Source organism: Atractosteus spatula, chromosome 3, assembly GCF_055471065.1.
Source record: "Atractosteus spatula isolate fAtrSpa1 chromosome 3, fAtrSpa1.hap1, whole genome shotgun sequence".
NCBI classification, from domain to species: domain Eukaryota; kingdom Metazoa; phylum Chordata; class Actinopteri; order Semionotiformes; family Lepisosteidae; genus Atractosteus; species Atractosteus spatula.
In genome coordinates, this window is record NC_142708.1 from 22,797,112 (window position 1) to 22,941,290 (window position 144,179).

Consider the following 144,179-nt stretch of genomic DNA (forward strand, 5'->3'; position numbering starts at 1 on the left):
AACCCTCCATTCTGCTCCTTTACAGATTTTTTTTATAACCAGCTATTTATATCATAATTAGCAGTATCACTATACTGTAGGAGTTAAAGAGCTGGTTGCATGAAAGCACCGCAATGGACTGTACTAAATAGGCCCAAGTGAATAAAACTCTAAGGGATATACAGTAGATAGAATTAACCTGCAGGACTATTTTTGAATCAGTGGTGAAATAAGGACACAGACTTACAACTGGAAATTAAAATTGAATTAATTTAGGATAGAGAACAACACAAACAAATTAATGCAACATAGTGTGGGTATCTGATGGGTATCTTCCCATCAAGGTTGAAGACTGTAGAAAACAACTTATTTTTTTCCTTTAAGAAATGGCTGGATGAATTTTTTGATTCACTTAACTACGAAAGTACTTAATGATCTTGATTGCTCTTTCACACCTCTCTGCATGAAATCCAATACAACAAATGAAAAATAATATTTAAAAATGAAAAATATTTCTATTGAGAAATATACTGTATGTGTGCAAATCCACATTACAGAATATAATGTGCTTAGCTTAATCCTTACTAGATTTTTTTTATGTTCCAAAATTCTACAAAATATTTTCTGCTATTGGATTTTTTCAACTTTGAGCTGATACGAACCTTTTGAAACTGTAGAGTCATTTGCTGAAGGAAAGATATAACTAAAATAACTCTGGACTGGACAAAAAATATGAAGCCTGAATACAATTTCAGTGTACATAATGGGATAATCTCAAATGAATGTGGTTTTCATCTTAAAAACCTGCCCACAAAAAAAACTATTGAAAAAGAATATATCAGAACAAGAAACTATCTATATGAAACTGTACAGAAGACAGTTTAGAGGAACAAGTAATCAAATTGAATAGAGATGTTATAACAACATATTGCAATACTTTAATTTCTATATGAGTTGTATACATGCATAAATTCACTACACAACATTAGTGAGATGATAATGTTACAATCATTTTCCTCCTCTGCAGACAGATCCACAGGGAATTTCCTTCTGGAAGGTTTTCTCCTACTTTTTTTCTGTTGCTCTAAATATTGTTTTGTCAAATCGTATACATTACAAATATTTAAATCAAAGGCCTTGTTCCTTGAATATTTTCAGTAAGCATGTAAAAAATATCCAGTATCAAAAATATCCTTTTAGTTGATGTCACATTGGGAGAGGTGTGGATTACAACAGAGCAACAAAGCTGTAACGCTGGAGTGAGGGTAAGAACTCTATTCAGCACATAAAAGCCCTGTTGTTTTGCACTTCTTCGCAAATTAGTGTGTTGTAGCTCAAATGTTGTAGCTCAATCACCCATATTATTTGTTCATTTGTATAAAAAGTCTTATATTCTGAAACTTGTAGAATATAAAACGTTTTTAGAAATTTGCTGGGGGGCTTATAATATAGAGGAATGATTTCCACTAATAATACATACAGTGTTTTGAAAAAAGTATTCACCCCCTGCAAAGCGTACACATTTTGTTGCAATTTAAGCTTGTAATAATGATTTTAATATTTCTAGTCTACATTACCTGCTGAAAACCTAAACCTAGTGTGCATTACCTACTAAACCTAAAAACCTAAAATCTAAAATTGCTAATAGTATGTACTGTAAATAATTAAATTTTTAAAGAAAATTTTGAGATTCTCATTTGCATAATTATCCAGTTCCTTTACTTTAACAACTATAAGTCAGTTGAAAATAATTGGGAAGATCACAAAATTAGTGTAACATTATGTGGGTCATTAAAGTGCTTTAACCTGACTTCAATGTACATGCATCTGTGTCTGTGTATTCTGTTAGAGAGATATTGAATTTCAAGGCATGTCTTGCACAGTGATAGGACAAATTGATTCTTAGGACCTGGGAAGCTTTTGAAACATTCCAGGGGAATGGAGAGACACAGATCACATGATAGTCGGGCCATCATTAAGAATTGGCACACACTGTATATTATACCTCCTAGACACTACCTTGATCAGGCTACCCTTTCCAACTGAGCGTTTTGTGAAGCAGGAAAGTAGTTATGGATACCATTTGAAACTGAGTTTGAAAGACGTGCAATGTTATGCGTCTGAGATGAAAGTCACTGTTCATCATCATATATACAAAAACAACTTTTTCTTGATGTGATATTAATATTTACAATAAGTTTAAATGCAAGGAGTTATGTCTCGCACAATTCCAACACTGCACATCACCCATTCAGCATCATTCCAGCTGCCAAGTATAGTGGTGGTGGCATAATGTTACAAGAATGCTTTTTATCAGCAGAGACTAAGAAGCTTGTCAGGAAAGTGAAAAATAGATGATACAAAGAATAGACAAATCCTTGAGAAAAACCTGCTTGAGTCACCCAATAAGCTATAACTGGGTTGTAAATACACATTTCAGAAGGACAGTGACCTAAAGCACAAGACATAAGTCACAGTGAAGTAGACTGACAAGCAGAGAGTGAATGTTCTTGTCAGAACTGGGGCAATTTTGTCAGGAAGAATAAACATTCCAATATAATTCCAATATACAAAGAGACCATTCGTGCAATTCTAAGAGCAGTAATTGCTGCCAAATGTGCTTTTCCCATGTACTTTCTTAAAGGCTGAATACTTATGCAATCAATGAATTTCCCTTTGGATATCTTCTTTTTTCAGTTTATGCTGACATTCAACCTCCTTCACATGTGATAGTGTTTAGTTTGATCATTACAGCTTTGAATAAAAAATATTTTAAAACATATATACTTTACTTGCAATTCATTGAAAACTGTTATTTTTAACAGGGGTGAATCTTTTTGCAAGGCACTGTATATACTGTAGAATTCTGCATAAATTAAGACCTGTAAAGTGTGGACTGCTTTGTTGACATTTAGACATCTAGGAGACCTAATGGAAAAACTTTAAAATAATGGTCTAATATATTAGAACGTCAGTGTCATGATCTTCATCCCTCCTCTAGAGGGCACTCCGCCCCTTTTGTATTTAATTTCATCATCACGTTCACCTGCCCCTTGTTCGTTTATTATTTAAACCCGGTCCTCCGGAAGCTCAGGGCTCTGCATTGGAAGACGGACACCCGGAGGCCCGCCAAGCATCAAGTCGCCCTATGTCTGCCTCCTGAAGATATAGGCTTCTGATTGGCGCCCTGACCTAGCTGAGTCCGGGGCTCGGAGCACCTGGCCTTGTATTTCTGTTTTTAACTTCCTATTCCTGTTCCGGATCCCGTTCCGGATTGTACTCTTGTCTCGTTTTGGATGGATCACCCGGCTTTGGATTTTGGACTGTACCTGGATTTCCCGCTTGGACTGTTTTGGACTTGTTTGTCTAAGCTCCCCCCCTTGCACCTGATTACTGTCGGCACCGTCCCCTGTTCGCCATCCCTTCTCTTCCTCACCGTATTTTCCCTGTAGCCTTTCTCCACTCACTTCCGGATTATACCATCTACATAGGGTGCTAAATATACACTACATGGGATTCAGGACCGGTTTCCATGGCAATTACTGATATAAGACACTAAAGTAACTAATAATGATTAGATAATAATCACTAACAGTCCCAAACTTAAAAAGAATACAAACTGAATTGTTCATTATTTTGCAGTATGACAAATTCATGGTTTATTCTGATATCAGTCTTCTTGACACAAACATAACATTTATTAAGTTTAATATCTAAAAATAAAATGTGTACGTGAAAGTAATTAAATAGAACAAAAAAGAATACTCTGTATGCTTTTAAAAATAGAATTTTGATATTTATAGAAAGTTTTGGCATTATTTTGATTAATGGATCATTCATGAAAAACTGAGATACCCCTGAGTGACCTTCACTGTTGCCCTACAGCACTTCCCTTAGTGAAAGAGTTGATTCAAAAATTCAAATAAGTGATAAGGTGATTTAACCTGTTCAATATCAGTCCTGGTATAAGTAAAGAAAGGAAATTAAAGTTTGAATTTACCTATGCCTGTTCAATACTAGGTGTGTTTTTTGATGCTCTGTATATAACTAGATATTGTCAGGCCGGCAACGTAATTAACAGCTGGACCCTATACAGAGCGTTTAGTTCATCTGAGAGCAAACTAGTTTAGTTTATCCAAGAGCAGACTATCTGATAAGGGCAGAGCAGAAGGCTAAATCCAATATTCTAGGCGGAGGTCGAGAACCCAGAAAATCCGAAGTAGAGAATAGCGTGGAACGAGTAGACTGAGCTGGCAGCAAGCTGACAAGTCAGGGACTCTAATACTGAGTGTGGAAAAGTGAGACAAGAGGGTTTAAATAGCGGAGAGCTGAGATGTGATTGGAAAAAGAGGTAATTAGTGAGGGCGCATGTGGAATGTGGTTGTAACCAATACACTATCTGAACTACCATGCCATTACCACACAGCAGAGCTCCTCCTCAAAATTCCAAGTTCCAAGTTCCCCCATCCCAAACAGCTCATTAAATGGTACCACACTACTTTGCCAGTGACCAAACTGATACATGTTCAATGCTTGTAGTGCCAGCTTTGGAGAGAACACTAATATTTTTACATCTGCTCACCCAATTGATGTGTAAAATCTTTTGAGAAACAGTGTACTGTACTGTATATGATATGACTTAAGTAATGTATTCTTCATTGATACTGCACATGTCATTAAAGTGAACATTGTAAACCTAAATCTGTCATACTCCACAATAAACCTTGCTAAGAAATCTCAGACATTTTCAGATATTATATATCTCATTCATGGCAACGGTAGCATGTTTTACTACTGCTTAAATTTTCTTACAATGTAAAAATCTTTGGTAATTAATATTACAGTATGTAAAAACAAAATACAAAAGCGAAACCTTCTGAGATTTTTTGTGACTTTTAAAATAAATACTTTTTCATACAAAATGTGAATTATTTGTGGCACCATGGTGGTGCAGTGGTTAGCTTTGTTTCCTCAAAGTGCTGGTGTCCTTGGTTCAATTCCAGATCTACAATGCCATCTGTGTAGAGTTTGTACTGTATGTTCTCCCAGCGTTCATGTGGGTTTTGTCCAGGTGCTCCAGTTTCCTCCTGCAGTCCAAATACATACTCGTAGGTTAATTGGCTTCTGTGAAAATTGGCCCTTGTGCTCCAGCTGCCCCATAACACTGCATTGAATAAAGCTGTTGGAAAATAGATATTAAGTATTAGTTAAGTAGGTAATCTAAATATAGTGAATTACAGATGCAGCCATTCAAAATGCGCGGGCGATACCGCATTATTTTCCGGTGCGCTGTACGCAGTCTACCGCGAGTTACCGTAAATTCTCCTATAGTACCGCAAGCAAAATAATAGTATCCTGAATTTCCGCAAGGTGGAGCTAATTAAGCTCAACCTCTCATGTTTAAGCTGTCGCCATCAAAGTCTTTAACGAAGATATTACTAATAGTATTAATAATGAATGACCTTGGACAAGCTGTAAGTGTAAACTCAAAGTATTGCCCTGGTCCACATTCTTTTTTTCATTGACCGTCTTTGTAAAAGTAACACCACAGCATTTCGCAATCATGCATTTGTTTCCAATCATGCAAAGTACAGTAATTTTTGAGAATCGATTCACCATGCCTTTTACATGCTCATAAAAGAGATTGATTTAGGAACATAAACATATTACCGTATGCAAACTGTACTGTATACAGTATATTTAATGTCTTAACTGTGCCCGTTTAAGTATTGAATATTTATATGGAATTTTACCACTGAAGGGAAATCTTAGTGCCTGAGCATAAAAAGAATAGGAGCATACTGCAACGCGTGTGAAGGCCATAAACGATATTAATTTTGGAACTTAAACATACAGTATATGGCTGGTCTCGGTACTTTAAAGAAAACATACACACCAGTATTCCATTTCTCCCTAAACATTTTAAGCATCAAAGTCTTTAACTAACGTGATACCGGAGTCAACAAGCATACTTTTAGAATTTGATTAAAAGGGAATATAATATGGAATCGCGTATCTAAAGAAATTAATAATGATATAATTATATTCATGTTGCAAAAAAACTGCAACGGACATAAAAACTCCCTTGCTTTTAACTGAGCGTTCCATAATTTCTAACTACGAAAATTATTTAAACTGCGACACTTATCATTCAACCAGAGCTCGAAATATCACAAGGATCCTCTAGAGCACAGCAAAGACTGTATTAAAAGAATCGCGTATCTAAAGAAATTAATAAGATATAATTATATTCGTGTACTGCGACAGGGCTGTGTAGGGCTGTTTCACCTCTCTCTTCATGTGACTCTATTCAAGTTTTTTATTATTATTATAGAGAAACATGATCAGATTTTCCCTGGTTCAGAAAAAAAGACGATTAAAATCTGTAATCTTTCCACTTGTATGTCATCGGAAAATACAAGAAGTTTCTGCTTTGTGCTAAGACATTAACGAGTACAACCCCCCTCTCTGCGGGAGTGCTGGCTGTGACGAATTAAACCGGTTTCACAGGTATTTTCAAAGTAGGAAGTACAGTACTTACTAGTTAAGAAAGCTAGGCTCCTCAATGAAATCGCTTTAACATGCTAATGCGTTGGTGTAACAGTCCGGGCGTGGCAAGCTTCTAATGTCAACTCGACTCGATTGGAAGATAATGAACATATTCTAGCGCTAAATGAATTAATAGCAAACATGGTTTACATAAAAGACATTTTTCCAAGAAAGTTTATAATAATACGATCTATAGTTGAAATCTGAGCCTAAATAAAAAGAAAAAGCATTTTCAGAGAGCAATCATGCTGTGTTTATGTAGAAAAAGCGATTAGGTTAATGAGCAATCTAATTACTTATTCATTTAAAATGCTATATACAATAAAGTTTATTATTAATTTGCTGGACAGAGCGGTGAACATTATTATGGATAAGACAAAGATAACGATCCTGATCAGTTTAGAAATCTGTGTACGCTGTAAGGTTTTTACTTCTTAAACTTTTAAAATACACGTTTCGAATAGAAAGAAATCATCTTCCTGGTACAGTATGTATAGCAAACCAGCACATCTTTTTTCTCCAATCAGAGGGGTTAGATGCTCGGTTAAAAGCAAAGGAGATCCGTCTGTTATAGTGGACATAAAAACAAGAGTTCGCTGGCATTATATCCTAGAAGACACAGATCGGCGCCAGACCAGGAGAATGCCTGCAGCGTAAAAGAAAATGCCTGATGAACTAGGGATTGGACAGTTTCCAAGTGCTTGTACAATCGATGGAAATGTTCAAATAAATGTGCAAAAGAAATAAAATAATCATTTATTTCTTTATCATATTGGCTAGCTAATGTCCTATCTTTGCTAGTTAGTGGCTGTGTTTCTGCGTTGGGTAGCAACGGGTAACTGTTCTCAGGCAGAAGATGTAAACAGCTTAATTTTCGTGTTAAATAATTTTTTAAAATTAAAATTCATTCCATACAGCAATCACATATTTGGGCACCGTTTCATAAAACTTTCATGCTTAAAATGTTTAGGGAGAAATGGAAGACTGATAATGGAATGGAATGGAATGAATGATAAGTGTCGCAGTTTAAATAATTTTCGTAGTTAGAAATTATGAAACGCTCTGTTAAAAGCAAGGGAGTTTTTATGTCCGTTGCAGTAAACGAAAATGCCTGACAAGTAGGGCTTGGACAGATTCCAAGTGCATTTTTGCAATTTACGTTGCATTGTCCATTGTGCTGCTGTAATACAGTTTAAAATAAGTCTAAACTGTATCAGCTTTATTTATGGGTTGCAATTTAGAAAAAGTCAAAAACCGCACTCAAAATGCAATTTAGAGCTTTCTGGCAAGAGGAGACACCCAAACTAATAATGTAACATGCCACTGTTTGTGCATGAACAAAGATATCAATTTATGTTGCATTTGTCTGATTGTGAATCAAAAAACACATATATTTAAACCTGCGTTTGCGGTTTAAATCAAAACGCGATTTAAATCAATATAAATGTTTATATTGTAACGCCTAGGTGACTATTCATTGTTATTAAAATGACTTAAATTCGATCATGTTGTGATATTTAGAAATATAAATTTGTTTGGTGCGAGTGAGGTTTTATTTAATCTCTGACCAAGGGAAACGTTTCATTTTTTCAAAGAAATGTTTGTTAAAAAAAGTCACGGTTCCACAGTGGGATTCGATTACAGACTGTGTGACATAGGAGTCAGGAACCTAACCCACAGCGCCACCGGCAAGGTCACATGCAGAGTGCTGAAAAAGCACTACAGAAACATTATCAACAGACAATGTACAGCGTGTACTATTCTTGTGTTGCGGTACATGAATATAATTATATCTTTATTAATTTCTTTAGATACGAGATTCCATATTATATTCCCTTTTAATCAAATTCTAAAAGTATGCTTGTTGACTCCGGTATCTCGTTAGTTAAAGACTTTGATGCTTAAAATGTTTAGGGAGAAATGGAATACTGGTGTGTATGTTTTCTTTAAAGTACCGAGACCAGCCATATACTGTATGTTTAATTTCCAAAATTAATATCGTTTATGGCCTTCACACGCGTTACAGTATGCTCCTATTCTTTTTATGCTCAGCTACTAAGATTTCCCTTCAGTGGTAAAATTCCATATAAATATTCAATACTACAACGGGCACAGTAAAGACGTTTACTGTAAATCTTTCTACGACAGACCAACGGACCACAAGTGCCCCTGTCGGTCAACCAATCACGTACCGCGGTACCGCGCGTCATCGTGCGTCACAATGCGCGACACCGTAGCCAATTACCTCCGGTACGTGTCTGTACCGCTCACTTTGAATGGCTGCATCTGTATATGGAATACTGATTTAATATTCTCTGAACTGCAGTTCTGAACTAGAGCTATTTCTAGTTTGGTAGTTCTAGTTTGGTCAGATCCTAATGTAATTGTGAAATAGAGATGAAATGTATTTGAGTTGTTTTGGCATGGCTTCCTAAACTGAAGGAATGGCTGTAATTCCATAAAGATGAGTCTGACCAAACCCATCCTCCCTTTTGCTAGGAATGACCTCTGGAGCTGCCACAAGAGTGAAGATAGAATGACAAGGGTAGTGTGTAAGATATGCAAGAAGGGAAGCTAAGGTGTATACTGTAGATACATATGTAGGAGAGAGGAAGTAGGTGAGATCAGGATCTGATCTTACTCCTAAATTTCTGTTATAAAATTATGTGATGGGAGTGTAAACTGTATGCGTAGATTAGATAATGTGGGGGGAAAAAACATAAAACGCTACAAAATATTAGGGATACATAGAAAAAGTTGTAACAAACTAGAAATTCATATTGTTGAAGCAAAGTCTCTTGAATTGTTCAAAAAGTAGTGGATGTGATCCCATGATCTGTAAGATTTTAGTAAACAGTCAAATATGATGGGGCAAATGGCCACCTCTTATTTGTAAACTTTATTACACTTAATATATATAACTTAATATATTATTATATATTATTTCTTATTTTTACAACTGTGCTATGTTGTATAGAGTAGTGGGCTTTTTGCAGTACAACCAAAAGATAACACAGAAGCATTTTGTATTTAAAAATATCAAAAAAGAAATGTACTTGTGCTTTTCATAACCCCAATCTAATGTGTAGACTGGAGATGAAGCAGGAGATGGTATCAGAATCTAAAACAAAAACTTTTGTGAAGCTTGTTTCAGATTGAACGCAACATTTTTATATTACATAACACACATGTACAGTATTGTCTGTGTTTTGTGTTAAAATAAGAGTATAAATAACCATCAGTCACACAGAAACAGTTGTCTTTTTAATAAGTGTGCATGTTGTTTTATATTAAAATTTATTACTGAAGTACTGTATATCAGTTTCGGTTCATGAAATAGAGAGCAAACACAATTTTGCCCCTGCTTCCGTTGTGGCTCATGTAACTTGTTTATTAACACAAAGCATTCAAATTTCCTTTTAAACACCCACAAAATCTTAATAGCTGCCTAACATTCTTGCTACACTACCTTTGTACTTGTTAAAAGCACTGATTTCTCACTGCACCCACCCACACTGGTTCTAGTGCCAGTCACAAAAGTCTATGATTTGTGTTTCTCATTTCCATACATTGCTAACCATAAGATCTGCCATAATATATATATATTATATATTAAATATTTTTTCTATATTGCTGCTTCATGTTGTGTATTTCTGGGTTCAAAAGAAGCATTTATTAAGTGCTTAGACTCACTTCATCAAGTTATCAAGACCATTTTTTTTCCTAAGCATAATTTAGTATGGATAAAATGTCTTGACTGCAATCATGAAATTGTTTTTAAAAATCAGGAAGAGAAGCATTTTTAATAATACAGCAGTCAGTAGCTACATAATTAATTGAATATGATTAATCCATATTTTTTAATGGAGTTGCAGAATCTGGACCCGCCAAAACGCTTCTAATGAAACACTTCTTTTTCAGTTCTCTATACTTGTCAGGGTTCTAAAAACTGTTGGACTGTACTGTTATAGTGTATTGACTTATGAAACCCATCAAACAAATCTATATTATATTCAATAAAAAAACATCTAACAAACACATATAACAGATCTTCATATACAGTATGACATTAACACTATGAAACATATTATGTTATAAACAATTTATGTTTAAAACAAGTTATGTTTTAAACATACATTGTTGCATTATCTTCGCATAATAATAAGAAACATACAGTAATGTATATACAGTAGGAACTACAGTATACTTCTAACCTGTACCTATTCGCATATATAATCTAGTTAACGATGTACTGTAGTTGTAATTTCAGCATGTGCAGTACGTGCTTATTTATAACAAATATTTTTCAAATTATATCATTGTAGTTCATATTTTACATAACAAGATAAATGAATATTAATATCCATTTATACTGTACAGACATGAAATTCGTGCAATTATATGTTTGCTGGAATGTTTTAAAACAAAATGACACAACATAATTATCCTTCCAGCTAACTTTCGTAACTTATACTGTAGATCAGACCTTGTCAAGGTTGTGCAAAGTGAATGCCAATTTGTTTTAGGTTACAGTCTCAGAGCAGTGTAATCGCGTTTGCCTTGCTTAGTGCCTCTGGTCTGCAACTAAGTAGTGCATTTTCGTGTTTGTAAAGGTAACAAGGGACCGTTCTTAATACAAGTCGAGGAAAGCCAGATGTTTTTTTTTCTTTTTATTGCTTTTATGGCGCTCACTATAAATGCACAAGCAACGTCGGACGATTTACGTTGAATTTTGTCCACTAATGGGTTTAGGAAAAGCTATTTTAAAGTGTTTTCGACCTTGTATTTTTAATTCGCACACTGGTTGGTAGTCTGCCCATTCGTTTCTCGTTTGATAGCTAATGTTTTTTTTAAACCGTCGGGGGGATAATAAAGAAAAGCGTTGGCACTACCACGAAAAGAGCAGCACTATCATCGGCGCCGAGTCGGCGACAATGTCATTAGTTTTTGCAAGATTCTTTGGAACACTTATGCTATGCTATATCCAAAAGCGAAGTATAGAAAGACATGGGCTCTTTATGTCAGGGGAGAGCGCTCAGAAGAAATCTTAATCCATAAAGAGGGTCTATTTATATACAAAAACTAAAAAGCAGGCGACTAGTTAATGTTGTGAACCATTTCCTTGCAATTTTAATAGTAACCACTAGATGATCTCAATCTCTGCCGTCAAATATCGAAGTGAACGCTAGAATTTTATCAGCGCCGCTTCACAGCAGCAGTATGCGTGAGAACTGTCTTATCAAATGAGTTCATTTTAGTTATTAACAATGGCTACATCTGTAAACTATTCAGTTGTTTACATTTTATTTTATATAACTACTTCTTCCACGGTGATTTAGGAAAATACAGATACTCCAAGAAGTAGGTATTGTAATGCTTGATGTGGACATTTGCCATGCATTACCTAAACTGAAGGTAAGAGTCGGGAACCATCAGATTATAAGAAGGGTGATTTCTGCACTAATTATCTGCGCATCTTTGGATACTCGTCTTTTTTCTTCACTCTCCTGCTCAGTTCAAGAAAATAGTACTTCATACTGTTGATTCCAGTAGATACATTTTCTTAAATCAAGAAAAATGCAGGACTTCGGGCTGACTTAAGGGAAAGAAACGGTCCCCCTTTGGATTCAAAGTGGATCTGTTATTTTTTACATACAAAATGCAATGGAGTGTACAGAGAAGAGGATTTTTTATGTAACATTACTTCAGCCGCATCTTTTTATTTTTATTTTTTCTTCTAATTTTGATATGGACTCTCGCGCAGGCGTGCTGGCCAGGATTCTGCAGCCCTGGCTCAGTACAGTTTTGTTCAATGTGAAGGAAAGTGTACAACACAGACCCTAAAAATGCAGGGGCACACTTTTCTTACTGTGGCGAAGGGATTTATTTGTGATCCTTAAAAATCTCCTGACCTGTACCCAAGAATGTCAGGGAAATCAAAGGCAGAGTCGTCAGAGGGAACAGCCTCCAAAGCCAAGGTAAAAGAGCAGATCAAGACAATTGTGGAGGATCTAGAAATTGTCCTGGGCGACTTGAAGGATGTAGCAAAAGAACTCAAAGAGGTTAGTGGTGTTATTTTGGGCTTTATGCTTGTTTAAATGCTGCTGACTTGAAAAAAAACTTTTTTACAGTAAAAGGTGAGAGGAACGAAAAGGCTTGCGGATGCGCTGAGGTCTTGATGAGTAAAGCTACTGTATCTAAAATATACAGTTTTATCAGTTTGGGAAATTCTGCTTTTAAAGAATTGTCTTAAAGAAAATTAACGAGTTTTAACTTTATATTTACGAAATGACGATTGCTTTATATGCCTTGTGTATATATTATTTATTTACTTTAAAGAGGCATATATTTTAAAAATTTAAAAATCATTCATGCCCCCCCCCCGCCACCCAATACATACACAGACACATAAACCTCCACATCTGCGCGTAAGATTTATTAATTTTTATTGACACGATGCATGTTACGTGTACAGGGACGTGACCGTGCGTTTTTTTTTTAACAAAGTGACTAAAGCAAAACCACCTCATATCACACTTCTATAAAACAATGCTTCATATATTGTTTTCAATTGAGCCTTTTTGATGCCTCTTTGTATTATTGTTAAAAATAGATCCGTTTGAAATTATTAAGTCACGACAGCTCTTGACAGCTGGAAATATATATTTGTATTTTAGTGTAACAATGATTTATTAAAGCCAAGGTTTCAAGCGAAAGCACAAGTAGATTGAATGTAAACATTTCCAAGTACTTCGAAGTAAATTGGAAAAATAATTGCTTTTCGTCATTTCAGTATAATTGCAACGACCAATTTGCCGTTATCAACGCAGATTTATTTTAAGGTTAGGTGTTTAGTTTTTGTGTCTGTCTGTGTTTAAAATAAAATCTTAAACTCATACTGGGCATTATAATTCTCAATTTGTAAGTATGATTTTTACGATCAGACATTTTTTCTCAATCACATTTCATGTCCTGCCCCCTCGCTGCAAGTTAACAAAGCCAATCTTTGCATCTGGTTTTAATTAGATGGGCCCTTCATTTACTAGCGGAGACTTCAAGCAAAAAAAAATCGAGTCATTTTGCTACGATGTAAATGTGGTAGACTGCGTGCAGGATGCGCCACTTGTTTTTACTATGATTTCAAGGTTGTGAATGCTTTGCGGATTACAGCATGTTCTTGATTCAACAAGCTCTTGATAAAACCACTAGACTCATTGTAAGTTTCTGTAAAGAACCTTAATTCTTTATTTTTTTTATTTTTAATAGCATTAGCAAAAATTACAAAGTAAAATGCATGCATGAAACTACTTCTGCAACGCACAGAGCAGGCAGTAGTAGTTCATGATTTCATCTTGAGCAGTGAAGTAGTTGGCTTAGTGACAGCAGTCAAACCCTTCAGGAGTGCTGTTACTTTTTGAAGATTATGATGGCTCAGTATTGTAAGGTCATAAGAAAAAGGAAAACCACAAATGCTAAAAGAAACAGATCTCGATAAATGTTTCATACTGAAGGTATGAAAACATATTTTAAAGCAATATTTTTATATTTTTTTTGTGAGAAAAATAATATAATGCTCATTTTATAAAGCAAAATTGGAAATTATTTATTGATGAACAGAAAATAAGTTTCTCTAAAACTGTATTTTCATACTATAGTCAAATTAACTTTAAGGGTGATGCTTTTGATAATTATGGCTATTTGGGTGTGTTTTGAAGATGTAATCTTAAACCTTCTTGTGCTAATTCATTCATCTCTTATCTTTTCAATTAAAAAATAATTTCCTTGCAGACAATACTAGTGTATCTATTAAGCAATGTTTAAGTTATGAAACACAGAATAGGCAGGTTTTTAATAAGAGTGGGTAAGAATAAAAGAAAAGCAAAACTCTGGATTTCAGTCATGCTAAAAAAGCTTGCTTAAAGCATGTATTTTTACGAGCTAGACTGGACGGATGGGTCTTTGACTATGTGTGCTTTCTCAGTGGTGGTAAGGCTTACAATAAGAGTGATATAACAAATAGCTACATCTTCCATCCTGTGTGCCCACTATGACCAAGGACTCTGACCCACACTCATATGTCAGTCTTGCTCTTTCTCCCCAGCACAAACCCAAGTGAGTGCAACACAATCAGCCCTGAAGGCAGTAGCTGTCTTAGTGCTGGGTATGTCACAATGATTTTAGTATGTACAGTACAGTAGGTGCACTTCTCTGGTGATAATATGCATCTGTGCAGACACTCAGAGGACACATTTCCTAGATGGGAATTAATCACTTTCAGTTTTTGAAACCACCTTTTAAATGCCTGTTATTTGCATAATTGTTTTCCCTCAAATGAAATGTAATCACCAGCATGCACTCTTAGACATCCACTGGACCTCTGAATCTTTGATGTCACGGATGGAAGCAGGGAAAATCAAAGGAAGGAACGTTCACATTGCATGGATTTTTTTCTGTGTAAATCATATTTTTGTTGGGTGGCCATCCTCAAACAGGAAATTAAAAAAAAAACATTTTACCTTTTGTAAACTCTTATGAAATGTGTCCATTTCATGCTTTATATTTGTCAAATACTCTACAAAATATACAAAATTATGTATGACAGAATAAGGCACTTAGTTACCTACCAAAATAGATGTGCAGGTCCTGTACCTAGTGCTAGGACATACTGTATGCATGTCATTCTAAAATGAGTGGAAACAAGTGTTCTGTGTCTGGTGTTTGCGATTCTTTGGGATTTATCTAGGGTTCTTTGGATTTTCACCCCTTTTTTATCTGTCATGTACATGCAGCTATGACACAAATTATTATACTAATAATGGAAACTATAATGTAGATAAAATGTTACAGCAAATATACATTTAAGTGATGATGATGTCATGTTATTGGCCAAATTTCGTCTGTCCTATGCTGCTTTTAATATTGTTTTATTTCCTACAAAAACATTAGGACTGAAATGTATCTATGATTTGCTTGTATGGGCAAATATTTGAATTTTCAGAAACAATGTTGCATCCATATTTATTGTTCTTAGTGCAGATTTACAAATAATAGACTTGTTTGCACATGGAAATTTGCTCTCGATGCAGCACTTTATGATTATAAAGGAAATGTCTCTGGTATGCTACAGTAGTAATATTTTCAATGTGCATACTTTCAAACATGAAGACATATTTAGGAAATAAAATAGAAATTGAATATCCCAGAATAATTAGGCTTTGTCTTAAATAAATGTGATCAATGCAAGAAAGATATTCCTGTTTTATTCTCTTAGCAACACTGTGTCCATACACAGAAAGCTGTATTGCAGTATGACTAGAACCTACCTATGTATTCTCAAAAACATGTTGATTCTTTTTCTCTTTTATTTCTTCAGTGAATGGCATCATTATTAGAGCACTCTCAGATAAAAACATACCATGGTGGCTAGCAATTGAAACATACTGTAGGTCAGTATTACGTCATGGCAGAGGGAGTCACCTTTGTATGACATTACTTTTCATGCTATTCATTTGCAGTATGTGGATTTATTTGGTATTTGTTTTCTGACATCATAATTGACAGAGTACATTTAATAATTGCGTACAGGTTATAAAGTCACAACCTTATCTATCAGAATATCTATAAAATTAACATAAAGTGTTTGCATTTTATATAACCTGCTGATTGAGAGATCTTTGATTATATACATTACGTTGGTACAGTTCACATTGCTTCTTGCTATTCTTGCTAATAAATTACAGTATACACTCTTTGTCCAAATTTACATACTGTATATGAGTTTACAGTGGGATACACACATATACCATTGACAAATTTAAACTATGGTCACATACCTACCATTTAAACGTTCTGAAGTTCTGAAAAGAAGGTTTCGGATCAGCTATTGGGATCAAACACTTTATAAACAGCAATTACCTCCCTCATGGTTGGTCTTTTTATTTGTATCCCTTTAATTTCCCTATCACTTGCAGTAACCAAAAGAAAATGTGTCTTCATTTGTGGGAACAATTTATATTTAGACCTAATTTATGTGAGTTAGTTCTTGTTGAAAACTGTGTATGTAAACAAAACAATGCTAATACAACACTAATAATGAAAACATATTAGGCTGAAGTTATGGACATGCTGAGAAACTGCTGTGGTGGAATTGGAAATATTAATGCCTGTGTTTAATAGAGGCTTGCAAAAAATAAGATTGGGGTATAACTGCACATGTTGGATGCACATGTGAGTGGTTGTTGTGCTTTTGTACAGTTTCAATATTTAATTTGGGTATTTGCATCGAGAAAAAAGGAAGACTGGAAAATTATGTTGTGCCAGATGTGTTTTGTGCATTTTAAGGTAAGAAAATCTGCTGTTTTACTAATTATTTCATTTGCAACATTGTGAACATTTTTCCAATAAATCCGGTTGCTCCAAGGCGAATGGAAGTCTCTCTCCCAATTCTAAAAATGCATCCCTTTCTAGGAGAGAATGTCCTTAGCCTGTGGATTCCTTATGAAGGAAATCAGAATGGCAAGATCTCTTTAACAAGGTTAAACTTTTTATCTAGAATCTTGTTTTTAGTGTTGATTCAACCAAGGTACTCCTCCCTGACATTTTTTCTTCCTCTCTCTCTGTCTCTCTCTCTCTTAGTCTGTTTCCTCCTCCTCCTTGCGTGTTGGAGTATTCATTTGTGTCATGCTGAATAAAAATCAATTTCCTTGCCACTCTTGTTTTTGGGTGTTCCTATGGTCTGACTTTTGTGTTAAATGCTCAAAATGGCTATTGTGTAAAATCTTTGAGGTATCCCACTTAACATTATAAAATTGTTGCTGTATTGTAAAAAACTAAATGCTATGGTTGCATGCAGAACAAAATAGTGCTGTGAATTAACTGTCCAAAAATATTAAAGAGTCCCAACTCAAAACAGTAGAATTATTACAATGTGTGATTGACTTGAGAAGCTGCAGATAGACTTTTATAATGAACAATGAATATATTAGGATTTATTAAAATAAATGCACAAACAATAATGGTTGTGACTTAATAAATAAACCAATGATAATCTATCACAGTACGAAATACAATTTGTGGATATTACTGTATCTAGAATGGAAAACTGTTAAAGGAGGTCTGATTAGTATACATAGAATCCAAGTTTGTTTCCCAGTGACTTAGAAAAAATGAAAAAGCTACATATTTTCAGGGCTAAAATGCTTCAGTGATCATTGCAGTTTAATACTTTGAGGCAAAGAGTCGGACTTATTAAAGATAATGAGTTTTTGAAAACATTTTGTGTTCTTTTACATGTACAAAACTGCCCTAAAGATTTATTTTAAGCTTTTGAAACTGCTTGGACAAATCATTGGCACAGTTTTGTACATGTAGAAAGTCTGATCTGCGAGACGAATTCTATTAACAATATTAAAGCACAAGTAAATACCTTAATACGTTGTGACACCTCAAGAGGTAGTGGCCACCACTTGAACATGCATAGGCATGCCCAACGCTATGGACAAGAGGCTTTTCAGCCTGCTGGAAGGTTCACGCACTCTCCTCCAAGAGTGGTGTTGACATCGGCCCTGTCCTTGGGGTAACACAGACACATGGCGTCACATACTCTGAGAAATCTGGGCCCTTCGCTCACAGATTTCCAGGCTAGATCTTTAGAAATGTGAATTCCCAAAAACCTAGAGCTGGTGACTGTTTCCACTTCTGTTCCATCAATACTGAGTGGGCTGTGAGTGTGTGGCCTGTGTCTCCAAAAGTCCACTATTAGCTCTTTCGTTTTATTTACATTCAAGTCGAGATTATTGCTATGATACCACCTAAGCAGCTGTATGACTTTATCCCTGTAAGTGGACTCAACATCATCACTGATCAGTCCTATTATAGTGGTGTCATCCGCAAACTTAACGATGCGGTTGTTGCTGTGTCTTGCTGTGCAGTCGTGAGTGAACAGGGAGTACAACCTTGGACTCAGACAGCAGCCTTGTGGGGTTCCAGTGCTCAGGGTGAGTGGTGTTGATGTTTTATTACCTATCCGCACCACCTGTGGTCTCTCGATTAGAAAGTCCAGCAGCCAGTTGCAGACAGAGTTGCACAGACCTAATCCCCTGAGCTTTGTCACCAGTTGACTGGGTATGATGGAATTGAATGCTGAACTGTAGTCCACAAACAGCATTCTCACATACGAGTACACAACCTCCACACACAATCGCTCGGGCGCCTCACTCTCACAGCCCAGATTGTGCGCCTTCCCTGTGCCTGACCACCACTGCCTTCCCACTCCTGAGGCTGGATGCCTGATGGATCCTACTCTCTCCCCCGATACATCATATCACCTGGGGAGGGTCCCTCTACCACTTCCAACTCTCTGAAACACTTACTCTGACACATGGCACACTAACTAACATACCTGTGTACACTCATAAACCCTTTTACTCAGCGGATATCCTGACAGCCCTGCTGTCACACCATAGCAGACATCAGTCTCCTCTGAGACTGTTGCTCTTCTCTGTACCCGTCCAGGATTTTTCTGACTGTTCTTTCACAATCCCCTTTGGGACTGTTGCTCCCAGAGCTCATCCCCTTATCGTACTTACTGTATAAGGCAGGAACGTTTTCTTAACAGCGCAAGCACCAACAGCTTCTCACCAGCTGTCTCACTACTGAGCCTCTGCACTTGGTGTTGGGCGTGCTCTTAAACCACTCCCACAGCTGAGGTTCATTAACAATATAGAGCTCCGCCTCCCCACTGAACACACCCCGCATGACTTCACAGCTTCTTAAGACTCAACAGAAATCTTGTTTTGTAAACACTGGAAAATCAATATTTATGTCATATCAGTTCAAATATTAAGAGTTTGGTTATGGTATGCATTTAGAGTCATTGTTGCTGTTCGCTTCTGATGTTCCGTATAGAACTCTCATGATGTTCATTGAGAACTTGGTAAAGAGGCTTTATTGTAATAATTACTTTATAATGAATTAATGAAGTTTAGTTGTAAAATTTAATATTGTTTTTTTCTGAGTGAAGCTTTATTTGCAGTTACCATTTGAACTGAAACATATGAGAGTTTAAAACTATAGAAAGCCTAAAGTAATTATTTCATGCAACTGTTAAGGAGAAATAGGAATAATTATAGGGATAATTTTATCTTATATAATAAATAAGTAATATCTTGTGAACACTTGAATCAGATGTTTTGTGTGCATTACCTTCGTTAATACAGAGACTGAAAACAATTGAAGTTAAGCATGATTAATGGCAGTTAATGTTTCTAATACATATACTGGAGAAAATTGAAGTCTGTTAAAAGACAGGTACTGTATGTTAACCAGTTAAAGAAAAATGAAAACAGAAGGCCCTAACCTTCAAATTCTGTTTCAGATGACCAGTTTTAATTACATTTTAGTTTACTTTAATATCATGGCTTTTTAATCTAAGATGCCCTTGTCTTTCATTTCCACTTGCTTGTTTGCTGCTCTGACTCATAGTTTCCAAACACACCCCTCCATTATATAGAACAAATGTGGGTGAACACATTCCTTCATGCTTTTTGTTGGGGGTAGCATTATTTTGATAAAAAATCTTTTACAAAAACGGTTCTTGTCAAATATGTAAGAACAAGTATTAGTATGTTTGTCAAACATGTATTAATGTGAGCTTCATGGATGAAAGAAAAACAATGTTTATATTCAGGGAAACTGAGATGACATTAGTGATATTTTGTAGAGCATAAGCTATTTTGAGTTTTGACATTTGCAGAGGAAATTAATGTTAGACTCAATAGGAGTAATTTCAGAAATTGTTTAAAAACATTAGAAATAGGCAAAATCCAGTCCTTCTGACTCAGATCTATAAAGCGTACAACCCACACAGCAATGGTTTAACCCAGTTTTTTTTCTCACTTTACTTGTTACATTTTTTATCAAGTGCCAGTTAAATCTTTACTACAGGTGAAAGATTAACAAAATCGATGTGCTTTTATACTGTAGGTATAACTATTTTAAAACCTTTTGAGGTTTCCACAAATTTTTAATCAAGAATGATTAGATTCACGACCTTTCAGCTATTGCCTAAATTACAAATTTGAATGCATCTTTAAAAATATTCATTATTTAAAAAATTACAATGCAGAAATACAGTCATTCCATAAACTACTCCTCATTCATTGATTATTGACATACTCCTTCATTTTTACAGTCTAATCATACTATTCTCATTGCCTTGAAAAAGTTCTTACAGTCCTTTACCACTGTGTTACAGAAGTAGTTTCATGAGTTTGTAATTAGATTGAAATAGTTGAGTGAGTAATCAAATGTTGCCTAAACTTTGGAAAAAATGTCTGGACTGTGGCAAAAAGAAAATGTGATTAATTCAGAATATAAATAAAGGGATTGTAATCAGATGAAAACAACAATACATTGTGAATAGTAAGGAAAGAATGCTACAAAGTATGGAAGAAAAATACCAAGGTTTATACATTATATTCAGTTTTCATCAAATATGTGTCCCAAGACTAATGGAGAGACATGTACTACATAATCTTTTACATGTAATTTTTCTATATACAATTTTTTGTATACTTTATGCAACTTTTATGTCTACAGCCAACATAGCTGATTTCTAGCAAACACTGAAATAAAGCCAGACTAAGTAGTTATAAAGACAATATGGCAACTTCTTTTATGACCATCTATTTTACATAATTTATGTGATGAAAAAAATATGTCTTGGAAATCTAGGATTTTCTTTTTAAAATTGTTTTGCAGAAGAAAAAATAAATGATCTGTATTGTTGTCCAGGTGCTGTGGTAAGGAAATTAACATGTCTGGAGACACTGTAGCTCCCTGTTGTGACAATAAGATCTAGCTTGTTTATTGCCATTAGTAGTCTAATTGAGCCCAGAATTCCAACCCAATACTTTGCAAAGGATCACAGCATATCAGCCTTAACAGCCAGGCCTGGAAGTTTGTCCCAGACCCTTGTGACTATTATTGTTGAAGGAAGTGACACATAATTTCACATCTCTTAATTTACCGTATATACATTCTTACTTCTCACTTCATTGAGTTAGGAGACGTCCCTTGGCTTGACTGTATCATTTCATCATAAATAAGGATTTTCAATGTTTTGGTCAAATCTTTTGATGATCTTCTTTGTTCAGGACAAAAGAGCAAATGTTATTATGCCCAACTTGCTTGATTCTAAGTTGTTATTTGTTCTAAGGATCTAACACAGTTGTTTCATGATGGATTTAAGGGCATTTAAATGTATCTGTTTGAGCAATTGACTACGTAGTGTAGCCTAGACAAGCACAGCACTTTCTGTAAAGAAACTTGTTCTCAGTTTTAAATACACTTCTTCTTAATTCTCATGTACTGTACATGGTCACATTAGATAGAGCAAATGAAAAACTCTACAGGCCTAGCTTGTCTATATAGGCCATTCCTTTGGGGGCAGGAATTAACCTAGTTGTTCCTCTTTGAATCTATTCCAGAGCAGTATTTAAGTAATTTTTGTAAAATGTCAGCCAAAATGGTACATAGTGTTATAAATGAGACAGAGTGAAAACATTGTTCAGGTTTAACGTAGGGCCTCTGTATGTAATTTGTATGCTTTCAGCTATGTATCCTAATAATTTTCTGTCCTTTTGAATGCTACAGTCCAGTTTAATATTTATTATAGAATTGAAATAAAATATTTGTTAGCTCTCTGTTTCTTATTCTATGCTACTTGATATATTGGTGCCCTTATTATAATCAATCAGATTAAATTGGACCCTGAAGGCCAAGATTGAATGAGGTGGTTAAACTGTATATTATTTTCCCCCTAAGGTTTTTGCTATAATGTGTCCTTGATATATAGATTTATATTGGACTCTGACACCTACAGTTATCTGGGTGGTATATTTTAACACTTCTAGCATTGTAGTATAGACATTTAAGGATTACTTTGGTTGACACAATATTCTTCATATTAATATTTTCTTCTTTTCTACTTGTCTTACTTCTTTCTTGATTTCCCATGGTTTCCCTCTCCTTGTGATCAGCTATAGTGTTTTCTCCTCTTTTTCAGCAAGTGTGTGACTTTCAGGCTCAAAGCTTGAGAACATACAGTACCAGATTTCAGCAATAATTATTTTAATTGATGTCTAAATCTGGGCAACAGTCAGTCAAATTTTAAAATATAGTTAATTAAAATAGTGGTTAGTTACTGTATGTTGACAAACTGAATTATCCTCAGAAAATGAAAAACAAATTTAACAACCATGAACCTAATATGTAAAAGACTCTGATATAAAATCAAATGTACAACAAAATTAACTGTACTATTAAATTAAAAAGGGGGAACCTTTTACTAGTATTTATATAACTAGTAATCTGCACTGGTTGGTTATGCTAGATTACACTAGTTCTTTACATACACATATACAGTAGCTGTAGTTTATCTTGTATTTTTTAAATAATTTACAGTTGTACATGTTTTTATGCTTAATGTAAATAAATACAGGCTTGAATTATAAAAAATACAATAGGATGCAGAGCCTGTGCTTTGGTGTTCAGTTGATGTGCTGTTTGCCATACCACTGTAGATTGCAGCATTCTCTATAATTCCCATGTAACAAGAATAGATGCTTGTTGACTTGTGCATCTCATGTGTTGCCAAACAAAGCACATAACAGCCAACAGACAAACACCACTGAGTGCTGAGAGTCAATTCAACAGGATATAGCAGAGAGTACATGTACATATTTTTAACAAGTTGAGCATATTCAGGGACTTGGATTTTAACAAAAACATATATACAGTATATCATATATGCTTTAGCTTTTTTGTATTGATTCCCTGGAAATTCTGTAATTACTTTCTAAATACTGGTGCAACCCTTTTCAGGCTTGAACATTTTGTCTGCAGACAACATTGGTGAACTGTTATCTCCCTTTACACCTAAACACCGTTTGTGCTCTTCAGAGTCTGGTCTTCTTTCTTTTGGGATGGAGCGGTGGCATTGTGGCTAAGGATCTGGACCTATGGCTGAAAGGTTGCTGGATCAAATTCCACGGCTGGCAGAGGAATCCTACTCTGTTGGGCCCCTGAGCAAGGCCCTTAACCCCAACTGCTTCAGGGGTGCTGTACAATGGTTGACCCTGCGCTCTGACCCCAAGCTTCTCTCCCTGTCTGTGTCTCATGGAGAGCAAGCTGGGGTATGCGAAAAAAGATGAATTCCTAATGCAAGAAATTGTATATGGCTAATAAAGTGATCTTATCTTATCTTATCCTAGTATGAGGCTACACATGCTAGGAGACTGTGCTTTCTCTTCTGTTTTTCCAAGACTGTGGAATGATCCCTGAGTGATTCCCATATGAAACCTTTCAAGTCAGAAAATAGTTTCTGAAGACAAATATTATGTTGAAACTCACTTTCATGTCTGTTTACTGGTTTAATTTTTGTATACCTGTCTTATTGTAAAGTGTCTGGAGCTTATGAATTTTAAAACAGAAGAGTATAATCTGTGGTGTCATCTGTACATCAAACACAGTCACCCTTGAGAATTAGAGGATGTAACTGTGTAGTACCATCAACATAAAGTTCATATATAATATATATATAATAAACATGTATAACATATTAGTGAAATTTGAGGAAAACTGCTACAGTGGTTCTGGTATGTTTTGTGGCTTTAAAAAAGAAACTTTGGAGTTTTCATTTTTGGTGGCGGAAGACAAAAATAATCTTAATAAGACCAATAGGCATTTGTCAGATAATCATACTGCTACTGCTGTTTCCTTATACTGTATCTGACCTCTCTTTGAAGCAAATGATGGAGCTGAGTTTGTCTTGAGAACTGAGTTCATGTGTGTGTCACTACATTGTAAACAAAGACCTTTTGCTGATCCTAACGTGGGGAATTTGTTATCTTTCAGATTTGAAAGAAATTCTGAATATAAAATAATTAAGATGGGGGTATGTTGTTCCTAAATATTGATAAATCATGGTGATGCCAACATCTGAATTTGTCTTTCAACAGTGTGTTGCACTACAGCTCTGTCACTTCCATTTTTAGCTTCCCTGACTCTTCTTGAACTTTGATAGAAAGCAGTACATGGAAAATATCAAACTCCTTTCCAGGCCTTCTAAAGTTATAGAATCATTTCTGTATCTCCTTTCGAATGTCTCCACTGTAGTTTTATCAGATTGCTTTGGTCTGCATAATCACAAAAAAAGATTTCAGGGTGGGAATTGTGCTAAATTAATGTGGGAATGTTGCTACTCCAATTGCCAAATCATAGTCTCAAAGGTATAAATGTTGTAATATACATTTGTGCTCTTGCCTCCTTGAGTCAGTTCAGATACTTAGTAATATCCACCATGAGAAAAGTCTTGAAGCCATTATTGCTTATTAATTCAAGTATATCTTTCCCTTTCTGATCCATGAACATTTGTACTTCACATTGCAATTCAAAGAAGTGCTTCAGTATGGCTCCCTGACTTAGCCACTGAACTTTATTATAAGACCACAGCAAATTTAGGTTTTCTTCCAGCAGGCAGCTGAACTGATGGAAGTTGAGAACTCTTGCTTGAAAACAAAAATGTTTTGAAATCACATCTGTAAAATTAAAGATTTTTGTGTTTACTGTGTGCTTCTCAGTTGGAAATATAGAACTGATGACTTAAAAAAAATTTTTTTGATGTTGTTATTTATTAAAACTACACATTTCTACTTTGCTATGTACTGTACTTTATATATAGTAGATAAGTCTTGCTCAGGAAGATATAAAAAGTTCAAATCCATACATTTTAAGATAGTGTACTGTAGTTTATATAGATTATATGTATTCAAGATAAACAAGACAACATGACATCCTCCAATATCTGAAACTGCCTTGCATATTGAATTCTTTATCTATGTTGATGCTGCTTGGATACAAGGTTTAAGTGGATTAAGATAAGTAGATTAAAAGCAATTCTTTTGCATTTCAGGGTGAGTATTGAGAAAAAAATAAGGTAAATCAAATCTTTATGCAATCTTTAAGCTTCAATACGCAAGGGTGTCCTTAGTATTGCAGGCTATTGATTTCACATAATAACCCACATAAAATTTGTGGAATTTGTTTAATTATAGGAGTGTGTCAATGAAAGAAGTATCCATTAAGGTGCATAAACAGATATAGTGTATTCATGTCTGAATAGCTTCAGATTTCTTGGCTATATTAAAACTATATTTTGAAATTACTTAATGAACTGGACTTTTAAAGATTTCTATGCAAACCTAAACTGCATTCGTACAGTATCTTTTCATTAAATACTTCATCTCTGCTTAAAAATTGGAATGCTTTATAAAAACATTAACATTTTTTATTTCCAAAATAAACTACTATTCATTCCTTATATTTAAAATTACACTGTTCTATGATGTAACTCATGTGTAAATGCTATACTGTACCAGACAAACACACATCACTTTACTTTTGTATTTTCTGGTCTAACTCTTCAGGACAATATTAAGATTTAAGAACCGTGTGCACTTTGGTCTGAAGGCGTAGGGAAATGTTATGTTGGTGTTTTGTATAAAGTCTTACAGATTAATGTTTCTGCCCTGGTGACATTAGATTTCAGGTAGATACAGTATTATGCAGCAAATGAATATTAACTGTATATTTAAATGTTTTTACTTATGCTGTTGACATATACTGTAATAACAGAATGAGTTATATAAGCATTGTGATTCTTTTGGTGTATTATGGCGTATTAGACCGTACCACAGCTTTTCTGTTGTCATATGTCCTGTAGTTATTTTTGGGTTATATAAAATCAATAAAAACAGTTGACATTTTGTCACGCTCGTAAACCCCTTCTCTTAAGGACGCTCCAGCCCTTCCTTGTTTTCAACTGATCCCCTGCACCTGCCTCCGGTTCCTGCCCCCTGTCCTATAAAAGCCAGGCGTTCCTGCCAGACTGGGCTCAGCTTTGGAAGATGGACGCCCTGAAGGCCGCCTACCCGCGAGTCCAGGAGCAACTCGATGGCACAGGCTTCATCACGGCGTCCTGACCTTCTGAGTCCGGGATTAGGGAGCGTTTGGTCCCGTTACCCCCTTTTTTATTCCCCTGACCCTCCGCCGGATCCCGCTCCAGCTTTTAACTCTGTTCGTCTGTCAGGATGGATTACCTGGTCTTGGACTTTTGCTACCCTCTCGGATTTTCTTCGGATTCCCTCTGACTGTTTTAATAAATTGTAGGCTCTTGGCCAGATATTCACCTTGTCCACTTTGGGAGCTTTAAAGTTTTATAGTATAACAGACCTTCATATGTATCATATAGCAAACATATCATTTTCTACACTGAAGTGTTGTTAGCTCCAGTTCATTTCATACTGTCCAAAATGGGCTGTTACGGGTTGTACATTGCTTCTACAGTATATATCTTTTCTTTATCAATTACCTTCTACACAGCGCAATCACTATGATACTCCCTTACTATACTAGTCAATAAAGGCTGTCCTAACACTTTAGAGCTATAACTCTGTGGTACATATACTGTAGATACTTGTACAGTTTTCTAACATGATCGATTCTACAGGTTATGTGCTGTGGCCTGAATTGTCTAAGTGAGTGCTAATGTGGATTTGACAAAAATGGGCTTTAACACTGGTATCCTCAACCCAATACCTACAGTAGTTCAACAGTACTTTGAATACTACTGTACTGTATAATGACCTCTCAGCTTTGGCCTGGGCCAAGCGAGACAGAATGTGTGAGGGATTCTTGTAAGCAGTCTCATCATGAATAGCTTTAACACATTTTAAGTTTCATTTATACAAAGAACTGGCTTACAGTCTTTTGTTTAAATTTTCAATCAAAGAAGCAGGTGAAGTATATTGCTGCAGGTATAGTCTGGAGTAATGCAGAAATGTGTACCCTTAACATCTGGGCCAGTAAATTAAGTCCAGACAGTTTTAGAAGGATGTATCCATACCATATATGTTTTCAGAAACATTTTCAAGACTTTGGCTAGTGCAGGGAAGGAGTTACAAAAATGTGTCAAAAAGGGGTTTTCCCTTCTTGTTTACGGTGTCTGCAAATTGTGTAAATTGCCCTGTGATCCTACAGTAGGTTGAGCATGTTCAGGCTACTGTGTGAAAAGGAACAAGTAATACTGTAGGTTTATTCCATGCTGAAAAAAAGGAAGAAAGACAACACAACGTTTCGGCCGTGGAGCCTTCTTCAGGTGTGTCACCTTCTATAAAAAAATATATATTTTTTAATTTTTAAATTGAATCACAAGATGGAGTACCAAAGTTTAGTACTTTGCAACATGAAACATAAAACAGTAAGATAATGTTATTCAAAAATGAACACAAGGAAACCAAATCAGGTTTTTTGAATGTTACGTAAATTTAATTGTAAAGGCTAAAAAAGTTAATTGTCAATAAAATATTGTTCGGTCATTACAAAGTGTTTCTAATTTGTGTTACAAAAATGACAGACTATTCTTGTTATGAATCTAAATCATACAGATATTGGTAAATGTTGGTATTCACCCTATTATGTGATTTATGCTGTGTATTAGGACAGGATAATGTTTTTATTTGTCTTCCAGTGCATGGAACACTACATGATAAAATTAAAAATGACATTTAAAAATGTGTGCTGAATCATGTAGGTTTTGTGTGGTGTGTTCTGAAAAATCCTTATGATTCATGGCCTTTGAAGGATTGATATTGACATGAACCCAGTGAACTATGCTGCTGTATGTCTTTGTCAATAACCCACTCACTCTGAAGCACCATTGTACAGATGCAGCCATTCAAAATGCGTGCGTTATTTTGCGGCATACCCCGGTGGGCGTGGCGCGGCATCTCGCAGTGTCACGCAGTGTGACGTGTTAATCGCGCGTCATTTGACGCTCTGCCGGAAACTATCCGGCGTCACCTTGTAAAACCGCAAGGGGGAGCTTAACCTCTCATGTACAGCATTTGAGCCTTTAATTTTGAACAGTGTATTACAGCATGTTAATCTTCAGTCATTAAAATGTTGGTATATTTTATGAAAGCAAGATTGCTCAGTTGGACAAAAGTACACAACCTACCTTTATCAGAAATATTTATGCATCAAAGCCTTTACCGGAGATATTACTAATAGTATTAATAATGGATGACTTTGGACAAGCTGTATACTCAAAGTATAATTTCTTTAGCACATTTGTACAAGCACTTGGAATCTGTCCAAGCCATACTTTGTCAGGCATTTTGTTTTACTTCAACGGGCATAAAAACTTCCTTGCTTTTAACAGGGCGTTTCATAATTTCTAACTACGAAAATGATTTAAAATGCGACACCTATCATTCAACTAGAGCTTAAAATATCACAAGGAAAAATACACACCGGTATTCCATTTCTCCCTAAACATTGTAAGCTTCGAAGTCTTTAACTAACGTGATACCGGAGTCAACAAGCATACTTTTAGAATTTGATTAAAAGGGAATATAATATGGAATCGCGTATCTCAAGAATTTAATAACGGTATGATTATATCCATGTACTGCGGCAGGGCTGTGTAGGGCTGTTTCGCCTGCCTGCTCATGCGAGCTGACTGTAGCCGACTGGTCTAGGTGCGTGCCTGCCAACGGGCAGGGTGTGTGCTCGAATCCAGCTGGTGCTGAACCTTCCAGTTTTATTTATTTATTTTTTAATCGCGTAACATATTACCGTATGCAAACTGTACTGTATACAGTATGTATATGTATATTTAATGTCTTAATTGTGCCCGTTTAATTGAATTTTAAAAAATTATTTAACACGAACATTAAGCTGTTTACATCTTCCGCCTGAGAACAGTCACCCGTTGCTACCCAACGCAGAATGGTGATTGGCTGACACCATCTGACACCCCTCTGATTGGAGAAAAAAGACGTGCTAGTTTGCTATACATACTGTAACAGGAAGAGGATTTCTTTCTATTCAAAACGTGTACTTTAAAAGTTTAAGAAGTAAAAACCTTACAGCGTACACAGATTTCTAAACTGATCAGGATCGTTATCTTTGTCTTATGCATAACAATATTCACCGCTCTGTGCAGCAAATTAATAATAAACTTTATTTTATATAGCGTTTTAAACGAATAAGTAATTAGATTGCTCATAAACCTAATCACTTGCTTTTTCTTTTTATTTAGGCTCAGATTTCAACTATAGATCGTATTATTAATACCCTTGGTGATACCCCTTGGTGTTTCTCTCGCTCTCTCTCGGGTCACCTGATCATTAGCTCGAAAGATTTGAGTGCTTTGTGTATATTCTAATGGTAGTGGGGGCAGGGTGTGTGGGAACAGGTTTGGTTGAAATTGCATTGGAGATCTATGTTCTTCACACCTGAAACATTTTCTCTGAAAGCATTTTCTTCGCTGTTTAACCGATCTTGTTACAGCATGTTACAGTTTACTATTATTAACCATATTAATTTTAAGTGCTTAATGTAAAATCTTGTAAAAATATATTTTCATTGTTCAAATATACATTAAGTCTGACTATCATATAATAAGTTAAATACAAAACTAAAGAAAAAATAGGGTTAAATATAATTCAAAATATTTTGCTAACAATGTTAACTGTTTATGAATAATAAAATGTATTAGCTAAGGCGTAGGATGGCACAGTTGTTAGTATGTTTTTTGTTTTGTTTCTTTTTCATAAATACAACAGTAGTACCTGATGTCTCAGTGGCTTTCAAAATTAAATTATGCATGCAAACCTGTGAACTAGAAAGATAACTAAGATATCCATCCATTTATAATGGTGGCAAAGTGGTTAGCATTGCTATCTTGCAGCACTGGGGTCCTAGGTTCAATTCCTGCCATCCTGTGTGTGTGGGGTTTACATGTTCTCTCTGGGTTACATGGTTTTTCTCCATATGTGTGATATGACTCCCTCTCGCACTCCAAAACATACTGGTAAGTTAATTAGTTTATGGGAAACCTGGCCCTGGTCTGTGTGTGTTTGTGTCTGTCTGTCCTGTGATGGACTGGCGCTATGTCCAGGGTGTATTCTGCCTTGTGTCCGTTGCTTACTGGGATAGGCTCCAAATCCTCTGTACTGGATAAAGAGATTAGAAATGGAAGTAAAGGCACTGTGTGGATGGAACTATACACAGTGTTAGAAACCCACTATGAAATGGCAGCATCTCACTGAGAATAAAATATTTTTTACTGCTGGCTTAAGGAAACAGCCTTTCCACCTCTCTTGCACATCAGTATCCATACCTAGTTATTTAAACAAATTGCCTCTAATTATAAACATCTTAATATGCTGGCTCTGTGGATCCGCATCAGCTATGTTTGCCCATTCCTTCAATTCATGTGCATCCAACACACAGTTCAATGCCAGCAACTACACATAATCTAAAATACAATCCTTATTTCAGTATCTATGTAAACATATAGTCTGTTAACTTCATCATCTTCATCAAAAGTATGCCTAACCCCATTAGGAAGTGTTCTTGTTATAAGTGTATTCCTCAGCTTTCCCCAAACTATCTTCTTCTTGCCAACATCTCTAGTCTTTTATCCTGCAATAACTCAGCCAACACTTAAATCTCCAAAAGCTGCTTGTGTTAATTTCTTTAAATCACAAATATCATGTGTAAATACTGGCCATGTAATACTCTGCATTGTGGAATAATAGTTTATTTTAAAGGGAACTAGAGAAACTAAGAACTAGAGAAATCAAGAAAGGCTTTTTTTCTAGAATTAATAAATGCACATCCTGTTCACTGGGGAAATTAAATCCACACTGAGCAATCTTCAATATGTTCAGAATATGACAGCAAGAATCCTATCAGGGATGCATTACACCTGTTTTCAAGTCCTTGCACTGGTTACCTATCAGATTTCGAGTCAACTTCAAAATCCTTATCCTCCTTATATACTGTCCTACAACTGGTATTATTGTTCTCCGAATTATTGTACTTGACATGACTTCATTCAGCCTTTCCTGAACGTCTATGACAGGCAGAGTGAGTGCTGTTTCTGGTGCGATCTTTTACAGCTGACATTTCACTGTTTTAAACGAACAAGAAATTAGATTGCTCATAAATCACTTATTCTATATAAACACAGCGTAATTGCCCTCCGAAAATCTTCTTTTTCTTGTTCGTTTTAGAGACCTTGATCGAAACTGATTTTAGATGTCAGAAAGAATTTATTTTCTCTGTATTTCCTACATTGCTTTGTCAAGATTTTAACTTTATATCTAACTTTATATCTAGGCTCAGATTTCAACTATAAATCGTACAGTAATTAATAGCAGTAAATACTGATGTTTATACATAAAAAAGTCATGCCTTGGAGTATAGACCCCCAAAGGAATGCCATAGACTCAAACTGCAAAATAAACACATACAGAAAGAAAGTATTTGTATTGTAATTGCAAATCCTGGTACTGTATGAGTGATTGGTATGACTTTCCTCATTACAAATCTCTTATTAGAATTTAAATTTCTCTGTAACTCCAGGTCAGAACAGAGAAAATGTAACTGCCTTAAGGAGTTTACGATTATGAAAAATAGAAGGATAAGCATGATACGCATGTCTTCTGTCATTTTCTAAGTCATGTTACTGAGCACCAAATCTTATTGAGAATATGAATCCATTTAAGGTTTATACCATTAAAGTAACAGTTTATTCCATGCTGAAAATGTTTGTACCAGACTTTTTTGAGGCCTGTTTAATTGTGTCTGAAGTCTGATGTTGTAAATTTTATTGTTAAAAAGATCCATGAAAATGTCACTACTAAAGTTAGCTGGTACTGTTGGTACTGTAAGTGGCAAGTAGAGCTCATATTTTAGATTTTGTGTAGTTGCTAGCGTTGAACTGTGTGTTGGATGCACATGAATGAAGCGACGGACACAAGGCAGAATACACCCTGGACATAGCGCCAGTCCATCACAGGACAGACACAAACACACACACACCAGGGCCACTTTAAATCTAACCTCAGAACCTTTCTTTTCAGAAGACTTAGTGTCTGTATCTGCTTCATTTTCTAATTTTGGTAGCACCTCTACCTGCTTGTCTTTCTTATATGCATTTACTTTGTAATCTGTGGTCCTTTTATCTGTTTTTACATCTACTGTATTGCTTTGAGATGCCACCTTTAATGGTGATATATCAAATAAAGTTTTTTATTATTGTTATAGGGAAACATGATCAGATTGTCCCTGGTTCAGAAAAAAAAGATCTAAAGTATACTAGTTTGTCACTCTTCTAATTCCCTTTGCTAAATGACTTTTCATACTAATCTGATCAATCTAACTGCCAGTTTTCTGTGCTTTCTCTATCCTGCTAGATTTGCAATTATTCTGAAAATTTTCATCTTGAAATAACTAATTTCTAAATACCTTTTTCACTGTTAACATCTTGCAGCAACTCTGCGACAAAATATACACTCTGACAGTTCATCCTGCTACCAACATTAAATAAAACAAATCTTAAGATTTCTATATTTATGTCTTTATTTAGTGGTTTCATTAGTGACAAAGGCTAAACTTTCTTGGAAAAATGTCTTTTATGTGTTGCGGAAAAAACTGACTTGCTTTAACAAAATATGTTTACAAATCCTTTCACTTGGCATTTTCGTAGTTAGAAATTATGGAGCGCTCTATTAAAAGCAAGGGAGTTTTTATGTCCGTTGCAGTTCTTTTGCAACATGAATATAATTATATCGTTATTAATTTCTTGAGATACGCGATTCCATATTATATTCCCTTTTAATCAAATTCTAAAAGTATGCTTGTTGACTCCGGTATCGCGGTAGTTAAAGACTTCGATGCTTAAAATGTTTAGGGAGAAATGGAATACTGGTGTGTATGTTTTCTTTAAAGTACCGATACCAGCCATATACTGTATGTTTAAGTTCCAAAATTAATATCGTTTATGGACTTCACACGCGTTGCAGTATGCTCCTATTCTTTTTATGCTCAGGCACAAAGTAAAAGGGGATGCTTCATATTGCTTGACTAATTTTAAAAACTAAGTTAGAAATGCAGACGCTCCCTCGGTGCGCTGCTCTGGTGCGCCGGCTCTTACACAGTGCCTGTCTGCCGTAAGCGTTACAATATACATACCCAACACTGCTTGTACCCATCTGTCATGCAAATAAAACACCTTGAATTGAATTGAATTGAGGGGAGAGGGGGGGAATACTAAAGCCAATACTGGCTCAATACCCTCGATGGGCTTTGACGTGCTAATGCGTTGGTTTAAGAGTCCGGGTGTGGCAGGCTTCCAATGTCAACTCGACTCGATTGGAAGACAATGAACATATTTTGTGATATTTAGAAATATAAATTTGTTTGGTGCGAGTGAGGTTTTATTTAATCTCTGACCAAGGGAAACGTTTCATTTTTTCAAAGAAATGTTTGTTAAAAAAATAAGTCATAGTTCTATGGGATTCAATCACAGACCATGTGACATGGGAGTCACGAAACTACTGTAACACACAGCGCCACCAGATTTAATAACGCAATAAAAACGCTATAAAATAATGTGACTAGGCACAGAAAAAGTTTACAGCACAGTACGATAATAAATGCTGACCATGACTTTAGAAGCATAAATTACCTTACACTCAATTTAAACACAAGCTGTCTTTCTGTATGAACCTCTAAGCTGGTTCATACAGAAAATGTAGGAATGCATTAGCCTGATTATGATTAAAAAACACATAATTAAACACGCGTTTGCGATTTAAATCAGAACACGATTTAAATCAATATAAATGTTTATATTGTAACGCATACTGTCCAGCCTCCATTTCTCTATAAAAAATTACTCTGTTGCACACACACACACAATAGAAGGAGGAACCGCTGTCAGAAGGGAAGATATGTTCAAAATATCGCAAATATCGATCATGTTGCGATATTTTGAAATATAAAAGTCAATTGATTGTCCATAATATCGCTATTCTATTTTTTCGAAGAAATGTTTGTTAAAAGAAAAGTCCGGTACCAGCTGGATTTGAACACACAACCTACCAGTTGCTAGGCACGCACCTAGACCAGTCGGCTACAACACAGCTCGCATGACCAGGCAGGCGAAACAGCCCTACACAGCCCTGTCGCAGCACACGAATACCATTATTAAATTCCTTAGATACGCGATTCCATATTATATTCCCTTTTAATCAAATTCTAAAAGTATGCTTGTTGACTCCGGTATCACATTAGTTAAAGACTTCAAAGCTTAAAATGTTTAGGGAGAAATGGAATACTGGTGTGTATTTTTTTCTTTAAAGTACCAAGACCAGCTATATACTGTATGTTTATGTTCCAAAATTAATATCGTTTATGGCCTTCACACGCGTTACAGTATGCTCCTATTCTTTTTATGCTCAGCTACTAAGATTTCCCTTCATTGGTAAATTCAATATCTACAACGGGCACAGCAAAGACGTTTTTACTGTAAGTCTTTCTACGACAGACCAACGGACCACGAGTGCCCCTGTCGGTCAACCAATCACTTACTGCGGTGCCGCGCGTCATCTTGCGTCATACTGAGCGACGTCACCTGCGGTACGTGTCTGTGACGCACACTTTGAATGGCTGCATCTGTATGTTAGTTTAGCTTACCACTGCTGATTCGTAATCTTACAGTAGTAGGAGGTACACTTTTTTCACCATTTTACAGTCAGTTGCAAAACAGTGAAGGGAGATGATCAAATCTAATTGTAAATGCATGGTGGAAGCATTTCTTAATTTTTTTAAGATGTAAGTGTTTTATAGGAAACAATATAATGTTCTTTGAAGGTTAGGTGTTTTCGACTAAGAAATTATATACAGTACAGTATATATATGAGCTAGGATTTATCTGTTCAGCCTTTAAATCTAAAATATTCTATCGAAACATAGAGAACTCTGAGGAAGGAAAAAGTATGTGTTTTTTCCTCCTTGAAGTGTAATTTTCTGTTACTCTGTCATAAGTTATTACATTAACAACTAAAATAAAAAATAAATGATAATGAAAAAAACAATACTTTAGATCACGTTACAGTTCATTCAATTCTAATTACAGTATGTTAGTGTAATTTAATTGTGCAGCTGTGCTCACAAAATATGCCTTTATAAATTTTTGTTCAAACTAAACCATTTATAATATAAAATCAACTTTTATATGTTTTCCTGGCAAAGATAAAAGTAAAGTAAGTTTGACATGCTGTGTAACACCAAATTGGACAAAATATATGAGTATCTAATAGTTTCTGATATCCCTGAATTAGAAGAATGGGCTACATTATATACTTTTTGAGCTAAAGTATATAATGTAGTTTATATACTAAATATTGCAATTTGAATAAAAATATAAGTTATTTCAGTACATGTGTCTAATTATGAAGAATCTAAGATGTGGACGTATTTTCAGAATTGTTTTTTTCTTACTTTGAAGAAGCAATCTCCTTCAGTTTTACTTCATCTTAGCATTTCATTGTGGTATTCTTTCTCTCTAATTTTGTTCTTTAATACAAAGGTCTTTTAGTTTATTTTAACGTGCTTGCAGCTATTTGTAATTCCTGTAAGGCTGTAAATCCTGGATTTCAGCATTGTATTATTATTAAAATAAAAAGCATGTACACTCTCTCCAAGGGGTTCTACTCCAATACATATAGACAAGGTAATGCACATATTTATTTAAGTTCAAGTTGGATTCTTTAGTCATAACAGAAATACTTGTGAACAAAATATTTGTGAACTATTTACAGATGTAGCCATCCAGAATGCACAGTACATCAAAGTTTGCACCAGTGGAAAGTGTACTGTGTTGTACTACAGTTCTGTTCAGTGTGTCGTTTTCAGCATTTCACTACTCAAAGCAGACTGATAGGTGACATGTGTTTTGCTTTAGATGTTACTGAATCATTAGCTACATGAAATCTGTATTTTTGTTCAGTCTAATAATATTTCCTGAAAATGCAACATATTCTATGTTATATAAACATATGAAATAGACTAACAACCCTTTTTAAATGTCTTGTGGCTGCACATTTTATTTTTTCTAAAAATGGGATTACAAGCCGTGAATGTAGCCTGGATCCATTAGATGCATTAGACCACTATGTATGGTACTTCCAAGTACAGTACTATAACATTCATGTACTAGAAGTCTACTTCTTTAAATGCTTTTAATGTGGAATCATGTAACCAATGGGACATTTTGGTAGCTGAAAATAAAAATAACCAAAATATAATAATATTTCCAAATGTTATTAACAATATTAATTTATTAATCTAAATATATTTATATGGCTGGTACTGTAGTTGTAGCTGAAAATAAAAAAATAATGTACAAATCAGTATTTCTCCTTCTTCATGAACATTTTCTGCATTTAATTCTTTAATTAACTCTTGCTGTCGTTATTTTTGGAAGGTTTTCACTACTGTGTGCCCAGCAGGAGTTGTGTTTAGATTACTGAGCGTATAAAGATTCAGCACTAGATTGAACACTAGAGATTCTCTTTAAGGAGCAGAAACCACACTTTTGCCACAATGCCACAATATTTCCAACAAGATAATTTTGATATATAATGTGTTGTTGTGTTTCTCAGAAATTAAATGTAAGTTTTCTTTCAGTGTTTTTTACTCCCATTGTTTTATTTTTGAAACACTTCTGTTTGGTTTAGTTTCACTTCCTCTACAAGCAATTATATAATCTAAATTATTTATAATATAAATTATTTGTTGTTTATATAACGTTTAAATGTACATATTTTATATGTTTCATTGCGTGTAATGGAAAATGAAACTTCATATCAAATAAACATCCTGCTAAGCATTGCTTGTAGGTTTTTATTTAGCTTGTGGCACTAAATACATTAACTAAGAAACTACATTTCCCATTGTACCACATATTAGGCATCAGTGTGATGCACCTCCGCAATAATGTGTAATGTATGTGGTGGTAGAAATGTTTTCATTGTGAAAATGTTAAAACTACCTGTTTAGTAGTACTGTACACCCAGCAACACTACTGATATAACTTCTTCTTCAGGTGTGAGAAGGCTCCATGGTCGAAGCGTTGTGTTTTCCTTCTAATTTTTTTCAGCATGGAATAAACCTATTACTTGTTCCTTTGCAGCCTACGCATGCTTACGCAGCTACCCACCTGAACATTCTATTATCATTGTTATATTGTGATAAATTATGTTTGGAATTAGACCAATAGTTTGTTGCTAGTATAAAATAAGTGCATGAATGCATTAACACTAATACGTTCATTACCTTTTAACTTTTAATTTTGATTCTACATAGTACCTACTGTATATGTCTGTCAACCACATATAGCTACAGTGTACTCTTCAAGCAACAATTCCAATGTTGTTTCACCTGCTGCACACTTTGTCAATATCATTAAATCTAATCTTACACCACTTCTTTAGAAGTCAAAAATAAAAAAAAAATCATTTTAACTGCTACATTCATGATTTGATCAAGAAAATCTGACATTCAGAATACCCTTTTGAGGTTTTAAGTAAGTGTTCTGGATTTTAATGATGGATTCTGGGATTTTTTGAGGGGTATTTACAGTAAGCTGCCTTGTATCTGATAACCATGCATCTGGAAATCTCATTCAACAGGAATTAAAAAAAAAAACTTAGTCATAAATCAAAAAAAATTACATAAAAATAAAAAATATATATATTGGCAATAGTAGTAGTTTGAATCCCGCACACACCATGATGTTTTCCTTACTGTTACCTCTCACCAGTACAGCCAGTTGTTTTCCTCCTTCCTCAGTGAACTTTTTGCGGTTGAATCCATAGTGTTTACATTTGTACCAAATTTATTGCAATCCACCTTTCCTTGTATCCGATCCCAAGATGTTTTAACTTTCATGTTCAGTGTTAAAATTAAAAGTTAATTTATACTTACTGTAAGCCCCCAGGATTACTTTATTATGTTAATAAAGCTTTGTCATGGGATGGTGAGTACCATAATTATTATTTTGGTTTTACTATATTTACATTATATAATTACTTAATGACTTAATTTCATTTTTTGTGGTGTTGTCCTAGTCATTTTGCTTTAGACGAGGTGTTATTGCATATCAGTTGCTTTAATCTCATTTATTCAAAAAATCCTTGTATCAATATCCTCTTCCTCTGTTTTTTCTGGATACAAGGAAGTTTACTGTAATAGTTTTACATGCTAAATAAGAAATATTTTTTAAAAGTTTTTTTACATGCACACTTGACCTTGACTGACAGCACACTGGTGAATTTAAGTCTTCACTGCACCACTTGGCAGTGTTGCAGTGTAATGCAGTCCTGTTTTTGGCAACTGGGGTAAAATAAGATCGAGGTGCTGCACACAGATACTAGAAAGGTACCATTTGTACTACATTAACATAGGCTAGTATTTCTAAGATCATTAAAACATCATCCCCCCATCCATTTTCAGTCAACAGCTTACAGTATTTCTTATTGCAGCAACCTGGACCCCATCCCAGAGGTATTGATGTATAGCATCTTTGGGCTGCTGGGATGACAGTTCATTGCAAAACAATTAGAACATAATGTTGCATTAAACTGTTTATTTTTAAAAAAGAACTGTTTTGAATTGTTTGAATATTTTTAGATCTTAATTCGAAATCACTGTTATGTTTTAACCCCTATCTCACTGCAACACACCAGAATGAGTTTCACTAAAATAGTGCTTGAGTCAAGGACGCACGTTAAAATAAAAACATCTATACATTTTAAAAGAAGATGTATAATATATCCAAAATAAGAAAAGAATCTCACAGTGTGACACTGACCTTTAGCCTTCTTACTCATGGAATGAGCAGGCTCAGCTGTACCATGTTAGAAACAGTCACAAATGACACATTCATCTGTAAAGTTGGGAATAAAATCCCTTTCATCAAATACTCAGTGGTATACATACAAATTGAGCAATTCTGCAATGAACCTCAGATGTGGTGCTTTCCTGTCATACTCTCTTGTGTTCAGGCACATATCATTGAGCTGTTTGTGAACATATAAAAACTGATTAAGGCAGTAATAAGCTTATTACAATCTTGTGAAATTCATCTTTGAAAAAAAAACTAAACAATATGTAGCCCAGATAAATAATGTCATAACTCTAAAAACACTAAAGTTTAACATGGTATTATCTTTAAAAATATTAATATTGTACTCAAGTGAATCTAGTGTATCTTGAACACTAATGTATAAAACAAGTCATAGTCATAGGTGAGAACAGGCCATGTTTAAATCCAAAACAGGAGCTTTGTTTATTATTATACACTGTGTAAATCAATAGAGTGTCTGTCGAGCAATCAGATAGTAAAGCTTGTGAACAGCAGATCAAGACTAAATTAAGTGCTATCATTTATAATTAGTGCTATATACAATGCAATTAAATTACAAATTAAGCAAATACAGTAAGCATCGGTATTGATGCATAAAACCATTATTTACTATATTAAATTTTCCCTTTTCAGTTAATCTAAGGATACTTATAATACAGAAAATTCAGATACTTTGGGTTTACTACTATTTTGGGCTTAGAATAGTATATCACATCACATTTTTTGTCACTGTTGAAACTGAACATTTATTTTTGTTTCTTATTTATATTAGTAAATCAATTCAGATTTACTGTCCAAAGGTTGTGTGACAGATTGCTTGTTATTTTTTCTTTCTTTTACTGAATGTGAAATACTCCAATATTTCCCTCTACCCTTCTGGTATGTTTGAGAGTGTGTATGTGATACGAATGAAGTGTGAATGATACTTACCCTTTTTGTTGTTTCCCTAAAATCACTGCAGTGTTTTCCCCATTGGAGTATTGTATTGTGTGGATCAAGATGGCCACCAGTCACCTTTCCTGTTTGTAGTATCACACAAATGATCTTAAAGGGAAAGGTTACTGGTGAGCCATCTATAAATAACCGATGTAAGGTTAGTTGTTTTGTTTAAGTGAATATATCATGGTTGCATGACTCTGTTAAAATTTATACGTTTTTTTTGATGGTTAAATACTTTATTTTGGTCAAAACTGCCTATCTCTGTTAAGAAAATGTGAGTGAGTCCCTTTAAGAGGATGGTCCTTAGAAGAGGAGGGGCTATAAAAGGGACTGGGAGAGCTCAGTATGGAGGAGGGTGCCTTAGAGGAAAGGTGTTGAGAGTACTCCTGTGAGGGTTTTTTTTTGTTATCCCTATTTTGATGGCAATAAATCCAGTTTTGTTTGCATTTGAAGACTGCTGTGTGGGAGTTTCTTTTCTTTTGAGCCAAACCTGGTCACTCGGCCGGTGACAGGTTGTGAATTATTTAAACCAGTAATCAGATTAATCTATTCACTAGACCAATTTTGATTTAAGTTAATACAACTACCATTATGGTTACACTAGTTGAATTAGTGATAAATTAATCTAGTGATTCTAATTGCATTATTATTTGTGATGATATATTCAGACACAAGCTGCTTGGACATATCTCTGAGGAATGTCTATCAGTCTAATTTCCTTGAACTGTTTGTTTAATTTAAGTAGCAATTAGCACTGACCTTCCCTTCTAAGGAAATTAGTGCACCCCAACCATGCCAGGCAAATGTACCCCAAAACATTATAAATGATACCACAGTCCTGCACTATTGGAAACAAGACTCAGAGCTGTATAGTTCTTTAGGGTTGTGTCATATGTGTTTTTGTCTATTTTTGATATCGTGAAAGATGATTCATTTGATAGTATCACATTTCTCCACTGCTCAGTAGTCCTCTGCCTGTGCTGTACTTGACTTGCAGACATGCATTGCCAAGTTCGATGAGCAGTTTGCACACCTGACTGTGGTATTCTGTTCTGTGGATTTGCCGGTGGACTGCTTTTGATGAAACTGGCTACTCATGCCCCGGGTTGTGATTTGCAGTCAATATAAACTGAATTGTGCTTTAATTAATTCACACATACAGTATCACAATCCTGTAACTTTCCTCTGCCCTGTTGCGCTTTGCTGATGATGTCTTTCCCTTTACATTTCTTGCTGACAACACCATTGATACTGTTGCTTGTGAAGCATCAAGGTTGAGCTGTCATGGTCACTAAATCGTCTGCCAAACATCCCCTTAACAATCACCCCCCTTTCAATTCAGTGGGGTCTCCTTACATCTAGGCCAGCCATTATTATAGGCAGCCGTGTCCGTCCAACTTTTTCATACATGGCCATAAACGTGAATATCCACAGCTGTAGTCTCCCCCTTTCAGAGAAATTCCTTTCCTTAGTGCTTAGAATCATTACTCTCCCATAATATACATTTTCATCTTGCACTGAGTAATTTGTAAGAGTGAAAATGATCTTGTTTGTTTTAATGACAGACATTGAAACAGTTTTCTAGTGCTAGAAGAAGAAAATGATCCATACTATCTGACAACCAACATCAAATACCAATTCATGCTACAGAATAAAGATAAATGAGATATTTATACATTATATACTGTATATGGGTTTAGACAGGGAATGCCAATACTTATTTTTGCAGTACCACAGTGGATATCAATGATAAATAAGTGCTGTTTTTACAACAGTATTAAACTGTGTTTCAAACAACATGATCAAAAGCTTTTGTCTAGAGCACTGAAAAACATAAACACCTAACCATCAGTTTCTTGTCCATATAAACTACCACCTACCTGATAGTTATACAGTACATTTTGACTGCTTGCAAGTAGTTCTCATTTATATGCCAGTGTAGATCATACATACAGTACAGTATAAACTAAGAAGACTAGAGATGATATACAGTATAAATTCATATAGTACTCCACTACTCCATCTATTTCAGGCTTTATCCAATTCACAGTCTGTATGCATCCACCTGAATTATAACATGTTCCTATTTTTTATTTACTAACCATTGTCACAAATCTTTACCAAAAATTGTTTTTTACATATAGTTATATGTATACATTTCTATCTCATGAGTATGAGCATGAAGTGATTTGATGAGGTAGTCTTTGGTCATGGGAAAAGCTTGTTTCTATTTTTTAGTTACTGTATTAATAGATTGGAATCAGGGTCACTTCTTTCATTTTAATCCATTGCAGAATTTTATTCCATCCAGCTCAATTTTGTTTGATGATTATCCAGATCATTATAATAATTTAAGAGCTGTTTGTGTAAAATTGCTGCAATGCAGTGGACTGAAAGGCTTGCATCTACTGACGAAAACAATATTTTTATTAATTCTAGTTCACATGCACAGGGACAACAGCAAATGGATCTTTTATACTAATTCAGATGTCAGATTCAGATGTTGCATTCTAAATACAGACACAAAGGTACTGTAGATTCAAGATGTGTCATTCTAAACTTTTAAAAATATTTTACATATATTTAAAGTTTAAAAAGATGAAAGGAAGCCAATTAGGTGAAAGTAATGAATAAAGAAATTGAATAAATGAATAAAGAAAGTAAGTAAAGAAATATTAATGTATTATGTTAACTAGAGTGGTGAAAAGAGAAAACAGTAGAACATGCATCAATGGTACTAATAATAAAGTCATTTGAAAGGTGTATATAAAGGAGACATCTGGGCATGTGTGGGACACTATTTCCCATATGGGTTTAGAGATTTAATTAAGGAAATTCAAGTCATTTGCTTTTCATTATTTCAAAAGATGAAGACAGCTAAGGAAAAAGTCTAATTGCTGTGGGAACCTGTGGTTAAGGGAGAGGGAGATTTAATTGCTTAATAATACATCATAGTGAGGAGAATTTCAACAGATTTCACAATTCTGGAGGTACGGTGGACAAGTGGACAAGTGGAGTGTTGTACTCTAGTACACATACTGTATGAAAACTTCCTTTTCTTGGGCCACTTAGTAATGTAGTGATCAGATGTAAGCTTGACTTTTCATTAGAAGGATTCTATACAAAATTAAAACAGTGAAATGCTCATTTTAAAATTCTCTTACCTGTGAATAAAACAAATCTGTTTTCAGCTGTTCTCAGCAATGATTTTCTGCTTATAATTAAAAAAACATTATTTTGCATATTATTATTAGGTATGAATAAAAATATCAGTGCCATTTACAGTATGAAAATCTTATTTTGTCTTTGCAAATGTAGGTATGATGATAATAATCATATTGCGGTTGAACTTACTGTAGGTAGCATTTGTAGTACTGGCTGACAGCTCCTGCCTTTCTTGTGCATCCACTTCAAGCTGTGTGAAACTTGTAGCTTGGTTTTCTTAACATTTGCACTGATATCAATTTCCTAATGTGTTTTCATCTTTGTAACAGTACTGCAGATTATTTCCTCTGCTGCATTTGAAACTGGAAGTTTCAATATGGCAAGAGCAAGCAGAATCACATGCCCAAACTGTCTGTCTCCTGCAGAATTCCTATATTAATAGACCTCAGAGTGAAAAGCTCAATTGCTGTTTTAGGCAGGGTTGCTACTGTAGATGATTAAACTGAACCATTCTTTTTCACCTTCTCTTATGTCTTGGTGTTTTACCTGTAATTCCTGAACAATATTTGTAGGTCTCTTTTGTAGTGCTAACACCTTTTTTGGGTGCAGCATGTCAAGCTTCTCCAATATTCTGCTATCCACTAGTAGTCAAACCCTTGTGCCTTCTCCTTAACTGAAAAAACAACAATTTTGTCTTCAGGAGTCTTTATGTCGGACACAAAATCATATCAATGATGTCACGATATACAGTACATCTCATCGAGAATCATAGAGAATTTCCTGTAGCTGATTTGGATTAACTAGTACTTTTACATAAAAGTCTTCTTGATTGCTTGACCAGTGTAACATACGATCATGAAAAGGTTTGGAGAGGCTTCCTGTCTGGGACTGAAATAATTGGTTAATTCTATTCACTCACCAAGAGCACTTGTTAAGAAAGTTAAGATTCAGTTTGTTCTCATGTAGGCTGCCTTGTTGCTGCTAGCTGGATGAGCCACCTTTTGGGATTTCAGCCTCATGAGTGTCATAAATTCCCTGTTAAAGTTTCTTTACTTTGTACTGTGTGAGAATCAATTGTGGATTTCACGCACAAGACAGTCCAGATCCCCTGCAATACATCAGTATCTTTGCTCCCAGCTAGGTTTAATGAGTGACAGATGCACTTCACCAGTGCTAATGAAGTTCTTTTCCCTTTATCAAGGTGTACACTGAATGGTTTCATCCTGTCATTGCACTTGTTCCATGAGTACTTTTGCAGAACCCTGCCGTCTTCTTCCAGTGCATTACGCAAGGCTTGTATGAGGAAAACTGCATGATTTCATATTCTGAGTTTCTTTGAAGAACTAGTATAATAAATCAGTCTGCAAAATGTCTGCAAAATTTATATTGGTGTTGTCTTCAGTAATAAGTGAATAAAAACTGTTAATAGAGTCTGTTAGGACCCAAAATGGTAGCCATCCATGTAATACACTTGGTTTGACATAGTGTCAGTGTCTTCAGAGCACAGGATTAGGCATCAGTAGCATTTCAGGTAAAATTCAGTTATTCTAGTCAGGTAATGTTCTGATGTTTAACACCATACTTTTATCTCTGTTTCTTTACATGTACTAAGATTTTTGAAGTAAAAAAAAAACAGAAAAATAAAAGGCGATGAAGGATAAATGTGTTTCCTTCTACATTTTAAGAAAATGCTGTATATAGCATCTTCTCATCTTCTCATATATATTATCTGTTATATAATATAGATTTTTTTCTTAAACAGTACACTTTGTACAATTATAATGATTTTGCAGATCATTATTGAGTCTTAAAGGTTGTTAATGGCAATTAATCTTTTCACTCAAAACTTTCTGGAGTAAATTAGTTTTCATCATTGCAACGTACCTGAATTCCTGTTAAGACTGTTAATCAGGGCTTTTCTGTGTAACAACGCATTTTAATTGAAACAAGATTTTTTCTTTTTTTTTCTTTTTCATATGTTTTCATGTAAATGCAGGGCATAACAAATTTGTAAGTGACTTCAGTGAAGTTAAAAAGAAAAACTGCTTATTATTTGGGTATACTTCACTGTATTCCTTAAATTCTTCTAATTCTAAACTTAGGCTTTCTACAATTACTTGTGTATACTTTTTAATGAAAATGAGATGATGTAAAACCTCAGTTATAGATGGTTTAAGGTCATTCCAGCCTGTAATTTCACAATAGTAATAGATGACATGCCTGTGTAAATTCTACCAGTTTTACATCTAACATACAGTACTTCTGAACTGTTAAAACCAAAGCAGTGGAGAAAACCAAGGAGAAAACATTAAAACAAATAAACACATATAGAAATAGTAGTTCAGGTGGGTAGCCGCGTCAGCATGCGTAGGCTGCAAAGGAACAAGTAATAGGTTTATTCCATGCTGAAAAAAAGAAGAAATAAAACACAACGTTTCGGCCGTGGAGCCTTCTGCAGGTGACACCTGAAGAAGGCTCCACGGCCGAAACGTGTTTTCTTTCTTCTTTTTTTTTCAGTATGGAATAAACCTATTACTTGTTCACATATAGAAATAACCTACTATTCTGAAGTTTTCTAAGGTTTTCCATTCTGGCAACTCTGATTATAGGTTAGTTTCTTGAATCAGTGGCTTCTTGATCGATCATCTATTTTCTTTCCTTTTATGACACATTTCCTTGTAGGTCTCCTGCATAAATACAAGTCAGTCCAAAATTAATTAAAATTGGTGTTTAGATTATGTTTTTTTTTGGGCTAGAAAGCAATGCTTACCTTTATAAGTGACAGAATATTTTTATTAATGACAGTATATTATATATATATAGATTCATTTTGCTTTCTGTTGTTCTCTCTTAACATAAAGTTCTATTAGATGCAGGTTCAAAGTGCATTTTTTTATATTTACCACATGAGTTATATCACCTTTGGACATACTGTACAGTAGTGAAAAGAGAATTGTAGTATGTACTATGTTACCTTCAAAGAGAGGTTTACAAAAGTTTTAATGTTAAAAATGCAGTAGTTAAATGAAAATGACTAGAGTTGTCCTGTAGCTTTTTAGTGGACCAACAAACTCAATTTCTTCATTGGCAGTTGAGCTAATTCCTCCAAGTGTTACTGGTGATGTAGTCACCTCTCTTAGTAAAACATTTAGAATATGTATTGTACAGATTATTTGGATTTTACACACAGTAAACTTTTGTATATTTAAGGTATTGTGCCGTACATTCAGGGCACATTAAGTGAACAGTTTTACTTATATTTTAGTTTAATTTGAAAAAACTTGTATGAGGCACTAGTGAATGAATTAATTTACATTTAATAGAGCTAAATTTATTTTAAAATGTAAACCTGTAATTAATCAGAACATATATCACCTGTTGTTCTGAAGAGGTATTCACGGTATCCAGGAATACCATTTCTTAGTATTCCTGGGACAAACATATTAACAGACACATTGAGCCTCAGTACAGTCTTAATCTCTTGTTTATTTTAGAAAAAAAACCTTAATACTGTTTAGGAAAACAGTGCTCATTGTTTAAAAAAAGCTTGGTGTCTGTTACGTTCAACACTCCTTGATTGTTTGACCAGTCTTGGGTTAGGATTATCCAAGCAATTGTATTACTTTATTAGGATGTTTTACCGGGTTTAATTTGGAATTATTTTGTTTCCTGCCAATTCTTAGTTATTTTTTACTGGTTTACTATAAATTTAATGTTTTTTTTTAACAAAATTCAGTCTCACAGTAAATGGCAGATCAACGCTCTTCTCCTTAATCTGTTTGCTACAGTATCTGAAGTGAACTACAGCCAAGAATATGAGCAATTTATAAATATTCATAGACATAAAACAAATAAAATACTCTAGTGTGGTTCATTAATATTTATGTTTTTGCATTATTTTAGAACATCTGAATAAAGTAAATGAATATTTCTTAATATAAATATATTACAGTAATACTATACACTACAATATAGGTATAATATTAAGATCAAACAATGTTTAAGATACAAGTTCATATTACTATTGTGTGCATGAATTCTTTTTTCCCTTTTACTTCCTTTTACTACTTTGACCAGCTGTTTTAAACATGGGAAAATCATTTATTCCATCAAATATCTGCACACACACACACACTGAATTACAATTGTTTATTGCAAAGAATGGAAGTCTGTTTAAATCCATGTATTTGACATTTTAATGGTGTGACTTAGACCACTCGATTGGTGCAACTGAAAATATTTACTGCATTGCCTTTTTTTTAAAAAAAGAACATATTTTCATCAGTTGTCTGATTACATGTAAGGAACAGAATACATTTATTTAAAAGCTGTTGAATAACAAAAGCAAATTAGCTTATTTGGTTACTAGATACTTATTGATTCTAGTTAAAAAATGTTAATTAAAATAATAAAAAAGTGAAAAGGAATGTCTAATTTATAATGGAAGGTAGCAAAGTAGTGGTACATAAATGAGTGGATAAATTCTTCTGTTTGATGCTCAAGGCCAAAAGGTGGCATGCTAGAAATTTAAGACTCGTTGGTGAGAGGAAACTAGAGCACCTAAAGAAAATCCGTGTGGATGAGGGAAGAATATACAAGCTCCCCATGAAAGGATCTATTCAAGGATCCCAGAATTCCAGCTCTATGTGCAGTGTCATCCATGCTGCCCAGCTTCTGGGACATCTGGGGAAGATTTTAAAGCCATTAAAATAGATTTGTAGCACAAGGACATGAAAATGAGCATCTTTTTTTAACTAATTAATAATACGCAAAACAAAATACACATGCTATTTTTATAAACTTTGTGTAAAAATAGTTTTAGTCCTTTCATCCCCAAAAAAGAAGGGATTTTTTATGCAAATAGCGTTATTCAACATTGTTTTGGTACTGTACCTGCTGAATAACCAGAAAGGCACAAAGTGATATGTTGAAAATGTCTCCCAGGCATTCAGGCTTTGTTTACATGTACAGACATGGAAGAAAAGAACTGACCTTTTAAACCATGTGTAAAGCAAAAGGCTCATGAGCGGTGTCTGCATTTTGGAGGAGACTGACAATGACAGAGTAATCAGAAAACTTAATGATGTGTCTGTTCTTAAAAGGGCTTCAACCATAGTGTGTATATAGAATCCATAGGATGGGGGATAGCACACAGCCCCGAGGAGACCCATTAAAAATTAGAAATCTACTGTATAAATAAAAGCCTGGTATACTGTATGTCTTGGAAACTTCTAGATGTGAACATAAAAGCTTTAGTAATGAGAGGGTAGCATCTTTGACTCTTCTTTTAGGCAGGCTTTGCAGACAAGTTGCATGGGATCCAGTAGGTGCTCTACTTGATGGAGCACAAGCCTTTTAACAATTTTCTAAAATGGTGTCATAACTAAAAAGGTCAAAGCCACTGGTCAGAAATCATTGAATGTCTTGGGAGGATTTGTGTATTGCAACTGGTAACTGATTAAAAATTGTGGTTACTTTTCTGCTGATTCAGAGGTATGTTGAAAATATAAAGAAATGTAGTACTGAGATGCTTAGCACATGACTTCACTAGCTGCCTACTGATATTATCAGGTCCAAGACTTTTCCTGACTTTCCTTTTTCTTGAAATTTTTAAAAAGACATAATGTATCAAATTCAACCTTGGTGGAAGCAGTGAACTTCTCTTTTAGTACCCTGATTTCTTTATTAAAGTCATGCTTGTAAAAACTATTTAGTTCATCAGCCAGCATTTTCTAGTGTTAAAACCATCAATATTTATCATGTTTTTGGAGAGATTACTCTTGTCCTGTAGTCCCACCATGGTTTTCATTCTGCTCCATGCAGTTCTCCAATTTTTAGAACTGAGTTCACTTTTGATTTTTTCCTTATACTTTAATTTTGCCATTCTAATTTCTGCTCTAATTTCAGATATAATTTCCCTCTTAACAGACTCATTACCCTGTTGTGAAGCAATGTGCTTTGGGCACAGTAGGCTGTTCAGTGATTTATTTACCCAAGGCTTTTTATTTGAATAAACTCAATGGGTTTCATAAAAATCACATTTTTTTTTGGCAAAAAGATATATTACTACAAAATATGTCTGTGAGTTCATCTTGGCTGATACATGGTAGTCATTATGCACTAGGAACTCCTCTATATAGCACATTTGGTAGAGAAATAAGAAACTGTTTCATAATTTGAATTAAGGCAAACTTTAGGTATCTTAACATCCTCGAGATGATTAGTAACCACAGATTCAGGATCTTGGCTTAACAAGGACTAGTGTATATACACCATATACTGTAGAGCTGCAATATGATTTTCCCAAGAGGTCTCTCATCCCAGTACTGATCTTGTGCTCTTGCTTAGCTGCTCTAAGGCTGTTGCTCTCTTGATTCCAGCTTCATTGTTTACTCTACCTCCATGATCTAAAAGGTTGTATAAATTATTGTAAATTATATGCATTCAAATAATCTTTGAGTATCTGAAATATTAAATGTGGTTGAATTACTTTTGCAAACCTGTCTATACTGTGTTAAAGTATTCATTTTTTGTACCATATATAAAAAAATAGTTTAATTTTCATTGTATGTTGCAGCACTCTAATTGTAAGGGCACTATATAACACACTTTTAATAATAATAAATAACATGAACAAAAATTATAATGTGAATAATTACTGTAAACAGTTTTATGTGCAATAGCTTATTTGGGTGTTATAGCATGATGCTATAAGACTGTTATGCCACATAGATAAAAGCCTGAATACAGATAGAAATACAACATTTACAACATTGTATCTTAGTTCGTGCACAATGATATGATATAATTGTTATGCTTAGGGGGTATTAAAACGTTTTAATTTCATATCAAAGTGACTGCTCTGTTAGTTAAAACAATAGGTGTTATTTCAGTACTGTACAACTTTTGGTCCTTGAAACAGTCAACATAGCCAGATGAATGGTTTTTTAACAACACATAATTAGTTTAAATTAACTCATTAATGTTCGTGGGGGGTGTAACATTGAAAATGCAGGTCCTAAGAAGGTGTAAAAAGGAGCATACAGAAACCAGGAGAGAGCTGTTGGAGAAGAATAGAGAAAAGAAGCAGTGAGAGAGATTCCTACAGTAATACATTGAGACTATAGAAAGTACCAGTGATTTGAGCAATACACTGAATCTAGGCTTTGATTAAGGGAACCTTTACATTTGTGGAAATACTGATTTCCTATATGTGGCATCCAGTATGCTAAAATATTTTTTTCTAAAATAAATGTCGTTTTCTTAGTAATACATTATTCTCTACAGGGAAATAGGCTCCCTATTGTTCATTGTATTTTATTGAGAAATTTAGTCCTGAGTGGGATCTTTTATTTGATAAGACACAGGTTCCATTTTTTCCTAGTACAGTACTGGTGCTTTATTTGTCGGTAGAGGTCTGTGTTCTCGTGTCTATAGAAACAGGACTCTGATGCTTATAGATTTGTAAATATCTGTACAGCTGTAGATGTTGTGTGCTCTGTATTTGTAATTTATTAGCAATAAATATCTGATTGTGTTTTTTAAATTTGACACCTGGTTATAACTTTGTTACTACACTGCTGGAAAACAAAGAAAAATGTGCCATGTGATATCCCATTAATTCTTTGACTTTAGTGATGGTATAATTTTTAAAATCTATTAATTTGCTTGCACAGCAAGCAGTTGTCAGTACCTGATTTTGATTTAATTTTCATATTTATAATAATTATTGCTTGGGTCTTCCCAATCTCCTTATTTATTACAATATTATACATACAGATGCAGCCATTCAAAGTGCGCGTTACAGACACGTACCGCAGGTGACGTCGCTCAGTATGACGCAAGATGACGCGCGGCACCGCAGTACGTGATTGGTTGACCGACAGGGGCACTCGTGGTCCGTTGGTCTGTCGTAGAAAGACTTACAGTAAACGTCTTTGCTGTGCCCGTTGTAGATATTGAATTTTACCACTGAAGGGAAATCTTAGTAGCTGAGCATAAAAAGAATAGGAGCATACTGTAACGCGTGTGAAAGCCATAAACGATATTAATTTTGGAACATAAACATACAGTATATAGCTGGTCTTGGTACTTTAAAGAAAAAAATACACACCAGTATTCCATTTCTCCCTAAACATTGTAAGCTTCGAAGTCTTTAACGTGATACCGGAGTCAACAAGCATACTTTTAGAATTTGATTAAAAGGGAATATATTATGGAATCGCATATCTCAAGAATTTAATAACGGTATGATTATATCCGTGTACTGCGGCAGGGCTGTGTAGGGCTGTTTCGCCTGCCTGCTTATGTGAGCTGTCTTGTAGCCTACTGGTCTAGGTGCGTGACTACCAACGGACAGGTTGTGTGTTCAAATCCAGCTGGTGCTGGACCTTCCAGTTTTATTTATTTATTTTTTAATCGCGTAACATAAACATATTACCGTATGCAAACTGTACTGTATACAGTATGTATATGTATATTTAATGTCTTAACTGTGCCCGTTTAATTGAATTTAAAAAAATTATTTAACACGAACATTAAGCTGTTTACATCTTCCGCCTGAGAACAGTCACCCGTTGCTACCCAACGCAGAATGGTGATTGGCTGACACCATCTGACACCCCTCTGATTGGAGAAAAAAGACGTGCTGGTTTGCTATACATACTGTACCAGGAAGAGGATTTCTTTCTATTCAAAACGTGTATTTTAAAAGTTTAAGAAGTAAAAACCTTACAGCATACACAGATTTCTAAACTGATCAGGATCGTTATCTTTGTCTTATGCATAATAATATTCACCGCTCTGTCCAGCAAATTAATAATAAACTTTATTTTAGATAGCGTTTTAAACGAATAAGTAATTAGATTGCTCATAAACCTAATCACTTGCTTTTTCTTTTTATTTAGGCTCAGATTTCAACTATAGATCGTATTATTAATAACCATAATAACAACCAACCAACAAAAACAACCATATAAACATAATACCAACCAAAAACATAGATAACAACCACAATACAAAATCAAATATATCAAACCATTTTACTCTCGCAAAGTCCTCCAATTATCATAATCCCGCCCCTTATGCAAAACCAAACCTTCCTCCCATCCCAGTTTATCCTGTTTATCATAAACAAAATCCACCTCAATTTTCAACATAAAGCATTACACAAAATCAATACCTCAACACTCCATACTCAACAACGATAATTCACAAACAGCCAGAACATGTAACTACACATTCCCAAACAGACCTAATTTCCATAGCCCCGCCCCTTATGCAAAACCAACATCCCTCCCCTGTTCTCTCTCTCCCCTGGCGGTTGTAATTGTTTTTATTTTCAAATAAATTTTAGCAAAGTCATGTATTTTAAAAATCTTAGGATTTTTATATGTATGTCTTTATTTAGTGGTTTCATTAGTGACAAAGGCTAAACTTTCTTGGAAAAATGTCTTTTATGTAAACCATGTTTGCTATTAATTCATTCAGGGCTAAAATATGTTCATTGTATTCTAATGAAAGAAGGGTTCCTTTCGCCGTAGTCGGGAGCCTAGTCTTTAACTAGTAAGTACTGTACTTACTGGGTTTTTGAGGGTGGGGGGAGTGTCTTTCGCTGGAAATCTCGCCTCCTACTTTGAAAATACCCGTGAAACCGGTTCAATTCGTCACAGCCAGCACTCCTGCAGAGAGGGGGGTTGTACTTGCAGTGTATGCAGTATACGCGTTATGCTCTTCGTTAATGTCTAAGCCGGAACATATCATTATATCTCATTTTGTATTTCTTAAAAAAAAATCGTTTTCCCAGCCTAACAGTATTGTTTTTAACCTGTAAATTTGCTGGACAGAGAGGTGAACATTATTACACAGAAGACAAAGATAGCGATTTACGTTGCATTGTGTATCGTGCTGCTTTAATACAGTTTTAAATAATTGAAAGTCTAAACAGTATCAGCTTTATTTATGGGTTTTAAATAAAGGTGATTTAAACGCGATTTAAATCAATATAAATGTTTATATTGTAACGCATAGGTGACTATTCATTGTTATTAAAATGACTTAAATTCGATCATGTTGTGATATTTAGAAATATGCATTTGTTTGGTGCAAGTGAAGTTTTATTTAATCTCTGAGCCATACTGATTCTTCTGGAAGCCAGTTTCCGCCAGGGAGTAAAAAAAAACACACTATGGTATTCTCTCCAATGCAGTGCAGTTATAAACATACCTCTGATGCTGCTCCTAAATGAATATCGTTTATGACCATCAGAAGCTTTATGCTCCTTTTCTTTTTTCCAGTGGATTGAACAGGGAGAGGCATTTCATGATGTACTTTTCACTGTTATAACAACAGTGGCTCTGGAACAGTTTTCAACCATGTCGTTTTATAAAAAGGGGATATATGTACACGTTACTGAAGCTAAAAGTTTAGCCTTTGTCACTAATGTAACCGCTAAATAAAGACATATAGAAATCCCTACGTTACAGACTGTATATGGCTGGTATTGGTAGTTTAAAGAAAAAATACACACCAGTATTCCACTTTCTCCCTAAACATTTTAAGCATCAGAGTCTTACATGTGGTTATTTATTGCATAATTTAATTTTGAAAGCCACTGAGACATCAGGTACTACTGTTGTATTTATGAAAAAGAAACAAAACAAAAAACATACTAACAACTGTGCCATCCTACTCCTTAGTTAATACATTTTATTATTCATAAACAGTTAACATTGTTAGCAAAATATTTTGAATTATATTTAACCCTATTTTTTCTTTAGTTTTGTATTTAACTTATTATATGATAGTCAGACTTAATGTATATTTGAACAATGAAAATATAATTTTACAAGATTTTACATTAAGCACTTAAAATTAATATGGTTAATAAAAGTAAACTGTAACATGCTGTAACAAGATCGGTTAAACTGCGAAGAAAATGCTTTCAGAGAAAATGTTTCAGGTGTGAAGAACATAGATCTCTAATGCAATTTCAACCAAACCTGTTCCCACACACCCTGCCCCCACTACCATTAGAATATACACAAACATTTTAGCGTTTCATTCTGAGCAGAAGACCCTCACACCTGAAGAGTGCTGGCTGTGACGAATTAAACCGGTTTTACAGGCTTCAATCACAGACCATGTGACATGGGACTCAGTAAACTAACAGCGCCACTGGATTTGATAATACCTAACCAAAATCCGCAATATGGAAACAGAACCTGTGTGATTGTTGATAGATGATGTACTCGTAACATTTTTTCAAGACGAACTACAACATTTAAAAAATGACTTGTATGTACTTGATATCTCTAATCAATCCACGGGTCCCAGCACAAAACGAAAGTAAAATGCATACCGTTTCGCGCTTCTTATTAGTTGCTCAAAAGTAATTTGACCGTATGAAATGCATAATATAAACCTAGAAACATATACGTGAGCAGTACTTACTGTAAGCACTGTAGTATCGGTGTTAAGACATACCTCTCAAATACTGTAAATCAAGTTAAAAATATCTCAAGACCGATTCTGGTCGTAATGAAACCATGTTTCGTGTATGTTTTCTTTTTCATCTTGAAATAACTCATTTCTAAATACCTTTTTCACTGTTAACATCTTGCAGCAACTTTGCGAACAAAATATACACTCTGACAGTTCATCCTGCTACCAACATTAAATAAAACAAATCTTAAGATTTCTATATTTATGTCTTTATTTAGTGGTTTCATAAGTGACAAAGGCTAAACTTTCTTGGAAAAATGTATTTTATGTGTTGCAGAAAAAACTGACTTGCTTTAACAAAATATGTTTACAAATCCTTTCACCTGGCATTTTCGTAGTTAGAAATTATGGAACGCTCTGTTAAAAGCAAGGGAGTTTTTATGTCCGTTGCAGTTCTTTTGCAACATGAATATAATTATATCGTTATTAATTTCTTGAGATACGCGATTCCATATTATATTCCCTTTTAATCAAATTCTAAAAGTATGCTTGTTGACTCCGGTATCACGTTAGTTAAAGACTTCGAAGCTTACAATGTTTAGGGAGAAATGGAATACCGGTGTGTATTTTTCCTTGTGATATTTTAAGCTCTAGTTGAATGATAGGTGTCGCATTTTAAATCATTTTCGTAGTTAGAAATTATGAAACGCCCTGTTAAAAGCAAGGAAGTTTTTATGCCCGTTGAAGTAAAACAAAATGCCTGACAAAGTATGGCTTGGACAGATTCCAAGTGCTTGTACAAATGTGCTAAAGAAATTATACTTTGAGTATACAGCTTGTCCAAAGTCATCCATTATTAATACTATTAGTAATATCTTCGGTAAAGGCTTTGATGCATAAATATTTCTGATAAAGGTAGGTTGTGTACTTTTGTCCAACTGAGCAATCTTGCTTTCATAAAATATACCAACATTTTAATGACTGAAGATTAACATGCTGTAATACACTGTTCAAAATTAAAGGCTCAAATCCTGTACATGAGAGGTTAAGCTCCCCCTGGCGGTTTTACAAGGTGACGCCGGATAGTTTCCGGCAGAGCGTCAAATGACGCGCGATTAACCACGTGACACTGCGTGACACCGCGTTATACCGCGACACGCCCACCGGGGTATGCCGCAAAATAACTCACCCATTTTGAATGGCTGCATCTGTATTGCTGTGTTTACTTCTTCACAAAAGTATATCCTTTTTGTTTTTATTATTCTTTCTATACAAAGAAAGCTTGTCTAACACAATGATTGATGCATTATTTCTTTTATTTTGTAAATTATCCACACCAATGTACTCAACAGTTTCTTGCACAGTATAATAATGATTAATATTAGACTTTGTAGCATGTTTGATTTCTCATAATAGTTTATGATTGACTTTACATAATATTAGCTTTAGCAGCAATTCACAGGCCTACCCAATTGATTATCACTGATCAATATCTATTTTAATGCACGCCAAATTATATCAAATGAAACAGGTTATCATTCCAAAATTAAAATAATTACTGTCACTCAATGGTATCTCAGTATGCAGGTACAAATGGGAATGACCATACTTTTTAAATGTGTTGCCATCTGACTGTTACACATGTCAAAATCATATGCAACATCCGGTATACTGTGGTTTTTGCTCTTGTTTTTGAATTCCTTGCAGGACAGCTGCCCCTTCACTATGATGTATTTTCATCATGCTTAAACATACTGGTTTTATTGAAAGACAGAGCATTGTCTTTCAGTTCTTTACTGATACACTAATAGCACATTCTGGGAAACCAGAAAAGCATTACACATTGCCATGCAACATGTTTTTGCTTTATACATTACATAATATTTGAAGTTCATAAGGTGGACGAAAGCTTTTCAAACAAACGTGAACCTCTAACAATCTGACCTAAACGATGAATGGCTCATTGACTGAGCCATTTGTGCATTCAGTCAGAAAGGGGGTATGGCTATTGATTTTTTTGTGCGCTGTCCTAGCATACCATATCTTTAAAAGCATTTTTTTTTCATTTCTTCCCTGTCTTTTCATTTAAGTGCTCACCCTGATCGAAGGTAGTTGAGAACTTGTCAAATGACTGCTTTAATGGAAAAATGAATGGGGATATCAGCCTTCACATGAATCTGAAACAGAATCTGTCTGTGCGATTGAAAGATAAGACACAAGCTTTAATGCCAAAAAAATGTAACAACTAATTTCAAAGGTAATATAAAATGACAAAACCTTGTAAACAGCCTTAAACAGTTACTCATTTTTACTGCAGACCATCTGTACAAAAATAGATTCTGCATCTTTTACCTTTTAACCCTTGTGTTCTTCTCTACCTAAGCATTTACTGCATGTATTTATCTTCATTAAAGTTCTCCATCTTGTTAAGGGTTGAGATTAATATGACAGCCTAGGAAAATGAAATATAAATCATTCTGTAGTCTTTCCTGTTTGTAACACATTTTTAAGGTATGGTTTCTGATCTACTTGCAGATAAATCTAAGTAGTTGATACGATTGCATTTGAGTATTCTACAGAATATTAAAGAAATGTTTAAAGCTTTTATTGGTGTTTATATACAAACAAAAATTACCAAATGACTGGAAGTATTTATTAAGTATTTCTTTTTGACTTATTTAAATATATAATGATTTTTTTAGAATACAAAATTGAATATAAGAATACGTTCTCTTGTTGCTATAATCAACTGAAATATTATATTCTTAGCTGCCACATAAAAATAAAGAGCTTTGGCATTACTGAGTGATGGCTTATTGCTAACACAAAAGCATTGATAGTGATGAAAAGTAGTCAGTTGGCCTTACTGAAGTTATTTGTACTTTTAAAGTAGATGACTATTTAATAAAGACTGAAAAGCTGATACAGTATGTATACTTCTTTTTAAACACTACCAATTAGTGTCTATGAGAGTTACTGTACTTCATCGTGACAAACTATTCAAGTTTTAAAAATGTTCTGTGTGTTACAATACATTCAACAGATGTTAGGAGAACAGAAATAACTGAAAAAAACAGCAAAATTTACAGATGTTACATATTCTGTATATCTATAACTGATAGAATGTATAAATGATCAGGTTATTTTTCTCTTTTCAGCCAAATAAAGGATATTTCCAAACTTGCCACTGTAAGCTCAGTCACTAAATCAATGTACAATACAAAAATTTTCAACTCAACTTCATTAACATCTTCTTACTTCGTAGTGCATTGTCTTTCACACTTAAATTTCAGGGGGAAAAATCATATTTTTTGTACAAAAATAAAATTCAAAATCATGTAAAATTCAAAATATGTTAAATATAAAAAATAAAATAAAACAGGATTCAAATAAATTCAAAGTTCAAAATAAACTTCAAGGAAGTCACTTGAAATCCAACTGTGAACTCAAAACAGCAGCAAGTGAAAGTTTTGATTAACTGTAGGATTTGCTAATATGAGCTGCAGTGATGAACACTGATAAATAATAAACATGTCGATTATATCTCTCTCGGCTGTAGTATGATTTAACCGGGTTAACACAGTAGTCTATTCTTATTGTATTTTTATTTCAGGAGATGAGATATATACAGTATGACAGTACTTCACAAGACGAGCTGTGTAAGAATAGGTTTACAAGGCGAGCAGTTTGTTTTTAAGCTAAGCAATTTTACGTAACCCAATCAATGTAATGCTATGACAGGGTGAGCTGCTGATTGTTAAATAAACAATTTTTCGAAGTAGCCCATATTTATTTCTGATACGATTTGCTAGCTTTATGCTTTTTCTAGTACAGTTCTTTGAAAAGACTACTATCCATATGGTGTGGGTTAAGCAAATGGAAAATATGCTGCAATAGCATATTAAGTTGAACTGCAGCTCTGCTAACTTTAAGCTAATAGACAAATGAGTGGGAGCTTGTGGAATTTCGCATTTGCTAAATACTTCTAGTTGTTTATAAAATGTAAACGAAAAATCGACAACGGAAATATTTGTCGACAAATTTTTATTTTCAACATTGTCAACTATATTGAATAATCATTTCAGCCCTAGTTGCAACAGATCATTTTTTTGTTTTGGTTTAATAATTTTAGTTCTGTGACCTTTCTGCACTTGTGACTCCCCACATACAGTAATTACTAATTTCCAGTCATTTAGGATGAGTTTTATTAAAATTATCACTTCCAAAAACGGTCCTCTCAACTTTAAAGTAAATCTAAAAAATAACAGCAGATGTTTTTAGATGAGTTTATTTATTGAGTTGCAGTACTCCACCCTTTACTAATAAAAGAAAAGATAACACTAGTGATATTCAAGTGTAAAGTGATCAGTGGTTAACTAATTTGAAGTCTCCCCATCCAGTAACATTAATGAAACAATTCAAATTGTCTATGTCAAACCCCAGCATCAACAAAAAGTGAACAGTTGATTTTGAACACAGAAACACTGGAATGAGAAGTATTTTTTTTTGTGGAATCTAGATTCAAAGGGAAAGGTTACGTGACAATTGCAGCTCTCCCTGCCCCTGCTAGGATTCAATCCTGCCACTTGCAGGCTCCCCAGAATGCACCGTGACACTCTCTAGACAGTGGATAATTCTGCCACACCAAAAGCCAGGTTCTCTGACACGGAAGAATTTTAAACCATCTTGCTTTCAAAGGGGGTGATGTCACTACTGCAACTGGCTCGGTAAACTGTATGAGCTCTATTACACTTGCTCATGCCTGATTTGCCTGGAGTGCATTACTGGGGCTAAAGAATGTACAGTAACATACTACAAGACAAAACAGTAAATTCAAAGATTTACAGTATCAGTCACCTGACCACAAACAGTTTAACAATCTGAGGAGAGAAGCACTGAAATTGTTCTCTGTGTTTGGAAGCACTTACAAATGCAAGGAAGCATTCTTCCTAATGAATCTGTCAAATGTCACATCTGAGAACAAGAATAACTGATGAAAACTTGCATTCAGTGCTCAAAATGGCCACCACCTCACTCTTGCCCTACATCCTTCACATGGTGTAACATAAGCACTGCAATATTCAGATATATGTATGTATATTCAATATACAGAATTATTACTGTTTTTATTTTTGGCTGTTTTTTCCCACACTGCAAAGCATCTGAGAACAAACATGGGTACAAATAACAAGCTAGTATACAGTATATGTCTTTTTTATAGACAACACTATAGTACAGTATGCATATGTGCTTGAACATATCATGTCCATTTGTCTTTTATTTTCATGCAAGACTGGCACCTCTGAAAAATAGTCTTAGATGGTACAAACCTAACTTACTTATCTTTCAAAATGTAATGATTTCCATGTATAAGATGGTGACACTGCTGTCTTCCTGCTGCCATCTCCCACACCACAATGTCCACAGACCCAAATAGGGCAGTGTACGTGTCTACCACATTAAGGCACCAAACAGCAGCGGTCTAAGAGGAGTGATGATCTCCGTCTTCAAGTTGGTAAAACTTCAGTTTTGAATATATAATAATAATTTCTTACACTAAAATAGGACTTTTATGAACACACCACTCAAAGCACTTTACAAGTAATAGGGACCCCACACATCAGCTATTAATGGGGAGGAGAAGAGAGTGATGAAGCCAGTTCATAGATGGGAATTATAAGGAGGCCAGGATTGGTAAAGGCCAATGGGAAATTTGGCTAGGACACTGGGGTAACACTATTCTTTTTGAGAAACTTACTGTGATTTTTTATTACTACTGAGAGTAAGGACCTTGGTTTTATGTCTCATCAGAAGGACAGTCCCTTTTAACAGATGGGGTCCCATAACTATACTGGGGCACTAGCACCCACACATACTACAGGGTGAGCGCCCCCTGCTGGCCCCACTAACACCTCTTCTAGCAGCAGCCTAGTTTTTTTCAGGAGGTCTCCTGTCCAGGTGCTGACCTGGCTCACACCTGCTGAGCTTCAGTGGGCTGCTAGTTTTGAGTTGCAGGGTGATATGGCTGCTGGTAAAAAATAATACATTTTTCCTATTCTGGATATTTAATATTTGTTTAGCTTTTTCATGATTGCTTTGATTGCTTTCATTTGTTTCATAAATTATATTTGAATATTTCAATGTCCTCAGTGGTATTCTTTCTTGTTGTATTATAATACTAAATCTGTTCAATTTATATTTTGGGGTCATCTGACTTATCATGTTTCTTTTCATTTGATTTCTGATCTTTACTGAGATTTCTGGTGGCATTTAATGTTCCATCTCACAACAATGTATTTTTGCTGTATCATTCTAATGTTTGGACATTGTTGTATATTTTGTTTATGGGTGATATCTTGACTAGATCTTGTAGTAAGATTAATCTATTTTTCAGATATAGTTGGGAGAAACATGCTTGTGAACTGAATGACTAGATTTTAAATTTGTCTTCATTAGTTTTGCCTTCTCAATAAATGTATTCAAAAACATTTTGCACTTGAGTAGTCTTTAGTTAAGCCAGAATTGAAGACTTTGATAACTGATGCATCCTGTGTCACCTGTTTCTTGTTTGTCAGCATATAGTCACTATACAGTCATTTTTTCGTATTCAATCCAGCATTTAGTGTTAGGTTTCTTTTGGAAAAAGAAATTAATGATAATCAGGTTTGTATTTTATTGTCTCTATATATAGGTATATACAGAATATATATATATATGTTACTGCAGTTAAGATGTAAACTGAGAAAACATAAGTAGATTTTTCATAGGATAGGAAGCAACAGAAAGCATGTGGATACAGTACATACATCTACCCACTCAGCCTTTAACACTGAGTTGTAATTTGCAGGATATGACAACATGTTGCAGAACATGTGGGAGTAAATTTAACATTCTCCTGCATATTGCAGAAGCACTGCAGGAATGTAACTTGTTCTTACAGACAAAATAAACATAGATGTTTGCTTCAGGTTGTATAATCACAATCATTTCACAATCAATAATGTTTTCAATGTTTACGTAAATTACTAGTCTAGGTAACAAGGATTACTGCACAGAGAACACTAATATTTAATAACACTAATATGGAAACTTGGCTTCTAGATGCTGTTGAACAGTATGTTTTACTGTTTTTATTGTTGAGAAACATGGACAGTATTAATGTATACATTTCCGCTCAAAATATTTTAAAGCATGCCCCAGTTTCAAGCCCACTGCAACATAGTAATCTTATATACAAATATCTATTTTAAATTGATTCCAAGGCTTTTACAAAATCATTGACTGACGGACAATATTTTTTTAAGATAACATACTGTAGACTGCAATTGTACTCTCTGTCCCTGAGCTTCACTGACTAGATCAAAGCACAAAATACATTTTTATGTAATAAATCCTGATTCCTAGCCTGCTACATAATTTACTCTCACTTCTGAATAAAAAGATTATAATCCTGTAAATGCTGTGTGTCCATGTACAGTACATTATGTGATCATTCATGAAAAAAATAAACCTTAAAGGAGCTGTATTTACTTTATATGTGATGTGTCCCTGTTGAAATAGTTCAATGCTTGATGTACTGTAGCTCCTTCGTTGTTGCATGGAACCCTTAATATATTCCTGTAGTGGTATTAACAACCAAAAAAAATGTAGTTTTGGAGAAAGTCACATGTACCTTCAGTAGTGAGAAGGACTGTTCTTTCCATACTTAAGTATTAAAACAGTGAAGGTTATTTGGAGATATAATAAATTTGTACTAGTGATCAAAGTGAAATATACTGAACGTTTAGCCCATTTTAATTATAGTTTATCTTGATTCCATTGACATATATAGCAGTTTGGCTGATGCAACCTTTCAATTCTTGTAAAAAATCTACACTTCATGATTTCCTAAACCAGTGATCACATAGCAGATTTAATTCATTTTACTTTTCTGGACTATTTTTTTGTGTGTTACAAAAGTGAAATTCTAAATCAACACTATTTGTTTCTCATTATACATATAAGCTAAGTGGGTCCCAAATGAAGATTTGAACATCTGCTATTACAGTATGCACACAATATTTTATGGATTTAATTAGATGACCCTCTGAGACCTAAACCTTATTTTCATGGGAGCCTTTCAGATCTTACAAGGAGAAATTATTTTTCTGTTTTTCAGCTGAGCAGCTGCCCCTGAAACATGTATATACTACATTACCAAAAAATATTCAGACATACCTCCCTCCAACATAATGAATTACAGTATCAGACGTTACAGGCTATGTACAGTAGGTAGCACACATGGTAGTACAAACATATATGAAAATAGAGTGCAACCTGTTATACGCAGTTACTGCCAATAGGACACATGGATTGGAACTGACAAGAGTTTCCTCTTGTGCAGATGTAACTATTCTTATCTTATATGTCTGACCATCTGTACAAATAAGTAGACTACAGAAAGTGTGGGTCCTTTGGGTACATTTTGTATATACATAGAAGACTGTGGGAGGTGCCAGAGTGGAACACAGACAAATCAAGCTATCAGGATAGAGTGGCATCCAAGTGACTCACCTAGTGAAGGTACTGTCTGAAGCACAACTTGAGTTCTATCATCTTGGGTTCTATCCTGGGTCATGTGACTTGTTGACTCCACCACTCAGGGTAGTGTGGGATTAGTTACTCCTGAGTACTTGAAGGCTTGTGGTGGTGTTCAGGAGAGATGTGCTGCTTCTTTAATCAGCACTGAACCTCTAATACAGGGGTATTACAAGTGATGAGTGGCTCGAAGGTGGGCAGGTTGGAGTCTATCCTTCACTTGCTTATTCCCCTCCCCTCCGTGTGTGTGTTCCAGGGGTTCATTGCTATGAGACTTGAAAAAAAAGGCAAATTAGCTTATTCAAAATTGGATGAGTATAAAAACTAATAATTAACTATCTAAATGACAAAATTACAGTAAACAGTGAAAAATCAGGTGTCTGACCAAAAAGCCATTAATTAAGACTGAATAAACTCTACAGGTGGGTACTCTGAAGGGAGCTGCATTTTGTGGCAGTGTGACTGGCTGTAGGTCCATGACTTAACATATATCCAGCTACAGTGTTCCCAAGACCCCTAGTTAAGAGGTACTGTATAAAAAAGTGTCATCTCATCATGTAGAACGGTGAGCACCGCTAGACAGTTTGCATTTAATGATGGAGTGATTGGGAATGTGTCACTTTGGGAACCATTTTGATCAGAATTGCTCTGATAATGTTTTATTATAATGGTTTGTGCTTGTTTATTGTAAATGCACTTGAGTGCTTAACATACTTTTTATATGTGCAGTGATGACTTGAAGTAAGATAATTAAGTCTAGAAGAACATATGAACTACAGTACAATATTTTACTACAATCCTTTACTAATACCTGGAGAAGTGTAATGTGTTTTCAGTAAAATAATAATTCAGAATTCAAACCACTACAAAAGTGATAGAAAAGTCTTCTTACAAATTGGGAATGAAAGAATCATTTTGTTTTTTATTGGAGCAAAAAGGGAAAGTAAAAGGGTAAAACAAAAACAAATTGCTAAAATGGGAGAGTTAGTTTATGCTCCCTTTGAAAGTGGAGTGTTGTCTTCCAGAGAAATGAAAAGTATCATGTTTGAAAGTATTACTCTGAATAACAGGCTTAAGAGTTTCTTAAATAAATCCTTAGTAAATAAAACAGCAAAACCTACTTGGCCTTCCAGAAGAGGTGCCCTAGGCTCCAGCATATGTCCTGCATTTATCAGGAAGGCAGCACCCACCAGCAAGGAATTTACTATTCAGTAAGTCATTTTAGCAAATATGTTGATTTGACTTTATTAAAATAAGCGCCTAATCCACTGTATCAGTCTCTACCAGAATTCCCACCTACTATGCCATCTGCATTACAATATTAAAATTAATTTTTAAAATATGCATAGATTAAAATTAACATCAAATCATCTGATCCCTGTTTTTTGAGTGTTGCAGTATTCATCTTTCCTATACAGTATTTATTTTTATGTAGGTCACATGTAACACGAAACACATCAGACATTATTATAACATCGGAAAATCACCCGTGTTCATACAGAACATTATGATCAAGTGTTCTAAAATTTTATAAAGGTGACAAAAATACAGTAGTGTGGTTTGTTAGTCTTTGCAACTTAGTATAAAGTGTTTTGAGAAATGCTACATGTAAATAAATACATTCCCCACAAGGAAACAAAGATTTGCAGATGGAGTAATATCATTAACATTCTTTTAAACAAACAATACAGTAACTTTCTCACTTTTGCATAACCAAAAATTGAACCAAAATTATTATAAAATCAATCAGAAAATAAGAGAAAGTGTACAAAATGACATTTTACATTCACTCCTTTTCTGCTATGATGTCTTCATTTTTCTGTCAGAAAAGTAATCAAGTTCTGAGCACTTGTTATATAGGGTGTGTTAGTTTTGATTGATGCTGTCTTTGTTGATTCTGATGTTAAACAGGTCTAAAACCATCACTTTTAATTTGAACACCTTTGGAAACACTATGTGTTAGTGAAGGAGCAATACCAAGCTAATACATACGAAACCTTTGCCCTGGCACAGGAGAATAGACATGCATTTTGTTTGTGCTTTTCCTTGATATAATATATAGGCATATATATGTTTTCTAAAAAAACATATACTGTATAGGCATGTATATGTGTCCTACAAAATGTGAACAGTAGACCATTGTGCAACAGGAAAAATTCAGTACCTATTTTAATCATTTTCTTACTTGACACTGTGTCAAGATTCGATTTCCTTTACTGGGCTTGGACTCTTTCAAAGCAGACACACTATGCTTCTACTAAATAGGACATTCCCTGTAAATGGGTTACTAATCTACTAATGTGTGCTACAGGATGTTTCGTTTACGTAAGTTGGACTTTCTCTCTGAGCTCATTAATTTAATTAGGGAATGGGCAGTCTGCCCAAAGTGAGAAAAAGACCAATGCCTTTGTATTTAAGACCACACTGCCCACTTGGGTCTGTGGGCACTTGGGTATGTTAGGCTGACAAAACTTCATCTTACTACTGTATTTTGAAACACCGCACTTATGCTGAATCCATGTCTGGATTAGTGGTGAAGTGCAAATACTACAGGGTTCTCTGACCATCTGGAGGCAACCGAATAAGTTTTAGAAAAGGTATTTTGTAAGTAGTTGACTTTGAATTATTTTACTATACTGTAGATGCAACTTTAGATGAGGGATTTGTGTTTTCAAGCAACAACTCTTTCAAATAGTAGACCATAGCATCTTGTATACTCTGGCAATGTTTATGTATACATATACACAGAAAAAAACACAATAAACATGGAAATGAAATGGAATTTCTGGAATAACTGCTGTATATCCCACCACTCTTACTGTACAGGTGCAGCCATCTGGTCACCAACCCAAGATAAATTAGGCTTTTGGGGATGACACTTCTGAATTGATCCCACAGATGTTGGACTTGGCTCAGGATTAAAAGCTGGCCAAAGATGAATGATCTTCAATCATCCTGCTGGAAAATTATTACTATTGGATTGACTTGCAGGTCTGTAAAGGGCAATATGGTATTCTTCAGTGAATAAAACACTACATCTCTACTACTACCTGGCTCACAGAAGGTGACAATTTCAATTCTCAGTTGTCAGCATGTTACCCCTGCATGGCCTGTGAACATGCAAATCATTTTTATACAGATGGTGAGATATAGCCATTCTGCTGATTTGAGTTTTTTTTTCTTTCTGGATGTTATTGTGCTATAACTACTGCAGACTGAAAATGATTTTGCAGTTGAATTGGACAGATGTGATGGTCCTGAGCTGGTGTGGTGACTCTCTGCCTTCTAGGACATGACCTGCTTCTCACAGAATTGATTTGTGGTTTCTCTGGTCTAGGCTGCTGTTAGTTGAAGCAGAACATCTCATTCTCTAGGCACCCAGTCAATTTTCATTACTTATGTGAAACATAATCTTTCGTTATCCTTGAATTAAATTATTTTTCAAATGCCCATTTATACAGATTCTTGGTGTTTCTTCTGAAATCGCAGAATTTAAACTGAGCATTATATAATCCCAAGGGAAAAGAGCTACTCAAAAATAATTTGCTGCTATTTAAAATGTAAATAATGTTGTGTGTATTTATTCTAAATGAGCTGTTGATATAAATCATGGATTGATGCATTCTCATTTCAGTATGTTAGTGTAACCTTGTTGTCTGTGTATACTTGCACATTGTTTCAGCTAAAAGTTAATTCTATGAAGTCATCCCATACGGAAATGTTTCTATGTCAACAGTGTCCCTTCTCAGGCATAAAATTTGTGTTGGCGGATTCTGTCAGTAAAACTTAATCATTGGATGAAATGCCCTGAGGTATAAGAGTTAAAAAACTAGATTCCTTTAGAGACAGACATAATTGTTTACAAGGACTAAGGGACTTTTTAAGATGCCCAGTGATCCAAAACTTTGATACCTGATTGATAATACATTTAAGTGCACTATATGGAAACTGGTAGCTGCACATTGCTATATTAATATTTGTGTAATGTCAGTAGCAGAAAAGAGCAGCATTCTATTTTATGATTATGATTTTTCAATGCAAAAGTTGCCTAACAGACTTCTGTGCTAATCTGACAGCAGCATAAATTAGTAAGTAGTAAAAATTCACAGTAAATCTGTGAACTGCTTTACCCATTTCCAATGGATAGTTATTAGGTCTGATTTGTTGGGATTTCTAAGTGCCAAGTGAAAGGGATCATGGTGAAACATAAATTGTCATCACTAAGCAATTAAAAAGAACTTAACTTACTTTGAGGTGATGAAAAAAACATTACTGGTTCAAATTATTACCACTTTGAACTGAAGTATTGCTGTTCAAGAGACAGACATAACAAGTGATATCTATACCCATAACCATAATTTGTAACTTAAGTATATCAGGTTTATATATTTCCAAAATATTTGTATTGCATCCAATGCAACCACTTTCAGAGATTGTTAAATTTCAGGTGTTGTCAATCACTGGGCATACCAAGTGTCTTTATTATAAATAGTACCCAGCGTTGTAACAAGTGTCAGCCTTCCATTATTCCTATATTTCTACAAAAGAAAAAAAAAGTCTTATTGATTGTATGTGGCATTATTGGATTTTCATGTCCAGTACAATAATCAGATCTGTGAAAATACTCTAGAGGTAGAATAATATTTAATTAGTTTTTTTTCCTTAACATCCATCCATTTTCTAATGACTTTATCCAACACAGGGTTGTGGAAGAGCCAGAGCCTATCCCAGCAAGCAACAGGTGCAAGGCAAACACAGAGACAGATTTAGATCAGCTATCTTCTAATTAGGGATGCTCCAATAGATCGGCCACCGATCAATTGGAAGTCAAAATGCAATATATGTGCAAAAGAAGTCGCTTGTAGGGGACCATCAGCTTAAATGTTGAACACCAGAAACCTTATTAGACATTTGAGAACTCAACACCAAAAATAATACGCATAATAGTATGAAAAATTAGCATGTGCTAAGGTTGCAGCGACTAGCAAGCCGACTCTCGCTCAACCATCAATAACGGCAACACTTTAAAAAATTGAGCCTTACAGTAGGGATAGCAAGAAAGCCAAAGCAAGAAAGCTGAAAGTACTACGGGCAGGATCTTTGCAGGCGATGTATGAGAAAATTCTGAATGGAGATAAAAGCAATGGTTGGGGCAGAAATGACTCAGCAGCATCGGAGATTAATCTCAACCTCAGTGAACAACTCATCCCAAGAAGCGCAGAGCCGATGGCTTTCTGGAAGAGCAATAAAAGCCGTTTCCCTGCCTTGGCAGAAGCAGCTCTGGTCTACCTTTGCGCTCCTTGTACGAGTGTGGACAGCGAGCATCTATTCAGTACAGCAGCACACATTTTGAATGAGAAGAGAACAGATTGTCTTCAAAATATGCAGAGAAGCTCATATTCTTAAACAAGAATCTGCCCTTGATCATTAGTAAACAATAAGCTTAGTAGCTAAAGAGCCACATTAGGCTGACTTGTTTCCTTTTGGTTGTAGTAGGCTGCTATCTTCTTGTTAAACATCTTATTGAACATTTTATTTTATTAGAATTGTGGGTTGTGATTAAGACAAGCCTTTTATTTTAGCTAGTTTTTTGTTATTGCTATATACTGTATATGTGCCATATGTATATGTAATATGTATAAATGTTTTGTGTACAACAATATAAAGTTGCTTTTTAATAATTTTATGTCATTTTGTTAAATATCTATTTAGTAATAGTTACCAAAACTACAGTATACACACTATTTTAAATGAAATGCATTGTACTGTTTAGTTTGAAAATAACTTTCCTTAAATTCTTTTTAAGGAAAGTTATGCGGATTTCCTGTATATTGCCGTGTAAAAGGTATTGGGGTTCAGTAAACTGGTTTAAAGCAGAAGCAGTTCTTATTAACTTTTTATAGCGAACAAACCTAAAACTTCCTTAGCTCCCAGCACCAGAACAGAGACAACAACGCCACTTAGGCAGTCGAAAGGCGTAGCTCTTTCATGCTTTTAAGAAACAAGGAGATGCAGCTGGAATTGTAATTATAGTATTTGTAATTGTTCTTTAAATATGGACTTGTAAATATCAGGCCTTTATAAAAGTATACTTCTTGAACAAGCTGTTTTTCTTTATGAATTATGAGGTAAATTACATTTCTTAAAATTACTTATTGTATATTTTAAATCATTAATGGTTTATGTACTGTGAAATATTTAGAAAACTATTAATTTATACTGTATCATTATCACAGAATTATGACTTTTCTGTGATGGTATTGAGTCATTTCAAAATCTTATTACTTTAATTTTACAGTATTTTAAAAATTATTTTATTAAATTAATTTATTTTACTTTAATAATTCAGATAAACGAAACAGTCTCTTTGTACTGTACATAATATAAAGAAAGGAAACTGATGTTGCAAAAATTCACGTATTTTATTTAAATAACATTCTGAGAAGGCCTAAAAAACTCAACATCAAAGATATTGGAGACAAAATGCTTGTACTGTTGTACATTTGTCATCACAGAAATTTGAATTTTGAGTAAAGGACAAAGGATACAATGATTTTTATTTGAAAAAAGGATGAGTGGTAGTTCTTATGTTTAGATGCTACTAAAGAAACTAAAGAAGTTTCTTATACTTTGTTGAGATATTAACAATGTTTTATTAACATAAAATTGTATGCTGGTGTATGATAAAAATAAACATCTGATAGGGGAATTTGTTCCATTACCCAATGCCATCACTAAAACCATCTTTACATCCTTATATCACTTTATGATTTTAGTAGGAATGATTCTAAATGTGGTATTCACATAGTCAGTATTTTGTTCTACAGTACATGTAAAGTGAGTCAGAGTTCAAGAAGGGAAACTGAGGTTCCCAAGTAAAGAGTTATACTCGTCAATATGAGCTAAGCTGGAGATCAACAGACTTGGTGCGTTGATTATATAGTATCCGACAGCCTTTCTTGTGAAAAGGTATGATATATTTAGATTTCCAGAAAGCTGCTGGTATAGTCCCACACAAAATGTTCATCTGTAAGGCTATAGAAATCCAAGGGTACCTCTGTGCATGCTATAAGAAATGGTGTGTGAACAGAAAATGGTGGAAAATAATGAAAGAAACCTTTAGCTGAACTGATGCAATTGCAGTGTACCACAGTGAATTATGGGCCTTTTTCTTCCAGATGTATACCTGTGATCTATATTCTTGTACAGTTCATACATTTTTAGAAGGTACACAAATGTGTAGAGTGACTAACAATATACAGAAATAGCAGTAAACAAAATGCAGAAGGCTAAACTTGGTGGAATGTCATGTGAAAAAGATGTAGGTGTCTATCTACTGCAAGATTCTTGCCTTGATAATACAGGGATAAAATATAGTGCTTTCAAAGAAAGGTAACAAAGATGTTAAAGTAAAAGCATTTTGTCTATAGTCTTGGAAAAAAAGGGCTTTTTCATGTTTTCAAAATCCACAATGGCACCACAAAATGTTGCAATGGTTTCCCCTCAAAGCCCTAAAACCCCTTCAAGAATCCAGGGAATTACTTAAAGCTCACAGTTAAAAAAAAAGGATGAAAATTTGTAAGAGACACATTCCAACTTAAGACAGAAGGCAGTTTTCTATAGAAAGTCTTAGGGCTCAGGAATCAGATTGCTGGAGCTTATAATTTGACATTCTTTACAAAGTGGATAGATAAACAGATCAATGTGTATTTAGCGATCAAGTATTTAAGAGACTTTCTCTCATTTGTTGCCCTTTAATGATTTTGCATTTTATTAGGCATATTTATTACATCATTTACTTTCACGGTTTAGTGGTGTTACATAATCACATCACTCACATGTGCAAGTAGTTTCACTCACCAAATCCACCTGAGCAAGTAGTTTTTGTTTTTAGTAACAAGCTTCACAAATTAAGAAGACTTTTTTTTTTGGCTGGTACATTACATGAGGCCATACATTCCCCCCTTTCTCCCTGCTTCAAATACTGAACCACATGGAGCTGCAAACGGTTATGTTTCTGAAGACTCTATACTGTACTGTATATTGTTTAAAAATGAACAAACTGATTTGTTTAACCACTGTAGCCTCTTTATCACTTAGCACATGTATCGTACAACAGAAAACACATTTTCACGTTTGATGTTTCATTAAACCCTTTTTTTTACCTAAATTAATCTTGAAACTATGCTACAACCTAACAAATCATACTCATCAGTATGAGTCACGAGAATGCTGTCAAGCAGCAGCAGACACAGTCAGTGTGAAGTTGTCAACTTTCACCTTGTGATTTGCACTTCAGGTCTCCCTATTTACTAATACTATATTATTGGCCGAACAGAGGATAGGGTCTACAGCTGCCAATACAGTCATTATTTTGTAGTTACCCAGTGGTGAACGTGTGCTCAATTAGCTACTATTTGGTACTCAATTAACTACTATTAAACCAGTTAGACTGGCCAAATGGCCTCCTCTCATTTGTAAAGTTGTTCTTGTTCAGAAATGTGTATGTTGTGATGAGCCATTCTTTTCTCCATGTCATATGGGCATTCTACAACAGGCAAATATTGTTAGACAAGACAATCCTGAGAGTTGTAGTTGTGCATTCATGTTCAGGTATTCCTGAAGGTAAACAGGGGCATGATCTAAACTTTCAAAACATTTTTGGTTTCCTTCTTTCTGCAAATTAAGGAGTGAAATGAAAATTGTAGTAGACAATCATATTGCTGAAACACTGTAAATAAAAGTCCACTGGAGATGTCAGAAGTATGAAGTAAAAACAATCTGACTTGACACCAATGGTATATAGATGATTTCTGAAGAAGTCACATCATTTGAACAGAAAAAAGGTGTCATATGTTTTCAGAAACAAATAACATGAATCTGGAATGCAAAAAAGGTAAGAAGAATTCTTCATGGCATAAAAGTATCACTTTGAGAACTGAATTGAGGTTCTCTTGTGAAACCACAAGTGAATGATGTTGAGTGTATTCAGCTGTTTTTCTCAGTGATCAAAATGAGAAGCAGCCTATCTTCCAACATTGAGAAGACATACCACAATACAGTTCCTGCATTGAAAATAATAATGGAAATAAATAATGGAAATAATTCACGTTAATTGCAAATATTCTTGAAAAAAACATTTTACAAGCTAGAACTTTTCTATGTGATTATTTTGTCATGTTTGATTAAAATACATTTTTAGATAAAAACATCTGTAGCTAAAAAATATATTTGATTACATGCCCAAAATTTTAAGATGTAAAGTGTTTTTGTCTGAAGGTATTACATTATCAGATCTTCACAGGATGTACTGATCAATAACATTTCACAAGAAGTCGTTCTCTCTTCTACCAATTCACAACAGGTTTAATTCTTCATTTGTAGGGAACTTATTTGTCTTTTCCAAGCCTATAAACTAAAGTATGATTAAATACAATTGTTGAACTGTAAGTGCTTAACTTTATTATCATATTATTTTGTTAAAGTGTAGCACAGTTACTTAGAAGATCACATACAGTACATTATTTTTACATTATTAATTTATGATTTTTCTTAAGTTATTACAAGGTTACAGCACAAGTAAGGAAAGGATTAAATCTATCATTTTCTTAGCAATGCTATTGAATCAATGTAATTTCATAAAAACAAATTTATTTGTGTGTGACACATTGTCTAATGGTTTACCAGTACGGCTGCTTAAATTAAAAAAAAAAGTGTCATTAATTAATATTATAAGTATACTCAAATCAAAATAATCCCATTGCCTCTTGGGGTGAAATAAGGGATGCATGATATGTAAAATTGAGTATATCAAGGTTTAATGTAGAAATACAAAATTGTTCAATAAATGACAACAGTAAGTTTTACATTGTGGCAACCGTAGCTGCTACCATTCAATTGAGCTGTTTTAGCTGGTCTTGTCCATTCACCTTTTAATCCATTTTATTTGTTTCCTTTCAGAAGAGCCACACAAGCCAGCTAAAACAGGTCCAACTTCTTGTCCCACAGCAAAAGGAGGTATGACTCCATCATGTTTTCCCTTAGTGGCTAAAAGACATCCGTGTAGGGTCACTGATTACCAGTAACTAGTTTTGAATATCGTTATACCTTTAAAACCAAGATTTCTGATACATATCAGTTACTTCCAGGAAACTATCCTTATCCTAAACCATATGGCTCACAAAGATTAAAGGGTCCTTTTTTACATTCAAATCATCTGGTTCTGTAAATACTGCTGTTTGTAATGGTTTTATTATTCAGAAAAAGATTCATTCTTTGAGTTTCTGAAAATATTTCAACTACAGGAAGTAAATAAAGACAGTACTCACACAAAACAAAACTTTTCTTACATTTTACATATTATAATGTCAAGAAAAGCTCTCAAAAATTCAAAACTTAAGTAAACATATAAGATTTCTAAAATTTGATTGTTGAGTATATGTCATATATACTGTATAAAGCAAATTCATAAACCCTAGCTCACGCTCATATGCCTGTTTTTAGGATAATTTACTTATGTTTACTTACTAATGTGAGATTGAAACACTAAACCATTATTCAGTAAAAATAAAGACAGACCTGAGGTCAAGGAGGTGGCATCAGAAACAACAGAGGGAGGGAGGAACCTTTTGGGAAGGTACAGAAGATGTATACATCTAATAAGGTTACTGAATAGAGAAAGATTATCAGAAAGTCCTTGGTCCAGAAGCTTGGTGGGGTGAGATTTCTTCACTGTTTGGTTCTTTTTAGCAGAAGTTGATTTGTAAAGTAAATGGTAAAGTGCTGGATAGACCCAGGGCTGAGGAGGCGGCATTAGGAATGGGGGGGAGAATTCCTTGGCCAATTGCTCCAAAGATGTTTAGCTGTGTTGGACACCAGAGATATAAACAAAGGGAAAGGTAGACATTACATTTGAAATAGAAGGCTTGGAATGCCTGATGGCTGAGTCAAAGGTAGACGAACCCATGTCTGAGAAGGTGGAGCGGTGTCAGGAACAGCAGGGACCAGTGAAATATGATGAATAAAGAATTCAGAACTCAATATTTGATGGAAGCACCTTTGGCACCAATTACCAAGTCTTTTTTTGTTCCTACCAACATTTCACTCCAACATGGTGCAATTTATGCCCATTTTTAGCAAATTTGCTCACATTGTCTCAGTTTGATTGATTTCATTTTCTTACTCTTTAACTGTTCCAGTGTAGCCTTGTGCTTAAGATTATTTGCCTCCTGAATGTTGATCCTAATTCTTGTCCTAGTTAAAGGTCTAAATTAGGGTTTCTACAATTTGCCATTACTGTGCTGCATCTACTGTATGCTTCCATCAGTCCTAACAAGCCTCCCAGTTCCTGCTGGTGAAAAGCAGAACTATTATAAATAACACATGATATATTTATACAAAATATGTTACAATGGTGCTACAGTATCAACCAGTGTTCTTTAGCTGACTGAAACATGTTTTACTCTAGTATTTGCCCATAATTTCCTGTCTTTCCATACTAATGAGTTTTCAGTCCCTGCTGAGGAGAAGCATCCTCATAATATGATACGCCCACCACCATGCTTGACTGCAGGGATTGTGTTGGTTGGGAGCTGTGCTGTTTTGATTTTGAACAAATGTAATACTTGACTTTTAGACCAAAAAATAACATTTAGTTTTCATATGATAACACCACCTTTACCATATTTTACAGGTGCTTTGATGCAGACTCTATATGGGGATTGAGATATATACTTTATGTAATGTCATCCTTCTTACCACCCTGCCAAACAAATTAGTTTTGTGAAGTGTTCTGGATATTATTGACTGGTACACATTTTCTCCCATGTCAGCCATTGAACTCTAGCTGTTTCAGATTTGTCACTGACCTGACAGTGGCATTCCTTTCAAGTTCTGTGTGCCCAGTTTGGAGGGATGGCCTAATTGAGGCTCACCTCAGTGGAACTACTGAGCTTAATGACTGTGCTCAAAAGGATAAAAAAAATCAGTTTTGTTGTACACTTTTGAACTATGTTTTTCAGTAGTTTATCCCCTTGACTTGCATTGAGTGTGCCTTCATTTTCATTGTTGAGCCACTACTTGACTAAGGAACCACACTTAGATATATGAAATCATGAAAGCCATCGTCATTGCATATAGACAAAGACCACTTAGCTAATTGTGTGGCTCATGATTTTATACACATTAATTAATTTAGGTTTATTACAGCAAAGGGTTTGAATACTTTTACTAGCATTACTCTTATATTTTTTCTTTCATATTATTTATTTACTTTTTTGTTTTTTGCTTTGAATGTGTGGAGTTCATTGTATATATATATAACAAGTATTAATTGTTTCTTCAAAGTGTCATGATTGCAAGGTTCAAAGACACAAAATGTGAAAACTGCCTGTCTGTCAAAATGTGAAAAGTTAATACTTTTCTAAGACACTTTATATCTACTTTGTTCAGTCTACTGTACATGTATTTGTATGGCAACGTATTTGTTCAATAGCCATTGAATCTGACAATTCCAGCCCAATGGTCTGAAAGTCAGTCCATTCCAACAACTCATTAGTTTGACAATTCCAGTCCATTGGTTCAGTCTAACCCTAACCAACAAACTGTCAGAAAAAAAGTGATTTCCTTTGTCAGTGCTCTGTGAGAAAAATTGTCAGTTCTACCATTCTGCTTCTGGAGGAACATGCACATTTTTTCAAGTGCTTCTCCCCTTGAAGTCATGGATGTATCATTGAAGAAATCAATCAATCAGCAAGCCTGACCTAATATGATCACCACCATAACAAATAAAACCCAGTATGGAGAAAACATTTAAATCTATTTTCTGCCCACAGACTATGCATCTGTTCAAATCTATTGAGAAGCTTAGTAATTAAATATATATATATACTATGTACTGTATATATATAGTGAGGTAGAAAGGTTCCAAAAATAATGAAAATCATTTAGTGTATATGGGAAACAAAGGTCAGTCTACCAAGATGATCTTGAAATATATTAATATATTTATATTATGTTATATCATGTGAGGTTAACAATATTTCATACAGCTTTGAAAGGGGATGAACTAGCTAATCAAAACAATAACTGAAACACCTACGTGATATAATTAATTTAATATGGTTATATACAATTTAAATATTTAAAATATTTCTTCAGGTTGACTATGTCTATAACTAACTGAAATTCCCCAAGCAGAGATTGGACAAGCTGCTTGCTTGAGTGTGCTTTTGTCCATCATGATATCCTTGACTTGCTGAGCAACAATGTGCCCTGTGACTTACAGAGATATAAGCGAAATCACTCTTCCAATTAACACCATCTCTCATGTAGACACTGGTAGATTCACAACATAAAGAATGGTGCATGGCTCTGACAGAGGACTGCATTTCTTTGTTGTCAGAGGAATACCAGCTTGCCCTCTGAGTAAGGAAAGCATTTGAAGGGGGAGGTATGAACCTTTTGTAGATTGTAGATATACACACACGATATTAGAAATATTAATGTAATCACACAAGTTATGCAGATGCAGTCATTCAGAATGCCTGTCAAAATTCATGTCCACAGTAAACTTTCTGTGCTGTACTCAGGTTTGATTTGCCTTGCTGAGTTTAGCTTTTCACTGCCCATACAAGATCAATAAGTGGCACTTGTGATGCATTAGATGTTAGTGAACCGGTAGTTTCATTTAATCTGTTGTACTACTTCTTTAAATCCACTTAATAGGGAATCATGTAATTACAGGGATATTTTGGTAGCTGAAAATAAAAATAACCAAACTATAATAATGTTTCTGAATGTTATTAACAAAATTTAACTTATGACTATAATTGTAATATATTTATATATCTGGTAGTTGAAAATAAAATAAAGTACACAACAGTATTCAATTTTCTTCATCAATCACTTATCGATATTTTTGTTTTGACAAGTTCATGTTAACTACATGTTCCATCAACACTTGCTGCTGTTATTGTTGTAATTGAAAAAGAAACACTTGTACAAAATGGAAAAGGCAATACTTGTATTTTTTCATTTAGCTCGTCCAAGCAGAGTGACCCATTGGTGGTTCAGCAGTAGAATTTAGCAGGAACAGGGTGAAACAGATACAGCAGACAGAAAAAGGATTTATGAATCTTTTATGAATTTTTGAATAAGCTGGGTACTGAGGGAAGACGCCACTAAATCAGTGCTTGATACAGGTTTCAGACAGATCAGATTTCAGGTTTTCTTGTTACAGGTTTCAGGTTTCTGAGTTTTTTGGGGCGTTTTAAACTTTCAGGCTGACACATTTCTCTGAGTAGAGACTGAGTGAAGCGCCTCCTGGAAAAAAGCTCACAATGCCGAGCACTGATACCAGCGTAAACAGTATTGAATAGAGAACCTAATAGAATAATTGGAAAGACTAATTGAATGACTGGTAGAATGTAGTCCAAATTAATAAAGGACTTGACTGTGTTCATATGTGATTCCCGGTGGAAATGGCAACGTCTCCCAGGGCAACTAAGGACTGTGTGCTTCTGCCCTGACCAGGCGTGACATTATCACAGTATGTTAAAATTAAAGTAATATTAACAATAAATGAAGTAATAATATGACTACCTCAATGTAGTGTACAGTTAGCAAATGTGTGAATACTGCTATGGGGAAGTAAAGACCAACAATCTGAGTGGGTGAGGGGTCAGGAACTTATGTGATAAGATACATTAAAATGATAAGATAATTTATGTTCATGATTTTACAATGCAATTTCATTTATTCATGGCATAATTTGTCTTATACTGTATATTTTTAAGTTCCATTGTTAGACTATGTACTATACAACCAAATATTTTTAAAGTAAAAATGAGAGAAAAAGAACTTTAGAGGATTAACTTTGCAGCTGCCCATCTCACTGAAGCATTTCACACTATTGTGTGAAAATATTGTGCATCACCTTTTGTATAGGAGAGCATACTTTTTATTTCAAATCATCACATATCTACAATGCATTATGTGAAGTTAACTGAGGGTAAGCAGAATGTCCTGATTTGGGGCACAGCAGACACATTCATACTGAGGAGCAAATAGATGGGACGGACAACAAGTGCAACATATAAACCCAGCAGTCACCCCAGGGAAAGTTCAGTGTTTGAAAATAGCATTTGGCATCTTTCTCTCTAGTTGACCTAATGGTCGTTTTATAGACAATTAGTTTCATTGTGCCTCAAAGTGGCATTATAAAGACAATAAAGAACAAAGATTTGAAACTAGTGATGTAATTAAACCAACCAAAAATGTGTTTGCATCTCCTTTGATATCCACTCCTTCCATTTCCCTTCTTTGAGGACGAGGATGCTGGGACTTCCTGCAGAGTGAGACGTAACCAAAGGGTAGCTTAAAAAGTGGAGATGGGATGGAGGAAGGGTGCAGACAGTTCATGCTGTATATGAGTTATACTTTAACATAATGTTCTTAACCATAAATATACATTTTTATATTTCATATACACTTTAAACATGAAGAACAGATTTGGGATTCAAATTTTAGCAAATCATAACTTTTAAATTACTACACTGAAACCATTGTAGAAATGAATATGAATATGAAAGTATTAAAAAACAAGTGCACTCAGTAACAAGGGAGGTGATATCAGTACGTCTGAGTAGATTTTATAAAAAGTTTTATAAAAAATCGTTCTATAAATCAATTTGCCTATATTTTCAACCTCAGGTAAGTTTTAATCAACTTGAGCCCTAAAAAGATCCTCTCGCTCCTTCAATCCGAAGGGCTATAGGTTGAGTTCACAATACCCCTATTTAATGAAATACAGGAGACACAGCAAGGAAGACAATGCGTTTTAATGCCGATTACATATAATCAATGAGCAGTCTTTTAAATTGTACATTTGCTTTCACGTTTTTGTTTGGCCAGGCACCACTGATATTTAGCCAGGCAACCCACACAGCAAGTGTACAATTGTGGGAAATTTGAATCTGTTAAATTCTAGTAAAAATATGTGATCTGCCAGCAGCTGTATCACCCTGCAACTCACACCACTGAAGCTAAGCCAGTGTGTGTCTGGCCAGTACCTGGTTGGTTGACCGCCTGGGAAAGCTAAGGTTGCGCTGAAGGGTGTTAAAACAAAGGTGTTAGTGGGGCCTGTAGGGGATGCTCAACCTGTGGTCTGTGTAGGTTCTAATGCCCTAGAATAGTGATGGAGATAAAATACTATAAAAAGGTGCCTGTGGTCATTAAAACTTATAGGGTTTTCTTGAAAAGAGTAGGGGTGTTACCCCAGAATCCTGGCCAAATTCCCCCTGGCCTTTACCAATCATGACCTCCTTATAATCCCCATCTACGAACTGGCTTCATCACTCTATTCTGCTCTCCACTGATAGCTGATGTGTGGTGAGAATACTGTGTGCACTATGGCTGCCATTGCATCATCTAGGTGGGTGCTGCTTATTGGTGGTGGTACCTAATATAATATTACCTAAGGAATTATTATTATTATTATTATTATTATATCTATAATTCGCTAGTTACATGCAGAATATGTTCTCTTGCACAATCAGAGGGTCCCCTGGTGGCCTCGGGGCCCTAGGCAGCTGCTTAGTTCACCTACTGTATGCCAGGGCCTGGCCCTGCGTATAGCAGTAAAGTTAATTATTTTTCTTTCTGTCTGTGCTTCTTCATCCTTCAAGAACAATAAACAGGGTATAGGGAGGTGTCTTTTTGGACTGTGAGCTTACATGTTAATATAAACTACTGAAGTTTCTTCTTTTCACTGTAACAACATTGGCAGTGGTGCCGCGAAGAAAAAGAAAGTAATAAACGGGACTTTTTTTCTCCCAATTAGGAGGTCTTATTTCTTAAATGGACTTCATGGACTTTTATTTTCTACATAGGACTCTTGTATACGGCAGGCTTCGTATTTGCCCAGTCCAAAGGTTAAGTAGCATTAACCTTTGGTGTTGTGGCGAGAGGTTACTTTTCAAAAGTATTTAGCATACAAACACTATTGACTATTGTTGCTAAAAATGGAAATTTCCACATATTAAATGAAATGTGTGAAGCACTTAGCTTAGTATAGTGTAACTAACATACATTTTATCATCTAAGTAATAAAAAGGGTGGTGTATCTCTTTAAGAGAAATGGATTTGCCATATTTGGTTGGTTGCTCTGGTTTACAGCAGCAACACACTTTGCGACCACTGAAACATGCATTATTAGGGGAGTACAAGCGTCAGAATACAATATGCCAAAATCTCATCAGGTGTCTGCAAAGTTCTGAGCTAAAGTTGTTTTGTCAAATAGCAACACACCTAACTTTCATGATTTTTTTACCTGCAACAACATTGGGATCACTTTTTGTTTTATGCTGGAGTCCCCACCACTCAAAATGTAAAATTCTGGCCATGCTACTGCTGACAAGTGTTTCAATGTCAGCCAGTAGGCCATTAGAATAACTGGTTTCTGGGTCGATTGACATGATAAAGACACCTTAGCTACATTATGTTTCGGGGGTAGGAAAATGATAAAATCCATTAATGTTTATGGCTTTAGAATAAACATGGATTTTTATATATTCATGGCAAAATTTGTCTTACATATTTTATATAACAGTGTTACTTAAATTAGCATTAAGAAAAAATATAAATAATTTTAATAGACCATAGAATAATCTGTTGTTTTATATATCCTGTTGCTTTGTGAAACAGCCCTAGTGTGTCACATTTGCTACAGTAGTTCAAAACTAAACAGGTTCATCTAAATTGACCCTACTTTTATTAACAACACTAATTTAATATGTAACATACTTTAACATAATTTTAATAGAAAAATGTCAGTATAGTATATTATCATTGTTTTATTATTATTATTATTATTATTATTATTGTTGTTGTTATTGTTATAGAAAATATATTTATATATTATATTTATTATCCTTAAGGAACATTTTGTTAAAAGTACAATTTGCATTGGGTGGCAATTAATCACGTGCCTTCTGTGTGACAAGCAAGAATTCTACCTGAACCACCAAGGTGTCACTCTGACTGGATGAGATAAATTAAAAACAACAAGCATTTCATCTTCCATTACCCTGAAAAAAACATTATATATTGTACACAGATGCAGCCATTCAAAACAAGCGGGGCATGCTGCGGTATAACACGGTGGGCGTTGCAGTATACCCCATCATACCGTATGCAAATTAGATTATGTTAATAGTATCCAGAATCACCTTGTAAAACCGCCAGGTGGAGCTAATAAAGGTTAACCTCTCCTGTACAGCATTTGAGCTGTCACCAGAAAACATCGGTTTCGAATCCCGATCACTGCTAAGGGACAATCTTTATTCAATTAAGAATTTAAGTTGTATACTCTTTAGACTTTTAAATTTAAACAGTGTATTACAGCATGTTAATCATTAAACATTAAGAAGGTGGTATATTTTATAAAAGCAAGATTGGTCTGTTGGACAAAAGTACACAACCTACCACCTTTATCATAAATATTTTAATTATGCAGGAATATTTTATGCATCAAAGTCTTTACCGAAGATATTACTAATAGTATTAATAATGAATGACCTTGGACAAGCTGTAAGCTCAAAGTATTATCCTGGTCCACATTCTTTGTAACCGTCTTTGTAAACGAAAAGAGTTTATTTTTTCATTGACAAAAAGTAACACCACAGCATTTAGTTGATCCAATTACGCATTCGTTTCCAATCATACAAAGTAATTCTTGAGAATCTCCGATTCACCATGCCTTTCACATGCTCATAAACTATATTAATTTAGGAACATAAACATATTACTGTATGTAAACTGTACTGTATATTGCTGGTCTTGGTAGTTTAAAGAACAAATACACACCAGTATTCCATTTCTCCCTAAACATTTTAAGCATCAAAGTCTTACATGTTGTTATTTGGGAAACGTTTTTACGTGCTCCTTCTGACCATATTAGGATTATATACTTTGTGAAAAGTGATAGTCTTTTAACCTTTTCTGTGAATTCGCTTGTTATCTAACAAATGCATACTTTTAGAATTTGATTAACAGGGAATATAATATGGAATTGCGTATCTAAACAAATTAATAACGATATAATTATATTCATGTACTGTCTGGCGGAATAAACTGAAGAGGTTAGTTAATGCGACACGGAATTATTAAGAATTATCACCTCTTTTTACACTTGAGAACAAATGAGAACATTCCACTCAGTGGGCGGTGCATTGTTATCTCAATCACCTGCTAATTCGTTTTACACCACTGGACGACAGGAGAATATGACTGTACTGTATCTGTACAGAATGTGTGTTTCAATCAATACAGTAATTGATTAAAATCGCAATCGCGTGTTTAATTAAATGCCTTTTTTGATTCACAATCTGAAAATGAAAACCGCGGTAAAGTCACCTTGAATTTAAAAAAAAACGATTTTGGCACGCCTGTAGCATTTTCACGAAACCTCTTAGAGTTGTGAGAACACTTGCTTTGTGTATAAAGTACATTGTGAATGTTTTCACAGCCTTCACTTTGTTGTTTTTATGCCATTTTTTTGACCACACACGAATCTTCCTATGTCCGTATCTTCTCAAGGGAATCAGTGCGAATTTTAATACTAATTAAATGACCGCGGGCACTTTCCACCCCCTCTACATTCTCAGAGTAGCACAGACTAACCTTCTAATGAAAGACGGTCCACCCCCCCACGGACAGGAAAAGTGCCCACAGGCACTTAAACTTAATATGGTCAGTAACAGTAAACAGTAACATGGTCAGAAGTAGCACGTACAAACGTTTCCGAAATAACCAAATGTAAGACTCTGATGCTTAAAATGTTTAGGGAGAAAGTGGAATACTGGTGTGTATTTTTTCTTTAAACTACCAATACCAGCCATATACAGTCTGTAACGTAGGGATTTCTATATGTCTTTATTTAGTGGTTACATTAGTGACAAAGGCTACACTTTTAGCTTCTGTAACGCGTACGTCGTATGGCATACATGTTTGTTTTGGGTTTTGCTTGTTCGCATATCTCCCCTTTTTATAAAACGACATGGTTGAAAACTGTTCCAGAGCCACTGTTGTTTCATCAGTGAAAAGTACATCATGAAATGCCTCTCCCTGTTCAATCCACTGGAAAAAAGAAAAGGAGCATAAAGCGTCTGATGGTCATAAACGATATTCATTTAGGAACAGCATCAGAGATATGTTTTTAACTGCACTGCATCGGAGAGAATACCATAGTGTGTTTTTTTTTTACTCCCTGGCGGAAACTGGCTTCCGTAAGAATCAGTATGGCTCAGAGATTAAATAAAACTTCACTCGCACCAAACAAATGTATATTTCTAAATATCACAACATGATCGAATTTAAGTCATTTTAATAACAATGAATAGTCACCTATGCGTTACAATATAAACATTTATATTGATTTAAATCACATTTAAATCGCCTTTATTTAAAACCCATAAATAAAGCTGATACTGTTTAGACTTTTAATTATTTAAAACTGTATTACAGCACCACAATGCACAATGCAACGTAAATCGCTATCTTTGTCTTCTGTGTAATAATGTTCACCTCTCTGTCCAGCAAATTAACAATAGTAATAATAATGAACTTTATTGTATATGGCCCCTTTAAAGGTGGCTCCTCAAAGCACTTTACAGGTTAAAAACAATAACAACAATACTGTTAGGCTGGGCAAACGATTTTTTTTTAAAGAAATACAAAATGAGATATAATGATGTGTTCCGGCTTAGACATTAACGAAGAGCATAACACGTGGGCGGCGTAGCGGTCGGCTCTGGCTTTCCCATCTACTGTATACCGATGCACTGCAAATACAACCCCCCTCTCTGCGGGAGTGCTGGCTGTGACGAATTAAACCGGTTTCACGGGTATTTTCAAAGTAGAAGGGGGCGAGATTTCCAGCGAAAGACACCTCCCCCCCTCCAAAACCCAGTAAGTACAGTACTTACTAGTTAAGAAAGCTAGGCTCTTCAATGAAATCGCTTTAACATGCTAATGCGTTGGTGTAACAGTCCGAGCGTGGCAAGCTTCTAATGTCAACTCGACTACGGCGAAAGGAGCCCTTCTTTCATTGGAAGACAATGAACATATTCTAGCCCTAAATGAATTAATAGCAAACATGGTTTACATAAAATACATTTTTCCAAGAAAGTTTAGCCTTTGTCACTAATGAAACCACTAAATAAAGACATAAATATAGAAATCTTAAGATTTTTAAAATACATGACTTTGCTAAAATTTATTTAAAAATAAAAACGATTACAAACACCAGCGGAGAGAGAGAACAGGGGAGGGATGTTGGTTTTGCATAAGGGGCGGGGCTATGGAAATGAGGTCTATTTGGAAATGTGGAGTTACATGTTCTGGCTGTTTGTGAATTATTGTTGTTGAGTATGGAGTGTTGAGGTATTGATTTTGTGTAATGCTTTATGTTGAAAATTGAGGTGGATTTTGTTTATAATAAAGAGGATAAACTGGGATGGGAGGAGGGTTTGGTTTTGCATAAGGGGTTATGATAATTGGAGGAATTTGAGAGAGTTTAATGGTTTGATATATTTGATTTTGTATTGTGGTTGTTATCTATGTTTTTGGTTGGTATTATGTTTATATGGTTGTTTTTGTTGGTTGGTCGTTATTATGGTTATTAATAATACGATCTATAGTTGAAATCTGAGCCTAAATAAAAAGAAAAAGCATTTTCAGAGAGCAATTATGCTGTGTTTATGTAGAATAAGTGATTAGGTTTATGAGCAATCTAATTACTTATTCGTTTAAAATGCTATATAAAATAAAGTTTATTATTAATTTGCTGGACAGAGTGGTGAACATTATGATGCATAAGACAAAGATAACGATCCTGATCAGTTTAGAAATCTGTGTACGCTGTAAGGTTTTTACTTCTTAATTAAACTTTTAAAATACACGTTTCGAATAGAAAGAAATCCTCTTCCTGGTACAGTATGTATAGCAAACCAGCACGTCTTTTTTCTCCAATCAGAGGGGTGTCAGGTGGTGTCAGCCAATCACCATTCTGAAGCCCTACCATAATCTCTGGTATGGGGAGACCCCAGAATTCTGTCCGATAGTTTATGTAGATAGATGATAGATACTTTTATTGATCCCGTGAGGGAAATAAAGTAAATCATTTTCATTTTAGGAAATTATTAAACGCTCGGTTAAAAGCAAAGGAGATTGTCTGTTATAGTGGACATAAAAACAAGAGTTCGCTGGCATTATATCCTAGAAGACACAGGCCGACGCCAGACCGGGAGAATGGCCGCAGCGTAAAAGAAAATGCCTGATGAACTAGGGATTGAACAGTTTCCAAGTGCTTGTACAATCGATGGAAATGTTCAAATAAATGTGCAAAAGAAATAAACAAAATAATAATTTATTTCTTTATCATATTGGCTAGCTAATGTCCTCTCTTTGCTAGTTAGTGGCTGTGTTTCTGCGTTGGGTAGCAACGGGTGACTGTTCTCAGGCTGAAGATGTAAACAGCTTAATTTCCGTGTTAAATAATTTTTTAAAATTAAAATTCATTCTATACAGCAATCACATATTTGGGTACCGTTTCATAAAACTTTCATGCTTAAAATGTTTAGGGAGAAATGGAAGACTGGTGTGTTTTTTTTCTTTAAACTACCAAGACCAGCCATACACAGTACAGTTTACGTACATACAGTAATGTTTATGTTCCTAAATTAATATCGTTTATGACCTTCAGATGCGTTATGCTCCTCTTCTTTTTATGCTCAGCTACTAAAATTTCCCTTTAGTGGTAAAATTCCATATAAATATTCAAAACTAAGCAGATTAAAATGTGCACAGTAAAGAGATTAAATGATTAAATCTTTTCACTACCAACCAATGCACCACGAGTGCCCCTGTCGGTCATTTTGGCCAGCCAGTCACTTACCGCGGTGCCCTGCGGTGGCTTGTGGGTAGTTTTGTACCATGCATTTTGAATGGCTGCATCTGTATAAACAAATAATTTAAATTGTTAAGGTTATAATTTCCTGCAGAGGAATTGAAACCAATGGAACACAAAGTGTTAAGAAATGAACTGATATGAATAAAAAATCTCAATGAAAACGTGCATGAAAAATCTGAGAAACACTCTAAAAACCAGCATATTATAAATCAAAAACATTTTGTTGTAATAAATCAGATATTGTTGTGCCAAAATTGTGGTTTCCTTCATGTAAACCCTATTATATAGTACAGACTTGTATCAGCTCCCGTTCAGCTTACAGTACCTGACCATATTATAAGTCATTCAAATCACTACTGGCCCTAGTTTTTTTACATGCTTATATGCTTTTAAATACACTATGTTTTAAAGCTACGATGTATAATATATTTTTAGCAATCAAAATGTAAAATCTAAGTACGCATGGAATTAAATTTGGCTGGTTGACCTGCACAGTATAATAAACAGTGGTATGGCCAGGATTAGATTACTTTTAGCAACTCAAATAAGTAAGATGGAGCCAAGCCGTGTGGCACTTTGTATCATACAGTATGGATAATGGATCTGACTTGACCTGGGTTCACTCCTTTGCATTTTAAATTTAGACACCTGTATGTGAAATTTTCAGGAATAACCGAAACGTGGGAATAACCTTATTAGAAAAACCATTGTGTCATGAGTGGAAATATTCTGTGTAGTTCTAATGCATATGCAATGATCATTTTTAAACACCCATTCATGGTAATAACAAAATTTACCAGAGCTGTACTCAGACTATGAACTTTTCTGAAAAATCACTTGGATTCAGAGTACAAAAGGGGACACACTTTAAGTGTCTTCTTCTGTGTTCTTTGGAAAATAGATTTTTTAATAATAAATTAAAACTAATTTCCAAACCTTCATTGAACTCCACTGTGACTTCTTGCATCCTCTATACTAGGACCTATTGCCATTATTTAAGACTTGTATCAGTAGACGTTTTTGTGTTTCTAGCCAGAGTTAAGGTCAATATACTGTACATGCTGCCAAATTATGAATTCATTTTAAGACTGACTAAACGAAACAAAAAAAGCTGACCAACTGAAGTAGATGCATTTCTCTTATTGATATCAGTGCAAGCTTGGGGGCACACACAACAAGTCTCAGGAGATGTTATTTCACTGAATGCTGAGAAGTTGTGCCACTGCCTGGAGAATCACTATCACTAGAATAGTCAGTTAGTGATATAAACCACTCTACAACTGGTTATGTCTGGGCCATAGAGCTCAACCTGTACCCTTTCTTGAAGAGCCACTAGGGATCCCCCAAGGTTGCCTATACTCTGAAAATAGGCCAGATTACAAACATTTGTAATGTGCTAAACAAGCATATGTGCAAGTAGAGTTGGTGTTGATAAAAGGAGACTCTTTTTCATATGGATATATTAGGAAAAAACACCACATGCTAAATTTTATTGTCTATGTTGCATATCCCGATAAAACCTTTTCTGAGGATGTACACTTGTGTAAAAATCTGTTTTAAAATGTACATAAGACAGTGCAAATTTCATATGAGCATCAGGAAAGGTCAAGTATGATTTAAGAATTATTTCTGACCTTTTGGAAAGTATCCCTTTAGGAGGCTTTTCTGTGTTAGGTTATGAATGATATATTCAGCTTTTTACAGCTTGTCCCTAAGCAGGCTTTAGGGGAGCCTTGTTGGTAAGACATGCTTACATTTTTTAAAAGGTGGCTATAAAAACATGCCCAAAGGTAACATTTATTTAAGGTTGTTTCCGCACTTCATTCTACAGTAAACACTTTTTTGGTGTTCTGTTTTACATTGCTTTTTTAAATGTAATCCCTTATTGAACTCGATACATTCATTGAGAACAATGAGATATAGCTGACAGGGGGAACGTGGATCTAGCACTGTGTGACTTTCATTTTCTCACATCTGACTTTCATTTCTCACCTGCTGCATTATCAACATTATGTCACTTGTGGAACTTAAAAGAACTCAAAATGGGGGATGAAAAAGCAGGTGGGGGTAAACTCAGCATTTTTTCACCAAACCATCTGGAGCACCTTATTTCATGGTGCAGGAAATGCACTTTGATCGATGTAGCTTGTGCTCAAATGTGTAATTAGGCACTTTAGTTATTACAACTTTCACTTGTCATTCTTAAGCTAGATACTTTCCAAATCCATCATAGAAAAAAAGAAGAAAATGGAAAATAAAAAGGTATATATCAGAATATGTTTGTTTTTGCTGGTGAGCTATTTGGTCACCAAATTGTGTGGTTTCAGTGAATTCTCTAAAGAATTCTCATTTTTTACTTTTTATGGGAGGAAAATATGGAAAATAAAATTCTTAATAGTAATAATGGTATTTTGTGAACACTGATTAACTTTTTAGAGTAGATATTGTGTTCAAGCCTTAAAAGTACAGCCCATCCAGTGTCTGTATTGTAACAGAATAGCATCTTGCCTCTAAACCAGATGTAGTTTTTTCACGCTGTTTGCCTGGAGGTTTGCAGCCATTAAATTCAGATTTGAAGGTTGTTTGTGTACTGTGACCGAATTTGTTTCACCAACAATCCTGCTGCTATGCAGCTTTGGGGAGACTATACTAAAGAGACCGCACCCTTTAAGAATGAACAGCCGGAATCCCTTAACCAGGGCTATATCTCCCAGCTATCTGCTGAGAAACCAGATTATGTTTCTTTGTTAACCAATTGGAAACTGGTTTCCTTGAAATTGTCTCTTGCTAAGAATGAAGGACGTACACATTGCAGGATTCCTAGCCCTTTGTTTACAGACCCAGGGTATCTGAATGCTGACAACTGCTTCACGGCTTACAGTGAGACTGAGGTGAACCTTTTCCCTTCCTCAGTCTATTAAGATCAAACTAAATCTCATACAGTCTCCTGGAGTCTGTAACCCTGATATTGAGAGAAGTGCTTGTCTCAGCTTCTTCATTGTAGGAGTGTATTTTGTTTTACCTATACATACCTGAGTTGTTATGAAGGAGACCCTCACACCAAACCCATGGAGCTAGGATGATACTGTATGAGAGCTTCTGCACTTTCACCCTTTGGCTAGACTGGGGTTCCAACAACCTTAAGCTCATTTCCTTCTGGTTTTACTTTTCTCCAGAAGGGCCTTTCTTGAAGAGAGCAACACATAAGCTCTTCCCCCTCTGGGGTTTTTTCAAAGCCACACTTGAGGAGCGTGGGAGCGAGATACCTTAAGCTCAAACCTTTCTGGGGCAACCCAGCTACTCAGTCCTTCGTCCTGGGTCTCGTCTAGTCCAATCGGTCTACCTTTATAACGTAGAACATTTTACTCACCGTAAGCTTATCGTTTGAGTCCTGAACTGTTTTCCTTGTCTCTTACTCAGAACATGGAACCTTGAATTGTTTATGCTCCTGCCTGGAACCAAGAAAACACATCTGATCCTGGGAATCTTTTAATTTCCCTCTGGGATTTATAACAAGCTGATCTCCAACTTGTAACCAACCTTTGTTATATATCCCCTTCTGTGGTAAATAAATTACCTCCAAGACTTACAACCTATTGTTATTATTACCAACCCCTCACAGGGAAGTAGGGAGACAAACTTGTCCTGTCAAATGGTAACAGTGGAGACCCTTATTTAGGTTGTGGCTGTTTAATCAGAAATGCTCTACTACCATCTTTAGCTTACTGTTGGTCTGAAATGTCAACAAATGAGACTACTACTATTTTTGTTTACTACTGTCTCAGTAGTTAACTAGCACCTAACCCAATCATGCTACGATGTCTTCTCTGAGAGAGTCTTAGTCACTTTAACCCAAGATCACAGTCACCACTAACCTGTCAGGGCTCCATAGGGAGTTTACCCTTGTTCCTCTTCTATCTGACTTCTTTGTTCTTGGAGTCACTTTTTAGGAGAGCAACTCCATAAGCTCATGCCCTTCCGGGGCTATTTTTTATTATAGCCAAAACAGATCCTCGGCAACAGCTCTCTGGCTACTTCCTAAGTCAGCCTATTCTATTCCCAACCTGAGATGTACATACCAGATGGCTACGAGACTTCCATGACTGCTGGTCTAGTCGTTGGGTCGTTGTGGGGAGTAGCCTTCTCTCTACAATGCTGTTTGATGTTCTTCCTGCCCTTTAGTACTTTTGAATCTCTTTTTAATAGGCTGTTTAGTAAAGCTGCAGCTGCAGAGTGTTGCTCTGGTGTCTGACCGTTAATTACTTCCATGGGGAAAATGTGCACTTCTAGCTCATGCACGCCCCTTTCTCTGATCTCTCCAAAAAGCTTATTATGCAAGATTTGTTGGTCGCACATCGATTGCTATATTCACATGCCTTGCACAGCTTCATGTGAGGAATATGTGTGCACTTTTTGTTCACCCACATTCTCTCACTATCTTTCTTTCCACTGTATTCTTGATATAAATGACTTGCTCAGTTCACCCCTGAACTGTGTGTTCAGCTTGCCCTCCCACCCATCTTCCTCCTCTCTGTCATAGTGCTCTCCTCGCAACAGTATACAGTATAATCCTGCTTCAGTACTGGTATCAAGACTGACATTTCTTTGAAAAATCATATAATAAATTAAACTTTAATGCAACTTTTATTTTACACAAGAAAGTACTTCAGATGTGTAATTCTGGAGAAAATTAAAGTAAATTTCAAAGGCAGGAAAACATAAAAAGGATGAACCCGTGTACGATAAATGAGAAACGTGAAAAACTGCAGCTTGAATCAGTTGATGGGCTAGATGATAAAGAGAGATGTGTAACAAATTAAATATTATTATAATATTATTAAATATTAAATATTATTAATATTAAATTAATATAAGGTTTGAGATATAAACACAGGCTGAAGCCAAATGAATGTTAAATTCCTTGTCTGTGAGACTGATAGATTAGTCATTTCAGTTTGTTGTCAATGAAGTATATATGTAAAATATGTGCATTGATATAAGGAAAATGACCTTGTAGCAGATGCTGTGAGGAATGAAAACAAAACAATATACCTCACAGTATAGCTTAGCCATCTACTGTATATCATTGGAAGAAGTAAAGATTCATTCATGCTGAAAATAGAAGAAACGAAACACAATGTTTCGGCAGTGAGTGATCCAGAATTGTCCAGAGGGGTCTTGCAAATGCTGTATACAGATGCAGCCATTCAAAATGAGCAGGCGATACCGCATTATTTTGCGGCGCGCTTTACGCAGTCTACCGCAAGTTACCGTAAATTCTCGTATAGTACCTCAAGTAAAATAATAGTATCTGGAATTTCCGCAAGGTGGAGCTAATAAAGCTCAACCTCTCATGTTTGAGCTGTCGCCATCAAAGTCTTTAACGAAGATATTACTAATAGTATTAATAATGAATGACCTTGGACAAGCTGTAAACTCAAAGTATTGCCCTGGTCCACATTCTTTATTTCATTGACCGTCTTTGTAAAAGTAACACCACAGCATTTCGCAATCACGCATTTGTTTCCAATCATGCAAAGTACAGTAATTTTTCAGAATCTCCGATTCACCACCTTTCACATGCTCATAAAAGAGATTGATTTAGGAACATAAACATATTACTGTATGCAAACTGTACTGTATACAGTATGTATATGTATATTTAATGTCTTTACTGTGCCCGTTTAAGTATTGAATATTTATATGGAATTTTACCACTGAAGGGAAATCTTAGTAGCTGAGCATAAAAAGAATAGGAGCATACTGTAACGCTTGTGAAGGCCATAAACGATATTAATTTTGGAACATTAACATACAGTATATGGCTGGTCTCGGTACTTTAAAGAAAACATACACAACAGTATTCCATTTCTCCCTAAACATTTTAAGCATCGAAGTCTTTAACTAACGTGATACCGGAGTCAACAAGCATACTTTTAGAATTTGATTAAAAGGGAATATAATATGGAATCGCGTATCTAAAGAAATTAATAACGATATAATTATATTCATGTACCGCAACACAAGAATAGTACACGCTGTACGATGTCTGTTGATAATGTTTGTAGGGCTTTTTCAAAACTCTTCATGTGACCTTGCTGGTGGTGCTGTGGGTTAGGTTCCTGACTCCCACATCACACATTGGGTGTTCGAATCTAGCGGGAGCCATGACTTTTTTTTTTAACAAACATTTCTTTGAAAAAATAAAAGTTGGTCAGAGATTAAATAAAACTTCACTCGCACCAAACAAATTTATATTTCTAAATTTCACAACATGATCAAATGTAAGTCATTTTAATTACAATGAATAGTCACCTATGCGTTACAATATAAACATTTATATTGATTTAAATCGCGTTTAAATCGCCTTTATTTAAAACCCATAAATAAAGCTGATACTGTTTAGACTTTTAATTATTTAAAACTGTATTACAGCAGCACAGTGCACAATGCAACGTAAATCGCTATCTTTGTCTTCTGCGTAATAATGTTCACCTCTCTGTCCAGCAAATTAACAATAGTAATAATAATGAACTTTATTGTATATGGCGCCTTTAAAGGTGGCTCCTCAAAGCGCTTTACAGGATAAAAACAATAACAACAATACTGTTAGGCTGGGCAAACGATTTTTTTTTAAAGAAATACAAAATGAGATATAATGATGTGTTCCGGCTTAGACATTAACGAAGAGCATAACATGGGGGCGGCGTAGTGTTCGGCTCTGGCTTTCCCATCTATACCGATGCACTGCAAGTACAACCCCCCTCTCTGCGGGAGTGCTGGCTGTGACGAATTAAACTGGTTTCACAGGTATTTTCAAAGTAGAAGGGGGCGAGATTTCCAGCGAAAGACACCTCCCCCCCTCCAAAACCCAGTAAGTACAGTACTTACTAGTTAAGAAAGCTAGGCTCCTCAATGAAATCGCTTTAACATCCTAATGCATTGGTGTAACAGTCCGGGCGTGGCAAGCTTCTAATGTCTCCCGACTACGGTGAAAGGAACCCTTCTTTCATTGGAAGACAATGAACATATTCTACCCGTACATGAGAATATAATGCTGGCGTGTGGGCGCGGTGGGGTGCTGTACCAGCTGTCAAAAAAAAGTTGTTTTTTTTTAAAAGTCAATTGAGTGTCCATAATATTGCAGTAAGTGAAAAGACCACGGGCATTCTTCCTCCCCCTACATTCTCAGAGTATAATAGAATTTATTATTAGCACAATTTATTACAGTGCTAAATTTATTATTATTGATTACTTATAATTTATGCTAACACCTAGCTTTCTTAACTAGTAAGTACTGTACTCACTGGGTTTTGGGGGGGGGGGGGAGGTGTCTTTCGCTGGAAATCTCGCCCCCTTCTACTTTGAAAATACCTGTGAAACCGGTTTAATTCCATATTAAATTCCATATTAATTCCATATTTAATTCCTTCACTTCTGCATAAGATTTCTGGAGGAACAGTGGATGGGATGCAGCTCTTTCTGGGAATACTGCAAATTCACAGGTGCCTGACTTGATGGAATTCACATTATCATATTCACATATCACCCCCCCTCTCTCTCGCTTGCCATCCCCCCTGTGTATTGTCTGTTTAGGGCAAGCGAGAGAGAGTGTGCTGTCCTTTGACAAAACAAGGCTCGCCAGATAATGTGAATCGAAACCTGTTTTTCTAGCTTTTAAAGTCGTGCGATGTGTAAGCAGGAACTCATCATTATATCTTACATATGAAAAATACATAATATAGCTCCCAAACAAACGCAAACGTGTTTTTAATAAAATGCTTTTATTCACTCATAATCTGACAATTTCAGGAAGACTAAGGAAGGACTAAGGAAATTGTCATCTGTTGTTGAAGCTCTGTGAGCTCGGTGACTTTGAGACCACTTGTTATCCCAAGTTGTTTGAATCGCCACAATTCAAATAGAGAAAAAAAGAGCTGACTGACAAGATTTAAGATGTGGCTGTCAATGTTGGATTAAAAAAAACACGTTGCTCAACGTTAGTTGCATTGCTTGAAAAATAATTTTATTTCGAGAGACTGGATAAGTAATTCAAGTGTTTTTTTAACTTCCTGAAAAACAAGTAATAATTTAACAATATGTGCAAAAGTTTTATGATATGTCGCTGTTGTGAATGTCTGTGGAGTGTATCTTATTTGCCTGTCCTGGCTGTGCTCTCTCGCTCGCCCTCCCCCCCCTCTCTCTCTCAATTCAATTCAATTCAAGGTGCTTTATTAGCATGACAGATAGGTACAATCAGTGTTGGGTATTTACTTTGTAATCTGTGGTCCTTTTAACTGTTTTTACATCTACTGTATTGCTTTGAGATGCCACTTTTAAAGGTGATATATAAAATCAAGGCTTTAACTTGCTTTAACTCCGCAAGTCTGAGTTCTTGTGTCCGTCCTATCCGAACCCGAAAGTATTACAATATGTATCTTTATAGCAGGTGGTGTACAGCTTTTTAGTATAGATTACACTTTTCTAAAATGTATTTAAAAAATAAAAACGATTACAATCTAATCTTTCCACGTTTGATCCCAAGAAACATAAATCTGAACGGGGAGAAAGCTATGCTGAAAGTTTATAAAGATACTTAGAAGACAAAGATATCAATTTATGTTGCATTTGTCTGATTGTGAATCAAAAAACACATATATTTAAACACGCGTTTGCGATTTAAATCAAAACGCGATTTAAATCAATATAAATGTTTATATTGTAACGCATAGGTGACTATTCAGTGTTATTAAAATGACTTAAATTCGATCATGTTGTGATATATAGAAATATAAATTTGTTTGGTGCGAGTGAAGTTTTATTTACAGCCAGCAGTCCCGCAGAGAGGGGGGTTGTACTTGCAGTGCATCGGTATAGATGGGAAAGCCAGAGCCGACCGCTACGCCGCCCCCGTGTTATGCTCTTTGTTAATGTCTAAGCCGGAACACATCATTATATCTCATTTTGTATTTCTTTAAAAAAAAAAAATCGTTTGCCCAGCCTAACAGTGTTGTTGTTATTGTTTTTATCCTGTAAAGCGCTTTGAGGAGCCACCTTTAAAGGCGCCATATACAATAAAGTTCATTATTATTACTATTGTTAATTTGCTGGACAGAGAGGTGAACATTATTACGCAGAAGACAAAGAAAGCGATTTACGTTGCATTGTGCATTGTGCTGCTGTAATACAGTTTTAAATAATTAAAAGTCTAAACAGTATCAGCTTTATTTATGGGTTTTCAATAAAGGCGATTTAAACGCGATTTAAATCAATATAAATGTTTATATTGTAACGCATAAGTGACTATTCATTGTTATTAAAATGACTTAAATTCGATCATGTTGTAATATTTAGAAATATAAATTTGTTTGGTGCGAGTGAAGTTTTATTTAATCTCTGACCCAGTTTTATTTTTTCAAAGAAATGTTTGTTAAAAAAAAAGTTACAGCTCCCGCTGGATTCAAACACCCAATGTGTGATGTGGGAGTCAGGAACCTAACCCACAGCACCACCGGCAAAGTCACATGAGGAGTGTTGAAAAAGCCCTACAAACATTATCAACAGACATCGTACAGCGTGTACTATTCTTGTGTTGCGGTACATGAATATAATTATATCGTTATTAATTTCTTTAGATACGCGATTCCATATTATATTCCCTTTTAATCAAATTCTAAAAGTATGCTTGTTGACTCCGGTATCACGTTAGTTAAAGACTTCGATGCTTAAAATGTTTAGGGAGAAATGGAATACTGGTGTGTATGTTTTCTTTAAAGTACCGAGACCAGCCATATACTGTATGTTTATGTTCCAAAATTAATATCGTTTATGGCCTTCACACGCGTTACAGTATGCTCCTATTCTTTTTATGCTCAGCTACTAAGATTTCCCTTCAGTGGTAAAATTCCATATAAATATTCAATACTAAAACGGGCATAGTAAAGACATTTAAATCTTTCTACGACCGACCAACGCACCACGAGTGCCTCTGTCGGTCAACCAATCACGTATCGCAGTATTTTGCGTCATCGCGCGTCACGATGTGCGAGGCCGTAGCCAATTACCTCCGGTACGTGTCTGTGCCACGCACTTTGAATGGCTGCATCTGTATATCTAATACAACACACATTCAAGGCCCCTTTGGAGAATTGCAGATCACTCAAATCACATACAGTATTGTATTCCCAGCAACCTTATTTACTGCATCTCTCGCAGAACATCCCCAGCTATTTACATTGGTGAGACAGGAAGGAGACTAGAAGACCGTTTCAGGGAACATGTCAGGGAAGTGAGGATCAAAGATCTCTCCAAGTTCATAGTTTCTCTTTTCACCTCTAACGGACATGATTGTACTAATCTCTCTGTCTGCGTTCTCTCAAAACTCAGAACTCTTACTGCAGAAAAAACATCTGAAACCAAAGTTATCCTGAAACTGGGATCACACCTTCCTCTTTCTCTCAGACTTAACACCACTTGAATTTCGATACTGCTTTTCTCCTGCTCCCACCTGCTCTCCCCTCCCAGCTTTTGTTCTCCCAGGCTTTATCTACTGCAGGTTTTCCTCTATGCCTCACTTGACATAAAATTGTGTTACTTTTCTTCTCTTTTCAGCATGGAATAAAGCTTTACCTGTTCCTTTGCAGCCTACACATGCTGATGCAGCTACCTACTGTATATCATTTGCTGGCCAGACAATGACTAATTGATATAATCAATATATTTTTGCATACAGTGTATATGTTGGAAAATCATGCAAGTCAATACAAAATAAGTTGCTAGAATATTCTCAGCTATTTTAGAGTGCTTATTTACCCTACAGCAAACACCTGAGCAACAATAGACACTTGTCAGAAATTTGTCCCAATAACCTTGGTACTTTTAAATAAAGATATTATAAAAACTGCTTACTTGACCTTGGAGGATAGAAGTGAATCGATATTATTAAAATAAAATACTTGTACTTACGACTTACGGATGCTTTCAAATGTATTCACTCCCTTTGGATGTCTTAATATTTTATTGTTACAATATGTACTGTAATTGTAATGTATTTAATTGGACTTTTTGTTGCCATTGATTAACACAACACACTCTGTATTTCAAAGTTAAAATAAAACTGTACAGATCCTCCTAAATTACTAATATATATGTATAAAAAGAAAATAATTGATTGATTAATACTCACCCACCTTGAGTCAATATTTGGTAGAGTAACCTTTGGCAGAAATTATGCCTATGAGTCCTCTTAGATACTGCAAGTCTATACCAGCTTTGCACTTCTGGACACTGAAATTGTTGGCCATTCTTCTTTGCAAAATTGTTCCAGCTCCCTCAGGTTGGATGGGGACTGTTGGTGAATAGAAATTTTCAACTCCTCCCACAGATTATCAATTGGATTAATTAATTTAGGGGTATAGTATTGTGTTCTCACGTGGACAGTATATAGTGTTTTGTGTTGATCAATGGCAAAAATTGCAATTAAATACATTATGATTCTATATTACAACACCACATGATAATGTCCAAGGGGATTAAATACTTTTGATAGATTTATTTCTTATAAAGAGAAATAATTATTAGGATTCACAGTAAAAATTCCAGTTTAGACTTCAGTGTCCCAATATTTCTGGTAATTATTGTATATATCTTTAGCCAAGTTTTATTATGACTGAGACTGACATGTCTGTGAAGAATTTGGAACATTAGGTGAAATCATTACCAGGATGTCATAGTTTTAATGCTGCTAAAAGTGAACTAAACAACTTTATGAGTATAATGAAGTGGCATTTTCTATTTTTTTGGTAGAATAATATGTGTGTTTACTGAGCATATATTTACAATTCGAATAAAACATTTGAAAGTTACTAACATTTGAAGTTAGTCTCCCTAGTGACTTTGAAACTGGCTAACACTTGGTGGCTGTGGTACTGTATGAACAGTATCATCGTGATTCCTTTAGAAGACTAAGACTTTCAGAAATGGCCAGGTCAATCCTGTCCTATAGCTAGTACTTGAATTCTACTGTTTATTTCATTAGTTTGTTTGTTATTCCCATGAGTTAGTTTGATAGTGCTGCCATGAGACAGGTTTTAAAATCACAAATGCTAGTATAATAAACTTATGCAAGCAAAAATATGGACATGGAAGTTAGGAGGATCTACTGTAGGCTTTCTGGTAATGTATAAGCAGTCACATTTCAACCCTACGTTTTTTAGCTTTAAGTAAATTGAGAATTTATATAAATAATCAGAGGCATTGCAGTCCACTTCTAACCAGACAAAACACATTTTTTGCATCCTCAATGAGTCTGACAGCTTTAATATTTACAGTCTAGAACCATTTCCAGTATAATGCTTAAAATAAAAAATGACTCCTGTGTTGTGGGAAAAGGGTATAATTATATAAGCATAGAGGTACCTAGTTTTGCACGTTTTTTAAATCATTACTGAAAGAAAGGAATAAAATTAAGGATAAGGATTTGTACATGCATTACATTACTGACTGAGAAGAATAGTATTTAAATAATGCCTTTGAGCCTGCTTTCCTTTATCATTACTTATTTGTAGCAGTGAAAAAAATGGCAATCAAGATCTATGAGTCCATAACTCCTTCCAAAAATGAAAAACAATAGTAGATAATAATTTACAATAGTAGAGCTAAGTGCCACGTGCAATAATTTCAATAATAGGAAAAGCTTACTAATTCCTCCTTGATGTAAAACTAGACTATGCATTAATGAGTAAAAGAAGTGTATACATCAGCCATGTTTTGGGTGCTGTGCGTGATTATGTCCAATGTACAATTATATAAAACAGCAGCAACTAATCTTTAAGGTGTTGAAAAGAACATCCATCTGATATAACCTACTGTATGATGAAGAAAACTCTACACAACACATTATAGTTGATATACAGATAGAGACACTCAGAACACGTCACAAATGTCTTATTTGCGGCAAGCTGCCTGCGGCATATCACAGTATTCTTTGGCATACAGTACCAAACTTATCTTTTCACTGGCCAAAGAAAATGAATAGGTGCCACTTGTGGTGCATTAGATGTTAAAGAAACTAATGTATTGCTTCATTTAATCTATTTTACTACTTCTTTAATTCCATGGAATAGTAATATGGAATCATGTAACGAAAGGGAAATTTTTGGCAGCTGACAATAAAAATAACCAAAGAATAATAACCTCTCTGAAAGATATTACTTTATGAATATAAATACAATATACATACAGATGCAGCCATTCAAAGTGCGCGTTACAGACACGTACCGCAGGTGCCGTCGCGCATTGTGACGCAAGATGACGCGCGGCACCGCAGTACGTGATTGGTTGACCGACAGGGGCACTCGTGGTCCGTTGGTCTGTCGTAGAAAGACTTACAGTAAACGTCTTTGCTGTGCCCGTTGTAGATATTGAATTTTACCACTGAAGGGAAATCTTAGTAGCTGAGCATAAAAAGAATAGGAGCATACTGTAACGCGTGTGAAGGCCATAAACGATATTAATTTTGGAACATAAACATACAGTACTGTATATGGCTGGTCTTGGTACTTTAAAGAAAAAATACACACAAAGATAACGATCCTGATCAGTTTAGAAATCTGTGTACGCTGTAAGGTTTTTACTTCTTAAACTTTTAAAATACACGTTTCGAATAGAAAGAAATCCTCTTCCTGGTACAGTCGCATGAAAAGAGAGGCGAAACAGCCCTACACAGCCCTGTCGCAGTACACGAATATAATCATATCGTTATTAAATTCTTTAGATACGCGATTCCATATTATATTAGCAGAAAAGCTTAAACTACCACTTTTTCACAGGCTATTTCACGTTAGTTAAATTTAATTTATTTATATATTATATATTTATATCTCTGACCAAGGGAAACGTCTCATTTTTTCAAAGAAATGTTTGTTCACAACGGCGACTGTCAGAAGATAGGACACAGCGGCTCAGGCACCCGCTGAATGGAAAAGGGGCACTTTAATGTTCTGTATGGCTAATACTAAAGCCAATACTAATATTCAATACTTTAATATCCTTTTCTGTATGTTTAACAATAGTGGGTACTGGCCTAATTCGTCCCTGCTCCCGTTGTTAGGTGTTAATGTGTTGTTAAGTGTGAATTTGTACCTGTTTCCCTGAGGTCTGGCTTTTTTTCTGGAAAACCATAACTGGTCTTGTCCAGATTGACTGTCAGCGCCCAGGTCTGACAGTGCTGCTCCAGCAGTGCCAGGTTCTGGCGCAGCCTCTGTTCTGTGGGCGACAGCGGGACCAGGTCGTCTGCACAGAGCAGGAACTCGATTTCCATAATTAATGCAGATCAGTAAATCAAGGGACAAAACAATTATTGCGCCCGGGTCCTCAATGGGCTTTGACGTGCTAATGCGTTGGTTTAACAGTCCGGGTGTGGCAAGCCTCTAATGTCTCCCGACTTTGAAAACCAAGTAATAACTTAACTATATGTGCAAACGTTTCATATGTTGCTGTTGTGGATGCCTGTGGAGTGTATCTTATTTGCCGCGCGCCCTCCCCCCCTCTTTCCCTCAATTCAATTCAATTCAATTCAAGGTGTTTTATTAGCATGGCAGATGGGTTCAATCAGTGTTGGGTATTTACTTTGCTTTGAGATTCCACTTTTAAAGGTGATATATAAATTTTTGACTAAAATAAATTGATATCTTTGTCTTCTAAGCTCTCTGTGTACAGTGGAGCCTCCTGTCCAGCCAGCACATGTCCACAGACATTCACAACAGCGACATATCATAAAATGTTTGCACATATAGTGTGCAAAAATGCACTTTATTTACTAAAAATAAGACAGAGATACTGTATCAATTTATGTTGCATTAGCCTGATTATGATTAAAAAAACACATATAATTAAACACGCGTTTGCGATTTAAATCAAAACACGATTTAAATCAATATAAATGTTTATATTGTATCGCATACTGTCCAGCCTCCATTTCTCTATAAACATTTACTCTATTACACACACACACACACAATAGAAGCAGGAAGCAGAAGCAGGGACCGTTGTCAGAAGGGAAGAAGGTGACTATTCATTGTTATCAAAAATGACTTAGAATCGATCATGTTGTGATATTTTGAAATATAAAAGTCAATTGATTGTCCATAATATCGCTATTCTATTTTTTCGAAGAAATGTTTGTGAAAAGAAAAGTCCAGCACCAGCTGGATTTGAACACACAACCCGTGAGTTGGTAAGCAGGCACGTAGACCAGTAGGCTACAGGGGAAGTCGCATGAAGAGAGAGGCGAAACAGCCCTACACAGCCCTGTCGCAGTACACGAATATAATCATATCGTTATTAAATTCTTTAGATACGCGATTCCATATTATATTCCCTTTTAATCAAATTCTAAAAGTATGCTTGTTGACTCCGGTATCTCTTTAGTTAAAGACTTCGATGCTTAAAATGTTTAGGGAGAAATGGAATACTGGTGTGTATTTTTTCTTTAAAGTACCAAGACCAGCCATATACAGTACTGTATGTTTATGTTCCAAAATTAATATCGTTTATGGCCTTCACACGCGTTACAGTATGCTCCTATTCTTTTTATGCTCAGCTACTAAGATTTCCCTTCAGTGGTAAAATTCCATATAAATATTCAATACTTAAACGGGCACAGTTAAGACATTAAATATACATATACATGTAAGGCATGGTGAATCGATTCTCAAAAATTACTGTACTTTGCATGATTGGAAAAAAATGCGTGATTGCGAAATGCTGTGGTGTTACTTTTACAAAGACGGTCAATGAAAAAAAGAATGTGGACCAGGGCAATACTTTGAGTTTACAGCTTGTCCAAGGTCATTTATTATTAATACTATTAGTAATATCTTCGTTAAAGACTTTGATGGCTACAGCTCAAACATGAGAGGTTGAGCTTTATTAGCTCCACCTTGTGGAAATTCCGGATACTATTATTTTGCTAGCGGTATTTACCGGTAACTTGCGGTATTTACCGGTAACTTGCGGTAGACTGCGTACAGCGTACCGGAAAATAATGCGGTATTGCCCACGCATTTTGAATGGCTGCATCTGTATATACAGAAGCTGGTAGACACAGGTATAAATAAAAAATAAGGTACACAACAGAATTCCGCCTTTTTCATAAGCATTTTCTGCAGTTCTTTAATTCGGTCACCTGCTGTGATTATTTTGGATAGGTTTTGATGTGCTCATTTTAACTACATTTGTTGTAAGGGAAAATGAGACACAAATCAGAGTGACATATTGGAGACTTAGTGGTAGAATTCTCACCTTTTATGCAGGATTTCCAGGTCTGATCCCAGTCAACATACAAGCTGTACTTTTAACAATTTGTCCCTTGGGCATGATACTCTTTTTCTAATAATAGAATAAATTATATGTATACTATATTGACATTTTTTTAATACAAAATGTTAAAAATTAAAATAATATTAATAAATGACCTTCCAGATCAACATACTCCAGGAATACTTTGTGGGAGTTAGGGAATTTAAAGATAGAATTAAACAGAAATCACAATTGAGATTTTTATGTGTATGTTTGCTTGTAAATACTCATTTGTTGTGTATATTTTTATAATTATGATCTAAAATGTATATATTTTTTGCTGCCCTTTTTGTCTACTTAGTAATTGATGAAATTATAGTTTATATAATCATTTGGATTCACCAAAAAGTTTTGAAGCAAAGTTTTCTCGTGTGGCACCAATTTCACCTTAACTTTTCTGATTTAACACTGGATGGAGTGTCTAATGCCTTGGAGGTTGCATAGTTTTCTCATGTGGGGGGAACTGAGGGTGGAGTGCACTCTTTACAGTCCTTGATACATGAAGAAGCACAAGTTAAAAGCTCTTTGTGTTGTAAAGCCAGCTATACAGCTTTGGAGCAGTTTGAAACCATCTTCATATTCTTATGATGCCACTTTGAGGTATAAAATTAACTAATTGTCAATAAAATGACTGCTAGGCCAGCTAGAGAGATGAATTTTAATTAAAAAATATGTTCTTCGGTATAATATCTGACAAATCCCTAGTATACTCACAGATGCTGGGTAAGCGTAAGAACTCCAATTCCCATAAAACCCCTAGCAGCATGTCATGAGTCCCTATGCTGCCTGGCTGTGGTGACGTCCTGCAGGGTCCATCGCACCAGTGCATTGCAGAGTAGACACACAGATGCAGACACAAGCACACACTCATACCAGAGCCAGTTTTCTCAGAAGCCAATTAATCTACATTTTTGGAGAACCCAGAGGAAACCCATGTAAGATAAGATCACTTTATTGGCCTTATACAATTTCATGTATTAGGAATTTGTCTTTTGGCATTCCCCCACTTGCTCTCCATAAGACACACAGACAGGGAGAGAAGGTTCAGAGTGCAGGGTCAGCCATTTATATAGCAGTTTGGGTTAAGGGCCTTGCTCAGGGGCCCAATGTAGTAGTATTCCTCTGCCGGCTGCGGGATATGAACTAGCAACTTTCACGATTGTAGTCCCTCCCCCTTAAGGGCACTCCAGCTCTTTCACTTTTGAGTTAATTTTGTGCACCTGCTCCCAGTTCCTGCCTCCCTATAAAAGCCAGATGCTCACTCTGTTCCGGGCTCTGCATTTGTTCCCGTACCAAGCGAGTCCGGGATCTGAGCTCCTGGTCCCGTTCCCCCCTTGTTCTCCCCGACCCTCCACCGGATCCCGCTCCAGTTTTTAATCCTGTTTGTCTTCGTCTCGGATGGACCACGCGCCTTTGGACTTTTGCCTTGTCTTGGATTTCCCTTTGAACCCTGTTTTGGATTTTTTGCCCTGGACTCACCCCCCTGAACACCTGCGCACTATGGACACTCCCCCTGTTTTCATTACCGACTCCTGCATGCTTTTCCCCCCGTGTTTTCCTCACTCATCCCCGGATTGTGTTGTCTGCATAGGGTCCTGAAAGAACGCTTTCGTTACAGCAACCTTCTAGCCACAGGCGCAGATCCTTAGCCACAGAGCCACCACACCGCCCCAAGTGAACATGGAGAGAAAATATAAATTCTACACAAATTGACCCAGGTCTGGCAATAAACCCAAGGCCCCAGTGCTGTGAGGCAACAAAGCTAACCACTGTGCCACCATGCCACCCTCTAATTGTTACAGTATATTAAAAACTTCACATCTCTACCATTAATATTTTTTTAATCCAATCGTTTATTCATTCTGTTACATGATGTTTTTTTCTTACATATTTTGGAAATGTTATGCCTGGAGCACAAATGGAAATTAAGAACAGTAGAGTACATACTGTATAAGGATGAAGATTAGAATAACTTCTTAAAAAAAGAGTCATGGTTTTCTGAAGGAAACTACTGAGCCACACTTATTCACTGCAATTCTCAATACTTCAGGATATGGCAGTGTGAGATTTTTGTACCGATTTGAAAACTTCCTCTTCGCCTTATTACCTTAAATTTAAGAAATGTGTCTCCCATTTCCGAATAACATTTTTTTTTCGATTTAGAATAAATGCAACAATTTGACAATGGAGGCCTCACAATGGCTAATTCTAAAATCTCATGAATTCTAGTTAGGGTTCTATATTTTGTAAAGCAGAAGAAAATTACACCAGTAGATATTCAGCAAATAACACAAATTACCTGAACAAAATGTCTTCTAAACAATTTTAGGTTTACAGTATGTCAAGGGCAACCTCCATGTACAAATCACCTAATAATGAAGTGATTTTCTTTATTACAGATGACAATTTGATTGTTGTGAGGTACAGGTGTAGAATTTTCCTGTAGAATCTGGCATATTCTACAGGCAGCATGTCATTGTGGCAGTAGTGCTGCCTCACTGCTGTTGGGTCCTGGGTTTGATTCTGAACGTACATGCTTTTTGTCCCAAGTTTGTATATTCACCCCATTCTTTTTTATGAAGTTTCTTCATGTGCTCTGGTTTTCCTTCTGCCTTCAAAGTCACGCTGGCTAGTTTAATTAGCCTCTCTGAATTGTTGCCATGCGTTTGTGTATGTTTTTCTGCCCTGTGATGAGCTGGCATCTCATCCTTTGTGTAATTGCGCCTTATCCGTTATGCTTCCAGGTTAGGCTACAGGTTGCAGTAACCCTTACCTGCAATAAGTGATTTTCTGATAATGAATAGTTTTTATAGTTATGGGTTGTTGTTTTTTTTTCATTTTTTATTTCTTTGCATTTTACATTTTTCCAAACAAGATGGAAAAAATGTTAATATAAGTGAGTCTTGGATGTGTTTGGATGGTTTGACTGAGCACGTAATGCACATGACTGTTCCATTTTTAGAGGCATTTTAAGAGTAGCAAGCCACTGAACAGAATGCCAATTAGTTCTTTGTCTCCTTCTTGGTTTCCCAGCCATGAATTCTGAGATAAACACTTACCTGAACAGAATTTTTATTCTTAAACCATAGGTTGCAAAAGCTGAATGGGTAAGAAAGCACAGCTGTGGCCAGCATTACTCTAGGGTAGATTCAATTACATTAAGTATCATTAGGAAAAGTACAACTAATTTGCCATAGTGTTTGTTTTCTATTACCCAGAATAGATGGATTGAGAGTTTAGTCTTCCATGTCTTGTTACTAACAAAGGCAAAAACACTCTTATTAAATGATAATTCACATTTCTATTAATATGGTTTGAAATTTAATGTTCTGGTTTTTTTGTAGTTTTCACTATCCAAGCTTTAACAAAGAATAAAACTTTTTTTTTTAAATTCTGTCTAAATTCAAATAATTTGTTTGGGGAGGTTTCATTCTCTCTTATAATGACCTAGTCATATATTATACACCATCTATTGACCTGGCATAAATAAAATCAAACAAACAACAGAACAAGGCATTTTGTGCACAATTTCTTGCCATTTCTAAAATGTTTTTTAGAATTTTGATACCACCGATCTTCCTAATTCATATCAGTGATCTAGATTTTAGAATAATTAGTAAAGTAGTGAAGTTCACATAGAAGCCATAATAGGAGGATTAGTTAACACAAACAGATCATTTTTAATGCAAACAAATGAAGAGTGTTCAATGCAGATAGCAGGAACAAGAAAATAAATATAAGATGCACAACACTGAGCTAGAAATACAGTGGTTTTGAAAAAATATGTAGGTGTTTATATTGTCACTTCAATTTAATGTGGGGAAACAACAACCAGACATACCGAATGTTGGGATATATAGTTAGAAGAAAATATTTCAAATCAAATTCCATAGAAATTGTACAGTGTGCTAGTAAGACCTCATTTAGAATATTGTGTACAATTCTGGTCACAACATAGCAAAAAATATTTTGCTCTGAAATTAATACAGGAATAATTAAATACAGTACAGTACATTCCCAGTGTCAAAGGAATGTCCTGCTCTGACAGACTAAAAGAAGTACTGTAAATGAAGTAAGATGCAAACAGACAAAATTACAAGGAGGCCTGATGCAAATATTTAAAATGGTCTCAAATTCTTCAACAATATCTATCCTCTAAACTTCTTGTCACTTAAGTGGTAAGGAGAAAACTGAAATGAGGAAGCAGCCATGTTGTTGAAGCAGATACCATCACATTTTTCAGGAAATGGTTAGTAAGACCAATTAGCTACAGTTAACCAAAGGCATTACAAGGGCCAGGTATTCTCTTCTCATTTGTAACCTATCATGTGTTGTCAAATCAGCCTTCCAATTTAATGTTCCAGTTTCCAATTGTTACATCCATCTCCTGTATTTATGAACTGCTTTATCCAATACAGGGTCGTGGGGGAATTAAAGCCTATCCAGACAAGCAACAGGTGCAAGGCAGGATGGGATCCCTGGATGAGATGCCATTCCATCTCAGGGCTTAGACAGACAAACATGCACTTACTCACATCAGGGCCAGTTTTTACAGACACCAATTAACCTACCAGTACTGTATGTCTTTGGACTGTGTGGGGAAAGTGGACACTTGGCAGAATATATAAACTCTGCAAGGCAGCAATGCCAAACACAATGCTACCGTGCCAAACCATGTGTTTACATGAAAATGGTGAGAAGTTATGTAACTAATAAAACAAGTTGCTGCAATGAGGCAACCTTGCCTATCTTTTTCAATTTTGTTCTGGCAGATTATTATCCAAGCAATTCAGTAAATTTTGCATATGAATCTTAGTGAATTACTTTCCAAAACATTCTGATGTTTGCCAGTTTGTTCCATATATGCAGCTCTTTTGACACATAAAGATCATTTTTCTCTTGTGGTCTGGGTAGTGTTGTATTTAAAGTGATTTATTTGAACAAGGTTAATGTTGGTCTAATTTCATATATTTCCCTGTGTTCTATTTTAACCTAAGGGAATTGGCTTTGGTTAAAGGATATAGTGATATTTACATCTTCAGGCTTCCATTGGCTGTTTTTACTTTACAGCTAATGCATTGAAATACAAACTGTAAAAAAATGTTTTTAAAATTAGCCTTGCATGTCATTTACAATTTGATGATGGTTGTCAGTTGACATTTTGTTTTGGTAAAATATGGGCCATTTGACCTCTTGTTTGTCTTGGTTTGTATATTCTAATCTATTATAAGTTCAAGCATTTTCAAACATACTGGGACATTTCTACCAAAAATCAGGTTAATTTAAAATTAATATTATAGTACTGAGATTAAGTTATAGTTAAATGTATAGTGACATCTACAATACAGAAGTTATAGAAATTATTTAAAAAAAGATATTTTAATGCTGTTTTAAGATGGATGGATTCTGTGAATTGCATCAGACATTGGTCAAGGGAGTTAGGAGCATTGTTATCCAAAGTTAACTGTTCTTCAAAAGAACAATTTCACAGCACTTTTTGCTTTATCCTTCAGATTCACAGCCAGCCTCACATATATTTTTTCAGGAATAACCTCTCAATCTCACAGTTATGTTTTGAACTTCTAGCATTTCAGCTGTTTTATTTGGGATTGCACCCTCCTGGGATGAGAATTCCTAGTCTTTAGTCTGCACAGAAACATTTAAACATTTATGGATCCCAATAGGTAGCATTCACATTGCCAAAGCAGGCAGTCACACTTTATATGTGGATAGTAGTCAGAAACTCTAAGCTACCAATATATACTACAGTACCACAATAACCAATTACACACTGGTATAGAAAAGTTGAATAGTTGTTCCTGTAACATAATGTATTATTTTGACCGAAGCCACAGCCTTTTAGGTATTATATTTCAGCCATCAACAGCAATCTGTTTCCTCATTTTAACTGAACGGCAATTGCATTCACTAACCAGAATTGACACCATATTCCAAAAAATATGCCATTACCCTTATTAATCCATCCATTATATGAGTTGTTCTAGAATAAGGCTAAGGCTGCTAGTCAGATCATCTATAGCTGATTTTATATAGAGTATATAAAATGTGTATATACAGTATATATACAGTATATTTAAGAGTTTTTATAGATGCTTAGTCTTTATACATTATAAATTAATGTTTTCAGATTTAACATGTTAATTGGCATAAATAAGGCATTGGAGTAAAATGCTTCACAATATTTTCACAGGTATTCTTGATTTTATTCATTTCTACATTTATTAATTTATCAGAACATTCATATTTATAAAGGATAAAGAAAGGGAAAATATTTTCACATAGTTTTAGCAGATACATTGCAAGTTCAATTGCTTACTTGAGGTGATATTGTGATACCTTGTGTGCAGGGACCCTTTAAGAAAGGAGAGGATTTAAAATTTGCACTGAAATGGAATGATGTTAACTTATAAATTAAGCAGAACCCTTTTGCAGTGGTTTATACTAATGTTTCATGACCATGTGCATTAAGTTTCTATTATCTATCAGATTAAATCCCTGACAAAAATCAGAACAAGAGAACAGCTGGTCAATATCACTGATTACGTTGGCTATGCCATTGTCAAAAAGGTTGTAATATCCGATGTATCATTAACAAAAGTCACTTTCTAAAATTAGTAACTGGGGAATAATAAACAGCAGTGAAACAAACAACAATGAAAGCATAGCTTGACATTTGTAAAACTGTATTATTTCTATGTGGGATAATTAAGCAACAGCTCTTAATTTATCACAGATTTGCCCTGCAAAAGTACAAAGACCCTTGCACAGTTCTCAAAAGCACACATTCAAAGCATAAAACAAAAATAAACAAGTAAATAGATTAATAAAGAATTAATAAAAAAAATTGAAAAGCCATAATTCTGTAAGTATTCAAATCCTTTGCTGTGAGAAACCTAAATTAATGTACTGTAGGTGCACAAAATTACAAAGTCACGCTATTAGGTTAATGACCTCTGCGTGCAATAATAGTCACATGGTTTCAGAATTTAAAAAAAAAAACTTCCTCTGTGCAGTCCTTAAGTCAAATAGTAAATTTCAAGCAAAGATTCAAGCATGAAGACCAATGATCTTTAAAATGGACAAAGCTGTATAAAGGCACATATCAGGAGATGGGTATAAAATATTTCATAGAAGAGATTAGATCTCTTTGATTATGTTGAAGTTGATCATTAAGAAGTGGAGGGCACCCAGACAAAGCCTAGTCCTGTGAGGCTGATCATCCAAACTGCGCAGCCACACAAGGGTGAAGCTGGTTAAGATTCCATCTTGAGGGCAATGGCACCTTTGAAAGAGAGAATTCAGTGGCTGAGATAGAAGGAAATGTCCATGGGGTAATAAAATCCCAATCTCTCCCCAAAGGAGGCTTGTGTGGAACTGAAGGCCAGGTGTTCAGATAAGACAAAATTGGAAAATATTGTTGTAAATACAAAGCATAACATTTTATGCAAACCCAACATCGTCTATCACTCGCTGCCGTAGCAGCATAATGTTAAGAATAAAGCAGTGAATGTGCTTGAATGGTTCATCAAAGTCCTGGCTTGAATTCTATTGAATTTCTGTGGAAAGACTTTTGAAATCTGTGCAAAACACCTATACATAAGTGAATCCCAACCAACTTGTGAAACCTTGAGGAGCTCTGACAGGAAGAGTGGACAAAGTGTGCAACAATTCAGTATGCTGAATTGTTAGAAATTTACCCAGACTTACAGCTGTAACTGCAGCCAAAGGTGCTTTCACCAAATATTGAGTTCACAGATCTGAACACTTATGCAATTAATAAATGTCATTTTTTCCCTTTAGTTTTTGCTGACATTTTGATTGATTTATTATACCCTTAAAAGTACAGTACAATACTGTAAGTTAACCCACTAGTGCTTTCCTGTGCTTTTCCTGTACATACAGTACTGTATGCATAGTAGGGACAAAAATGTCATTAAATACAATGTTTATTTTGTTCAAACGGGATGTTGTTACCATCCTATTGCTACTGTACCACAACTCTCCAAGTGAGGTATGTTACAATTCTGTATAAGACTAATAGAATTGTATTTTCTTCATTGCATACAGTATGCAGAATTATTAGTAATTTTATAAATTGTAATTAGAAAACAGATCGTTTTATTTTAGATAAGAATTATAAAATGTACATAGTGGCTTTAGAAGCATGATATTTAACAGCAAATAAAGAAGGAAAAAAAAGAGGCCACATTAAAATAAAATTTTGAGTAGTGATTTGAATGACTTTGTCACGTACTGTAAGGTTCAGTCTAGCTGATATACAGTAGGTCTGCACTATATTAAGATCAATATATTTAAATCATTAATATTATAGTTTGCCATTGAAGACCCGTTAAGAATTTTTAATATAATTGCAATGATCACTTGCAAAACAGTGGTATTAAGTAATGGCATCAAGATTACGGCAGCTTGCAAAAATGACGATGATACTATATTTCATGTACAGTTTGAATATCTTTGGATATTACTTCACAGAATCCTTTAATTTGTGTGACTTATTGGAAATGTTGTTTTTTCATCCATTTATTCGGCTTATGCGCAGTTAAAACCTACATGCTGTGAAGGAGACACTTCCTGTTTCATTTTAAATAAACCTTTTAAAATTAAAAAATATATATTTGAGTAATGTAAATGCCACCCACAAAATCCCAAAATATTTGGATTGTAAATATTTGTCTTTTATCTTTGTTTCTTCATGTCGAAGCATGTAATCAAAATATACTGTATAATAAAGCCTGAGGGAGGAACTGCAGGACAGCATGATTGAAAAGCAGATTAGCATATCTGTGTGAAACACTACATAATAATTTCTGAAATTCACTATCTTGTCACTAGTTGTTACCAAAAACCAAACAAGATGCACCTCAACTGATCATGGATGCATTTCACACTTTTGTGCATCACCATTTGTAATGGGGATGTATTAGATATTAAACTATGAAACTGTAACATTTTATTATATTTTATCAAAATAGTATTATTGTTAATCTATTAATGTTGTCATTTATATTATTATACTATGTATTTGATGTTTTATTATAATTAATCAGATATCTACAGAACTATGCATTACTGTACGTGGACTGAACTGGGTTTAAAAATGTCCTGATTTGTGACACAGCACACATGACTTATACTGTACACGCAACTTAGAAACCCCACACAGAGGACAGTCTCCTGGTGAAAAATCCTTTTGGTGTGTTTAATCCCAGTAACATCCATTGTGAGGAACATTGCAAGTGCAAGACACTCCTTCTTGCATTGTATTAAGGGTGTCATTTTTTTCACAACCTTTATGATTAGTGTCTATTTATAATACTCAGTATTTCAAATAAGATAGATAAGATCACTTTATTAGCCATATACAATTTCTTGGATTAGGAATTTGTCTTTTTGCATACCCCAGCTTGCTCTCCATGAGACACACAGAAAAACATGGGGTCAGAGCACAGGGTCAGCCATTTATACAGGGCCCCCAGAACAGTTGGGGGTTAAGGGCCTTGCTCAGGGGCCCAACAGAGTAGGATTCCTCTGCCAGCCATGGGATTTGAACTGGTAACCTTCCAGCTATAGGCTCAGATCCTTAACCACAGAGCCACTGCTCCACCTCAAATGTCAGTAACTTTATGAGGAAAACACAAAGAACCTTCAATCCATTTAAAATGTTTAAATACTAACATAAACAAATACAACTCAGATTTGTATGTCAATAACAAGGAGACTCACACTAAAAAGGAGACTAATCTATTTGTTTTCTTGACGGCAAAGCAAATTCAGGAGAAGGAAACAAACTATAATAGTTTCTAACATTATTTAAAATAATTGTTAATATAAGACCTTTAATATTCACCTGTGGCACAAACCAAATTAACACTTTATCATAGAAATAATCTGTATTTTGTGAAGAGCACCTATAGCATTGACACATTTTGTTCTTGAAATGAGTCTATAGGAACCAGAATTAAAACAAATGCTACCCTCTCCCCATATTTGTATTTCATTTATCAATATGATCTGTACCATGTACAATAAAACCAATGATTATTCTCAGACCAAATCATTGATATTCTGTCAGTTCACTTTGGTTAGAGGTACTCACACAGCTGTCTGTTATGACTATTATGTTCTTTTGTTTGAACTACCAATGTAGGCCATTAGACAAAATACCAACATTATTTCCATTGATGTGGAGGAGTCTAAACAGCATATTTTGTACTTTACTGATACCCTGTTTTTCTTTCAAATACTTTAGTTTATCTGAATATACAAGAAATATTGATGACAAAATAGTTCTTTCCACTGCTAGGACAATTTATCTTCCCGCCTATGTGCCTACTCAGTCACAGTCCTCAGGTTTTAGTTATTTAGGTATTGATATGCCCCTTAAGATACAGTACATAAAGAGAATATGCATTAGGCCCTGAACGAACTTAAAATATATTTTCCTAGATCATCTTTTCACAGTGCACACTACATGGTAGGATCTCCCTTATAAAAATGAACATACTGCCTTTCATCAGTTTCTCATTTTCCACGATTATTTGGAATAAGCTCCTCCTCCTGTAAGGTTTTCAAGTACTCACTCTAATCTATATATTTCTATAATGTTGTTGACATCTTTGATATATTTAGTATATGAAAAAAACTCTTCCCTTGGGTTTTCTTTATTAAGTACCTCGGCTTCTGCTCAGCCATTCATACTTTATTCAGCTTGTTGAAACTGCTTTACCCACTTACTGGCTGATCCAAGTATTTCAAAAATCACTACATCTCTTCTCCATATGACATTCACTATCATCAAAGAGGAGTGCCCTCTGAGTTACTTTTTTATGGCACACAGAACATGTCAGGAACAACTCTTTCTTTTCCTCTAAAATTTTAACACACTAGCTGATCCATGTTGACCAGTGAGCTTGTATTTACAATTGCCTTTGATGGCTCAAATTTTTGCTAATATTTTTTTTTGAGTCTACCTGCAACCACAACATTTTTAATAAAATAGGGTGAAGACTTTAATACCTAATTGGTTGTATTCATTTTAAGAAATGGTTCTCATATCTGAAATAAATTCAGAATTTTCCCTTTCTTGTGAGCTCACTTATTTGTATGTGTTGGTCTTTTTTTGTTCTATTTCAAAAAGTTATTATATTTTTTAATTAAACTAGCCATATTAATTGGAAAGAGGATTTTTGTTGTAGTTTTTTAAGTGAGGTTTATGAACATTATTTAAAATAAATAATTTCCTCTAATTTTCAGAAACACAGTTTAACATTCCAGATTGATCACTGATGACTTTCCTCTGTATTTTGCAGGTAGTTCACCAGATAGACTCACTTACCTGTGACCTGCAGCTTGAGGAAGAAATGACAGACAGTTCTAAAACAGATACGCTCAACAGCAGCTCCAGTAGCACAACCACAACCACTGCCTCCAGCATTGAAAAGGTCAAGCTGCACTCAGAAGGACAAATCATCAAGGCTCTACCAGCCCCACCAGCTATCCTGACTGTGTTAAAGAAACCAAATCCCCCTCCTCCACCACCACGCTTGACTCCAGTCAGATGTGATGATTTGAATAAGACTCTACCTTCAGGGAACCCTCTTAAGACAAATGGAACTCTTCTTCGGAATGGAGCCTTAGCATTACCAGGGATACAAAAAAAGGTGCCGAATGGAGATGTATGCTGTATTTCCAAAAACATCCCAGAGAAAGTGCCCATACCACCACCTCTGCTAAGGCCTGATAAAGACAGATGCCCACAGGCAACAAGAGAGAGAGTCCGATTCAGTGAAAAAGTGCAGTATCATGGTTACTGTCCAGACTGTGATGTGCGATACGATATTAAAAACAGGGATGTTCACTTACACACTGAACCCCTTCACACAAAATTAAAACCACCTCATCACTGTCTCCCACCACCACCTCCTCTGCCTCCTTTTGAAAATGGCGGGATAGGTATAAGTATCAGTCATAGTTTTCCTCCTGTGAACCCTGGATCTGTGCCTCATCCAGTTGCTCCTAAACCACAGAAGACTATCCTCAGAAAATCAACCACTACAACAGTTTGATATATACTGTTTGACCGCTTTCTAATTTATCATTATTTTTTTTTTAATGTTATGAGCACTGTCTACTCCAGGAAAACAAAATTGCAAAACAGGATGTAAAAAATAATTAACCCACCACCAGTCATTTTCAAGAAAATAGCAAGAAAACACAAATATGGTAAGTGAGATTTCCTATGCATTTTGGACCAAAGTTTGTTTGTATATTGTTTTTTTTAATTTTCTTTTCCAGTTATCCTTTTAAAACAAACATCAGAATATACAGTAAAGGGCATTTTCTGATCTGTTTTATTTATTTTGCCTCAGGATAACATATTCATAATTCAGGTTTCTTGGATTCTCTGTACAAAAGACTATTGAAAAACAAGCATTTTAACTTATTAAATACTGTTTGCAAATTAAACAAGAATGTAATGCATCTTCATGTCTGTATCGTCTATTGATTATCTTTGCACAGTTGTGTTGATTTAATCATAAACCATGTCACAAAATGTGCCTTTTCAAAACCCATTAATGTTAGGCCGGTGGTGTAGTAAACATCTAGACCGTATGCGAGCGTTTAATTCAGATCCGAGAGGTGATTGTCCGACTGGGACAGAGCATTAGTCTAAATCCGATATTCGTGGCTGAGGTTGACAAACCAGAGAATCCAAAGGAGAGAATAGCGCGGAATGAGTAAACTGAGCTGGCAGCAAGCTGACAAGTCAGGGACTCTAATACTGAGCATGGAAAAGTGAGACAAGAGGGTTTAGAGAGCTGAGACGTGATTGGAAAATAAGGCAATTAGTGAGGACGCTTGTAGAATGTGGTTGTAACAATTTATGCATAATTTATTGTAAAACGTTTTAAAAAATATATAGTTCCAGCACTCTGTCCAAGTCATGTATTAGAGTACATAAAAGGCAAACGTCAATTATGAAATTAGTACAATCTTAGACAATTAGTATTTTTAAAACATTTGCAGTTTTATTACTGATATGATTAAACACAAGAAAATGGACCAATTCTAATAATAAAACTACAGAATTTACACACATTTTTAGGACACTTAAAACAATTAAAATATTATCAAAAATAATGTTTTTAAAGGATTTATGCCTATCCATAAAAACTATTTTTTAAATATTCTTGAAATGTCATCATTCGATCTTCGTTTTGATTATATCACAGAGTCCACAGCTAAATTAAGAGACTGTATAGTTTTGAAAACAAGGAGAGTGCCAGGCAGACATTTTGATTGCATAATCCACACTTTTGTCATAATAATTGTTTTACACTTTTAAATACATATTCTACAATTTTGCTAACATAATCCACTCATGGTTAACAATATAAAACCAAAACAATTCAATAAACTACTGTATTTATGTCATAGATTTCTCCAGGCATCAGTTTAATTTATCATATTCAATTCATACAGAAACAAGTGTTTCAGTTCACAATAAGTATTTTTGTTAAATTTCTTTGGAATTTAAATCAATGCACTCATCCAGTGATATTACCAACTTAAAGATCAAAAAGTGATATCACAAGAATGTTTTAGGGGAATAAAAGATGGCAAAGGCAAGTGCTGAACAGGAAAATACTGTACTTATACTGCTAATTTAACTCTTGCCATGGTTTGTCTTTCATTAGTTCGTTTTCTGAAGCTGGATTTAGAAAAGTGAATAATAAGTATTTACATGAGTGCAGTAAAATGTATTTGCATGAGTGAAATTTTGTTTCCAATAAGTCAATATAACCTGTTCAACCCTAGTAGAGAGCATACTGTAGTAGTACAAAGCTCATAGCATAGAGCTCTAAATTTGAGTAACAGTCTTCACAGAACTTGAAGATGAGTGGTTGGTAAAGGCTGCTTAGTGGCATGTAGAAAATATTAGGGCCCAGCTGCATTGCCATAGTGAGTATGATCCTACTGATAGAAGGATCTATGGTTTTGAAGATTGCCCTGCAAACTTTATATATATATACATCCAAACATTTTCTAACTTTATCCAATACAGGGTCATGGGTGAGCTGGGAAAGCAATGGGCAGAAAGCATGATGGGACACCAATATATATCACAGGACACACAAAGACACAAATGCACACACCCTCACCAGGACCAATTTTCCCAGAAACCAATGAACCTACCATTATGTATTTGGACTGTGGGAGGAAACCAGCATGAACATGGGAAGAACATATACAGTGGTGTGAAAAAGTGTTTGCCCCCTTCCTGATTTCTTATTTTTTTGCATGTTTGTCACACTGAAATGTTTCAGATCATCAAACAAATTGAAATATTAGACAAAGATAACACAAGTAAACACAAAATGCAGTTTTTAAATGAAGGTTTTTATTATTAAGGGAAATAAAATCCAAACCTACATGGCCCTGTGTGAAAAAGTGATTGCCCCCCCTGTTAAAACATAAATCAACTGTGGTTTATCACATCTTTGGAAAGCTGAGTTCAATTCCTCTAGCCACACCCAGGCCTGATTACTGCCACACCTGTTCTCAATCAAGAAATTACTTAAATAGGACCTGCCTGACAAAGTGAAGTAGACCAAAAGATCCTCAAAAGCTAGACATCATGCTGCGATCCAAACAAATTCAGGAACAAATGAGAAACAGAGTAATTGAGATTTATCAGTCTGGAAAAGGTTATGAAGCCATTTCTAAAGTTTTGGGACTCCAGCAAACCACAGTGAGAGCCATTATCCACAAATGGTGAAAACATGGAACAGTGGTGAACCTTCCCAGGAGTGGCCAGCCGACCAACATTACCCCAAGAGCGCAGCGACGACTCATCCAAGAGGTTACAAAAAACCCCACAACAACATCCAAAGAACTGCAGGCTTCACTTGCCTCAGTTAAGGTCAGTGTTCATGACTCCACCATAAGAAAGAGACTGGGCAAAAATGGCCTGTATGGCAGAGTTCCAAGACGAAAACCACTGCTGAGCAAAAAGAACATAAAGGCTTGTCTCAGTTTTGCCAGAAAACATCTTGATGACCCCCAAGACTTTTGGGAAAATACTCTGTTGACTGACGAGACAAAAGTTGAACTTTTTGGAAGGTGTGTGTCCCATTACATAAAAATAACACAGCATTTCAGAAAAGGAACATCATACCAACAGTAAAATATGGTGGTGGTAGTGTGATGGTCTGGGGCTGTTTTGCTGCTTCAGGACCTGGAAGACTTGCTATGGTAAATGGAACCATGAATTCTGCTGTTTACCAAAAAATCCTGAAGGAGAATGTCCGGCCATCTGTTCGTGACCTCAAGCTGAAGCGCACTTGGGTTCTGCAGCAGGACAATGATCCAAAACACACCAGCAAGTCCACCTCTGAATGGCTTAAGAAAAACAAAATGAAGACTTTGGAGTGGCCTAGTCAAAGTCCTGACCTGAATCCGATTGAGATGTTGTGGCATGACCTTAAAAAAGCAGTTAAGGCTCAAAAACCTTCCAATGTGGCTGAATTACAACAATTCTGCAAAGATGAGTGGGCCAAAATTCCTCCACAGCGCTGTAAAAGACTCATTGCCAGTTATCGCAAACGCTTGATTGTAGTTGTTGCTGCTAAGGGTGGCCCAACCAGTTATTAGGTTTAGGGGGCAATCACTTTTTCCACACAGGGCCATGTAGGTTTGGATATTTTTTTTCCCTTAATAATAAAAACCTTCATTTAAAAACTGCATTTTGTGTTTACTTGTGTTATCTTTGTCTAATATTTCAATTTGTATGATGATCTGAAACATTTCAGTGTGACAAACATGCAAAAAAATAAGAAATCAGGAAGGGGGCAAACACTTTTTCACACCACTGTAAATCCCACACATAGCAAATCAGATGGGGAAATCCCAATCAGATGGGAGTCCCAGTGCTACAAGACACTAATGCTAACCACAGTGCCACCATGCCTCAATTTCTCAAAAATAATCAAACTCTATTTTCATGATGAATAGAAAACAAAGAAAAAACCCCCAAAAATTAAACTTTAAAACACTACTAAAGTGCATGAATGAAATATTGTTATAAACAAGAGCTCATAATCCTTCATTAGATTTAGATACACTTTTGCCCTTTATGGAAGATGTGTACTGTTTAAGTGGTTATTTATTCATTTTTAAGCTATAATTAGTGGTGGTTTCTGATAATGTTTTTAAATTTACTTCAGTATTTATAAATGCTTTAAGAGGTGCTTATCTTACACTATCTGGACTTTTGTTTTTTGACTCTGAAAAAAGTTAACCTTTCAGGAGAACTAATGATCATCTTTGCACAATAACCTACTAGATTCTGACAGATCATTTATTTTGTAACCTTTAGAGCAAACATTCTCATGTGCATTATTTATATAATAGGCATTCCTTGATATCAGCATTTTTTTAAAAAAATGGAGGTCACTAACAGATCTTCTGGAATTCAAGAATGTACTTTGTTACGGTATAAAAACATTTTAATACATAATACATATATTTTATATACTAGTTCTGGAAAGAAAAGTAGTTGTTTAATCTCTTGAAAGTATGGTAGATAAGCAGGTAAATACCAAAAAGTTTTCTGCACAGTGAAAAAATGTTGGGCATTTTATACAAAATAATGTAAATGTCCTTATCGTTATCTGTTTCAGGTATTAAAAAATAACCTTGGACCTTCTGAGAGACCTTTATATAGTGAAAATACATTGCTCAGTGTTAAAGTTCATTTTGTTTGCCATGCTTATGTAATGAAGTTCAAGTAGGTACAGTGTGGCTGCGTCAGCATGCGGAGGCTGGAAAGAAACACCTGAAGAAGGTTTCCACAGCCGAAACGTTGTGTCTCTTTTCTTTTCATCATGGAATAAACCTTTACTTGTTCCATGGTTATATAATACTGTACTTTGTATAATGTGCAGTTTACTTTTGTTTCACATGTCAGTGTTTTACCAGTTTGCCTAAAATAATTTGTAAGCAGAGTGAGCCCATAATAATTACAGTTGTTTTGTGAACTAGTCTGCTGAAAAAATCTAAAAACCTGTGTATACAAATGTATACATACACATACTTGATGGCAAAAATTGCAGGAACTTTTCCAATAAAGAATCAACAATCAATCAAAACATTCAGTTGTATGGATAATTATAATGCTTAAAAGAAAATGCAAAATCGTATTTTTGTAGCTGTTTTACAAATTGCACTCTTTGGTGTAAGGTAATACTCTTACAAAGATGACTTATAGTGAAGGGCTTGTTCTATCAACACAGTCATAACAACACTAAACACACAGCCGGAGCAAATCTAAATTGCTTAAATGAGAAACACAAATGATAGGTTTTTTAAAAATGTGTTCTTCTTCCTAGCATTATTGGACAGGCTTGACAGGAGAGTGCAATCTTTCTCTGAGAGAAGATTGCACATTGTATAAAAGATAATTATCAGTCCCAAATAGTCTCAGAAATGAAATGAGAAGAAGATCATCATTCCAGAATTTATTCAGACATTTATGTAAATGCTTTTATATTTAAAATAGAAATTACCAACAATAAGAGAAACAAACCTTAGGAAAAGCACAGAGCAAAATGTTTTCTTTCATTTCAGTTCCATCCAACCAGGTGAAACCAGGAAAGAAACACATCTAATCGATATTCAGAGAAAAATAAGTAGAAATGCACAGAAGAGCAAAATAATGACAAAGTCAAATTGAAAGATGTAAAGTGTAACACTGTACAATACTAGAAATTGAAAATGACTTGGCCTATTCTTGTTCAGAAGGGCTTTGATTTAGCCAGCGTGTCTTCTTCTTGCACCCTCTACTGCATTCTAAAGCCTTGTTTTTAATTGTGCTAATATTCTTATCTCCTTTTCTTGTTAACTCTTTCTTCTTACTGTAAAGTGCTTTGAGAAACTACTTTGAAAAGCATTATATAAAGTTTTATTATTATAATCCTTCAAAATGTTCCTATGGGCTTATGAAGGGCTATTATCAAAACATTCATTTCACTCATATAAACTAAAAGTGAAATTATTCTAGTTATTATAATAATTATAAAATTTTGTTTTGAGAAAGAGAGAGATGAATGCATTCAATAATCTATTATAGTCTATTATAGAAAGTTATTATCCTTGAACACAATTTTTTGAATGAAACACTTGTAAACAACTATGGATTGTTTGTAGCACTACAAGAGACAGAGCTGGCCCTAGATTTTTGGGGGCCCTAGGCAAGATCTTGGAAAGGGGCCCCTCCAGATCACGATTTGCACAGACACTACTATTATCAGCTTTCATCACAACCTTATTTTATTACTTAAAACAATCAAATACATTGATTACGTAAATAGAAAGCTATTATTATTATCCTCACACCTGAAGAAGTCTCCACGGCCGAAATGTTGTGTTTTCTTTCTTCTTTTTTTCAGCGTGGAATAAACCTATTACTTGTTCCTTTGCAGCCTACGCATGCTGACGCAGCTACCCACCTGAACTACGAAAGCTATTATTGCCCATCCTTAAAGAATGCATATTAAATACAGTAGCATACATACAAACACAAGAAGCACATATTTTACAAAAATAACACACATTTTAAAGTATTAGTGTGTGTTACGTCTCAGTGTGTGTTCTGTGTGTGTTTTTCTATGTTCCACACTGCTGACCTTTGATTGTTCTCCCTTCCCTGTTGGCCCACCATCACACCACTGTTTCAGTATGATGTCATCATCAATTAGCTCTCAGCCAATCAGAACACATCTTATTCAGCATATAACATGGAGGTTTTCAGCAAGAAGAGGCCTTTCGTTTGACTTCGGTCCCATTTGGTTTTGGTTATCGCTTCGCTTCGCTTCGCTTCGCTTCGCTTCTGGTTATTGCTTCAGCTTCGTTTGTTGGTTTGTTTTGCTTTGTGTGTGTATTTTCGTATAGCTTTGGCTTTGTTGTTTTGTTGGTTTTTTGTTAGTTTCTTTGTACTTTCGTTTGTTTGTGTGTTCATCCTTGTTTTGCCATTACCTTGCCCCAGTGTTACATGTTCAACTTTTGTGTTCTTTTGTACCCTGCTCCTGTTGATTACTCTTGTTTTCCCTTATTTGTATTCCTGGTTCACTTGTGTTTTTGTGTGAACTTTTGTATATAAGGTTAGTTTAGGTTGTTGGGTACACTTACACACTTAGTTGATTTTGTATTAGTACACTAGTTTAGTACGGGTGAGTGCCATTTGTCTTGTATGGTTTTGGGTAGTCAGTGCAGGTTAGCTAGGGTGTTGAAGACGCTGAAGACCGTGTGTTTCGGGTTTTCTTTTGTAGTCAGATTAGCTTTCCCTCACTGTCCTAGCCAGCTCCATTTTTGTTTATTTTCTTTCCTTTGGCACCACTCTAGTTCCTTACCCTTGTTATCACACTTCCTAGTCCCTCACCAAAACCCCCCTGCTTCCAAAAGAATTATCCTAAATGTTACACCCCTTTACCCCTAGACACTTGGGGTCGTAACAGTGTGAAATATGAATCTTTTCTGCTCTTCATTTTCTCAGCGCCCAGGAGGTATGTCCTTTTGGAGAATGACGTGCGTTTACCAGTGCCACCTATTTGATTTTAATTTTAAACCATTACAACATCATTTGCAATGCAAATAAAAGGTCACTTGTAATGTTTAATTACATGTTAGGGTTAATGAAAGATTAATACAATTAATCAAATATGTTGTGCTGCACATCGAGGGGGACCCTGGTGGCCTTGGGGCCCTAGGCAATCGCCTAGTTCGCCTAAGCCAAGGGGCCGGCCCTGAGTGGACAGATAGTAAATCTACCATTAGTACATTTCATTTCTTGTTTATTCTCATTAAACACAACTTGTGAAACAGTACCTTTTACATATGGCTACACAAGAACAGAAAAGATAGGATTTCACAATTCTAAAGATAATCATGCCAAAATTAAAGAAGTGCATTTGTTAAATTAATCAATCAATCCTTACTAAAAAGCTTCGTTAATGTGTCTATTTCCACCAGTGAGCACTGTGCATGTCTTCATCAAAATCTTCACCCTCAGCTGAGACACCAGCAGTGCTGCCAGCAGCCTTTTAACTTTCACTGATGATGTCTTCATGTGTGACATAATTAAAGGAAAGCTAATCCTGTTTTACTGTTCTCAGGGCTATTTTGTTCCAAATAAGGAAAATCATCCAATAAGGCAAAATTAGATAGCATACAACATAGAAACAACTTGTCTAACATTATTTTATTTGAAGCACACGTTCAGTAAAAGTTGAAAATTTGTGAGAAGCAGCAGTGAACAATAATCTCAATTTGTACACTGGTCTGGAAGTTGTGAACAAATGAACTTCCTGAGAATCAGAAATGTTTGTAAAATTTGATGACCCTAATTAAAAATGTTAGAAAAAGTACATTTTATACGAGTCAAGGGGGAAAAAAAGCTATTATGTCAGTGGTTTCTGGGAAGATTTAATGGGATTTTGTTGTTGTGGTTATTAGCAACAGAGCTAATGTTGTTTGTCACTTCCATTAGCAACACAATACAAATGTGTGCTTAAATATGTCAGACAGTGAGAGCATTAAAAATCAAATATGTCAGAGAGTGAGAGCATTGAAAAGCCTTTTACACCCAAACACAAAGAAGAATGTCTGTGCTAAAATGAATTCATCATTTGTATTTAATTAATTCAAGATGTTGATATTGAAACGTAGATTCTTAACTTCACTATTTGCGTGTTAGACTTGCCCTCCTAGAGCACAAGGGGTATTTCTAAGGAGTATAATGAAGTTTTCCTTTTTAATTTCTGGATATAAGGAATCTTTAGAGTCCCATGTGTAGTACTTTTACTTACATGTACTGTAGGCTAGCTGAAATTATTCAGTTAAAATTTAATATTAGAAAAGATATAGAATGCCCGATTTGTCCCAGGGGATTGTCATTTTATGTTGGTTTTTCAAAGTACTTATTGTCCTTACAGCAACACAAACAAGCTATGTTTCCTCACAGAAAAGAAAATAACATGCAATGACAACAGAAGACTGGTGGAAGATACATTAACATTGATTTTGAGGGATGGAAGGATGCTGGCAAAGTGATGTAGAAATTGCTCTAGTTGATTGCTAGAGCAGGTGGCAGCACCTACTCAGTCATTGATGTATTGCTTATAGAGTTCAGAGATGAAGGCAGTAAAGGAGAAGAGCTGTTCTTATTCCCAACTGAAAAAGATGTTTAAATAACTTGGTGACAATCCTGTACCGTGTACGTGGTACTACCAGTGGTACTAGTGGAACAAATTCAGCAAGTTAGATAAGGGTGTGGGTTGGTAAATCTAACACTGCACATACCTTTTAAATTCATTGGTATTCTTTTGGAATACATTTTCAAAGTGACATCTGCAATAGTGTATGTATTTGTGCACAGGACGTTCATGATATATACTGGTGTATTTGCTTTAAAATTGAACACTATGTATCACAGAATCCATAATTTATACAAAGTTCGCTTTTTATTTCCCACAAACTTTTTCCATGGGAGCTGTGAAACTGAAAATAAGATAATTTTATTTTACCTTTAGAGTTTTTTGGCTAATACAGCACTGGCAGACCATAAAGATCCAAGTAGGCTTTTCCACAGGGATTTTATAATGTGTATACACCCATTGCACAATTGTTAGTCTATGTCTTTACTTTTTGTTGTATACCAAAAGTCATGTTTAAAGGTTAAAAAGAAATTTTGAAAGAACAGTTATTACATAATGAATACACAGTCTAAACAGCTTGGTAATATACTGTGTTATAAATTTTAATTTCAGCATAATCCCCATGTGACCTTTAAGATCATGTAAAAAAAAGATCAACAGAGATTTTCATGGTTAAAGGTTGTTTTATATTTTCTTAGAAATCAATATTGTATGTGACATCCATTAGCTGAAAAGCAGGCTATATGTTGCTTCACTGATTGAATAAGAACATGGTCAAAAATCAATAAATTCCATGTAGGCATTGTGTAGTGGGAACTGCTATTGCTGTAATTTCACTTGTGGACCCAAGATAAATGGTAGTTCCCTCTAGGGGAGGTAACTGTAAGGTGACTTGAGAAGATATTGTCCTTTGTGCTGTCAGTCAGCTACTTATCCTCATTCATTCTTTAACCTGTGAAAGCACTGCAGTACTCTTTCAGTCTTACCAACAGTTTGGCATCGAGTATTCCTATAGTCCTTCCTCTTCCCATTGTTGTTAAGCAGTGAAACATTCTAGTTGTTATGTGTGTTTACTGTAAGTGTGGCATTCTAAAATGTGTTTGTTAAACCTTGAAAACTGTTAGCCCCGTTCTTGGGTCCTGGGTTCAGTTCCAGACTGGGGTGCTTTCTGTGTGGAGATGGCATATTCTCCCCCAGTTTACACTTTTCTTTGAGTGCTTCAATTTCCACCCTCCTTTTAAAGACATTCTGTCTAGGTTAATTGGTGTATCTAAGCTGTCATGCTGTGTATATGTTTTGACAGGAACAAAAATCACCAAACCTAGCAGTGTGACATCCTTGGATATGTAAACTGCAGTTACATGTGAAATTATAAATTATATAGCACTAATACTACATATAACATATGTATAAAAATACAAGATTTTGGTGTAGTACTATATTAAATGATAAGACTAATTTCCAGAATGAAAAATAAAATAATAACGTAACTGTATAACTGTAATAAAGAAAATCAGCTCTAATGATTGTCAATGCCAGTTATGACCCTGAAACTATTGTTTTTTTCTTTAGCTTTACTGTATGTTGATTGCCATTGTCTCTCAGCAGTAGAGTGAAGGCTCCCAATTGCATTTAAAACAAAAACACTACTTTACTGGTTGAAGTATAGCACTTTAAGTTAGCTGCTCCTCACAAATACTGAGTGTTCCATTGGCAAGCATTCACTATGTAACAATGGCTCTATTTGGACCTCAAAGTAAAGAGAAGTTACACTGTTTTTGCTTTACTGTAATTAACAGACCTGTCTGGATTTTGAGTTTAGAAACTGTTGTCTTCCAGAGACAGAAATTATCCTTCAAAGTCCATTATAACAAAATGAGGGAAGGAACATAAGTTAGAAACATTTATATAAGTACCCATTACATTTCAATGATTGCATTGTGGGATTTTGCCCACTGATCATGTTGTTCCTATTTGAACAGAAAGTATACACATTTCAGAAAAGCTGAATCCAAGTTTAGGTGTATACATTAAGACCAAACAAAATGAGCAGGAGGAATTACTGATCCATCATCACCTTATCTGATAAAAAAACACAGCAATGCAAGCACAAAGGACAGTTTAGAGACGCCAACTATGCTAGCTTGCCTTGGATGGCAGAAGCATTAAACACCAAGACACCAATCAAATATTGTATTATAGAAATGGTCTAATTATGGTATTTGATCAGCAGTTCTTACTTACTTTTCCTCCTCATCCAGTTTCATGTACTAGTGGTGTCAGACTAAGTCTGAATGGAGAAGTATTCTTGAAGATTCTAGAACATTCTTAGGGACCTGAATCTTTGTGGCTCAATTCAAAATTTGCTCATATTTTTCTCCATCCTTTCTCTCTCACACATCATCACATCCTCCTGCATACAGTATTACTGCACTCAGTAGCTGTTAAGGTATATGTTTTGTGTTCTTTTTATAATATAATAAATAAATAATATCCCTTTTTATAACAGAAAATTGTGCAGTACTGTGTTTATTTTCTGTGATATTATTTTGTTAATTGTTATATTTATGTTGATTTATATGGTGTATTAGGTATAGCGATGGTATGTACTGTATTTGGTATAGGAGAACTGTTTCCCACTACACACATTTTTCGTTATCTGCGTTATCCAGAAGGTTATAAGGATGACTGGGTATGTTTTGTTATTAATGTTTTTTTTTTTAAATTGTAATGATATACCTAAAAATCGTAACACTGGGTGGCATGGTGGCACAGTGGTTAGCATTGCTGTATCACAGCCCTGGATTTAATTCTGGACCTGGCATGCTGTCTGAGTGGGGTTTGTATATTCTCCTTGTGTTTGTGTGGTTTTCCTTGGCATGCTCCAATTTCCTCCCACAGTCCAAAAACCCAATGGTACAGTAGGTTAATTGGCTTCTGGAAAAATTGGCCCTGGTGTGAGTTTGTGCCTGTTTATGTGCCCTGTAGTGGACTGGTGTCCCATCCAGGGTGTATCCTTTCCTGTGCCCATTGCTTGCCTGGATAGGCTCCGTCTCTCCCACGATCCTGTATTGAATAAAGAGCATACAAAATCCTTTCAGCAATTACAATAGACTCAAGTAACATCCAGCTTCCCCCCAGAGTAAGAAATGAGTCAGTCAAAAATACTAGAAAAACAAGTTTACTTATTTTAAGCAGTATGTTTAGAATACACATGACAATTGTCTTTACAGAGCTAATCATAGAGCAAAGTTCTGTTTCCCTCTGAATTTTAAAAATGTAAAAAAAGGTATTATTAAGGACTTTTGGGAATTACTGAAAGCTTTAGTTAAATATTCACTCCAGTTCACTTTAATGGGGATGATAAATGTTCTGGGAGGCAGACATCCACTGCTCCCTGAATGTTATAATGTTGATGGTGAAACATAACAATTGATAAACCTATGTTAAGGTATTCTGATGGACTGCAACTATATACTTCTGATCTTTAATCAACCTGCAAGTAATCACTAGTGGACCTGTTTTTTAATTCATAATCCCTCCAGATGAAATTCATACTGAGAGAAAATGTGATTTAGACATACAGTGCCTTGCGAAAGTATTCGGCCCCCTTGAACTTTTCAACCTTTTGCCACATTTCAGGCTTCAAACATAAAGATATAAATTTTTTATTTTATGTGAAGAATCACCAACAAGTGGGACACAATTGTGAAGTGGAACGAAACCTATTGGATTTTTGAAACTTTTTTAACTAATAAAAAAATGAAAAGTGGGGCGTGCAAAATTATTCGGCCCCCTTGCGTTAATACTTTGTAGAGCCACCTTTTGCTGCGATTACAGCTGCAAGTCGCTTGGGGTATGTCTCTATCAGTTTTGCACATCGAGAGACTGAAATTCTTGCCCATTCTTCCTTGCAAAACAGCTCGAGCTCAGTGAGGTTGGATGGAGAGCGTTTGTGAACAGCAGTTTTCAGCTCTTTCCACAGATTCTCGATTGGATTCAGGTCTGGACTTTGACTTGGCCATTCAAACACCTGGATACGTTTATTTGTGAACCATTCCTTTGTAGATTTTGCTGTATGTTTGGGATCATTGTCTTGTTGGAAGATAAATCTCCGTCCCAGTTTCAGGTCTTTTGCAGACTCCAACAGGTTTTCATCCAGAATGGTCCTGTATTTGGCTGCATCCATCTTCCCCTCAATTTTAACCATCTTCCCTGTCCCTGCTGAAGAAAAGCAGGCCCAAACCATGATGCTGCCACCACCATGTTTGACAGTGGGGATGGTGTGTTGAGGGTGATGAGCTGTGTTGCTTTTACGCCAAACATATCGTTTTGCATTGTGGCCAAAAAGTTCGATTTTGGTTTCATCTGACCAGAGCACCTTCTTCCACATGTTTGGGGTGTCTCCCAGGTGGCTTGTGGCAAACTTTAGACGAGACTTTTTATGGATATCTTTGAGAAATGGCTTTCTTCTTGCCACTCTTCCATAAAGGCCAGATTTGTGCAGTGTAAGACTGATTGTTGTCCTATGGACAGACTCTCCCACCTCAGCTGTAGTTCTCTGCAGTTCATCCAGAGTGATCATGGGCCTCTTGGCTGCATCTCTGATCAGTCTTCTCCTTGTCTGAGCTGAAAGTTTAGAGGGACGGCCAGGTCTTGGTAGATTTGCAGTGGTCTGATACTCCTTCCATTTCAAGATGATCGCTTGCACAGTGCTCCTTGGGATGTTTGAAGCTTGGGAAATCTTTTTGTATCCAAATCCGGCTTTAAACTTCTCCACAACAGTATTACGGACCTGCCTGGTGTGTTCCTTGGTCTTCATGATGCTCTCTGCGCTTTCAACAGAACCTTGAGACTATCACAGAGCAGGTGCATTTATACAGAGACTTGATTACACACAGGTGGATTCTATTTATCACCATCAGTCATTTAGGACAACATTGGATCATTCAGAGATCCTCGCTGAACTTCTGGAGTGAGTTTGCTGCACTGAAAGTAAAGGGGCCGAATAATTTTGCACGCCCCACTTTTCATTTTTTTATTAGTTAAAAAAGTTTCAAAAATCCAATAGATTTCGTTCCACTTCACAATTGTGTCCCACTTGTTGGTGATTCTTCACATAAAATAAAAAATTTATATCTTTATGTTTGAAGCCTGAAATGTGGCAAAAGGTTGAAAAGTTCAAGGGGGCCGAATACTTTCGCAAGGCACTGTAACTGTAGGTATGCATTGACTTTTAAAAATGAATAACACATTGAACATGAAATGTCTTGTTAAAGTCAGAAGTAAACCTGACCTTCTATACAGTAGTTGCATTTACATGTATTACTTAAATGCAAAAATCAAGTTGTTTTATATAGTTAAGATAGTTTCTAACTAAAAGGTTTAATCTGAACATGCTTCAGAAATACATGTAAAAACAAGTTTGAAAAGGTTGTAATCCATTGCAAAAGTCAAGCATTAAAGTGCAAACACTTCTGATGCAAACACACAACAGACTAGTGGAGCTAATCTGACAGCAGCATCTTAGTCTGACTGTATAGAAAGCAATAGAGAGTGACAGTGCATTTTTAGAATTTTTTAATTACCTTGCCCAGAATCTAGCAGTGACAATCTAGAGTTTAATCCTCATTTGATATCCAGAAATATGATGCAGGTGTTCTGCTGTCCTATAGATTCAAACGAAACATCATACCTGCCTGTCATTGAAAAAAACATTTATCTACATACACAATGGTGTGGAATCATACCTTATGGATGAAAAACTGCAAATATACCGTGCAGTACCGTTAACTGTAATGTCACTCTATCTAAATTATTTTCCAGGTGTCAATGTGCATTTTGCTCACCCATGGCACTTGTGGAAGAAAATGTATGTTGTACAGAGAACATCTGTGAGATATTTATTGTGTATCATCACAGTTTTCTCCAATGCTTGCCTGTCTGTGCTTCTACAAGCACTATGCTTTGCTTGCAGACAGGATTTTAGTTATTAGTAGTCTGGTCCAATTTAAAGTAATAACTAAACTAAGCAGAACACAATTAAAATTATTAAAATAAGCATAGATTCAAATAAGAAGACAATAGTATTCAATATTTCCACTAGTTTAATTGAATTGGTACATGGATTCATAAGATTTCAAAAGGGTTTTTGAGAATATGAATCAGGCTGCACTTTTCAGTGATGCAGTATAAGTATAAAGTTGCTAGTCTGCCTTATCTGTGACCACAGGCCATTTCACAAGTGAAACAACAAAATCATACTTATTGCAATTGGCTCCCACCATTTAAAAACCTAAAGAAAATGTATTATAAACTTTCTACTATTTGAAAGACTAATAATTTATCCATTGTTATCATAATGAGACTAATCACAAAGGTTGATCTGATGACATCAAAAATCCAAAGCGAAAGACCAATGATGCACAACACAAAATGGGGACAATGTATGCTTGTAAATATCAAAAAACATCTTTTCTGCTCTCCGGGGGGCATAAAGTTTACATTTAGGATTGAGCTAATTCGGGGTGCCTGAAATATAAAAATCTATAAATATGAAGACATTAAATGCACTATTTTATGGACATATGAACCAATACAAATCTCTCCCATGTGAAATTTATGAAAGGTAGTTTTTAATTTTTTCCCACATTCATGTTCATCTTCATTCAGCTACTTTAGGGAAAAATACCTTTTTGGATTTTGTGAAAAATCTTACATATCCATCCATTTTCAGTCCTCCTCTTCTCCTGATAAGTGTTGTGAAAGCCCATACTGTACATGCACACTGATAACATTTCCTTGTGTGTAAAGGTGTGTGTATACACAAGGTTCCTGAATTGGATAAGCATCTATTAAAAGTGATTTGATGTGATACACAGGATCACCATGAATCTATGTTTCAATACTGGCATATCATTGTAAACAATTACCTGACATACTGTGATGCCCTTAGGGATGTTATAGTAGAAGAACAATGTGCAGAAAGACATTACTTTCCCAGGTGATTCATGAACTTTTTCTTTGTTTCTGACCATACTGAAAGCATGAGGTAGTGTCTGGAACTAGGCACAGCTGCATGTCATGTTCCAGATAATATAAACCAACAGTGGAGCAGATGAACAGTGAATGTGAATGTGAAGAATACACTAAATGCTGAAAAAAGAAACTTGAACCAATGCCAGTTTGTGAGTAAAAATCTCCTTTTGATACATTACACCGATGATAGGAATGATTTGATTGCTGGAAGTTTGTGAACTGAAAAGAGGTGCTGAAAAGAGGTCGTTTACAGTCTGTGTCACTTCAGAGAAGTAAACTGAACACTATATTTAAAGGACAGCTTATTGGGCAAGAAGGAAAATAAGACTGAGAAAACAAAACCAAGAGAGACAAAAAAAGAGCACCAAGATAAACAAAAGTAAAAGAGAACAAACAGAAGGGAAACAGGCTCTGAAGGAAATAAAAGAAAAAACAGATTCAAAATGAAAGTTGGATTATGACAAAGATTTACTTTTTCTTTTTTTCAATATAATATGGCAACAGATAGTTATTTGGCATATTGGGGGGTAGAATAGCTACCCCTGAAATTAAGTTAGAAGACAGAGTGAGATTGAAACTCCATCCATAAGCTAGGCTTTTTTTGCTTATATACTTACGTTGTTATTTTGTTATTTGTGTACTTAAATATAAAACAACTTTTTTATAACTTTTATCAGTATATCACTGCTTTGGGGATTTGTTGTTTCAAGACCCACCTACTAAAGGTCCTGTATGATGAAACACCCCCAGCACCATCACAATACATTGAGACGTATCCCAGTTCCCATGTATTACTTTTATTGGGGTCATTGGCATTTCAAGGCAATGTTCTCAGGCATGGCACCTCTTAATGCTGACAGATGTGACAACAACTGTGTAGCAGAACAGTATAACGTCTTACTATTTTGTCATGTAATCTTACCAGTTTTCTCTTCACATTCTAAGTGAAGAATATTTTACTACCATATCATGCAGGCATTTAAATTTATCCAGCAGTACTAAAAAATCCCCAACCACACCAGCGAGATGTATATCCTTTATATACCAAACAAGCTTAACTACACATATGTCAGAATGTGCATTTCCTTATGCATCTCCAATAACCCAGTAATCACTTAATTATTACTCAGAGTAACTATTTACAAAAGGTAGTGGCTGCAAGAGCTTCGTGAAGTTGACCCCCCCCCCCACAAACAGCACAAACGATGAAACCCACCTCATTCGTTAGTGCTCTGTTAGTGCCATTGAAAGCAGTGTTTGTGCTTTTATGATTCCGAGATATACAGCACCTTGTTTTCAACAATGGTGTAGGAGAACCAAACCGGTTCCCAGCTGCTTTCATTTCTGAGAAGTAATGGGTGCAATTTGTTTTCTGAGTCTGGTGGGGTGTGCAGTTGAAAGTAGACTCCCTGCTGCTTTCATTTCCGAGATATAGCATATTCTTTTTTCTGGGTATGACGTCACTCAGCCCCCTTCTCCTTGTAGGATAACTGCACCGATCTCATTTGTTAGTGCTCCGTTTGTGCCATTTCCTGCAACGTTGTAGGGGGTGCTGAGTGATGTCACATCCCTAATTTAACTGACCTGGCAAAACTTTAAGAACTATAGACTTCAGAAGATTAAGAAGGTCTGAATCAGCGCATTTCAGATTAAATGTTGGTACACTTATTCCATAAGTATTTAAGGTACCTTGAAACCATTCCATTCAGTGTTTTTTTAAGATCAGAAGAAAATTATAGTTCAATCTGAAGTATAATTTATAGAGGATGAGAGTTATATGCTGATGCAGCATAGCTTTATTTAGTACTGTATATGAGCTGCAGAATTCTGGACATAATAAAGTCTATTTAGAAGAACAGTAAAATATTACTTAATAGGTGAATCATTAAAGTAACTATATCTTGATGATATACAATAAAGTCAAATATCAATATTTAGCATCCAATACACAGAGCAAGGGTCTTGGCAAAGATAGATACATATATGTGTATATATAGTTCAGGTGGGTAGCTGCGTCAGCATGCGTAGGCTGCAAAGGAACAAGTAATTGGTTTATTCCATGCTGAAAAAAAGAAGAAAGAGAACACAACGTTTCGGCCGTGGAGCCTTCTTCAGGTGTTAATCTCTGTGAGACCTCAGCGTCTATGTGTATATATATATGTGTATAGTTGTATGTATGTAAATGTATAATTGTAGGTGAAAATACTGGCCTTAGATGTGAGCTAATTCAACGTGTAATGATTTTAAATACCATACAGTCAATGAGGGTAATACAGTCAATGAGGGTTAGGCATATAGTTTTGAGTATTTAATTTGCATCACATTTTACCCAGAACCCTTATAAAAAAACCCTACTAACCTCTTACCGTATTTCAATATATTAAATATAACTATAAAAACAGTAAATTAAAGTAATAATGTACTATCTCTGAATTAAGCGTTCTCACCAACGGGATCACCGTTTGGTATGGCAACACCTGTTCTCGAGAGAAAAAGGCACTGCAGAGGATGGTCATTGTGGCCCAGAAGATCATCAGCTGAGGTCTCACAGAGATTAAACTGCTCTATGAGGACCACTCCCGTGGTAGTTTTCTGGCCATCACAGAGGACAGTCACCATCCCGGGCATGGGGCCACTGCCCTCAGGCAACAGATACAAGAGCATATGGACACTTACCACTAGATTCTTCAATAGCTTCTACCCACAAACAGTGCGATTGGCGAACACATTTGGCCATGCCCCTCAGACCACACCAACACCATCTACTTCATTGTAATTTTATTTATTGCACGTCTGCAGTCATTGTTTACAAGTCTACATTGTTTACATTCAAACTGTTTACTGTTTACTGTTTACGTTTATATTTTCTACAGTTCGTTTGTATGTTGTCTTGATGCACTGTCTGCACTTTGTGTTTTACACTTTTTTTTAACTATCGAGAGACTTTCTGTAAGTAAGAATTCCATTGTACCAGGACATGTACTGGTTACATATGGCAATAAAGTTCAAGTTCAAGAACTGCCATATAATTTACTGTCTTGTTACAAGAAAATTTCTCATAGTTATGAAATACCACGTGAAATATCTTTATTTTTCATTGATGGGAGCATTGCACTTCTGTATTAATGTTTTTGGCACTTCCAAGTACAAACTGTTTATATAAGAAATTTTTGCTCCTCCATTTATGGCAAGCTACATTATACCTGGAGTGTAGATTTACTTACATGAACGTTTTGAATGTGACTACTAGTCATGGTCCATCACTGCTGCTGTCTAAACCAACGTGACCTTAATTCAGTTAAGTATATTGTATCGTTGATTGACATTTTCAGTATATAGTCAGTTTTTCTAATGATCTTTGGGTCAGACTGTTTCCTATGTTCAGCAGTGGTTTCAGTTGTTTTTTATATAGTGATCTGTCACATGGTGCTCTTGGTTCCATCAATAATTCTTAAGGCTTAGTGGTGCATGTTGGGTTTCCACAAGTGGTAGATCAGAGTCATTTCTTGTTTGTTGTTTCTGGGACCAGAAGCAGATCAATTCTGTCCGTAAGATATTGATTTATACCTTCATAGCTTATGTGTTCAGCCATTTAAAGAGTTAACTTGTGTGACTTTTAGTCAGTTTCATATTTGTAGTCATTTCTGTAGTTTCATACATTTTTAACTAGTTAAATGATGAGATACAGTCCTAATTACAATTTTTGATATTTGTTTAAGGATTTCGAAGTTGCATCTCTTTTTTTCACAGGTATAACTTTTGACATGATTTATAAGACAATATCTCATAAGGAGAGTTGTAATTAGTTTTAATTTTACGTATTATGATTATTATTAATAATAATATAGACAGGCTTAATACTGAGATTAGAGTGGGGAACTAAATATTGAGATTAGTTTTATACGGGGATTTAGATAGTTACATCATGGGTAGGCTTAACATTATGCATTTGGTTTTTATCTTATAAGAAAAATGACAAAGCAACCGAGCTAGCTGCTTTAATATATGAATCAAGAAAAGCATCAGTAAACATGAATCACTACCATGGCTAATGTAGATACTTGAGCACAGTGAAAATAATAATGTAAGTGCTAAACACCCTCAGACCTTGAGGGGGGTTGGGTTAACTGTGAGTGTGTCCTTGCTGGTGCTGCAGCACGATTGAGAAATAAAAAACACATACAGTATAAGATTAGCATGAGCTAGAATGCAACTCAGATCAAGATATTTGACTGCTAAGCATGCCAATGTGTATCTGTATGTTGATGTTACAATATATCTTTTTATTATGTTGTATAATAATAATGTGATATTCATACCTACTGTACATTATACAACATTGCAAAATCTCTTGCTTAGCTATTATTACAATAGGAAACACATACTGTATTTAAACTCTTGTCACTTTTTTAAATTAGATTAACCTTTTTCTTTTACCATTCTCTCATTTCTTCAGTGTGATTAATATTTTTCTCAGTTATATCAGTATTTTTAACTTCTGGAAAATTACATCCAGTTTACAGATTGAAGTAGTTTATGTTAAGGTATCCCCATAAATTTACATGCATTAGAAAAACACAAAGAAAACAAGTAATGATGTACAGCTGCACACAGTCCATTGAAATTCCAGAAAAAAGCCAAGATGTAGAGGGCAGCACTCCCAGTAATTTGTGTGTTTTCAAAACCTGCTTTTCTTGAATGAAATGCTTGTATATATTTCTGAAGCCAAAGAGAAATACAAAGGGTTTTACAGATAAAATAATAAACATTGGTGATTTTGAACACTCGGCGGTCTTTAGTACCAAATTAATGTTCTGTTCATCCAAAGAGTTTGAAAGTAATCGAAGTTTTGAAATCATGGTTATATTCACAAGTCTAAATTTAACAGTAGTAGAAGAAGAAGTGTACATTTTACTTTTAAAGTGGTTTCAAATGCACTCATCCTTGCTGATTCTTTCTAACTCTGAAATATAAAAATAGCATTGCAGTTGCCCTTTAAAAACACTTTTGAAAATAATTTGACAAATGTTCAATGCTGTTTCTTTCAACTTTTGTTAGTGTTCCAGTACTTTGCAGCAAATGTCCTAAGATTATGTTACATTACGCTCAGTAACAAATACCAGATTTACTGTTGTCTGTTGTGTGTCCTCAATTTCTGTGTTTTTCATTTCAAGTTTTTTCATATACAAACTCAGAAGTATATACAAACATATACAGTACTGTTCTTTACATGTTGTTGCGGCTTTATTATGAAGAGGGTGAAAAGTACTAGGATTGGTCCTTCAAAGACAAATTTTACAAAGACTTTTTACAGCTACTGTACTTTGTCAATCTTGTTGAGCAATATAATTGGGAAATACAATAATTTGATTAGAGTTTGATTTTGTAATCAGTGTTATTTATAGATAATTAAACTTTGTCACAAATCTGGTAGTAAGCTTTTTCCACTCAGATATACATCGATATTTTGATTCAATACATATACATTTGATACATTTTTATCAGGTGTACTTCATAGTAAGCAATAAACTTAAATAGTGGTGCTCTAGTTGCAAATTGATTTTAAATTCTAATCCAGTCCACCGTGTTTCCTTTCATAAATGACTTAATCTGCTTGCCATACAGAAGTTAAACAAGATAATATTTTACATGGCATTCACATGAAATGCAGGAATTGACTCTGATATGTAACGTGTTAATGTCTAGAATTAAACTGTCATAACCTTGCAAAGAGATTTGTAATTGGATTCCTGGCATGACTTCTGTAATGTGTGCAGTTGTGCCTCTGACTGTTTATACACTACTGTATATACAGTACATACCTCTTTGAATACAGAGTATAGTGTTTTTACAGTAGTGCATGAAAACACCTGTTTGATAACTAATAGTTTTATAAAGCCAAAGCACTGTACAAGTAATCCTTTTTTATCATTATATCTCATCTTTAATAGAAATGACATACTGTAAACTAAACCTCAAACCTTAACCACAAGCTTTAAAGTGTTCTTTCTTTATCATGTTGATTTTAAAAAATAACTTTTCTTTCCAGTTTTTCTTTTGAACAGTGGTATTTGAAACAGACTAGAATAGGCATGAACTCAATTTAACATTAATCACTACCAAGTCAATCTGGCATTTTCTGTCATACATTTTCAACATCAGTGATTAAGTGACAGATAGCTGCTTTGACTTAATAATATACAAAGTAGAATTACGTCTCCTTAGACAGTTTTGATTTCTATTGCTGTAAAATGGTCAGAACTAATTAACATTTATATATCCTTTGAGTCATAGCTATTTTTGTCTGTTCTTAAAAGCACAGTAGACACTGACAAAACTGTAGTTCTTATAAGACAGATATCTTTGGATCACACAGCTACAAAAACTATACACTATTGTATATGTTCATTAAACACAGACAGTAGCTGCGATTTTTTTAATGTTGTAAACATTCAACACACCCATATAAAGTTGTTTGAAAAAATAATTTCCTGTACCTCTTTCAAAGCTTTCTTTTTCTGACAGACATTTTTGCTAGTATGCAGACACTGTTAAGATTGTTCTTACTGTTTTTGTCACACTAAAGGGGTGAGAATTGTATAAAAAACACAGTTTGAAATACCAAAAACACAAAATAGTATGCTATATCCCATGCCTAAGTGTAGTGTAACATTTTGGCAGAGTAATATATGAAAGAAACAGATATAAGTCACCCAAAGCTGTAACAATATTTATCTAAACCCATCCTCAATTTCTACTCTTTCTCAAAGATTATAATCTATATAATATGTAAATTAAAGATTCACAAACAAGAGTTGATATTGAAATAAGCCTTATACTGTATGTATGGTCTAAGGTGAGAAGACTAATTGGACTACAACAGTAAGTCCTGTTCACAAGAAAAAGCACATTAGATACGGGCTGAGTATCTTTCAGGTTATTGAAACCTTGCAAACATAGTTAGAATATTGTGCCAGATGAATTCTGAAGACATTTAGGTAGGTTTCGCTTAAGTGAAATGAAGCTGCTAATATGACACAACATATTAGCAAAGACAACAGCTTTGCCGTCTAGTTAACCCTTTCTTCTTTCTCAATTTCTGTTAAAGAGCAAACTGTAAGGCTGTGGCTGGATACAGCTGCATGGGTGGTGATTTGCTAGAACCCAAGTGCAAGAGACCGGAGAGGGATAACTGAAGGGTGAAAATGAGATGTTGAATTACTGGCCGGCAGCGCTTAATCTGTCCAGGCTAGTCAGTAATAGGGAGGAACGACAATCCCAGGATAAGTCGGAGCAACTGCATCCCTGGCAGAAAGAAAGACTGTAAACATAGCACGGGGGAAAAAAAGGAGTCTCGGGTACAGAAGTAACCCGAATTGCAAGACTCCTGAAAGGCTTGGAAGGGCAGCCCTGAGGGTCAATGTGTAGAGCAGTGAAAAACATGTGGAAAGAAGTGCTTACCAGAATCAGAGGCTGCTGTGTCAGGCGGTACAGAGAGCAGGCTAGTAGCTAAGGCTGGAGCATCGGGTGATGCTGAGAGCTGGCTTGGAGCTAAAGCTGTTGCACCGGGCAACACTGAGAACTGGTATGAAGCTGAAGTTGCTGTGCTGGGCGATACTGAGAGATGAAGATGCTGCACAGAGTTGGAGATGAAAGATAAGATTGCTGCCAATCTCATGTATGGGAGAAACTAAGTTGCGCTAGTTAAAGGAGCCAGATAGCTTGGAAGAGCAGACTTGAGGCCGCTGAGGCTAGTACTACACAGAGCGAAGGCTGGATCAGCGCACCGGGCTGATGCCAGAGCAGAGGCTGGTGCACTGGGCAGTGCTGGAACTGAAAACTGATGCACAGCCTGTGTGTCAGAAAAAATAAAGGGAGGCTCGGATACGGAGAAACCGAATAGTGAGCCTGGTGAAAAAAAGAGACATAGATTAAGGGAGGCTCGGGTACAGAGAAACCAAATAGCAAGCCTCCAAAAAAAACAGGACCAAATGATCCTGCCCTGTTTCAGAGCAGTCTTGAGACTGCAACTTACAGGTACGTGCAAGGTAAAGACCATCTAGCTCAGCAAAAAAAATGAGGAAAGTGAGACAGAAGTGCAAGGAAAAATCAGGGTGCAGTGAAAAAATCCCATCAAACAGTGCCTCGGCTTTATATAGAAAAGCAGGAATTGTATAATAAGCTAATTAACACAGATCACAAAAAAGATGAGCCGGTTCAGAGCAGCAATACTCTGGAAGACTGTGAGCCCCTTGAGAATGTGATGGTATCCCAGGACAACCGGTAGCCGAAGGACGCCACCATGACACAGATATTTTGATTAACTGATACTGCCGATTTCTCTAAAATAGTAACACTGCCATTCTCGTTGTGATGAGGAACTGAAGAATCAAAGCACTTTCTATCTATTTTTAAAACAACAGCGCAGAGCACTTTAACTCACTTCACATGACATGAAAAGCACTGAATTGTGTGACATTTATGACTTGATTACCATTATTAACTTATAGCATGTAGTGCAGTCATTTTAAAAAAATCATGACAAGCCTACCACAGCCCAACTACTTGAGCTCAAAAAGTGTTAACATTTTCATATTCAGATGTAAAAATTTACAAGCTAGAGGTGTCATGTTCTTCAACAGAACATGATACCAAGTTTGTCAGAAGAGAAATAGTAGATAACAAGGTGGGTTAATAAGGAAGGGGCTGAATCACCTTTGTCTTCAGAATAGATGTTTAATTGTCAATTAACCTTCTAGCTCTGGCTCTGAGAGCTGGAAGGAAAACCCACATGGACGTGAGGCGATTAGTCAGATTTCACACAGAAAAGAGGTACCCTCTTTGCTTGCGATCTTGGGTTTGCAAGCATGGTTGCGAACCCAAGATCATTCAACTGGGAGGCAGAAATATTAACTGCCAAGCTATCTTGCCACATTCACAAATTAAGGAAAACTTAATAATAACAAGACCCAAGAATTAAGCATATAGAAATGTTTATTGTTTTAGTCACAGTAAATTTGGCTTAACCTGTTTGGCTGAGGGCCAACTTCCTGACCATAGAAGTAAGGATTAATTTAGGGCCATTTGCTAAGGTGGAGATGGAATTGGGGAGGGATGCAAGGCAGATGTAATTGGAGAGAAGGGGATTATGTGTCGTATTTATGATTTTTTTTATCTAAGGAATGATTACAAATTACCTACAGATGAGGTTGACTGAATTTAGTTGCTGTCATCCCTCCCGAACCTTTGTTATAAACTCCATTTTAATCTGGATTCTAGATGTTTACAGTGTACATGGTTTCAACCTGTGATAGTTATGATAGTTTAAACTCTTATGCTCTTACCACATGATTATAATCATTATAATCTAGAGAAATACACGGTGCTAAACCTGTCTCCATGGCCAAAACAGAAAGCTCCACAGCAGAAACGTTGTTTTTCTTTTCTTCTCTTTTCAGCATGGAATAAACCTTTACTTGTTCTTTAATTTTGTCAATGCCTCTGAGCATTGTACATTCTTTTCAGTTCCAACTGTAATTTTCTTTGGTCAAGACTAAAAACATTGAGTCCCTTCAGCTTTTCAGTGGACATTCCCTTAAACTCTGTAAACTATAGTTGATCTTTTCGTGACTGGTTCTAAAGCAGCAGTATCTTTTCAATAATGTGGTGAATTGGGATTCCATAACATCATAATTCCCTGCTAACGTATTAGCTTCTATCTCATGTATGTTGTTTCTAATATTCTTAGCACCTAGTGTATAAATAGTGTTTTAAAAAATAAAAAAAATACATTTCCAGATATCCCATACACATTAAAGAATTCCGTGAAGTAATATCCACAGATATCCATCCTGTACATTAACTAAAGAACCTCCGTTTTTGAGACAAATTTAATCTATATGCAATTATTTACACCGGTTTTGCTAGCTATCATTTAAATTATATTTAAATTTTTTGAGTGATGTATTATTCAACAATATAACAGCAAATTGCAATATAAACAACTTTGGTTGTTTTGATTAGTTTATTTTCACTCCATGAAATTCCTTATTTTCTGAGAATTTCTGTGAAACCAGGCACTTTACAAATCGAGGTCAAATCCGGGCTCCATCCATGGCATGTCATCTCCTTTTCAGAAAAAAATGGTACTGCCACGTTACAGTTTAAAATGGTAGCTAGACTATTTTATATGCTTAACAATTATAATTTCCAGGAATATGATCATTAGACTATAAAAAACACAGATTAAATTAAGCTACCCTTTCAGTTAACTCTAACACAACAACAAGTGCAACCTAGAAATCTGTTTTGACCTGTGAAGGGCTGAAACTGGTATGCTGGACAGGACTGTGGTATACTGTAGTAGAAGCCTGCATTTGTACCTATACTTCTAAAGAGGACCAAGTGTGTACTGGCCAGACAGACTAGTGTGTAAGTCATCACACAAGGAGCTGAAAAGTGATAACTACCATCAAATTCATAACTGAGGTAGGAGACAACCCAATTTTAGTAGACCACGTAGTGTTATAAGATGGCTTTGGTATAAACTGGACACTTTCCACATCTTCAATTGTTAGTCCATCAGCACATGAATGAGAACATGCTGTGCAGAAGAAGAAGGCTTCAACTTTCTTGGCCACTAAAAACCTTTCCATTGCAACTGCCATCTGTACAGAAGTGACAGACTACATTCAGATGAGATGGGCACCAGTCCTATTGGGACAAGGATTTAGAAAGAAAATCATAAACATTTAAACTTCAATGGAAGGAGTGTGAAGCTAAAGACAATCCAAAAAAAATTACATGGGAAACAAAGGCAAAAGGAAAGCCAAAACAAATTCCAACAAAGGATAGGTAATTACAAATTTATACCTAAACACTAGGTATGCACTAGGTATCAGAAACAATATACAGTATATGAAATAGAAGGTATCTATTGGATTTTGCGAATGGCATTTATTAATTTTACATTTATTTTACTAAAATATTTTATTTTATAAACAGGGCCTATTTAACGTGGATCAGAATGTGTGTATCCCTTGCCAAGCACATGTAGTTTTTAATTTGGCAAATGACCAAAAGCTACATTTCCTGAGATTCCACACACATTAATGAATTCCCTAAAGTGATATCCAGAGATCCATACTGTGTACATTAACTACAGTAATACTGCCGATTCTTGAGATTGCCTTCATCTACAGTACATGCAATTATTTCAACCACTGTTTTGCAAGCAATCATTAAAATGCTATTAAGATGTTTCAAGCTGTGCATATCTCAACAATATAACAGCAAATTGAAATATTAACAATTTAAATATATCAATCTAAATATACTGCAGACTTCATCAAAATGAGCAGTACAATGCAACTTACTGTATACAACAAAGTCATTCAAATCACTACTCAAAGTTTTTTATTTTAATCTGGAGTCTTTTTTTGTTTTAAGGTGTTTGTTTTTAAATGTGATAAATATTTAAAGCTGCTACATATATTTTTTATAATTAAAATCTAAAATAAAGTTATTTTCTACGTACTATTTATACACAATTACTAATAATTCTATGTACCGTCTGTAACAAAAAATAATTATATTATTGTTATACAATATTGTAACATATCTCATTTGGAGTTGCCATAGCAACATGGTAACGGCATCCTGTCTCAACAGTTTAATCTGTTTGGCACTAGTACTGTATGAATACAGTGTGACAGGGTGATTATTAATCCATTAATGATCCATAAATGCATCAGAGTATTTGATAAAAATAAAAAAGCAATGACGCACTACAATCCACGACACCATGGTGAATAACATGGTATACCTAACACCTCACACATTCTACAATGGTGAGAAAAAGTTTTTGAACCATTTGGAATTATTTGTGTTCCTGCAGTAATTGCTCCTAAAATGTGATCTGATTTTAATCTCTGTCATAATAATAGATAACCACAGTCTGATGAAACAAATAACATACAAACAATTGTGCTTTTTCATGTCTAGATTGAACATATTGTTTAAACACTCACTGTCTATGCTGGATAAGATATATGAACCTTTGGATTTAGTAACTGATGGAACCTCCTTTAGCGTCAATGACCACAACTAAATATTTTCTGTAGCTGCTCACCACTCCTGCACATCTGTTTGGCAGTATTTTGGCCTCTGTACAGAGCTGTTTCAATTCATTGATATTTTTTAGATGTCTTGCATGAATAGCTTTCTTCAGGTCATGCCAAAGCATTTCCGCTGGGTTCAGGTCTCTGATTTCGCCATTGCTAAATACAATTTCCTCTATTTAAGCCATTCTGTTGTAGAATTACTTGTGTATTTTAGGCTCACTGTTATGCTGTGTTACCTAGCTTCTATTAAGCTCCAGATTACAGATCAGAATTTACTGATATAATCTGTATCTGTCACGAACACGGACTGAGATCCGTGTCAGATCTTGTAGTAGACCCTATGCGATGCGGTAAGAGCTGGAGAAAACAGGAGGCGTGGTAAAAGAAATCACACAGGGGTTTAATAGTGCACAAAATAATAGTGACAGTCCATGAGACAGTGAACGGGGGAGACAAAGAACAGCATCCAAATCCAAACAGGTCCAAAGGCAGGTCAGGGCACATTCCGAGAGTCCATCAGCGAGAAATCCGTCCTGGGACGTGACAAGGTTAAAATCCCCGGGAAAGGGGAAAACACGAACACACAAAATATGGAAGTCCAAGGGCGACGGGGCGAGATCCTCCAGACCCTGGGCTCAGGAAGCGGCAGGTGTCGGGGATGAGGCCTATGCCCTCAGGAGACGGACATAGGGTTTCCTGGTGCTAGGCGGGGCTCGCGGCATCCTTACCCTAATGTTGAGCCCCGAGGACTGGAGAAGCTAGTCTTTAAATAATACACATAAGGGGGCACGCCTGGGAAGCTTAGCAACAATCACAGGAACAATAACGGGAGTAGTGGAGCACCCTCTAGGGAGGGATGTCAGTCGTGACAGGAACACATTGTTCCCTCAATGATTGCAAGACTTCCAGGCCCTGAGTTGACAAAGCAGCCCCAAACC

General features: G+C 35.3%; 1 protein-coding gene across 1 annotated transcript; it reads left to right on the forward strand.

The window, feature by feature from the left end:
- Window positions 1–12,452: 12,452 nt before the first annotated feature.
- prr16 (proline rich 16) lies at window positions 12,453–114,934 on the forward strand. Its single transcript, XM_088910918.1, has 2 exons — window positions 12,453–12,590; window positions 114,179–114,934. Exons 1-2 carry the CDS (start codon window positions 12,453–12,455, stop codon window positions 114,932–114,934), a joined length of 894 nt encoding a protein of 297 aa, XP_088767044.1.
- Window positions 114,935–144,179: the final 29,245 nt, after the last annotated feature.

Bases quoted from the DNA above. Each gene is read 5' to 3' on its own strand.
- prr16 (XM_088910918.1), top strand. From the start codon at position 12,453: ATGTCAGGGAAATCAAAGGCAGAGTCGTCAGAGGGAACAGCCTCCAAA. The intron at 12,591-114,178 runs GTTAGTGGTGTT...TGTATTTTGCAG, and splicing joins TAGCAAAAGAACTCAAAGAG to GTAGTTCACCAGATAGACTC.